Source organism: Cricetulus griseus, chromosome 3 (genome assembly GCF_003668045.3).
Source record: "Cricetulus griseus strain 17A/GY chromosome 3, alternate assembly CriGri-PICRH-1.0, whole genome shotgun sequence".
NCBI lineage: Eukaryota > Metazoa > Chordata > Mammalia > Rodentia > Cricetidae > Cricetulus > Cricetulus griseus.
In genome coordinates, this window is record NC_048596.1 from 69,425,098 (window position 1) to 69,567,505 (window position 142,408).

The 142,408-nt window shown below is 41.2% G+C and overlaps 8 protein-coding genes and 1 pseudogene across 11 annotated transcripts in view; 4 read left to right on the forward strand and 5 right to left on the reverse strand.

Moving 5' to 3' along the window:
• The window catches only part of LOC113834969, a 9,337-nt pseudogene extending 9,043 nt beyond the window's left edge, over window positions 1-294 (reverse strand).
• Window positions 295-5,773: 5,479 nt separating this feature from the next.
• Window positions 5,774-43,782, reverse strand: Acadsb (acyl-CoA dehydrogenase short/branched chain). Its single transcript, XM_027409156.2, has 11 exons — window positions 43,630-43,782; window positions 27,537-27,696; window positions 26,023-26,123; window positions 23,225-23,431; window positions 21,356-21,526; window positions 19,652-19,777; window positions 17,454-17,546; window positions 14,483-14,572; window positions 11,445-11,582; window positions 9,229-9,328; window positions 5,774-8,566 (listed from the first exon to the last, which is right to left on the reverse strand). Exons 1-11 carry the CDS (start codon window positions 43,669-43,671, stop codon window positions 8,496-8,498), a joined length of 1,299 nt encoding a protein of 432 aa, XP_027264957.1. The 5' UTR covers window positions 43,672-43,782; the 3' UTR covers window positions 5,774-8,495.
• A 75-nt stretch (window positions 43,783-43,857) lies between these two features.
• On the forward strand, window positions 43,858-61,122 carry Ikzf5 (IKAROS family zinc finger 5). 3 transcript variants are annotated; one of them, XM_027409158.2, is made up of 4 exons: window positions 43,858-43,997; window positions 53,340-53,518; window positions 55,266-55,448; window positions 57,159-61,122. In XM_027409158.2, exons 2-4 carry the CDS (start codon window positions 53,386-53,388, stop codon window positions 58,100-58,102), a joined length of 1,260 nt encoding a protein of 419 aa, XP_027264959.1. In that variant the 5' UTR covers window positions 43,858-43,997; window positions 53,340-53,385; the 3' UTR covers window positions 58,103-61,122. The 3 variants fall into 3 exon arrangements, with proteins under 3 accessions (XP_027264959.1, XP_027264960.1, XP_027264961.1); XM_027409159.1 differs by lacking the exon at window positions 43,858-43,997 and adding an exon at window positions 53,889-53,969 and having other exon boundaries at window positions 53,376-53,518; XM_027409160.2 differs by lacking the exon at window positions 43,858-43,997 and having other exon boundaries at window positions 53,381-53,514.
• A 787-nt stretch (window positions 61,123-61,909) lies between these two features.
• Pstk (phosphoseryl-tRNA kinase) lies at window positions 61,910-71,651 on the reverse strand. Its single transcript, XM_027409161.1, has 6 exons — window positions 71,367-71,651; window positions 69,028-69,319; window positions 68,601-68,799; window positions 65,792-65,867; window positions 65,232-65,325; window positions 61,910-62,131 (listed from the first exon to the last, which is right to left on the reverse strand). Exons 1-6 carry the CDS (start codon window positions 71,634-71,636, stop codon window positions 61,932-61,934), a joined length of 1,131 nt encoding a protein of 376 aa, XP_027264962.1. The 5' UTR covers window positions 71,637-71,651; the 3' UTR covers window positions 61,910-61,931.
• Window positions 71,652-76,237: 4,586 nt separating this feature from the next.
• C3H10orf88 (chromosome 3 C10orf88 homolog) lies at window positions 76,238-94,610 on the forward strand. 2 transcript variants are annotated; one of them, XM_027409162.2, is made up of 6 exons: window positions 76,238-76,538; window positions 76,998-77,201; window positions 78,182-78,254; window positions 80,690-80,896; window positions 85,901-86,355; window positions 90,938-94,610. In XM_027409162.2, the coding sequence occupies exons 1-6, from the start codon at window positions 76,294-76,296 to the stop codon at window positions 91,170-91,172; spliced, it is 1,419 nt and encodes a 472-aa protein (XP_027264963.1). In that variant the 5' UTR covers window positions 76,238-76,293; the 3' UTR covers window positions 91,173-94,610. The 2 variants fall into 2 exon arrangements, with proteins under 2 accessions (XP_027264963.1, XP_027264964.1); XM_027409163.2 differs by having other exon boundaries at window positions 76,242-76,454.
• Window positions 94,611-101,402: 6,792 nt separating this feature from the next.
• On the reverse strand, window positions 101,403-102,622 carry LOC100765661 (protein FAM24A). The gene is made up of 2 exons (XM_027409234.2): window positions 102,507-102,622; window positions 101,403-101,589 (listed from the first exon to the last, which is right to left on the reverse strand). The coding sequence occupies exons 1-2, from the start codon at window positions 102,620-102,622 to the stop codon at window positions 101,403-101,405; spliced, it is 303 nt and encodes a 100-aa protein (XP_027265035.1).
• A 5,401-nt stretch (window positions 102,623-108,023) lies between these two features.
• On the forward strand, window positions 108,024-109,635 carry LOC103162379 (protein FAM24A-like). The gene is made up of 2 exons (XM_035441608.1): window positions 108,024-108,160; window positions 109,438-109,635. Exons 1-2 carry the CDS (start codon window positions 108,024-108,026, stop codon window positions 109,622-109,624), a joined length of 324 nt encoding a protein of 107 aa, XP_035297499.1. The 3' UTR covers window positions 109,625-109,635.
• Window positions 109,636-114,757: 5,122 nt separating this feature from the next.
• Cuzd1 (CUB and zona pellucida like domains 1) lies at window positions 114,758-126,812 on the forward strand. Its single transcript, XM_027409236.2, has 9 exons — window positions 114,758-114,839; window positions 117,055-117,205; window positions 119,102-119,316; window positions 120,578-120,728; window positions 121,045-121,262; window positions 122,393-122,565; window positions 123,809-124,197; window positions 125,686-125,954; window positions 126,617-126,812. The coding sequence occupies exons 1-9, from the start codon at window positions 114,758-114,760 to the stop codon at window positions 126,787-126,789; spliced, it is 1,821 nt and encodes a 606-aa protein (XP_027265037.1). The 3' UTR covers window positions 126,790-126,812.
• Window positions 126,813-130,478: 3,666 nt separating this feature from the next.
• Window positions 130,479-142,408, reverse strand: part of LOC100766665 (putative DMBT1-like protein) — a 124,742-nt gene continuing 112,812 nt past the window's right edge. Inside the window, exons 60-66 of the mRNA XM_035441609.1 lie at window positions 142,403-142,408; window positions 140,751-140,789; window positions 138,775-139,086; window positions 137,393-137,425; window positions 136,208-136,383; window positions 134,263-134,645; window positions 130,479-130,770 (exon numbers count right to left, since the gene is read on the reverse strand). The exon at window positions 142,403-142,408 is cut by the window's right edge and continues 33 nt beyond it. Coding sequence (XP_035297500.1) covers window positions 130,479-130,770; window positions 134,263-134,645; window positions 136,208-136,383; window positions 137,393-137,425; window positions 138,775-139,086; window positions 140,751-140,789; window positions 142,403-142,408 — 1,241 coding nt within the window. The remainder of the gene's footprint in view (window positions 130,771-134,262; window positions 134,646-136,207; window positions 136,384-137,392; window positions 137,426-138,774; window positions 139,087-140,750; window positions 140,790-142,402) is intronic.

The following is a 142,408-nucleotide window of genomic DNA, read 5'->3' on the forward strand; positions in this document are numbered from 1 at the left end:
TCAAATTCACGGCCTCTTTTAAAAAATGTTATTGAATGATAAATGTATGGTTATAAACAAATATATTCCTAAATATCACCTGTTCATAGTCCATATAATGCTGTGTGTTTTCAGAGCTGACTGGTACTGGACAACTAATTGGTGTGCTCTTCCTAGTGAAAGCCCTGTCTCCCATTCCCAGCTTTCCCCAGTTACCTATAGTTTTGTGTAGGGTTGAGACCTTATGGGATATTCTCTGTCCAGTTTGGTGTCTTCACTGGTGTCATCCTTTTTATCTTACGTTTGGGCTGTCATGTTGGTAAGACTTTATGGGTGCAGCTTTTGATATTACTAGGAGACAGCAACTTGATCCTCTGGCTCTTACAATCTCTCCACTCCCTCTTATGCAATGTTCCTTAAGTCTTAAGAGTGGAAGTGTTTTGCAGATATATCCACTGGGACTATGCTCCACAACTCTGCATTTTGGTAAGTTGCGGTTTTCTTTGGGTGTCTCTGTCTGTTGCAAAGATTCCTTGATGAAGTGAAGACCACTTATTTGTAGATATAAGGGCAAACGTTTATAGATTGTTGTTAGGGATAATGGTTTAATAAATTAGTGGCCATAGATTATCCTCCAATAACCATGACTTCACCAGCACTGAGTAGTTAGTTAGGTTTCCAGTACCAGGAATGGTATCCGTCTTATTGAGTAGGACCCTGGGTACCTGGAATGATTATATTACAAATAAAAAATGTAGCAGTAGAACTCTGAATACAAACACTAGGAAGAATAAGCCCATTGATGGGACTTACAGTCATTTGCTAGCTCTAGGCCAGAATGCAAACCTTCAGAGGGTACCTGCAGAGATAGTGGAGGCCTCTGGTGTCCTCTGATGAAATGACCAGGTGACCCTAACTGAAGTACTAAGATGGTACAGGAATTGGACACCAAAATTTTTGAGAAGTCAAGTGAATAGGACAATGGCTGAGGAGTAAGAGGTGGATCTGGAGAGAAATTACATAAAAGCCTCAAACCAAGGAACCAATTAACCCCCAACACAAGTGCACTTCCTGCTTCTGCCGAACCCCGCTGGACATGAACAAGGAAGCACAAGGGCTGCCTTTCGAGAGCTATTCGGAATGCCAGCAGGCTGTTCTGCCCTTTGCCTAGAATGTACACTGCTTTCCTGGAAGGGAGCACCAGGATGCTTTGAGTTTCATTCATTTCATTCATCCCTTTTCCGATAGCCAGAGATGCTGGGTGGGGCCAGCTTGTTCTGAAATGTGTGTTCTTCTGGAGATTGTCCTGACTACTGAGACCCAGTAGAAATTCCATAGCAAAAAGAAAAGAAAGGAAAAGAAAAATCAGCTGGAACAAGGTAAACATTCTCTAAGTCAGGGTCAATGGAGTTAGGAAGAGTGCTAGCCAGGACAGCACCATGCCCACACTAATGTGACTTCTGAGAACATAGATGCTGACAATTGAAGTCCTTTTAACACAATGTTCAAAACAAACATAAAACCTGAGTGCTCTTTTAAACACCCCCCCTTTTTTTTTTCTTTTTCTTCAGGGTCTCTGTGAACCCAGACTATCATGGAACTTGCTTTGAGTCCAGGCTGGCCGGAAACCTATAATCCTCCCACCTCTGCTTTCCCAGCAGGATTTCAGGCATGTTTCCATATGCCAGGCTATATCTGGTGACCTTTCATATTAATCCATTTCAACCTGAGTAATTCCCGGAACTTCCTGCCCACTGGGCAAGTGAAGGTATTATAAAACACATTTGAAAATGAGTATTATCAATCAATAAGCATATTTTTAGCTTTTGTGCACATAGGGAAAACCATTGGCCTGGAAAGATGGAGTATTGCTCCGTAAAAGAGTTGTACATATATTGCACCAGAGCTGACCACCAGGCTGGATGAACCCTCTAACTCCTAGCAAGAGTGCAAAGCCTTACTGTCTGCTGTCACCTTATTGTTAGTTTGCATCTCCAAAGGGGGAAAAGTCTCTAAGTGAATTGGCTGGATTTTAAAACACAAATCTTCGCTGACACCTCCTAGCAGCAGCTTCCTCACAGGCTCTCTTGATAAGAGGGGAAAGTCTGGTGAAGCCATCCCTATGGAACCGTCCATTTGGGGTGTGGTGAGTGGATGGCCCCTGACTGGCTGCACAGTCCTAGGAAAGCAGTAGGTATTGACTTCCCAGGAGGCGCTTGGGGTAGAAGTGGGGCATCTCTGATGAACCTTGAGAAGATGTAGAGAAGGTGTGCCTGCTCCCCTTTCTCTTCCTTTGGCAGGCAGGGTTTCAGGGAGTTCCAGAGTTTACCGAGACTGAGACAATCTTGCTGGATTGGGAGAGAAATGGAAAAGGGGTCTTTGGGATGAGAGCCTTTCCAGGGAGGCTTCTAAACAGACAGACTCCCAGGCTCTGGGCCAACCAGAGGACTCGTGGCTCTTGGTCCTTTCCCTCTTACTAAGGGCTTCATGGGACTCTACACTGGACGGATGACAGACTACCAGGTCTCCCACCTCAATCCTTCTCCTGCACTTAAATTTCCAAAGCCTGCTGGGCCTCCTGCGGGGTGATTAGGAGAGACTGCAAGTGCCATTCCACAGCCTGCGTGCACGTCTAAGACACTTGTGGCTGCTCTAAAGCACAGTGCAGGCTGTTGTAGAGAAAAATGGGGCACAAGGACAGCATCAGGATAAAAGTGGTCATTTAAGGGAGGAGAAGCCAGTCAGGAGAAGGTTTCAGGCACAGAGCGAGGCTTTCAGGGGGAAAGCTACCTGAAACCACAGTAGTTGGGATAGATAGAACAGACTACAATTGAGGGCAAAGGGAGGAAGTTTGAGTTAAATCCACCTACAAAGATGAAAGCAGACAGACAGGGATTAAGTAACAGGCTATAAGGACGAGGAGCTACTGGGGATAAGGCAACCGTGGTCCACTTCCAGCCCTGCAGAACGGTGGCCCACAGTTTAAGTGAGTTAGTGAAACAGGGCTGAGGTCAGATTGCACTCTCAGACTCCTGAGTGCTGGGGCTATGGTCATGTGCCAACAAACCAAGCTGGGGAATTCAGGCTTTAAGGATGGGGAGATAATAACATATTTGTAGATTAAAGGAGGAAGCCAGTAGGATTAAAAATAAAACCAAGAGTGAACACAGCCCAGCCTCCAAGGGGAGAAGTTTTTTATTTTGGTATTCTACCTACAGTCCGACTGACTAACCTCTTCAGAGAAACCTGACATTGGACAACTTTCCCCTAAAGGGTCAAAAGGTAAATATTTTAGGCTTTACAGCAAGAGTCAATGTTGAGGATACTGTGTTTATTTACATACTCTTTAAAACACAGAAGCCTATTTTTATTTGAGGGTATGTCATGCATTTTAATATCCATTCACAACACAGAAACCTGCTAACTTAGAGGTTGTGACAAAAATAGGTAGTGTGAATTTGGATTTGGCCCTAATCATATCTCACTCACCCAGGGTAAACCAGGTACCTGGGTTCTTAGACTAGAGACTGGGGATTTTCTTTTTTTTTTCTCTGTCCCTCCCCTTTGCTCTTGTATGTGTCTTTGGCTGGCTTCAGACTCATGGCAATCCTCCTGTCTCAGCCTTTCTAGCCCTGAGATTAGAGGCCTGTTTTCCAGCTCACAGTTTTGACTTGTTGATTTCTAAGTCATGCTCGTGATTACAGTTTTGTCAGTTATTCTCATTTATTTCTGTTTGTTTTGCTCTGTATAGTTATTTCCCAGTTATGTTTTTAGAGATAATAAAGTTCATGGCTGTTGGATCTTCTTGGCAAATTCTTCTTTAAAGTATTCTTTAAAATTAGTTTTGCCTTTAATTCAGTTTTGTTAGATTAACAGTTATTCTTATTTTGATTTATAGCATTTGTAGTCTTTTCCCATATATTCCAACTTTCTTTTCTTGTTTTAGGTATTTTTAACTTCATGTAGCTAGATTTAAAATTTTTTATTTTACTTTATTTGAACACTGTTTAAAAGATTTATTTATTTATTATTATGTGCATGAGTTTTGCTTGCAGATATGTAAGTTTGCCTGATGCCCAGGGAAGGTAGATGTGAGGGTGTTGGATCCCCTGTAGCTGGTGTTACAAATGATTGTGAGCTGCCACATGGATGTTGGGAATCAAACCTGGGTCCTCTGCAAGAGCAACAAATGCTCTTAACTGTTAGTCCATTTCTTTAGCCTCCTCATCTGAACACTTTTTTATTTTTTTTATTTTTCTCAAGACAGGGTGTAGCTCTGGCTGTCCTGGGACTCACTCTGTAGACCAGGCTGGCCTCAAACTCACAGACATCTGCCTGCCTCTGCCTCCCTAGGTGCTGGGATTAAAGGGGTACACCACTACTGCTGGCTGATTTTGTTTTGTAGGAAGTTGTAATAGTAGGATTTTTATCATGAGCTATCTGTCCAGATAGCTGCAATTCAAACACTCTGTAATTAGCACTTGAATTTCTATCATGCCCTGTTAGCACAGCCTAGGCTAGTTCTTGGTGACTGCCTCCTTAAAAAGGTCTTCCAGAGTCAAACATGGCACACAGTCTGTTTGTGCCAAACCCAGGAGTTAACACTTGGCATTTCTCTCAACCACACTTACTTAACCTAACTTTGCAGGCTTTGTTCTTAGCTTGAAAAGATTTGAACCTCTTCTCTGAAGAATGATTAGGCAAGAAAGAACCAGTTAGTAGTGGCATTTTACTGGGAAGTCCCTGAAGATGAATGGCCTTAATGACTCAAGGAACACAATAGGGAGAGCCTTCAGCAGCCAGACTCCCCACAAGTCCTGCTATGGTCATGAACCAATGCACACCCTATTTAAACTCTCTATGTTACGGTCTCCCTATCAGTGTAAGATAGAAGAGCAGCCACCTTGTGGATTGCTGTTAGAAGGTGTCAAGACTGTAGAAGGGGGCTGGGCATGGTGATGCACTCCTTTAATCCCAACACTTGGGAGACAGAGGCAAAGAGAAATCTCTGTGAGTTCTCAAGGCCAGCCTAACCTACATAGTGAGTTTGAGGACAGCCAAGGCCACATAGTGTGACCCTACCTAAAAATAAAATAAAAAAAAAAAAGACTGTAGAATGACAGTTGGGATGCAGTAAAGGTATTAAGTGCTTGCTATCATTTCAAAGAAATCCTTCATAGGGATGAAATTGGCATTTTTTCTGCTCAATATTTTTGTGAATATACATTAATGAAAACAGAAAGAAAAGGGGCACTGAGATGGGCACACCTTTAAATAAGGGACTATTTGTCTTTGTAATGGTAGCTTGTAAAGGTACCCCATCCTTGGGCATAGTAACCACAAAAACACATTTCTGAGTGAAAAATTTTTTTACCAATGTCTAGATCTTTAAACTCATGTAGGAATAAGGAACACACAAGCCGAAATCTCCTATGGCTCTGTACTGTGGTGTATCCCTGAGTAAAAAGTGCAATAATATAAATTTACAGAAGTACTTCTTAACACACAGGCATACACATCCACTGGACAGTATCTGTGCTGGGAGGGTGTGTCCAAAAGCAGTGGCCTCTCTACTCGAGAGCTGCTTACACAGCCATGGCGGGGGGGGGGGGGGGGGGAGTCCTCTGGGGGAAACTTTTTTTTAGCATCATGAATTAACATTTGTTCTATATTACAAGACCTCTTCTCTGAAAACGAACAAAACTGGCTTACCTGAGAAGAGAGCTATTGGCATGGTGGACACAGGAGTTGTGCCTGCCTTTCAGGAAGACTACACAAATTCTTCATCTGTGTGTGTGACAACGGTACTTTATTCTAGCAGCAAGAATCTCCAGTTAATTTAGTGCTTTATCTTTTTGTTCCCCATAGGACACTGATTTTGTAACAAGGAATATAATCTGATACATACCATTAAAATGGAGCTTTCACTTTATGGCAGATGAGCATAAATACCCTGCAGGGTATTTCTTAAAAAAAAAAAAAAAAAAAACAGTATCACAGTGATGCCTAACCATCTCATGCAGCCATCTTTAGATTTGACATCATCGCTCAGGCCAAGAGCCTTTGGCAAGTGACTGATCAATCACAACACCACTGAAATGTTCATTCTTTATCAGTTAACTTGAAATAAATCACCAACAAAATACAACAAGAACAAATATCCAAGATCTGCTGGACAATGACTGTGTTTGGTAATGGGAAGAACACTGAATCTGAATCAGTCTCTCTGAATTCTTGTCTTTGTCCGTGGATGGATGATCTGAGAAAGCAACCTTGATTAAGAGTCCTTCAGTTTTAAATTGACAGAGCTACCTTTATGGTTGTCTACGGTCTTTCTAGGTTTAAAGTTCCATGATCATCAAGTTCTTGACATTGATTCTTTAATTGATTCTCATGTGATAAAGTGAGATCTCTAACAATGCAAACTCGGCAACCAGTTCCACCTGTACACACACCAGGTCAGTTCTTTATCTCCTGTGCCCCATGTCATCTCAGTCCGAAAATTAACAAACAGCTTTAGGTTCCTACCAGATACAAAACCAAAGTACATAGTTTCATGACAGATTACAAAGTCACAGCAATCAGAAGAAAAACCATAATGGAAGAAATATGAGTAGGACCCCCAAATGTCCTCTTTGGTGAAACAATCCAAGGGCTCACTAACAGAAGAAGACAAGCTCGTATGTTAATAATTAATTCATGCTAACTATCCTTTGTGAAATACGCAAAATATATATACAAAATTAGAACTCTATGAACACATTTAAAGTCCAGACATGTAATAGAGTGTCTCTGGTGCTGTGAGTTAGAACATGCTGTTTATCAGGCTTCCACGTGTTTCTCATTCTGGAGAAGGTAGGACTCTGTTTACTCATATTGACTCCCACTGCATTATCTGTAAGTCCACCTCTTTCACATAATCACAGAAATTAAAGTTGGCTGAGCCCCGTTAGGGCACTGGATCCATCCCTTGCTTTTCTTATCAGACCCATCTGCCTTTATGTTCTGAAAGGCTGGCTGAGGGGCTTTCATCATTTTCCCATTTGAAAGTCAAGTAGACTTTATCTCTTTGGATTCAAGGTCTAAATTTGTCCTGTTTCTTCCTACTGTTTTAATGTAATTCCTATCTCAACTGTATTTACACAACCTCGAATATTTAACTATGATTTGCATTGTGGAAATTAATTCAGCTCAATAAACATGACTGTGCAAAGCAAAATTACTTAGAAAATGTCAGGTTTTCTTAATAAACATTATCCTTGTGCAAAAGCACGAAAATACTTTCTATTTATCAGGAATGATTAATTTTCAGCAACTGCATGAGCCTTGGGGCATTTTTCACATCTAATGTGGTGTTTCCTCAGGAAATGTGAAACTCACTTGTCTGCTGTCCACTTCTCTCTCCAGAGGACTCAGGGTCTGCAACTGGAAGGGGGTCTTCTTCTGACTAAAAAAATCCTAATAGATCAATGGCTTCACCAGTTGGATATTTGATTAGGTTTTGCCTGTTTGTCATTTGCATTGTAAAACATAGATATTTGTCTTCACAATAAAAAATTACTTAATATACTATATAAATGACTACATATATTTGTACTGGATGTACCTTTTCAGACTATCTAGTCTCCTATTCTCCATTCCTTATGAGATTGTGATATTATTTCCTTATAGGAGTAAAACATTTTTCTTGAGATTACTAAAACCAAAATCAAATTTCTCAATGAACTACTATTTAGGATAAAGTCCAATAACTAAATTTGAGGGGGAAATAAAGTACAGTAATAAACCATACTACTTAAAAATAGTGCATGATTTAATGAATATTATAACTGAATATTTTCAGATGATTAAGCCAAATTATTTAAACTTTATAGTTGAAAACCAATACAGGACATGTTTTTAAATGCCCTGCTAAAGCCATCATGTAATGCATCTTTCATACAGGTCAATTATAGCAGCCAAACATACTGCTTTTGGTGGTGAAAATAATATTTTGGGCGTTTGTTGTTCTTAATTATATGGTCTACAAGTTACATCTTTATTTTCTACTATTTCTTTGATATTAGAACTAGGAGATCTCAATTTTCCAAATAAATTTTATCAGTTTCTACCTTGTTTAGCAACTTACCACTAAATCTTTAAAGTATTGAATAAAAATTGCCGACTGTAGCAAACGTTCCTCTGACTCATACCACAGTACAAAGATTTAGTAGGAATATAAAGTGACTATTTCCGTCAGCAGTACCAATACTTCAAATGTTTTCATCTTCCCAGATTCTGGCACAGTGAAACTTCTGTGTACTCAGAAACTGGGATGAGAAATATAAATGTGTAGAGAAGCTTCAAAATAGTTTTAGAGTAGACTGGACAGAGAAAGAAACAAAAGCCAGGCCTGAGAACCGGGACAAGGGGCTTCAAACAGAGCCCTGCAATGCTCTGCAGGCTCCATTTAACAAGGCACAACAGTAGGGAGTGGTACGCCTGTGACGCCAGAGAGGGACCGGATCCCACAGGCATCAGAATTCTGCATCAATGTGCTTTGCAATGGTGTTTAGCTGGATGTTGGATGTTCCTTCATATATTGTACCTTAAGCAAAAGGAGAAAAAAGGACAATTAGGAATTCACCCACAGATACAAAGTACAGTGAAAGAGATGAGTGCTAAGGACACCAGCCCTGCATTTGATCTAAATAACAGGATTCAGTGTCTAAAGTCATTCTGATTAACGTAACAATTTTCCATTCAATCTGTAGAGGACTAGAATCAGCTTTGAACGACTGAGGATTTAGCTCTCAGAGCATCAGTGCATAAGCCCAGCTGCTTCTAAGGACCTGGCAGCTTTCAGAACTCCTAGAACTTACACTCCTCACTGCTGGTGGAGCACTGGAGCACTGGAGCACTCAGGAATGATGAGGCAGCTACCTTCTGAAATTAGAAGCATACTTCAAAGAGCACTATTAGACTACAGGAATGGCAAACACTAACTATTTTTGTAACAGAAAAATGAAGACAGTGGATTTTGTCACAGATTTCTTAAGAGCTTGGTGTTTTTAGAAATATAATTTCCTTTTTTTCTGATAGGACCAAGAAGGAAGAAATTCAGCCACAGAGAAAGTCAATAAACATACTGGGGAGATTAAAAATGCTTTTACCTAAGTACTAGTAACACAAATTTGACAAATACTATACCTCAAACACCCACAGGGGCAAATAAAACAAAACAAAATAAGCCATCAAAAATCTACTTACCAATCTTTGCGTCTCGGAAGAATTTCTCCACAGGGTAATCTTTGGTGTAGCCAGCTCCTCCCATCCACTCAATGCACTTACTGGTCGTCAATCCAGCAACCTACCAAAGGCAAGTAGCAAATTACAGACTGGAAGTCTGAAAACTTGTGCATGATGAGCCCGTGAGTGACAGTTTCAGGAGCTCAGATTCACTGTGAGCAACTGGAAGGACTACAGTTATTTTGTAAACCTCCACACCATTTCTCTAAATTTTGCTACTAATACACAGAACTTTTTTTTTTTTTTTTAAGAAATCAGACTTGTGCATATGCACATGCTTACCAACAGGGCATCATTTGCTAGCAAACATGTATTGAGGGAAGAGAGACAAGACACTTTTGTCCTTGTGTTCATTTAGAGACAGACATTAAACCAAGTGGCACAGAAATTTACAAACTGCAGAGAGGAGAAGAGCTTGTCAGGAAAACTGTTGTGATTTAGATGGTGAGCTGAGGAAACAGCTTGACTCAGACCTACCACACCAGTTAGGGGCATTACAAGTTGAGGACCAACATGTACTAGGGCTCCAGGGAGAGCAGGGGCCCACTGGTCTCAGGGATCAGAGAGATTGGGGTCAGGTGAAGAGGGAGAAGAGACTAGAAGGGCAGGCAGGACTTGGAGAAGGGCAAACAATTTGACTACTGTAATGGCTCCTCAAGAGTGTCCAGACAGTCTAAACCGTAGAAACTGAATGTGCTATCATACATGACAACAGAGGGACTTTGCAGCTGGGACTAAATTAAGGACTTGAGATAAGAAAATTATCCTGGATTATTGAGACAGAGCATGTAATCCCAACAGTGCTTTTAAAGGAGGAAAGATGCTGCAGAGCCCACCACTGAAGGCAATCTGACCACAGCAACGAGAGGGAGTCAGAGAGAAAGAGAGAGCACTGAATGTGCTACCTTGCTGGCCATGAAGGCGAACAAAAGGGCTGTGAATCAAGGATGCGAGCAGCCTTGGGAGCTGGAACATTTTCCTCTGGAGCCTCCAGAAAGTCTTTCTGCTAACAGCTTCATTTGATATCTCGAAGGCCCATTTGGCACTTCTGACTTCCCAAAATGGCAGCAGATAAAACTGCCTATTTCAAGACACTACATTTTGGGAATTTTGCTTGCTATAGCATTGTGAGAAATTAGCATGAATATTGTTCTATTTATTGTGAGAAGTCACTGAGAAGTGAAAAGTAACATCATGGACACTAAAACCACAGTAAGACTGGACTCCGGACAGCAAGAGGGACAATGAAAGCAGTTGGGTGACCCAGGAGTTAGGTTAAAGAATGACACAGCCTAGATAGGTGGTAGAGAAAGAGAGAGAGAGAGAGAGGGAGGGAAAGAGGGATCCAGAAAGACAGGTGGGGGAGGGAAGGGAAGGAGAAAGGCAGGGGAAATGTGTGTGTGTGTCTGTCTGTCTATTTGTATTTATATCTGGGGGTTAAGCTCTCTCTGGATATCCTTTCGACACCATTAAAATAGTCAAAACTATTCATCACCCTCCAAGGCCAGCCTGCCCTTTCAGTTTCTTTTCCCTTCTCATCCTGAGTCCAGTTCATGGCATTCTCTCATTTTAGGAGTTGTAAGGGTTAAATGAGCATTTATCTGCATATCCAACCTGTAGCCCATGGGCTGTATGTACCACAGGAAAGATAGGAAAGCAACCCAATACATCTAGAGATAAGAATGTCCAAAGGTTGGATACTCCTAAATCTTGACTCAGTGTCAAGACTGGGAGAGCCCTGGCCCATGATGTGGGTCAACTCTCTTGCCATAGTTTCATGTGCACCCAGAGAATGGGTATGTCTGAGTAGAAGGTATTATACATGTCGATCATCTCCTATGGTCCTGTCATGAGCACATCTTCCATGGCACTCACTTTACTCCAACTTGAAATCATGGGCCTGAGGCCATCACTCAGAGGAGGCCTTTATGTATTTGAGGTGGTGTATTTCAACCTGAACTGGCCATTCATTCATGAAAACACCGAGACACTACAGAAGTAATACATCTTTCCCCGGCAGCTTTATCCTTTCATCCTTCTACTGCAGGAAGTGGAAAGTGAACATTTTCTTTCTTGGAGGATAACCTAAGCTCAATCAATATTCCCAAGTGAAAGACTGATAAGCTCATGTATTCAAAAAAAAAAAAAGGTAACTGAATAACTCCTTCTATTTTTACCTCAGATGCATAATATTTGGCCATAGATGCTTCTTTAATAAATGGCCTTCCAGCTTCTACGAGCCTAGCAGCATTGTACGTTAGTAACCGTGCGGCTTCCAGTTGGGTGGCCACCTGAGCCACTTGGTGTTGGAGTGCCTGTAACATTCAGACCCATGTTAGAAAATGACAGTTTGCAAAACTCAGCTTGCTTCTACCTGCAAGTAGGATACATGATGCTCACAGACTCAAAACACACCCTAAAGAAATCCAAATTCATTCCTTTTAAATAACTTAAACTGCAATCTAAAGTTAAATAACACATTGCAGGTATTACTGTTGAATCTTTTTTTGAAAAATTTCAAAGTTCGTGTAATCCTTCACAGTTTGCTAAGATTTTAAATAATATCATCATATAGTTAGGTTTTAAAACCTTGACTCTCATATTTAATAATTACTTTTAACTGTTTATGGTAAAAATTGAACTTATACTAAGTCCCAATAGAGCAAAACTCTCAAATATTCTTTGCTTGATTGCATTAAGAAAATTTTGATTTCCGAATATGGCCACAATACATTTAGTTGTTAGCTGTAAAGCAATGAAAGAATATTTGAAGCACCAATTTTCTTCCTTTAACTAACCTTATTGATGTGAGTCTACTCCAATGTTCAAGAACAGACAGTAGTGCCAGGTGGTGGTTGTGTGCACCCTTAATCCTGACACTCGGGAGACAGAGGTTATGGCATGTCTTTTCACTTGTGCCATCTCTTTCTGGGTTATAGGCACTGAACTTCAGGCCTTATGCTACATGATAGGCAGGCACTCTACCATCATGACACACCTCCAGCTCACTATGACATCTTTTATTTTGAGAAAAATTAATTTGATCTGCTTTGCCTGCCTGCTTGCCTGCCTCTCTCCCTCCCTCCTACTTTCCCTCCCTCCCTCCCCTCTCCCTCCCTTCCTTTTTTTTTTTTTTTTTTTTGAGTTAATGTTTTTGGTTACTTGTTTGGTTTCCTATTGCTATGTACCCGAGGCTGGTCCTGAACTCATGTCAATCTTTCTGCCTTTTAGCCTTCTCTATACTAGTATTATAGGCATGTACCCACTGTCCTTGGAAATTTTACTAATTCTTTTCCTTTATGACTAGTCTTTTTATATCACATTTATGAAATCTCTTCTTACCTTAATGCCATAAACATAGTCTCCTACTTCCTTCTAAAAATTTAAACTTGTTTTTCACATGATTTCTTTGATGTATCTGAAGCAAAGGCAATTCCATTTTTCTCCACACGGAGGGAGTAGTCTTACTTTGTGGCCTATGAAGTTGCATCTACCATATGTCAGTCTGCACACATGTATGTCTGTTGCTGGTCTTTCTGTCTTTGTCTATCAGTCAATTTTCCTGTTTTATGTCGATATCACTGTTCTATAGTTCTTGTGGCTTTTTATGTAGAATTCAGAGATTACAACCATTTCTGCAAAGTACCTTTGGGTCAATTAAACTAGTCACCATGGTGCTATTTATTCAATGACCACACAAGGTAGCATGGGAGACAGAAAGGTAACAGAGTTACGCCTCCTACCTTGAAGCCCCCTCCCCCAATAGCTAGATATAGGTCCCCTGAGTGCACTATACGGCACAAGGCATTGCATGGAAGGTATGCTCAAATCTATGCTGAATAATCAACTGGCGGATGTAAGGATGAACTGCCCAGGCTTTATCCTTAAAGTTCTGAAGCCTAGAGATGACAAGGATGCTAGGGACACACAGGTGAAAAACAAGTCATTTTGGTGAGAGGATAGTCAGATATTACCCTATTGACTATCACCAAAGCTTTATATAGTTAATGATCAAACCCTCCTCTCCTTTTTGAGGCAGGGTCTCTCTACACAAACCTGGTTTTCCTGGAACTAACTATGTACACCAGGCATGCCTCAAACTCATAGAGATCCACCTGCATCTGCCCTTGAATGCTGGGATTAAAGGCATGTACCACCATGCCTGGCATAATCAAATTTCTTTTCTTTTTTTTAGTATTTGGAGACAGAGTTTCTCTGTGTGGCCCTGGCTGTCCTGAAACTAACTCTGCAGACCAGGCTGGCCTCGAACTCACAGAGATCCGCTTGCCTCTGCCTTCCAAGTGCTGGGATTAAAGACATGTTTCAACACTGCCCCAGAGATCAAATTTTCAATAACAAATTTCTGCCTTAAAAAAAAAATCACAGACCCCAATGGTTTCTAAGAATGGCACCATTGTTAGAGTCAGTAGTCTACCTGGCCTCTAGTATATATAAAGAAACACTGATTCCTTGCTAACAGGGGAAATCAAAGTTATCCTACCTCACTGTTTGCCCTTTTTGCTGCCATCTGGAATCTATCATCTATCTCTATCTTGAGACAGTATGCTAGTATACTGAAATAGAAATTAGACTAGGATCCATGACAAAACATCATACCAGCTACACAACTTTGGGAACCCATCTTCCCTGTGTCCCAATTTCTCTTGTGAAGGATGGAGATGTTAGTAGGAGCTGTGGCCAGTACGGGATAAGCAGTCCTAATCTGGAAACCTGAAATCCAAAATGCTCCAAAATCTCAAAACTTTTGAGTATCAGGATGTGCCACAAGTAGAAAGTTCAACCCATGGTATTTTGTTTCATATACAAAATTATTAAAAGCATTGCATAAAATTACCTCAAAGCTACATATGGGGCATTTATGGAATATATATAAATTTTGTTTAGGTTTGCCTTCAATTCCCAGGATATCTTACAGTGTCCACAAAAATGTCTCAAACTCTGAAGACATCTGAAGGCTGAAATATGTCTAGTGCCAGGTATTTCAGATACTGTCATATGAGCCTGCACATGGAAGAGCCAGGGTGTGAACTCAGGAGACAGTGGACTTCTGAAGTGAAAAGATTAAGGGGGCCACAATCGTATGCCATGAGACCTAGTTCTCTTCCCAATTAAACATCCTTGGGGGACTCCCTCCATGGCTTTCAACAGGAAGAGGGAAAGTCCAAGACAACAGGAAGAGTTTAATTCTATACACCTGAAAATCGAATATTCGTTTTCCAAACTGTATCCTTTCTTTAATGTATGGAATGGTGTAGTCAAAACATCCTTGGGCCAGTCCTAGCATCTGTTAAAAAAAAGAGAGGGAGAGAGAAACCAAAAGATCAAAATGTATTTTGTTACAAGTTTATGCTTTTAGTTACCCAAGTTGCAATTCTTATCAAGTGAGGCTGAAACATTGGGGAAAGTGGGGAGGGGAATTAAGAGTGGGGGTGTGTTGGGTATTCACTACATACCGGTACCCATTGTGTCTGGCCATCTGGAGACAGTATGGGCTGGTTTCATATATGGAGGAGTGAGAGTATTTAATGTAGCCCAGAGGCAAATCTTGGCTACAGCTATGTTGATATAACCAGGATACCGCTCCAAAGTCCTCTGTATGAGGCTCTGATTCCCCAGGCATAAAGTGAGCTTTAGGAGCTAAGACGGGAACTGACCCCAAGACTCTAGACTGCAGACTGTTTTCTCCTGTCCTCAAAGCCAAATGTGGCAAGTCACTTCTTTTCTTTGTTTTTGTTTTGCTTTAAGTTCAGAGAGGGAAAACCTAGGGTGTGGACAAGCACTCTGCCACTGAGTGGGAGGAAGGGGGATGAGGGAGTGTGCCAAAATATCAACATTTTTAAAAGCTCTTCGGGTGACTTAACTGGGGTTCAGACAACCGATAAAAGAATCTGGTAAAAATGTTGAAGAACAAGTCAGAATGGCATAACAATTTTAGCTGAACTATCTCATTGCTAACCAATTTCCGTACTATTGAACGATCCAAGCTTAAAAATGGTTTCTAAACTTCAGCATTAGGTAGCTAGTAAATCACTATCTAATTATGTCAAACTATGAAGGTTTAAAAAAAGGAAAAAAAATCAATAGTTAAAGCTTTGGGGGGAAATGCTCACAAACATCAATATTTCATTAGTGTTCATTCACATTTTCTTTTAGTCTTTATTTAGTATTCTTTGGAGAAGAAAAGATCGTATCTAAAATTAAGGGGACAATGCCTTTGCAAATCCCAAATAATATGAGGCAGCAAGCTTTTTGTGGTTTTAGATGATGTCACCTTCCAGCATGTCTCTATTGATGTGAAGATTGATTTCGGGTTTTTTAAATATTTCTTTCATCATTTTTTTAATGTGTTTTGCCTACATGTTTGCCTGTGCAATATGTACATGCAGGACCTTCAGAGGCCAGAAGAGAGCACTGGATCCCCTGGGACTGGAATTATAGCTAGTTGTGAGCCATTGCGTGTTTGCTGGGAATCAAACCTGGGATCTCTAGAACAGCCAGTGCTCTTGACTGCTGAGTTATCCCTCCAGCCCTGATTCTGCTTTTTAGATAGGTTTTGCTATGTACCCAGGCTGTCCTTGAAAATGCCATGTCTATCCTCAAGCTTTGTGAGAACCCTCTGCCTCAAGCCTTGTGAGAACTGGGATCACAGACATGGGCCAATACCACTGGCTTAAACACCAACATATCAACTGTGAATGAAAACAAGCATTTGTATCTTGGCAAATGTTTTCTTTTTAAATAGTAAAGAAATAAATTCTCTGCTACTAAGGATTTTGAGGAACAGTGACCCCGGTTCACTGTTACATGTAACTTTTCCTCCACAAGCACCCACTGAGACACATTACATACCTGCTCTTAACATTTCATGGGGTTATAGGATATTGTAGAGTAATTGGAGTAAAGCCCATGCCATGGACTTCATGACAAGAACATCTATATTATGTATATGTCTAGGAACCATGAGGTCTCATACTGGAGCATTAATGCCGTTTCTGATGAAGATACATAACAAGAAAACCTTTAAAATCACGGGTATGCCAGTGCTCTTTCCAGCTGTGTTAGAAACTGAAGTTGAATCTTGGTCTAAGAATAGTTTGTTAGGGTGAGGGTATAGCTTAGAGGTAGAGCAGATGGTTAGCATGTTTGTGGTCCTGGATTCAATCCTTAGCAAACTTCCCTCCCCAAACAAACAAGTTTGTTAATGAAGTTAAGAACAGCATAAAAAAGTAATAATAATTCAACATTCAACTATTTCAACAGCTAGAAGATATAATTTATATCAAAAGCTAAAAGCTTTAAATTGGTAATCTTAGTTACTGATTAAAACCAAAATCAAATCTGACTATTGATGAGTTCAGGAAGGGCTTAGGGGGCCCCATCTCTCACTATTGAACTACCTCCTACTGACAGAGTTTTGGTGGGGGTGAGTCATTGTCTTCAGTTGTGTACACACTTGTGACTCCACTAGGCTCCAATGCATAGCCCCAATCCAATGCCCACATCGATGGTCCTGGAAATGGATCACTAAACAAAACCAGTAGTCATGAACCCTGAAACTGGTAGGATAAAGGGGTTGTGGTGTTGCCAGGGTGTGAAAGGAGATAAGAGAGAGTGTGCGGAGAGAGTAACCAGAATAATATACACATATATTAAGAGGTATGATATGATATAATATAATATATATTAAGGGTTGTGATTAGGGTTATATATGTGTGTACATAAATATGTATGGAATCTTACATAATAGAAGATATATGTTTATGTACATATATATGGATCCTCACATAATTTCCTTATACAATAGAACGATTGTTCTTAATTTTAAAAGTTCCTAAAAAAATGAACTTCAGGTTTTGAAAAGTTAACTGAAAAACAATGCCATATTTAATATGTAATATACTTGGAAGTTTTGGTGTAGGTAACAGATAATACTGTAATGTTCTTAAAGCATAAACAGCTATCACCAAGCCATTGTTTGATCTTCTGATACTTAGATAATTGACCAAAGTAGAATTTGAGAGAAATAATCTGAACTCATTCCTTTTCCTCATACAAGGGCAGGGTGCCACCTTGTGTTCACAAGCTTCTAGATATTACTTTTATAGCAATTCTTTTTTTTAAATTTTAATTGGTTCAAAATGTGAAAGAGCTAAGATGTGACTTACCTGTGCAGCAATTCCTATTCTACCTTCATTAAGACTTCCTATGGCATACTTATAACCATGTCCAACTTTTCCCAAAACACTGGTTTCTGGAACCTGAAAATACAAATGTATACTTACTTCTAAATTTAGATTTACATAACATGTAAATACACAAACATGCGTGAATATATGTATATCCCCAACTTTTGTGATATTACTCTACCACAGTATGGAGTAAACTTTAATGAGAAAAGCTGCACAGATGGCTCAGTGATTGGGAGCACTTGTTTTTCCAAAGGACCTGAGTTCAACTCCTAGCATTCAACATGCTGGCTCACAGCCATCCATATCTCCAGTTTCAGGGGATCTGACATTCTCCTGTGACTTCTGAAGGTACCAGGCACTCATGTGGCAGCTACACATACATAGAGACAAAACATTCATACATAGAAAATAGAATAAATAAATCTACCACAATTAAGAAAAAACCGCCCCCAAACTCCAGTTTGATTGTCTGCTGACATCTGTGTCTCCTCACTATGTCCTCAAGTGTGTGTTGCTCTCTCTTACATACTCCTGAGCCTAGGCACAATCTACTAAGTGAATGAATGACTTTAGAAAAGGGAAATCTCCTATAATTTGTCAATAACATAAAAGAGTAACAATTTACCTGCAATTCTTTTTTTATTCTTTAATTACTACTCATATTTACATATCCATCTCCCCCCCATTCCCTTGCCCTCCCATCCTCCCATGTTCCCCACCAAACACCCCCCCAACCCCCCAATCCATCCCCAAGCTCCCCCCCAGGGATAGTGAGGCCCTCCACCAGGGACCTTCAAAGTCTGTCTTATCATTTGGGGGAGGGCCAAGGCCCTCCTTGTTGTATCTGGGCTACACGAAATTCTTGTATGTTAATAGTGTTGAGATAATTTATTAGAAACTTCAAAAAAAAAAAAAAAAAACCATGAAGTATTTTCAAAGGCAAGAGTTTGGCCAAACTGTCTTTGGTTGAGACAATTTACTTTAGAAAAGTCTACTGAGGTATGTGTTTAGGAAGGAGATAAGAGAGAGCATGGGGAGAGAGTAACCAAAATAATACATACATACATACATACATACATACATACATACACACACATATATATATCAAGAGGTATGATATGATATAACATAATATATATTAAGGGTTGTAATTAGGGTTATATATACATGTGTATATATGTGTATATACATATATATGTATGTATATATATATATATATATATGATGTATACATGCATGAGTGTGCATGTGTTTCTGTGAGTGCACATGTGTGAGTGTCCACACTCTCCTGCATAGTAGAAGAGAAGTAAGGAATACAACAAACTACAACATTTCTTTATAATATAAAAAAAAATACTTGAAGGAGAGATATGGGTCAGAGGTTCAGAGGATTTATCTTTACTTCTAGTTCCTATACTCTCTTCTGGTCTCCCAGGGCCAGGCTCTCTCTCTCTCTCTCTCTCTCTCTCTCGGGCATGAGTGTGAACATGCAAAATAACATTCATATACATAAAACAAAGTATCCTTAATAATTAATACTAGGAACAATAGAAAATACTTCACTTTAGTTAGGAGTGAGAGCAGGAAGGAATAGAGGATGATAAAGGCAAAGTAGGAAGAAGGAAGGAGTGAGGCCCAAAGACATCTCAGATCTCCATACACATGGACCCACAAAACTCCTGGAGCAGTGGAACGTCTGTGACGACCCACCCTGCCCAAGGCCAGCTCTAGCTCTGCTTCAGCATCCTGGAGATCTTGTTTTGTGGAGTGCTGCCTGGCTGCTTTCCATTCTCACTGAGCAACATCCCCATCTTGTGGCCACTGGTGTACCAACCTCAGAATTCCTTCTCTCAGCAGAATTTGGTTCACAAGTGCCAAGCTTATAAAGCATAAATGTTTCAGAAGTGGCAAGTTGCAAAGACAATAATAATTGAAATTAACTTCTAGCATTTTCTCTTTAGGTCAGAGGATGAACAAAAAAGTTTCCACTCTGGGTCTCAACTCTTGTGAAAAATGCCTTTGTTCAGGGCATAATTGCTGACCAGTTCGGCCAAGGACTCTTCTTTGCATACTTACATCATCTGCTGTTTTGACATTTCTCTCATATGTTTTCTATGGCCCTATGTAAGGCTTATATCTCATCAGTCTTTTATTGGATATTCTAGAATACCTACCTTGACATTCTCAAAAGTTAGCTGGCAGGTAGAAGAAGCTCTGATCCCCATCTTGTTTTCCTTTTTCGCTATATGAAAACCTTCTGTATCTCGGTCTACTAAGAAGCAGGTGATGCCTCGGTAACCCTACAAAGATTTCAAATGTGATTATCACTTGGGCTTTTACAATTCCTGTTTATAGAACTCAGAGTCAGAAAACAAAGGGTTTGCAGAAACAGCTCAGCAGTTAAGAGTACTTGTTGCCCTCCCAAGGGACCAGAGTTTAGTTCTCAGCATCCACATTGTGACTCACAACTGTCTGCAACTCTAGTTTCATGGGATCCAGCTCCTTCTGGCTTTCATGAGCATCAAACATGCATGTGGCTCACAAACGTTCACACAGGCAAAACAATCATACACATAAAAAATAAAAATGAATAATGATAAGGAGTTCAAAGTAAAATAAAAGCTATAGGGCTGTGCAAACATGAAGATGTATGTTGGGTCCTAAGTACCCATGTAAAGAGCTGAGCATGGTGGCATGTGTTTGTGATACCATGTTGTGGAGGCAGAGACAGGTGAATCCCTGGGGCTTGCTGATCAGTCAGCCAAGCTTTATCAGTGAGGCCCAGGTCCCAGTGAGTGACCTTGCCTCAAAAAGAGTTGGGGGGCTAGAGAGAGGATCCAGTAGTTAAGAGCACATATTGCTCTTGCAGAGGACTCAAGTTTGGCTCCATGCATTACATGGGGTGTCTCACAAGCACCTGTAACTCCAGCTGCAGTGGATCTGATATCTTCTGCACTCCATGGGCACCTGTGCCCATGTGTACATACCCCTACACAGACAAATACATATACACACAGCTAAAATTAATTTTAAAAAACAGCATTTAAAACAAAGGTGGCCACTTCCTGAGGAACAGTGTTTGAGGTTGATTTCTGGTTCCCTTACAGATGCACCCATGTACAAAAAGAAAAGAAAGCTAACATGGACTTTAGTAATAAATAGTGAAGGACTTGGAATTGTAATATGTGCACTACAAAACCAGAATAATTGGAGGCCATTAGTTACTAAATCAAGAACCTTATGCCATGCATGGTGGTACACCCTTTAAGTGTACCTCAGCACTTGGGAAGCTGAGGCAGACAGATCTCTGTGAGTTCAAGGCCAGCCTGGTCTATATATCAAGTTCTAGGAAAGCCAGGGTTATCCGGACAGGAAGGAACCTTACTACTTCTTGTACTTTTCCAGAAACCACAATGGGTGTTAAAATTATTTTTATAATGAGTATGTGATCATGAGTCTACCATGTTTTAAATTCAATATTCTTAAACAAATCAGAAGACAAAAATAAAACATATTTAACATTTTGCTGTGTGATTTTCTTCCATTGGAATAAAATACTCTTAAAGTAATATTCTTCAATAGTCTTCAAAGTAAACATATTTTACAAGTACTTAAATCCTTCATTATTGCACAGAAAAATTGAAGTTCTACCCAATTAAGGATTAGGATATTAGGAGAGAAGTAATAAGTGGCCTTGTATGTAATTAATAATTTTGCCCACAATAGTCATTTGAAATCAACAAGAGTGGGGAAAAAATGGTCAATTCAACTCTCACAGAACTAGGAACTTAAGCCTTATCCTAAAAAGGGACTGGAAGAAGGAAAAGAAAAAAGAAAAGGTGAAAAGAGGGAGGAAAGGAATTTTTCTTTAAACTTACAGAGGTGGGGTCTACATTTGCGAAAACCAGAAAGATATCTGCATGTTCGGCATTGCTAATCCACATCTTGGACCCATTGATGATGTAGTCATTTCCATTTTTATCAGCTCTTGTTTTCAAAGCAAAAGAGTCGCTACCAGCTCCAGCTTCAGAAAGGCAGAAGCTTCCTAACTATATACTCGAGGGGAAAAAAAACAAATTAATTTTATTTATTCTTTGCATAACAAGTTATAGGACAAAGTGGACATTTGTGACTTTTTTTGTTTTGTTCTGTTTTGTTTTTTGAGACAGGATTTCTCTGTGTAGCCATGGCTGTCTTAGGAACTTACTCTGTAGACCAGGCTGGCCTCCAACAAAGAGACCTACCTGCCTCTGACTCCTGAGTAATGGAATTAAAGGTGTGTATTGTCAATTCCCAGCATTAAAAATGGACATTTGGAAGTCAACCTTTAGTTAACTTTTCAAAAAAAATCCATATTTGGGTTGGGCATGGTGGAGCATACCTTTAATCCCAGAACTCAGGATGCAAAGGCAAGCATCTCTGAGTTTGGGGCCAGCCTAGTCTATATAGTAAGTTCCAGACCAGCCAAAGCTACATAGTAAGACCCTATATATTTTTTAAAAAAAGTTTCTGGGCAGTGGTGGCACACAACTTTAATCCCAGCACTCAGGAGGCAGAGACAGGAAGATCTGTGTGAGTTTGAGGCCAGCTTGGTCTATGGAGTGAGTTTCAGGACAGGCTCCAAAGCTACAAGAGAAACCCTGTCTTGAAAAAAAAGTCTGTATTTATCAAAATACAATTATGATTATTATTTTTTTCTAAATCGCCCTTACTATTTATCTAAGGTAAAAATAAAGATTTAGGAATACATGTTTGCTATGTAGCATTTCCTAGTCTACCTTCATTAAGACTTCCCATGGCACACTTAGAGCCACTAGCCACCTTAGAACTCAGGTAGATAATGCAGGAAGATCACTGTAAGTTTGAGTCCAGAGAAAAACAAAACAGCATATGCTTAGCCTTATTTAATTCTAGTAGAATGTTGTACTGGCTGGTTTTATGTGCCAGTTTGACACAAGCTAGAGTCATCAGAGAGGAAGGAGTCTCAGTTGAGGAAATGCCTTCATGAAATCCAGCTGTAAGACATTTTCTCAATTAGTAATTAATGGGGGAGGACCCTGCCCATGGAGGGTCAGGTGCCATCCCTGGGCTGATAGTTCTAGGTTCTATAAGAAAGCAAGCTGAGCAAGCTATGGGAAGCAAGCCAGTAAGCAGCTTCCCTCCATGGGCTCTGCATCAGCCCCTGTCTCCGGGATCTTGCTTTGTCTGAGTTCCTGTCCTGACTTCCCTCAGTGATGAACAGTAATGCTAAAGTATAAGCCAAATAAACCCTTTCCTCCCCAACTTGCTTTTTGGGAATGGTATTTCATCACAGCAATAGAAAACCTAACTAAGACAAAAGTGATCTCAACAAAAGGACTGGGAAAATGATCGGAGATAGATGTGTTGGCTCTTTTTGAGACAGGTTCTCACTATACATCCCACACTGGCCTGGAAATTGCTATGTAGCCTAATCTGGCCACAAATGAGCAGTCCTCTTGCCTCAGCCTCTGAGTCCTAGGATTACAAGCACCCACTGCCATGCCTGGCTAAAAGGAATTGTCTGATGATTATTTCCTAGATTTCCACATGACAAATGAGAGGTAGAAAGTATTTCTCTGGTAGCAGCAATTTATTGAGTATTGTTTGGTTGATTGATGGTGCTGCATTGTAGTCTTGGATAATTAAAGTCAATATTGCAGTTACTTTTCTCCCAAAAATACTATAAACTTAGATCCAATTCATTCCAACAAGTCATTTCAACTCACTTTTTCTGTAGCCAGCTTAGGCAAATAGGTAGCCTTCTGTTCTTCTGTACCGAGTTTTCCAAACAGGTTGTTAATTATTGTGTTCTGTATGTCACACACAAGAGCCACAGATGCATCCACTTTGGCTAGCTCCTCTATCACTATGACAGAGGAGAAAAAGGAAGCTCCCGTTCCTCCATATTTTGCATCAATTCCAATGCCCATCAGCTAAAATAATGACAGAGGAGGAAAGATGAGACAGGTGAGGAAAGCTGTTTATATTGGGAAATTTCTTGCAAGTAAAAATTCAAAAATAAACTGTAAACACATAAATGACCTGGGGCCCCTTATGCAAGGCAAGCACTTTACCACTACCCAAGCTACAACAACAGCCCATCATACATATATTCTGAACTTTAAAATTTTATGTATATTTTAATTTGATATGGCTATTTTCTATAAACAATGGTCTATTAAAAAACACTAGTTTTGGGTTTTTTTTGAGGATGAAATTTATGTTAGATGTGCCCGCCCCCCAACTTTGAGCCTGGGATAACCAAGAAGGACACAAAATGCCTTGAAGCATAAATGAATGGAATAAGGAAGCGTAAGCATGATCTGATGGCCTTTCCTATTAAGAACTGCATGAGACGCTTCAGTATTTCAATTCAGGCCCCTATAAACTGATTTGATGTAATAAGTGAATGAATGAGAGTAAACTAGCTCTCAGTGGACATGTCTACAGTTCTAGTCAGCATAGTGTCTTCAAAGAAGGCCTTTCTACTTGATCTTTTCAGTAGAGACAACTACATGACCATCCATTTCGGGCCACTTTAGCAAGTCCAAGATGTTTAGCAGACAACATTTGGTAGTGTTTGAGTGACACACCCAACAAATCACAGGTGCTGATACACAAGACTAAATGTTGGCCAAGGCTTCCCAAAGGTTGGCATTTGATCTCAATGCCTAAGTCTGGGACATGATATATACAAGTGGCTCAAGATTCACATCTGGTAGCAGACATGGAAGATGCTTCCTTTCTCTCTAGGCTCTCCTAGAACAGCTTTGGTGAGTTAGAGCTTTGGCTATATGTTTCTGGTTGGTGATGTAACTAACATGAAGGCAGAACCACCAAAGATGAAAACTTCACTGTGAGAGAACTAAAAGTGCTTTCCCACTGTGAGCAATTGTTAGCAATACTGCTTCTCTATAAAAGTCACTAGTACTCTTTAATTGGAAATGTGTGGCAGGTGACTAGCACTGGACTATAGAGTTAGGAGGCAAGTGAGCTACTGAAAGGGTAGTTTATGGAGGTGGACGCTGAGTGCACATGGCCCTGAATACAAGAATTACTACTTCAGGAGAGCAATTTTCAAGCTGTGAGACAGACAAAGGACTCCCCACAGGAGCCTGGGGGTGCGGATGGAGTCTGTCAATGATGACAGCAGAACTGAGCTGGAAGAGAAAGCATGGGGTCTTTGTCTTTCTTACACACCAGGCTTCAGTGTAGTTCAGTATATATCAACATAGGACTCCATTTTCCTAAGTGTTTCATTGATAACAGAAAGCTAGGCCAGGCGGTGGAGGTACATGCCTTCAATCCCAGCACTCGGGAGGCAGAAGTATGTCTCTGGGAGCTTGAGACCAACATGGTTTACAGAACGAATTCTAGGACAGCCAGGGCTACACAGAGAAACCCTATCTCAAAAAAAAAAAAAAAAAAAGTTGGAAAAATCATCAAAAGCTGATCCCATTAAAACAAAAAGAAATGAAATTTTATGATTAAGTGCCAAAAGTCATTTTTCAATAAGGTGACAGACAAGACAAGGAAGATGGTGCTGAACAGCAGTGAAATCCATTTTCACCTATAAATCGAAGATACCAGGAATGAATTTGGTGACTGTTTTGTTGTGTTTTTTTTTCAAGACAGGGTTTCTCTTTGTATCCCTGGCTGTCCTGGAACTTATTCTGTAGACCAGGCTGGCCTTGAACTCAGAGAGATTCACCTGCCTCTGCCTCCTGAGTGCTGGGATTAAAAGAATGTGCCACCACTGCCAGGCTCAGTATGTTGACATTTAAGACATTCTTCCTTGGAGTCCCCACACTGATAACACCCTACTCATACCCAGATTAATTCTACTTTAATCTATTTTGTATGTCATACTCTCACTGAAGGACTATGTGAATTACAAAGCTGGAAATCTAGTTAATGTGGAACTCAGATGTCAGCTCTGCTGTAAGACTGCTGCACACACAAGAAACCACACAGTGTCTATAATGTGTATTATTTGATGGAGCTAGCCAGTTCTTTGTTGCAGCCGCCCTGTGCAATATAGGATGTTGAGTTAGTAGTGTTCCATGCCTCAACTCCACCAGATGCTAGTGGACCTCTTTAAAAACATTTATAATTTAAAATATCAGTTCAGTTAAAAATCTTTAACTGCATAAAATCAACTAAGATCTTAAGTATAAAGAAACATATACTTTTGACTAGGGGTGAGGAATTCACTTTGTTCATTATAACCTCTCACATGAAAAGTCTGCATATATTTTAGTATACAAAATGTATTTAAAAGTAGTTTGTTTGTCAACACAAAATGGACTCCATGTTATTTGTGTGCTTTTTGTTTTATATAGGTATTTTTTTGCCTTTTTTATCTTTTTTTTTTTTTGAGAGGGAAAGAACATGAAGTTTGGTGGGTAGGGAGGTGAGGAAAGACCTGGTAGAAGTAGAGGGAGGGAAAAGAATATGATAAAAATATAGTGTCTGAAAAATTTAAATAATAAAACGTTTGAAACAAGAATTATGAAACATATACCCCTTGTTGAAATAATCCTTGTATCACTGATTTCTCCATTTTTGAATTTTCGTCCATAGTTGAAACCAAAGGAGCAATTTGTTCCTGTGCAAACTTTTTAACTGTAAGGGAAAAAGAATTGCTAATAAGTCTATGTTTAAATAGATAAAATGGGTATCTTTAAAAAAGAAATAGCTCATTAACAGTTTGTTGATAAACTACTACTTTTTAACCAATAAATTAAAATACACATGACTATATTTAGTCTTTCAAAATAGAAATTATGACTTCCTTCTTTAAATGCAGAAAAAAGCAATCCCCCAATCCCCTTCAGAGCAAAAATTATAAATAATATGGAAGGCCTAAAATGAAAAGTGAAAGCCACATTCTCCTATCTTGGATGTTTAATCCATTTCCCCAGAGGTAACTAATTTTAAACTTATATACTCCTTCTGAAAGCTTCCCTTTAATCTTCTGTACGTCTCTGCCTAGACGCTCTACCTATCAGTTTACTTTTGCTACACAAAGAAACCATAAGACACACATTCAACCTCCTTCCTACTTTCTTTCTCCTCCTATTATTTTTATTCTTTTTTGAGATAGAATTTCATGGGGTAGCTGGCTGGCCTGGAGCTCACTATGAGACCAGGCTGGTCTTGAACTCACAAAGATCTGATTGCTTCTGCCTTTGAAACACTGGAGTGAAAAAGGCATGCACCACCATGTCCGATATCTATTGTCTCCCTACTTACACCTTGGTTATTTTTCTCCACCAGCACATCCCATCTAACATGGACCTTTTAATAGCTGCACAGCCACACACAGGAAGGTTTCTCTCCCTCAGAACTAAGAGTGTTCTGGGGCAGGTCAGGCAAGCCCTTGTTGTGGAGATGCTTGCCCTGTGCATTGTAGGGTAGTTAACAAGCATCATGTCCTCCCTCCAGGGCTATATAAGAAATTGGCAATAAAGCAGCTTCTGGGAAAAACTGGAGAATCAGGAAATGGAGATGGAGAAGCCTTAAATTGTAACCTAGCTTTTTATTCTGTTGTTGTTTTTACATTGGTATTACCTGTTTTCAAAATATTGTATGAAAATTCCATTCTCATGACTCCAAATCCCAGCTACTTTGGAGGCTGAGACAAGAAGGTTATTTGAGTCCCGGGGTTTGAGACCCATGTAGGTAACACAGAAAAATCCTGTCTCAAAAATAAACAAACTCCCGGGCCTGGCGTTGGTGGCACACGCCTTTAATCCCAGCACTCGGGTGGCAGAGGCAGGCGGATCTCTGTGAGTTCGAGGCCAGCCTGGTCTCCAGAGCGAGTGCCAGGATAGGCTCCAAAGCTACACAGAGAAACCCTGTCTCGAAAAACCAATAAATAAATAAATAAATAAATAAACTCCATTCAAGCCTCCCAAACAGTACAACAACAACATAGATCAACAGATCTGCTAGGCTGCCTCATATAGTTTCACACTGTAGGCCCAAACTCATAACAGAGGGGGGTTACAGGGTGATGTTGAGAAATGTACTGACCTGCTTCCTTCATCATCATTTCCTCATCAGTCAATGTTTGGAGAGGTGCAAAGGCCAGTGCATTATTTGTCATACTGAGTAGAGCTTCAGGCTGAGAGGATTTTAGGACACGAGGAGGATCTTTCCAAGAAGACAAGCACATTGGGAAGTTTCTTCGTAGCTTTAGGAGCAGCCCCGATTGAAGAACGGATATACACATAGAAGGAAGCAATGTGCACATTAGTTTCTTTGAGAAGAACTTTATCATGCATTCTTAAGATTTACTTATATGTATGTGTGTTTATGTCTGTGTGAGTTTATTTATACCACATCTGTGCCAGTGCCAGTGGAAGAGGGCATTGGGTCCCCTGGGTCTGGAGATTTAGATGGTTGTGAGCTACATGATATAGGTGCTGGGAACCAAACCTGGGTCCTCTGCAAGAACAGTAAGCATGGTTAACTACCGAACCATTGCTCTAGTCCTTATATCCACATTACTTATCCTTATATCCACAGTCCAAAATAAGAGCTTAATTTAGCATACTTTAAAATTCACTGTCTTTTAAACACAAATATTTTGAGTATTTTATGATCGCCTTTATTCAGCAGTGAGACACTCTAAATAACGGTGCCTGATCTCTTGGAGCTGGAGTTACAAAAACAGTTGTGAGCCAGCTGATGTGGATGCTGGGAATTGCATTTGGGTCTGCTGAAAAAGCAAAGTAGCGCCCCCCTCTCTTTATCTCCCCCCCCTTCCTCCCTTGTCTCCCCAAAGTCCCTATGTATATATAGCTCCAGCTGTCCTGGAACACTGTATGCAGATCAGACTGGTGTCAAAACTCACAGAGATCCCCCTGCCTCTGCCTCCTGTGATTAGGTGTGTGCCACTACTCCTGGCTTCCAGTACTGGTTCTTAACACTGAGACATCTCTCCAGACCAAGATAAACTTTTAACTATCAAGGAAACAAATTTCTAGACTGAACTCATTCTCTAAGCACATTTCTCATTTCACTAACTTCTTGGATAGGAATACAATACTTCTGTTGTCTATGACTAAGCATAGTCAAGATGGGGAGATGATGCAGTACAAGGGATAAGGAAACAGGCTTTGGAGTCCAAAGGAAAATAGGTTAAATACTAACGCTGGACTATAAATACTAACAATAGATAATGTAATCTTGGCAAGCGATTTCATTGCTTTTGGAGGGTGTAGTGGTTTGAATAAAAATGTTTTCCATAGGCTCATATATTTGAATGCTTAGTCACCAGAGAGTGGAACTGATTGGAAGGATTAGGAGGTATGGCCTTGTTGGAGTGTGTGTGGCCATGTGAGAGGAAGAGTACCACTGGGGGTGGGCACTGAGATTTCAAAAACCCATGTCAGGCCCAGGATCACTCTCTGTGCTTGTGAATGAGGATGCAGCTCTCAGGTACTTCTCCAACATCACACCTACTGGCCTGCCTGCCTGCCTGCCTGTGTGTCTGCTGGCTACCATGTTCCCTGCCATGATAACAATAGACTAAGCCTCTGAAAACTATAAGCAACCCCTCCCCCCATTAAATGCTTTCTTTTATAAAAACTTGTCTTGGTCTTCACAACAAAGGAACAGTGACTAAGACAGGAGTCCATGTGATTTTTTTTAATGTCATAGTTAAAATCTCTTAAAATCTTAGTTTCTATGTAAAATGCAGATAATTTCTTGGAGTCTTGTGAGGATTAATAAAACAATCTATGTAAAAGGTTTATCGCAGTATCACCATTTAGTAGGAGTTCAATAAATATTCGTGACTATTTCCACTATAACTACTTAGAATACAGTAGTGTGGTGGCCATGCTATTAGAGATGGTAGTAAGAATGCAAACTGTTAGCTGCCATGCTTGCTGTGGTAGGTTGAATGTAACTGGCCCCCATAATCTCACAGGGAATGGCACTATTAGGAGCTGTGACTTTGTTAGGGTGGGTATGGCCTTGTTGGAGGAAGTGTGTCACTGTGGGGGTTGGCTCTGAGGATTTCTATGCTCAGATACCACCCAGTGTCTCAGTCAACTTCCTGTTGTTGGCAAGATATAGGACTCTCAGTTATTCCTCCAGCACCGTGTCTGCCTGCATGTCACCATGTTCCCTGCCATGACAATAATGGACTGAACCTCTGAAACTGTAAGCAAACCACACCAATTAAATGTTTGTTAAGAGTTGCCATGGTCATGGTATGTCTTCACAGCAATAAAAACCCTAAGACACTTGCCATCTTTGGGTTTCTCTGTTGGAGTGGTCCAAGCCCTTAACAAATGTAGTAACAAATGTTCTCTCAGTGTTTTGTTCATATATTGACTACCTCAGGAAAAAGAGACACAGAACCACCTATGTTTGAAACCACCATCAGTCTTTGCTATGTCACTGAATCTTTGCAATTGTATGCTGAAGTACAAACATATTTTGCTTTGGATTCTCCTGGGCAACAGAACCAATGACTGGGGAAGAAAAATATATGTTGCCATTTTTTTCTAGCTCATTTTTTTTGTTCCGTTTTGTTTTCAGAATCAGAAGACAGAATTAAGGGGAAAGTCCCCCTTTGTCATTAAAATCATAATCGAGACAAGAGCTTTAGACTAGGAAGAAGGAGGGGGGAAACACATTATTTTCCTCTTGATGAGATAAACAAAAAGAAGAAAAAAGCACAGGAAATGAGAAGTGCAAATGGACTCTGGATGGGATGGAATGCTGCTAATAGCTGAAGGGAGGCAACTGGTAGCAGCTGGCTCAAGGAATGAAGAAGAGATGGGGAGAAGTGGAAATATGGAAGTGGAAGAGAAATAAATACAGGCACAATTTTGTTCAGTGCTGGTGATGGAGTCTCAGATTGTGCCCTCAATATATAGTCCAAAGAATGAAAGAATGAGCCAACTACCTCCATAAACTGCCGGTGAAACTTGCCTATCCATTTCAAAACCTGCAATACACTGGCCTACATTTCTCATTTCTAGGAGAGGTTATTTACTTCACTAAGCCCACTACAGAATTCTTTCCGTCTCTTAGTCAATATATCACCTTTGTACCTAAGTTGATCTTTAAAAGAAAGCCCACTGCTGAGAAACTTAAGAAGCCAGTGGGTCTTACGATAATACCTATTTTTCCTGCTGACACAATTGTGAGCCTCTTAGTCTCAATACTGCCACTGACCAAGCACATGCCAGTTCGGCCCATAACAATTACTTCAGATTCAGAGGAGATAAGAGAGGCAAATGAACTTTTAAAAAGTTCAAAATGGTATACATCAGAGGGTAGGTCACTGAAGATGCTCATCATAAAATACGAAGACTAAATGCTGTGAATGAAATCCATTTCTAGCCAAAGCATCAAGAGAGATTACGTAGGCCTCTTAGTAGTTGATAATAAAGGAAAGGAAATTTGTTCTCCTCTTGCCTTTAATTGCTCAACCAGGATTTCACTGTTGATTTTTCTAAGACCCCTATGCTTTGGCATTGACCAGTCATTGCAATTTTGGTATCTACTCCATCAAAATGATTTTCCGAAGCTATATAACCCATTGGACCACATCATCACATTTTTTTTTTTTTTTTGGTACAGAGCAGCAATTGTTCCTTGAATGGAATAATGGTTATTTATGCCTTGCCAAATCCTTTCCTTAGCTCCAGTCTAATCTGTTTCTACCAAGATGATCCGGGAGTTCTGATGTACGATGGTTAGAATGATCAAGTCCATGAACTCCACTAGGGTTGGGGAATAACATCTTTATTTCATTAGCCTTTAACAAAAATACAGCATTTAAAAATTATGAGTGTGGGCAACACATTTTGGTAGTACTAGTAATAAATGTGACTCTGCCAAAAGAAATCACAGCCATTTTCCTATCACACCGATTTAGTGCCAGTATCTTCAAATATATTTTTGTTCATCACTATGGCAAAATTACAGTGGCTATTAGAACGATCACTAGGCTGTATTTAAAAAAGCACACACTGCTCAATCACATTAAGACATTTTATAACTGTATCATTATAATTGATTTCCTTTATAATGCTGTATCTTTTATTTTATGCATTTTAAACATTTTGAGGAAAGGACTATAAACTTTTACTACGCCGCCACATATGCTGCACTCCAGGTGCTGAAAAGCTAAAAATGCTTGACTGTAGAATGTTCTGGAAAATCTATTACTATTCTTGTTACATTTATCAATTGTGTTAGTTAGGACACTGTGCTTTAGCATAATGAAGTGTTATTTTAAATGTTCCTAGAGTGCTTCCTAGCCAACTGCATTTACAGCCCAGAGTCATGTTGACCTGAAAAGACTCAGTCAGACTTGCAAAAGAAGAAATTTCAATACACACAGTTGCATTTTGCTCTAAATCCACCATGTTTTTGGTTTTTTTGTTTTTGTTTTTGTTTTTTGCCCTGCATGCCATCTTGGCTCCTACCTCTCTGTGACAGATCCAGAAATGCTTCTGAGAAGACTTTCTGCCTTTTCTAGATGTAGGGTAACCTTGCTTTCTTCATGATCCCTTTCTAGATAAGGAGGAAGGATCCCTGGACTTCACACTAAAACTTGAGAATGTTATAGCACCATCTTCCTGGGAGAAGGACGAAGAAGGGAGGCCCTTTCTCCTCAGATCCAGGAAAGCTATCTCCCTTTTCACCCTTGACCCTTGATCTGCCCTACTGGACAATTGTCCTTATATATTGGGTCTACCTCACAAAATATTCTTTTTACTCAAAGCCTATCAGGACCTTTCAGCCCAGAGGCCAACTCAAGTGACATTCTGGTCATGACCTCTTCTCATATCCAGTGGCACCCCTCCCCCACTTCCACACAACGTTATTGTGCATCTGCTCTGAGATGCCACTCAGTGCTGCCATCTCTTAAAGTCTATCTGTCCACAGTCTCAGAATCTGTCCCTGGCCTTTCTGATAAAACATGGTGCTAAACCAGATGTTCAAGCCTATTGGCAAATCTAGTTCTTTCTCCAGTCTCTCCTGATTTCATGACCCTCATTATCTAGCTGAGATCCCACATGAACCTTTGCAAACATTGATTTCACAACACTGGAAACATTCTTACCCATAGTTTCTTCTTCTGATTTTGAAACTATCTTTTTATGCTGCTGAAAATGTGTCTGTCCCTTTCCTAGATCAAGGGTGACTTTCCTTTCTCTACAAAGCTTTGTCTAGAGTGCCTTAATACATGAGTTGTGAAAGCTCCTTTTCACTACCCCTCACCCAGTTTCCTTAGGTGAGCACATTCCAAATGCAAGTATCAAAACTTATTAAAATGTACATGTATTGAAACCTAATGGCCTTATGTTGGTATTGAGATGTGGGGCCCTTTAGAGGTGATGGGGCCAAAAGGCTCTCCTCTTGTGAATGGAATCAAATCCATTTGCATTAGTTACTTTTCTTATCATTGTTACCAAATACCTGTCAAGAAGCAACAGAAAAGATATGTTTTGTGTTGGCAAAGACATGCTAGTGGGCGTGGCTTGTGGCTATGGTGACAGAAACATGAAACTTTGCTTACATTCTGATGGAGGGAAGCAGAAATGGGACAGCAAGCAGGCTACATGTTGCAAGGCCACTCCCGGAGATCTACTTCTTCCAACTAGTCTCCAGCCCTTAAAGGAACTACAACGTCTCAAAACAGCATCAGCAGGTGGAGACTAAGTGTTCAAACACATAAGTCTGTGGGGCATTTTATATCTAAGCCATATATCTACCCTTATAAAAGTGGCTTTAAACAGTATTCCACTCACTTCCCTTCTGCGTCAGCCAGTCACATGAGGTCACAGTAGTTTTCAGCAAGGAAGCTCACACAAGGCAGTCTAATCTGTTGGTGTGTTGCGTTTGGACTAACTGATCTCTATAAATTGGCCAACTCTCTGGTCCTCTGTTGTACCATTCTAAACAGACTAAGATACCATATTTATAGTAAAGCATAAATACATACATACAGAGGATACAGTGAAGTCGGCAAAAGTAAAAAATTAAAAATCCAATTAAATCTTAATTTAAGGAATGGCTAAATTTTTGTGGTATATTGATTCAATACAATATTTCATAGCCATCAAGGCAAACCAGGGACCTATATATATCAACATGGATCAAACTTAAAAATACTGAAGAAAAATCCAATTTGCAAAATCATGAGCTCAGCCTGACAACATTTATGTATACTTTAAAGCACAGATGTGCTACGTGTTTAAAGACATGGACTGGAAGTATGCAGATCAGCTCTCTACCTATGAGGATAGGATGGAAGTATGGGTTGTTGTTTTTCATGAAATTCAGTAGCTGCCCTTTAAGCAACTGCTGTCCATTTTTTTTAAACAAGCTTTTTTTTTATTTTATTTTACATACCAATCCCAGGTCCCTCTCCCTCCCCTCCTCCCACTCTACTCACTTTTCCCCCACCCCACCCCCCATCCACTCCTCAGAGAGGATGAGGCCTCCCATGGAGAGTCAAAATCTGTCACTTCACGTTGAGGCAGGACCAAGGCCCTCCTTCCGGTATCTAGGCTGAGCAAGGTATCCCTCCATAGGGAATGGGCTCCAAAAAGCCAGCAGTTGCAACTCTGCAGTTACCAACATTGGTTCTGCTGCAATGGCCATAGCCAGGCAGGAATTCTGTTCCCTCAGGTTCTGTCATACTGATAAAGGCTCTCTATCCCTCTATGGAACTCAGGATTCAAAGCTTAAGATGAAATTCTGCTTGCTCAGAGAAGCTGAATAGCAAGTAGCTAATCTACTCTCCTAGCTCCAGTCTCTTCAAAAACAGGAAGAGACTGTTCCTTCTGTTCCTCGTCCACTTAAGAATCTTAGCTACACATGGTTCCTCCCTACCACTTCCTGCTAGCTAGTTGCTGACTCAGTCTCCTGACCTCAGGTTAATTTTATTTAATCAAACAAATGTAACACATCTTTGCATCATTAAATAAATACTCCACAGCATAAACGAATGTAACACATTTAAATTAATATTCCACAACAGTGTGGTTTTTTTTTTTTTACTGTTTATTTCTTTGAAAATAAATCTTAGCAAAAGTGGGTTTTGTGACAGTGACATTAGTTTTATTAATATTTAATGTTAAAACTTATTCTCTAGAATTGTATTTTGTTTTTGTTTTTTTTTTTGTTTGTTTGTTTGTTTTTTATTTTTCGAGACAGGGTTTCTCTGTGGCTTTGAAGGCTGTCCTAGGACTAGCTTTTGTAGACCAGGCTGGTCTCAAACTCACAGAGATCTGCCTGCCTCTGCCTCCTAGGTGCTGGGATTAAAGGTGTGAGCCACCATTGCCGGCAAATTGTATTTATTTTTATTTATGTGTAGATGTGCAAGCCTATATTAGTATATTTGCACCATGTGCTTGCAGGGTCGGATATTAACCAAAAGAGAGAGTCAGAGCCCTTGAAGTTACAGATGGCTGGGCCATGGGAACTGAACCCTGGTCCTCTGCAAGGGCAATAATTGCTCTTTACTGCTGAGTCATCTCTCCGGCACCTGTTAAAAGTTCTTAATGTGCATATAAAATGCTAGATATAAGTTTTAGGTAACATGTTCAACATAACATTTAAAGATCATTTCTTGGATTTTATAAAGTTACATATAATTAAACTAAATATACTGGCTTATTCTGGAAACATATCCAAAGAACTGACTTCCCTGCTCTATCTGGCTCCTTTCTCTTGAAGGTCAAGAGCAATGACTTTCCCTAAGGATGCCTTATCTGATTAAGTTCCTCTAGAAAGAAGGTAATGTCCTCAACACCCCCGAGTGTGGTGATTGTTTATGATGTAATAAAGCTCGCCTGAAGATCAGAATGCAAAGCTAGCCACAGTCATAGAGGCCAGGAAATAGTGGTATACACCTTTAATCCCAGCACTTAGAAGACAGAGGCAGATGGATCTCTGTGAGTTCAAGGCCACCCTGGGCTACATGAGAGTGAATCAGTCTAAAAGTGAAACAGAGCTCACACCTTTGATCCCAGCTCTAGGGAGGTGGAGACAGGAGTGATATGGCTGGGTAGAGAGAGGAATATAAGGCCAGAGAAGACAGGAATTCAATGCAGTCTAGGTAGTCTGAGGAGAATTGCAGTTTGGAGATACAATCAGAGGACACAATCGCCCCTTCAGTCTAAGCATTGGTAGAGGGGAGAACTCTCTAGTGACTGGCCATTTTGCGTCTTCAGCTTGAACCCCAATATCTGTCTCTGGGTTTTTATTATTCGTGCTACAGCTGTCAGCCTCCCCCTGATGTCAGGCAAACTTGTCACTCTTATAAGTGAACCATTTGGTTCTGTTCAGCCCCAGCCCTCCTTCCATGCCCTTGGACAAGCTTCCTGTCATGAGAGCAATCTATGGCATGGGGCTGACAGCTGCCATTGGTTAACGATGAGAACTGGCCTTTAAAGAGCCTATCAGAGCACCCAGTGCATGGTGCCTACCAAATGCAACAGTCAGAGACATCCAACATAGGTGGCATCATCCAAAACAACCAAAGGTCAACATGAGAGTCCCTAAAAAATCATAGGACTTTAGGACTTACTTGGGAACAGTAGAACATGGTTGAGGGAGCCCATAGGCCACAGTAAAACACAGGTGTCTTCAAAAAGGCTGAAGCAAGTTCATAGAAACAAAAGTTAAGAGGTTTGCATCAGGAATTCTGAAACAGTCACAATGATAAATACCAAGGAGTCCGCTGGTTTGAAGATAAGCCGACAGTGGCCAGTGGATATCTTGGTACAGGAACTTGTTGCATGAATTTTCGGTGGTCTCTATGTAAGCATGTCACTCCAGCAGTCTTTTGTGATATTAATAAATAAAAAAAAAGAATTCTTTCTTGTCAACTCCTGCTTCATTGACTTAGTTTTGATAGGGAAGATACAAGGAATTCCAGTTTTAAGCTTTTCGATTTTTGTTTTATGTGTATGTTCAGTAGCATTGTCATAGAGCACCAAGATCAATCTGTCTTTCCATGTTTTATGGCCTAGTTCCTCCTTCATATGAATTCTCTTGTGCTTTAGATCCATTATTAAGTAAAATATGGGTTGATCCAAACACAGGTACTACAATGCAAAAGTCAGATCTAACGGATGGGTAGCATATACTTTATGTATACAGTAGCTGGACAAAGGAGCAATTTATGTTCTGGATTGGACAGATTATTAGGTTACTCAGAATAACATGTAATTAAAACTGAGTTGTTTATTTCTGGAATTTTCCATTTAATATTTTCAGACCATAGTTAACTGTAAGTAACCAAAATTATGGAAAGTAAAACTATGAAATCCTGGTTGGAAAAGCTATTATTTAAGCCTTGAAATTTGTTCACTTAACCTGTCACTTATTTGCTATTAATACAAAATATTAATACGAAAAATTTTACTACTATTAATATGTCCTCTTAATTTTGATCCTAAAGGGTAGAAAAAAATATTTTACCTATCTCTTACAACAGAATACTATTCAGCACCAAATTGACCCTGTTACTAAATGATTCCATTTCTCCAACACTGTTGAAAATAAAATTATATAGCTAGAAAAGAGATTAGTTGTTAATAGGAACTAAGGAGTGGGGATGGGGAGAAACAGTACTATGAGATTATAATAGGACAACAAAGACCTTTGTGTTACTTGGAATTATCTTTAGCTTGACTATTTGCAAACACAAATAAGGATAAGATGAAAGGCTACAGAGCTACACATATATACACAAGCAAACTGATTTTATCTGAAACTGATTATCTGATATTGGTGGATTACATTAATGTCAATTACCTGAATGTGATATTGTACTATAGTTAGTAAAGTAATGTGGGGGCAAACTGGATAAAGAGTATGTGGAACTCTCTCTTTCTTTTTAAAATTAAGCGTGTGTGTGTGTGTGTGTGTGTGTGTGTGTGTGTGTGTGTGTGTGTGTGTGTAACCTGTGTGCAGGTGCCTGCTAAGGACAGAAGAGGGCATAGGATCCCTTGGAGTTGGAGTCACAGATGGTTGTAAACTGCCCAGTGTTGACTGCTGGGAATCAAGCTCTGAAGAGCAGTGCATGCCCTTAACTACTGAACCATTTCTCTAGACACATAACTATTTTACCTTCTCCTTTCCCTTCCTCTTCTATCTCTTCTTCTCTGTCAGTGCCTCTATGTTGACTATCTTGGAATTCTTAGAAAATTTAGCATATGCAGAGTCACTGTGCTGTCTTATGACCAAAGAGTAACAGAATGTCAGGATTAGACATATAAACAAATTTTATTATACCAGAATTTTAATAATAATTGCAGTAGCTATGGCCTGAGAATATTTCTTGGGCACTCCTACCATTAAGAGTTAATATTACACACTTGTGACATGGCAATCTGCCCCAGCTGGCTTGGAAATTTTGTTTTGGTCTAGCATCTTTAAAGCAACAAGAGCTACCCAGGCTGAGAGCAGGCAGTCATATGCCTCTAGAGTCTTAAAAATTGGGTTATGGGGTTAATGAGTAAAAATGGTTATAAAAGATAACTTTACCAATGACGATTAAATGAGAGAAAATGATTGTAAAAGATAACTCTGTTCTGTCACAGTTTCATCAGTAATGACTAAAGGATGTGCAAGAGGAAGTAAAACACATGTCCAAAAACAAAAATGATATGATCTATGTTTTGGAACAACATGAATCTACCCCTGCTTACTGCCTTCTGTGTAAATAAAGAAGCACTCTGACAGCTAGTCAGTCAAGCTGCAAGATTATCCCGACCATCATTGTCATAGAGCACCAAGATCAATCTGTCTTTCCATGTTTTATGGCCTAGTTCCTCCAAATAAAAAAAAACCAATAAACAAACAAAAAAACCCAGGTAAGGATAACCTTACTTCAGCTTCTGGCGGTTGGCAGGGGTAGTAATAGTTTCCCTTAAGCTGAAACACAAGCACTAGGGTGAGAAGGGAGCAAAGAGGGTTTAGTGCTGTCCGGAACATCTCTTGTTTTATTCAACAATGCTGTAAAATGCAGGAGAAAAATGTAATAGTTATCAATTTGTATATGCTAAAGAGAAGCTATAAAATGTTTTAGTCAGTGTTCTAGTGCTGTGAAGGGACACCATGACCACAGCAATGCATAAAAGAAAGCATTTAACTGGGGCTGCCTTACAGTTTCAGAAGTTTAGTCTATTTTTATCATGGTGGGAAGCATGGCAGCAGGAAGGTAGACACTGCTGGAGAAGGAGGTGAAAGTACTATATCAGAATATGCAGCCATCAGGAGAGAGAGCCAAGGGTCCAATTTCAAATTTGCCTCTTTCTTTCCCTGCTTGTATATCACCACTCCCCAAATTAGAATCCAGTCTTTCCATTCCACTTGCTTTACCTACAAATCCTGGCTTCTGCTCTTGCTGTTCTTCAAAGCTACTGAAACTGAACTTTCCTCTTCCACAGGTCTCTTGCTCTTTGTTCTAGCTTCTAGGAGTTCCTATCAAGGCCTTAATTTTCTATAAAAATAACAGTGACTGGTCCAAACAAACCAAACTTTTGGAGTGCACTGTTAAACTTACTAGACTACTAGCTTCCACCAACCCTAAAAGAAAGAATGTTGTAAGGTAGTATTTCAAACCTGTAACAAAGATTTTGCAAGTCTGCTGCAACCCACTTACCTGATTATCTCCACCAACATATTTCCTAATTGCTCTTAAGACTATCTTTGGTGACTATAAAAGTTCAGGTAACCTCTTCCACAATGGAACATGCCATTTAAACAACTTGAATCCATCTTTGAAGACTATAGTTACTTATTTGGGTCAGAATAAACTATCGTCTTATTTTCTTTGGAGTAAGAGGCTGGCCTTTTTTTTCCCCCTTTGGTTTTTCGAGACAGGGCTTCTCTGTGGTGCTTTGGAGCCTATCCTGGCACTGGCTCTGGAGACCAGGCTGGCTTTGAACTCACAGAGATCCACCTGCTTCTGCCTCCCGAGTGCTGGGATTAAAGGCATGTGCCACCAACGCCCAACTGAGCCTGGTCTTAAAGGGGAAAAAGCACCTTTCCCCACCTTTATAGCATTATACAGTTCTATACCAGTGGCTCTCCAAAGGATGAGTTTGCCTCTAGGGAACACTGGCAATCTCTGGAGATATTTTTAGTAGTCAAAACTTATAGCCTTTGTATCTCATGATGCCAGAGGTGTATTTTACAACACAGGGGACAGTTCTCTAAAATAAACAATGAGCTGGCAGCAAATGCCATCACTGCCAAAATTGAGAAACCCTGGTCTAACCCTTACGTAAGAAATCCAGACAGTGTAGGCCCAAGACATCTAGTGTTCAAGGACCCTGAGAGAAGGTTCTAGTTTCCAGACAGGATTTTTATGATTAGTGGTTTTGGCATCAGAGAGAGAAAAAGATGCAATAGTATCTGAAAAAAAAAAACCCAACAGTTATTTCTATACTGATGAAGATAAATGTTTTCTACAAGCCCATGTTTTGATAAACAAAAGGGAATGTTAGTTGGGACTATGGGTAATCCTTTGGGCAACAGACACATGGGAAAGGGCAGAATAAATCTGTGACTAATTTCTATAGTGGAGAAGTTTCTTAGATTTGAGAAGCCAAATATCCATAACATGATACAGATACACCATTGGAAAACATTCTCTCTGTAAAATTATCATACCAGCTATTCTTATATTACTTTTAATCAAGCAGAGTATTTCTCTGTCTCTATACTTTTATTTACCTATCTCCTTGGCCTTACTCTCTGCCCTTCTATTGCTTTACCTAAATCTAAGTCACTCCTTCTTTGGATAGTCAGCTCAAGATCCATCTCCTATAAGCCTATCTGCCCATACTACTTCCTCAATAGTAGCAATACACTGTTTCCTAATATCCTAATATTCACTTTTTAAAAACACACATGCCATCTCCTTAAATAAAAACAGAATTTCACTGGTGTCAGGGACCCTATTGTCTCCAAGACTCGCCCCCTACACTTTACATAAAGACACATTTATCCCCTTTCTCTCAGTGTCACTGGTAATGGGTTTTGCTAGTGTTTACTAAGTCTTTACCAGATGCAAGAATCTGTTCTAAGAATCTACTATCTAATTTAAATCACTGTTCTCCCCCTTTGCAGAAAAGGAAATGGAAGGAGAGTGGGGAAGTCACTTTCTAACGTTATCAGGCTAAGAGGCAATAGAATTCAAACTCAACCATCCTGACTCCAGAACTTACAATATGCAAAGCAGTTCTAGCCCATCTGTGAGAATGTAAAAGACCAAAGGCAGAGGCAGACAGAGCATTCTCCTGGAACCTGGATGTTGTGAGAGCTGGAAGCACTGGGTGTTGCTTCTGAATTCTTCATTTATAACTGAAGCCAGTAATACTGACTTCAGAGGGTTCACAGAAAGAATGAAAATCACAGATATAAAATATTGTCCCAGTCTATAGAAAGCACTTAGCAGATGCCAGGCTTTCTGTTTATCTTTGAACACAGATTAAATTTAGCCTAGGCTTACACTTTCCCTACCTTGTTTGTTTTGAGAGAAGGTCTTACCATGTAGCTAAGGCTGGCCTAGAACTCTTAAAATTCCTGCTTCAGTATCTAGAGTGGGGGTTTACGGTACATGTCACTATCCTGGCTCATTTCTCTATTCTGTCGCTTTCTATCACAGCAAATACATATTTTACTGTAATTAAGTACCTCTGAGGCTCTCAACCTTCACTATAACTTCATAATTCTAAAGGCTAAGCCCTCAAATTCTCTAAATTAGTATCATTCCCTGTTTGTTACAGTACGTTTCTTTTCCTCCTAGATTCTGCCCTGTTATGATCCCCAACATTGCCCTCTCCTTTGAACTCAGGGGTACACTGTGAACCTCTTAGGATTTGTTCCACAACTAAATGACATGTGGCTAGGCAGATGTAGTTCTGAAAACCTTGAGGCTAAACTTTTTGACCATACATGTTTTAGTACATATTGCATCTGCCATAGCACACAGTGCCTCATGCATGACAGTAAGGATATTTACTGAAAGCTGAGTAGATGTTGGGCTCTTCTAAGGGCTTTACATGAACATAGGAACTCAGTCTTCATAACAACACCATAATTGGTACTATCAGTTTTTTCCCATTTTACAGATCAGAAAACTGAGACTCAAAGAGCTTAAGTAACTGGCTAAGGTTATACCACGGAGCCTGAGCTCTATATCCAAGCAGCTTAGCATCAGAATCTACTTTATTAACCACCATACTAGTCAAAATTCAGTAACATATGCTAATTTGTGTAAAAGAGATCCAAATCTATTCAGGACTATAAACGCACAAATCCAAACAAAATACTTCTGTGTTATCTCCAACGAAGGAGAAGCAGCAGTAGCTTTTGCCAGTCACCTAATCCTTTGTATGAAATCTCTACATCTCAAGATTAAACTGCTACTAGTTAAGATGTTTATAAAAATTAAGTGAGATCAGAAGATGGAAGAGCACCAAGAACATGCAGGTTACATAAATCATGGATCAAACTGAAAAACTGGACAATTTTCTTTGCTACATTACTATTAAGCAACAATTATAAAACAGATAATAATCATGAAATCCTTACAATACACTAACTCTACTAATTTTTCTGAACACCCAAAACTTGTAAAATATTAAAATAACATTAATTATCTTTAATGTGAGACAAAGAGGCACAGAGTGCTGCCGCCTCCAGGCATGGGTCTAAAGAAACAGAAGAGCCTTTGATCCATTGCAGTAAAGGCAAATATAAAAAGCAAATAATAAAGTTCAATGAACTACTTATACTGACAACCGCAAGTGTATCCAAATGTATGAAACGTAGGGAAAGCATGTTGTAAGAGGCCAAAGGACTGAACAGAGCAGAAAAGTTAAGTGTGGCAATGCTGCAATGCTGATCTTGACACAAGAACTTTGAATGAGTCAAAACTTTGTGTGGATACGGAGACCATAAATAAACACAAATGTTAGATAATCCGACTTTTGGCAAGTTTTAAGGGCCCATTGAAGATGGGCCCTTCCCTCAATAATAGCTTGTAAAACCAGGAGTGAATATGCAGGATTTTGATTTCTTGTCCCCAGATAATGGAATCTGAGCCTTTCTTATCTGCCTTGAGACTTGACATCAGCCCAAGTAAATAGATTACTATCTAGCTGGAGGTTTACCAGTTAACCACCAGCACCACAGCAAAGGCATCCGATTATTCTTTCCCTTAAAAGTTAATCCAAAGGAATTTGTCAATCACCAGAGCAAGAAAACACCCTTTAGGAAAGCTGTCTATTTCAGGCACCTGAAGAAATAACATCAAATCCAACTAAAAATGCAGGCTGGCACAGTGGTTCTTTTAGGCATTGTCCACTCTGATGAGAGTGTTTTCTGTTATTCTGTAAAACCGTCTGTCTTCTGCACTATGCTGTGTGCCTGTCCAATTACAAGATCAGAAAGTCAAAGGGAGTTACGGGAAGCCAGAGATCCAGGTGAGAAAACAGCCTGGCCTCAGTTCAAGTTGAGGAAGGGGACTAAAATGGGCTCTTGGGTTCCCCACAGTCTAAAGGAGGTCTCTTCAAGGGAGCCGCCGAGGTGCCACCGGCGAGATAAAGCCTAAGAAATTCCTTCCCGGAACAGCAAGTTCCAGGAATATGAGTTCCCTTCCAGTTTTTGCATCTGGGCTGCTGAAAGGAAGAGGTGACTCGACGCTAAGACTAGATTTCTAACCATTAAAAAAAAAAAAGTGATAATCATCGGGGAAATGTGACATGAGGAGGTGATAGTTCTGCAAAATGCTCTCAAGGACCCTTGATTCAAGGTTGTCGAGACTCAATGGTTTTAGCCAAGGGCATCTTACAGAGGCGGCCCTTCGATTCCAGTCGTGTTTGTTCCACCGAAGCTTCTAGACCAGCCCCTTCCTTCTTCCCACTAGCTGCCGCACCAGCCCTGCCCAAAGAAGCTAAAGCAAGCTGGGACCGATCCTGAAGGCAATCTAGATGGCGGTGTCCCCCCAGTGAAAGGTCTGAGGAGACCGTCCCCAGGCCCAGAACCCCCCTAGACCATTAAGAGGTGACGTCGCCAGAGATCTGAGCCCCGGATCTTTCGAGACGGTCGTTTCGAACCCACTTACCAGCCCGCCGGCACGCCACAGCTGGAGCGCAGAAACAGCCATCCTTATCTCAGGCAGGGCCACCTGCTACACCTCAGCGCCAGACACCTTGGTTAGGGCAAGCTCTGGCCCCGCCCACTCCCGCTCCTCCGCCCCTCACACACCCCCTAGAGTCCCCGCCCACTCCCGCCTACGGAACCCCAGTAGAGACATAAGCGCTCTCCAATTGCTCCCTACAGCTCGCTCACGCGAGACTTGGGCAAGGCGGGGAGCCGGGAGGGAGAGGAGACACAACAAACATGGCGGTCGCAGCTGCGACGCTGGCGAACGCTGAGGCGGTGGCGGCGGCGAACAAGGTTGTGCGGATTCTTCGGTGCAGTTGTCAGGAGGTGAGTAACGGGATGTCAGCTTGTACGGCGGCGCCACGGTTAAGCAGGGCACGTTGTCGGAATGGCGGAAGGTAAAGTGCCGGGTTCATCGCGGGCCGGCTGCCACCACCCGTAGCCTTGGCCACAGCGGAGGGGTCGTGCGCGCCCCGGGGGCTAGCAGCGTGGTGACCCCGGACATTCTTGGGTCGAGCATGTAGGTGACTGGGTCCGCCGCCCGGAGGGATCGGCTCGCGAGTCGGCGCCGTCGGGCGGGAGCGGGGAGGCTCAGGGTGGGGAGCTGCCTCCTGCTCTGACAGGTGGCGATCAGGAAAGGGGGTTGCCCCCTGTGTGCCGTGTTCTCGGGGTGCTAAGGTCAGGACTCGACCCCAGCAGAGCCAGGTAATGGGAACCCTGGAAGAGGGTGTTTGTCCGAAGCCGGTCTCCGGCTGTTGGGAAGGAGTTTCTAAACCCTCGAGTTTTCTCTTCCAGGACTGGTTTCTGCTGCTTGTACCTTCTCGTGTTGGGAACAGATTAGGGTGGGAAGGATGTTACAGCAAAGAGCTCTTCGGATTCATTCAGGGTTTACGTCCCTAATAGACTGTCCCGAATGATCGTGGATGCTCAGCGTAGCTCCTCAGCCGAGCATGAGCGTGCCCTATGTCTAACTGGATCCAAAGTGTAGTCGGTTGTGTCTGCCAGTAACCACGTGGCCCATTTAATGGACCCCTTTATGTGCTTGGACAGAGGAGTGACAAGTGAGAGAAGACATGGAGACCTCTTATATTGTGAGATCCAGGGAAATTACATTTAGAAGACCCAAAATGAAGACGGTTGTTTAAAATATCTGGACTACTTTAAAATTTTGTCTTGAGTTTATGTTGTATTCAGCACAACTGAGGATTAATGTTTTCTTGGAAGTTCTTTGTAGGGAACTGACATATTTGATGTTCTTTTTCTGTAATGGTCCGGTGTTTCCCAGGAAACCGTAACTGTTGTACTTTAAAAGAGATAATGAAGACGGGGATCAGATACGCCCCTGTTGAGCTCTGGTGGTTGTTACAAGTATTCCCCTAGTATAGGGCTAATGTACTTTTTAATGCAACTACACTTATTCAGCAACACTAAGCCTAACATCTCTGGATGTATGCTGTGAATAACGGAAATTAATGTATTAAATGTGGAATTACATTTAAATCTTTGTTAAAAGTAAAATCACTAATGGCAAAATGTTAGTAACGAAAGTGACTACGTTTTAATTGTGGGCCACCACGATTTGCTATTGCTTTTTTTTTTTTTTTTTGGCCTAATTGTTTTTGTTAGTGATAATGACACACAAGTTGTCTTATTAGTTTGTTAGAGCTGTAGTTGCTAATAAAGTTTTGACTGTGTGCCTTTCTTTGCAGACTTTTTGTGGCTTTTGAATTTTAGTTGAAATTCCCTCCATGACCTTTTGGAATCCTTTGGTGTGTCTCCAGAGTAAATTTCAATTATTCGATGGTTTGTCAGTGTTGCAATGGAAAGAAAAGGTGGAAGTAATTTGGGGCAAAAAGATTATATTGTATAATTCTTCTTTTGGATTTCTTCTGATGTGGTTTTGTTTCTGTTTTACTTTATTATACTATGTTTTCTGATTTCTCAGAAGAGCCTCATCACAGTGTTAGTGCCTTCAGTCTTAAGCAATTAGGAACTCAGGAATTGTGGTCTAATGGTTTTTGAAGGCCCACGTTTCTCGTGTTTGTCAGCCTTCTTCACTAATGTATATTCTCTTGGAGAGGAAGTCTTCCTGTGACCATATCAATAGGTTATAGAAGTAGACAGAACTGTTGAACTATAAACAACTGTGTATTTCTGCTTAACATCTGTTTTTAAAATATCAAATAAGTTAGGGCTAAGTATTCTTACTTATGGATAGTAACCTTTTGGTGTAAACATTTCCTTTTTAGAAATGCCAGATAAATGAGATATACCATACCATTCCGTAATCAAGCTCTTTCAGTTCTCCCCTAGTCAGTGGGGAGGGCATGTTAAAAAGATTTTTGGTTTAAATTTATTTATTTTTATTTTATTTCATGCATATGGGTCTTTTGTCTACATATATCTTTGTATCATGTGTATACATGGTGCCCACAAAGGCTTGAAGAGGGCATCAGATCCCTTGGAACTCGTTAGAGATGCATAGAAGCCTCCATGTGCATGTTGGGAATTGAACTCAGGTCCTTTTCAAGAGCAGCCAAGTGCTCTTAACTGTGAGTCATCTCTCTTGTCTCTTTGATTTTTTTTTTTTTTGAAAGGTTCTATGTATTTTATTGGTGAACAAACCAGTTGGTTCATGTGGAACAGATAAAAGCAAATCAAACCCCAATTTAAACATGACCAAATCTCCAGAGGTTAAAAAATGTTCAGTTCCATCTGGTAGGATTGATGGATGCCCATGATTCAGCATAAACCCTCAGTCATGACATTGTGTGTAAATGCTTGCAGATCCTGCCTCTTTCTCCTCCAGTGTCGTGGTGTTGTACAGGGTTTGTTATCAGTTTTCATCTGAATCCATTGGGGAATAGAATGATCTTACTTTTGTATCTTGGCCAGGAATTGCTTGATTCTGAAAGTCCTGTGAGAAAACAGGGCGAGAAACCACACTGGGCCTCTGCCTCACGATGGTGTAGGAAAGAACACCCTTTGATTTTTATATTACCTGTTTCACAGCTGTGGGTCTTTTCCTCTTTGTATCTTAACACTCCTTTTAAATCATTAGCTCCAGATTAGAAGGTGTTTGATTGTATATATGGGATAAATGAAATATTAATTCTTAGATATTTTTCCTCTATTAGGTGTCTTAAAAGGTGGAAGTTATTCTCTTGATGAAGTAGACCTATATCTTTGTTCACACTGTTATAACAAACTGTATGGACTATGTCTTAAAACATGATGACTAGCTGGGTATGGTGGTGCACAGTTTTAATCCCAGCACTAGGGAGGCAGAGGCTGGTGGATCTCTGAATTTGAGGCCAGTGTGAGTTCTAGGACATCCAGGACTGTGTAGAAAGACCCTGCTTCAAACAAACAGACCAACAAACCATCATGACTAAAAGTAACCCAAGGAGGATAGGGTTTATTTTATCCTGTCCTTCCATGTAACAGTCCCTCACTGAAGAATGTCAGGGCAGGAACTCAGCAGGGCAGGAATTGTGGTGCAGAACTCGGGGCTTTTCCTTCATGCTTACTAGCTTGCTTCTCTTGGCTTGTTCAGCTTGCATTTTGTACAACTCAGGACCACCTGCCCAGGGAGGGACTGCCCACAGTGAGCTGGGCCCTTACGCATCAATCGTTAATCAAGTCAATAGCCTGCCCACAGGTTTGCCTACAAGCAATTTTATGGATGCATTTTCTCAAGTAAGATTCCTCTTCCAGGCATTGTGGTAACACAAGCCTTTAATTTCAGCACTCAGGAGAGACAGGGACAAGGGGATATCTGTAAGTTGAAGGCCAGCCTGGTCTACATAGTGAGTTCCAGGCCAGCCACTGTGACCCTATTCCAAACTAAAAAAAAGTCTCTTCCTGGCTATGCCTGGATTTGTGTCAGGTTGACAAAAACCACCCAGCACAGGTTAGGTGATTTAAACAAGCTTTCGTTAAGGTTGGAGGTGCTAGCAGATACAGGATCTGGTTTCTGGTTATATACTCATATTGCAGAAAACAGAGAGGAAATTTAACTATTATTCTTATGACAACTCTACCATCACAACAAATGTCATATCAGAGGTTAGGATTTCAACATAGAAATTTTCATTTGGAGCAATATCAGTTAGCAAAGAGTAGATCTGGCTTGGAGTACAGCATCAGAATCTATAATAATATTAAGAAATGCTGAAATATGTTTTTCTGATGACATTTTACATTGAAAATCTGAGTAATTTCTTGATTAAAAAGTCGAAGGTGTCAAGTTCACAGCCAGTTAGAACGATACTGGTTTGAGAGATTATACTTTTCTGATTTCCTAACCTATATACAGTTAGTTTTTCCTCTATATTCCTGAGGGATTGATTGTAGGGCCCCTTGTAGATACTAAAATCTGAGGATGTTCAATCTCTACATAAAATGCAATAGGATTTGCATGTAACCTATTACACATTTTTTTTTTTCTTTTTTACATGGGATTTTTATGTGTTGCCTAGACTGGTCTTGAATTCTTTTGCCTTGGCCACTGAGTGCTGGAATTATAGGCACACACTAGCATTCTCTTTATGTAGTCCCCAGATTGTCTATACTGTACACAGCGTAAGTCATTCTGATTCTGTATTGTTTAGGGGACACCAAGGAAAATGAGTGTAAATTGTTCAGGATGCACTTTTAAAATTTTTAAATGGTTTCCATTCACAGTTGGTTGACTCCGTGTATATATCATTTATATCATGTTTGTCAAGGTTTTAAAATTGGTCAGTATTGAACAACATCCTCAGGAGTTGTTCTTGTTTTTGTCTAGATGGTTTGGATAGCAAACCCATATTTTCTTTTTATAGCAGGGAGTATTTTTTAGCTTCAGAATTATTGTTTTCCTATATATTATGCTTTAGAGGTATTGACCTGAGATGGAAGAAGCTGGAGTTTGAGCCAAAGACTCCACTTAGATTCAGGCACCTATCATTTACATGAGTCTGTTTGATTGCTCGCTGCTCTGTAAGTAGCTTGTTTGTCATTCCTACTGCCCACAGATATGTGTGATGTAGATGATACAGGTCTGATGGACACAGAGATGCCCAGGAATGAAAGGACTCTTAGTTATTTTGTTTGTTTGGTTTTGGTTTTTGGAAAAGGGTTTCTCTGTGTATGTCCTGAAACTTACTCTGTAGACAAGGCTGGCCTCAATCTGAGATCCGCCTGCCTCTGCCTCCTGAGTACTGGGATTAAAGATGTGTGTCACCACTGCCCAGCTGACAGTTTTTAAATCTTGGACAGTTGTGTAGATTAAGCCATATAAGAATGCTTGACTCTCTAATTCAGAAGCTGGTCTTCATGTTTGGAACATTTTCAGTTATTTCATGGGCATTTTTTCTTTAATCCGTCATGCATAATTGATAGAGGCATATAATTTGTGTCAGAGAACACAGTGAAATTTGTAATGTGACAGTGTGAGTAATTGAATAACTAAGATTGTCAAAATATGTCAGCCCTGCTCTATAATTGGGCTTATTTCTGTCCTTAAACTAAAGTTGGGTGTATAAAAATACCATTTTCTTCTGCTTGCTATGGCAAGTCTTGTGTTTTTGTTGCATTGTTATATGTTATACTGCCACATTGCTAAGCTTTCTAATCAAGATTTTGTAAAATTTGTCTTGCTTTTTTGAAACCCATTAAAGTATATTCATTTTTTGGGGGAAATGTATCACTTTGTTATGAATTGATTGGCAAGAAGAAATTCTGAATTGAGATATAAAAACTGGGATTTTTTTCTTACAGCTTTTTGTGTTTGTGTGTGTGTGTGTGTGTGTGTGTGTATAGAGAGAGAGAGTGTGTGTGTATATATATGTGTGTGTGTGTGTGTGTGTGTGTGTGTGTGTGTGTGCATGCATTATGTGAAGATGCACATGTGCATGTATGTGGAGACTACAAGCTGACATCAGGTGTCTTCCTCTATATAGCTCTCTCTACCTCCCCAATGCTGAGTGTTACAGGTGCCTTCTGACATGCTGGCCCTTTTCTGTGGATGCTAGGGATTTGAACAGATCCTAATACTTGCATGCCACATTACTGACTGGGCTATCCCTTCAGCCCTATTTATAGCTTTTATAATCAGAACACAGACAATTATAAGAGGTCTATAGCCTTTATAATTTAATAATCTATCCTGGACATGATTCATTTAAAATTAGTATATCTTAATTGTAAAAGGGGTCTTAATTGGGGCTGGAGAGATAGCTCAGCAGTTAAGAGCACTGGCTGTTCTTCCAGAGGTCCTGAGTTCAATTCCCAGCAACCACATGGCAGCTCACAATCATCTGTAGTGAGATCTGGTGCCCTCATCTGGTCTGCAGGCATACATGCAGACAGAACACTGTATACATAATAAATAAACTCTTTTTTAAAAAGTTATTGTTTAAAAAAGGGAGGTCTTAATTATGACATTTCTGTACATGCATGAGATATGCTTTGGTCAGTTTTCTCCCTTCTGTTACCCCCATTTTTTTGTCTGCTTTGCCTCTTTTCTACTTCTGTATTCCTAATGTATTCCTATTCCCCTTTACTCTCGTGTCTTATTTTACTTTTTTAATAAAAAATTCATTTTTGTTTTGTTTTTTGTTTTGTTTTTAAGTTTTTGAGACAGGATCCTCAAACTCATTATGTAGTGGAGGCTGGCCTTGCAATGATTCTCCTGCCTCCACCTCCTAAGTGCTGAATTACAGGTAAGCAAGGACTGGATCTTATAAACCACAACAATGGCCAACATGGCGTGATTTCCCTGTAGATGCAATAGTGGCAGTCATTTCTTGGCCGTAACCAGCAGTCATCGAATTGGACTCAATGCCCACTCAACAGGAAGGAAATCATGCCTAGTACTGGAAACCTGCCCAACTACATAGGGATAGTGGTGTCGTGGGTCTTAGAAGAGAACCTACTATCATCACTTTAATAAACCAGCATAATTCCCTAACAGCATTCTAAATACTTATTCTTATACCCAGAATGTGCCTCACATTCTTCATCAAAGAAGTTTCTCTTTGCAGCTGATTGAGACCATTACAGAAAACCATAGTGCTCAATATGCAGAAAACAATCAATCATGGGGTGCTTAGCCCTAGAAGATACACCTGCAACACAATTCCTGCACCCAAAACTCAGGGAACATTATACAAGAAGGGCCAGAAAGATCATAAGAACCAGTGAATCAGGAAATGTACTGTGAGATTGTATCTCCTAGAAATGAAAGGGAGGCTACCCATGATGTCTCAACAAACATGGCTGCCTAAACAAGACGGGAACAATGACAGCACCAATACAATGCTAAGGTGGAAGGGGAAACTCTCATGGGACCCATCCCTAGACAAAGAACTACAGATAACTAATGACTACTGAGAAAGGGAAAATTAGTCTTCCTTAGGAATGGGCCCCCTAATTGGTTACCCAATACCAAGTTGTGAGCCCTGAAATTATATACATGCAAGCAACACTAAATGGACTTGGGGAAATGAGAGGAGTTGGAGAGAGAAGAGGGAATGGGGAAAATGATGTTGTTATATTTTAATTAGAAAAAGTAACATAAAATACTTTTGTTCATAAAGACTGTGGCAGCATGCAGAGGGCGTGCATGAATAAAAGCCAGAGGGGGTCTCGGCGCTGAGAGAGGAACTGGACACAAGACCCCATCCCTAACCCAGAAGCTATCTCCAGTTGATAACATAAAAGAAAATCTTTCTCCAATGGAGTCTCACTGGGTATACAAGCCACTCTCAAGGACAGACCCTGTGCCCAGTAGATGGCCAATACAAAATGAACTCAAAGGCATTTTTGGAATTTCATTGTCTCATAATGTTTTGTCTGGGCTTTATTTTTATTTATTTATTTATTTTTCCTTACAGGTCTCTTGAGTATATATTATGGTTTCTAGTGTTGTATCTTTATGGGATTTCTGTATGTGTGAACATGTATGATTCTACATTTATATGTGTTTTCTCATGCTTTTTCTTTGGCTTTTCTGTTTTTATTTTATCTTACTTTACTATTTTTTAGATGTCTGTTGGTATTCTAAAGAGGGGGTGTGTGTGATTTACGTGGGTGGGGAGTTGAGTCCAGAGAGGGGAAACTTGAACAGAATATATTGTATAAAAAAGCCTATTTTCAATTTAAAAAATGCCTGAAAATGTTCAGCACAGGACATGGAGACAAAGACTAATACATATTTTCTTGTATTCAAATATCCCAATGACTACATTTTGTAAGTTAATCTTTAAAATGTGGGTGAAAATGTTATCCAAATGAACTCTGTTTTTGGTACAGTCTCATTTTCTTTTGATTATTATTTAGTGTTAGTACTATTGTGATTTATATGACTTATACTGCCACTTGCTTTCAGAAAAAATCTTGAAAGCCTTAATGGCACATGCCTTTAATCCTAGCATTTGGGGAGGCAGAGGCAGGTGGATCTAGTTCAAGGCCAGCCTGGTCTACAGAGTGAGTTCCAGGACAGCCAGTGCTACACAGAGAAGCCATGTCTTGAAAAACAAGTGTGAGAGTGTGTGTGTGTGTGTGTGTGTGTGTGTGTGAATTTTTATTTAGAAATGACATAATCTATGGGAAGACTAACAGACATTACTCAAAACAAAAGAATATGAGTAGCCACTTGTACAACTTCATTAATCATTAAAACAAAACTGGTGCGATAGTGCCACATTCCCTCCAGAATGGCCACGATAAAAAAGCCAACTGCTGGTGAGAGTGCGAATCAACTACTCTTACTCATTGCTGGTAGAAGAATAAATCAGTATAATGACTGAAAAATTATTTGACATTGTTAAAGCTTGAACCTACATACACTTTCATTTCAGTTCCTCTATAGCCAACCCAAATTTGTAGATAGGTTTCTGGGGAATTTTTTTTTTAAACTAAACTCAAATGATTTAATGAGTAATTTTTCATCTCTAATGGCTACCAGTAGGTATGCAAAGATTACTCAGTTCTCTATTGCTTAGCTTTTTCTTGAAAGCTAACATGTATATAGAAAAGCTTATAAATCTTAAAGCTTGGCCTATTGGATTTTAAGAGTGCATAGGGCATGAATTCAGCATCTATATGAAGAAATGGACGGCAGCCAGCAACTCAGAAACTCTTTTTTTATGTCCCTTCCAGTACTAGGCTCTGTCTGCCCTAGCAAGCTAGGGCTACAGTCTCCTTATTTCTGTTACTGGATATTAGTTTTCTTCTGTAGATCATATACTAATAACTTTTGTCTGGCTTCTAGTGCCCAACATTATGATGGTGAGTTGCATCTGTGTTACTGCATGCAGCTGAAGTTTGCTTATTTTCACAGCTATAGCCTATTATGTGAACATGCTACAACCAGTTTACATGTGGTATTATTGGGGGGTGGGCATTTGGTTAATTGTCAGTATTTGGATGTTATAAGTAAAGTATGTGTGTGTGTGTGTGTGTGTGTTTTCTGTCTTGGTAATTTGTTTCTCACTGTTTTGTATGTCTTCAATTATTCAGATAGATTATAGAGTATTGAAGACAGCTTTTATTTTTCTATTGCTTTGTACAACAATGTCTTATACAAAATAGTTTTTGCCTATATTGTTTTATTTTGTGCTGTGTTCTCCGTAAATAGTGTAAACTTTTTATTTCTGGGTTCTCTTTTTCCTTGTTCCCTAGATATAACAAATTTCCAACTTAAAAGGAAGAAAGAAAAAGCACCAAGATGGGTGAAAAGAAACCAGAGCCTTTGGACTTTGTGAAAGATTTCCAGGAATACCTGACACAGCAGACACACCATGTGAACATGATCTCGGGATCAGTTAGTGGGGACAAAGAAGCAGAGACTCTTCAGGGAGGTAGACTTATTTTAATACTATCAAAGTTCACACTTGTTAATGTGTCAGTATTGGTGCATGGCTCTCCATTCATGGGCATCACTATCTACCAAAGTGGAGCATTCTTTTCTTTCCCAGAAAGACACAGGAGGCCTTTTCTCCCTTCTTTCAACAGAGTTTTGCTATGGGACAATGATTTAATGTAGTCTAGAGAACTGTTATAATCTTGTTGAAGGTTAGGGCTTCTAAATCCGTTGTCCGTCCTTCATGTTCTATTAGCTGACAGTCTATTCGAAGAACCCAGAGAATTTGTTCACAGAGAATTTGCCCATGGAGCGATGTGGGTTAGATCTGAGTGAGCCCCAACTAGGGATTTTTTTTTCTCTTTAAGTGAAAGAAGGCTGTCCACATTTACCCATTCAAGAAGAGAAACTAAACTAGAGGAAGCAAAGATTTGGTGAGCCTGCTAGAGGTAAAGTCTCTGTAGTTTGTGGATCACATGCACTGTTCTTAACCTAGTTTAGGGTCAGCAGAATACCACCCATAGGCCTCATATAACTGCTTTCCTATGGCTTGCAGTCTGAAAATTACTTTGTATGATCAGCAATGATTGAAAAAAATACTAAAAATAACACATGAGAATTATATGAAGTTCAAATTTCATTGTTCATAAAGTTTTATTGGGACACATACATGCTTGCTTCTTTACATATTTCTAGCTGGTTTGTACTGCTGGGGATCAACATCTATTGCATACATTGGGCAAGTGTTATACAATGAGCTGTATTCATCCCCAGCTTGCTTATTTTCTATAGCTGCTTTTATAGGACAGCAGCAGAGTTGGGTTTTGTGATAGAGACAAAGCCTATCTGGCTTTAAGTATTTACTATCTCAGTCCTGTAGAAAACATTTGCTGGCCTCTGACCTAGATCTTCTAAGACATGAAGATGCAGGGATTGACAGCAACGATCAGGAATCACCCCTTTCTTCCCCCCTCCCCCTGCAAAAGTTTTGTTACAGGTACCAGGTCCTACCCTGGGTCTAGTGACTCAGTTTATTTTATTAAGGTCACCTAAGTAATTGATGCACACATCAAAATGTGAGCATGAGGGTCTAGGAAAACAGTGGGGAGAAACGGAGACCACAAGCCTGAACTCTCTAGTTGGTTACTTTTGGACCAATTTGCTGGACTTGCCCAGCCCAGAAAAATTATTTCTGGTGAAAGGCAGAAGAAAAGGAATAGGGTTTAAACTGATATGTGAGGAGTATGCCTTCTGGTATCCAGCCAAAGTCCTGTTCCCATGAAGAAGAAGGAATAAAGATCCTAAATGTAACCCAGAATCTAGAACACAAATGACTCTAACACAGTACCCAATTGTCCTTTTTTTTAGACCAAAAGAAATTGAGTTAGTGTTTTAGAACTGTCACAATTGCTAATCAAAATGGTTATGGCCAGTATCACAGACACCTGAGTGTGACTGTGACTTTAAGGAATCTCTTTATTCCTTTCTATCTTACCTGCTTTCTTTAAAAGCATATTGAGAATTGATAAAATTTATTTGTAAATAATTGGAGGTCCTCTTTAAAGGTTCTTAGAGTAAAATTCTACTTTTGTTTAAAATTTGTCCCAGTTTAAAAAGTCTGAATTGTTCCTATGAATTACTCTTGCGAAGGAAGCGATCAATCTGAAAATCCGCAACCACCTGAGTCTAAAATGGTGAACTTAGTTGATTCTGAGGTGCATGATTGCTTTTGCTTTTGTTTATAGCTGGAACAGATGGTGATCAAAATGGACTTGATCACCCATCTGTTGAAGTTTCCCTGGATGAAAACTCAGGAATGTTAGTAGACGGGTTTGAAAGGACCTTTGATGGGAAGCTGAAGTGTCGGTACTGCAACTATGCCAGCAAAGGAACAGCCCGGCTCATTGAGCATATCAGGATCCACACAGGTAATGGAGAAACAGCTGGAGAAGGACACTGGAGCACAAGTCCATATAGTTCTGATTGTTCAAAACAAGGCTGATGAAGATTTGTTGGGTACTAACTCCATTTTTTTTTACAAAGCAGTGGCCTAAAGGATACAAATACTGCAAACAGGCTCCTTGGAGATCTTGATCCTCCTACCCATTGTCCTGCTTGATCTACATAATCTTTTATTGTCTTCCTGCTCTCAGGTTGGAGAGGTCAATTTCGGTCTTTTTCTTCAAAATAATGTTTAACTTCTAGAAAAGAGAAAGGCTTCTGTACACTTGCAGAGTGCACTTGCTAAACTCATGTCTCTCTAGCCACCCTTTTGAGAAATCTAATGTCTTGCCCTCACCCAAGCCCAGGTGTTTCTCCTGTGTTCTCCCTAGAAGTCTGTGCTCCTTTATCACATCTTGGTAGCCTGGAAAGCTCCTTGAGGACATCCAGAGGCCATCTTTGTACCCTCAGAGCTAGCAGGGACCAATTTTATTTAAAGCCCAAACTCTCCAAATATGTAAAACTGTCATTTAGAATGTGAGACTGAGTCACCTGAGAAGGACAGAGCACCTACCACATTCCACTTCAGCATTGCTGTTCATCACTGAAGGAAGTCTGGACAGGAACTCAGAGCAGGATCCCAGAGGCAGGAGCTGATGCAGAGGCCATGGAGGGGTGCTTGCTTCCCCTGGCTTGCTCAGCCTGCTTTCTTATAGAAACCAAGGACACCAGCCCAGGAATGGCACTATCCACCATGGGCTGGTCCCTCCCCCATTGATCACTAATTGAGAAAATGCCTTACAGATGGATCTTATGGAGGCATTTCCTGTATTAAGGCTCCTTCCTCTCTGATGACTCTAGTTTGTGTAAAGTTGACACACAAAACCAGCCAGTACAGCACTTCTGTCTCAGGGTTTCAATTGCTGTGAAGGGACACCATGACCACAACAACTCTTTGAGGGAAAACATTTAATTGAGGTGGCTCAATTAGAGTTTCATAGGTTCAGTCCATTATCATCATGGCAGGGAGCATGGTGGCATGCAGATAGACACAGTGCTGGCTACAGCTTGATCAGAAGGCAACAAGAAGTGGGCTATGGCACTGGGTGGTATCTTGAGCCCCAGAGACCTCAGAGCCCACTCCCACAGTGACACACTTCCCCCAGCAAGGCCACGCCTACACATCTACTCCAACAAAGCCACACCTCCTTATGGTGCACTCCCGATAAGAGTATGGAGGCCAGTTACATTCAAACTACCACAGTCCTTCTGAACTAGAAGAGTAAGAAGAAAGTAGAGGAGGAGCCTTGGAAAATTTAAAGGGTATGTCCTATAACTCATATAAGTTAATACAAAGACTTCTTTTAAGGAGGGGAGTTGCTGAGTAAAAAAAGTATTTATGCATAGATCTGTGAACATATACTTTGAAACATACTGTTGATAAAATTTTATTATGTGAGGAAACTGTAAATGGTTTTCATACTAAATAGAAGCTATATACCACAATTGTTGCTAATGAATTCTTAAGCTTTATTTCAGTTTTTAGGTTTCTTTACAGATTTTACTAACCTATTATACAATTCTGAATTTCTGAAAAGCATTTTATTTTTTGTATCAATTCCACATCCAGTGGACAAACATAAAAAGTCCTATAAATGAGCTACTCTTGCAATTTCTCCCATTTCTCTCTCAAACAGGTGAGAAACCTCACAGGTGTCATTTATGCCCATTTGCATCTGCTTATGAGCGCCATCTGGAAGCCCACATGCGTTCCCATACTGGGGAAAAACCATACAAATGTGAATTGTGTTCCTTCCGCTGCAGTGACCGAAGTAACCTGTCCCACCATCGAAGGCGCAAACATAAAATGGTACCAATTAAAGGTACCAGGTCTTCCTTAAGCAGTAAGAAAATGTGGGGGGTTTTACAAAAGAAAACAAGCAATCTGGGGTACAGCAGAAGAGCACTAATTAACTTAAGTCCACCTTCCATGGTGGTCCAGAAACCAGACTACCTTAATGATTTTACCCACGAAATCCCAAATATTCAGACTGACTCCTATGAAACTATGGCGAAAACTACACCAACTGGTGGCCTGCCAAGGGACCCACAAGAACTCATGGTTGACAACCCTTTGAATCAGCTCTCAACTTTAGCAGGACAGCTGTCCAGCTTGCCACCAGAAAACCAAAACCCTGCCTCCCCTGATGTAGTTCCCTGCCCTGATGAAAAGCCTTTCATGATTCAGCAGCCCTCTGCCCAAGCAGTAGTCTCTGCTGTATCAGCAAGTATTCCTCAGAGCTCCTCCCCCACAAGCCCAGAACCTCGGCCATCGCACAGTCAGAGGAACTACAGTCCAGTGGCAGGGCCGAGCAGCGAACCAAGTGCCCACACCAGTACCCCCAGCATAGGAAACAGCCAGCCAAGCACTCCAGCTCCAACCCTGCCGGTCCAGGATCCTCAGCTTCTACACCACTGCCAGCACTGTGATATGTACTTTGCAGACAATATCCTTTACACTATTCACATGGGATGCCATGGCTACGAAAATCCTTTTCAGTGTAATATATGTGGATGCAAATGTAAAAACAAGTATGATTTTGCCTGTCATTTTGCAAGAGGGCAACATAACCAGCACTGAACACAATCAACATTGTCCTCACTTGGTTTGGCCTTTTGGGGGTTTTGTAGTTTGGTCTTTAGTTTTGATCATCCCTAATAAGGTATCTGCTAATTTAAAATTTATACATTCTATTCATAAACTAGTAATTTGATAGTGAAAAGGGGTTTGTTAACTTTTCATACAAGTCTGGTCAGGGTTATTTATGCATTAGATAGTTAGATGCATTGATATCTTTTTCACTTAGACATGTAAGAGTTGAAGTACAGTAGGAATCTTACCAGGTGTTCTGTTTCCTACATTTGTCCATAAGGACTCCCAGGGTTATCTGTATTCTTGATGCTTCAGTATATATATTACAGCTAAATATTCCTTCTGCCATATTTCAAAGTGGCACAATAAACTTCTCATAAAACCTTTTACAACATTTCAGTGTTTGTAGACAAACTGCCTTTAGATTTGCTCTTAATTAAAATGCTATTTCCATTCACTTAAGTTGAATTAGTTTCATTTCAACCAAAAACAGCAGAGTTATTTCAGTGTAATAAACCTTTTTCTTCAATGGGAAATACAAAGTAATTCTTTTCAAATTTAAATTATAAAAATTAAAGTCCTGGAAATTTTTGGCTAAATTGAAAATTGTGTTTGATATTGGAGATATCTCTTCATTTAATGTTTAGTTTAAACATGTTAGTTTTTCATTTTTATATATATATATATATTTCTAAGTATTATTTTCAAGTCACAGGTAAATATACCAGAGTGCTAGATGCCTTTTTCAATCTGAATCTTTCGTTTAAATTCTGCATTCAGCTATTAGTGGTGTCAGGTAAGACTGACAACCACACTGATAATCTTATTCTTCCTAATCTCAGATGACCAAAGAGGAAGTGGGGTTAATCTGTCTTATTAAGATGCTTCAAAACAACCTCCAGAGTTTCCTTTTCTGCCTCCTGCCCATAATTTCCAAGAAAGGTAGGTATAGAAACTCAGAAAAATGTGATAATTAGGAAATAGCTATGAAAATGAGAACATGCCCACACAGATCCTACTTTCCTCTGAAGAGTAGGCCATGTAAGGTACTTCCTGTGCATCTTCACAGACAGTGACAGTGGGATAGTCACCACAGTGGGAAAGGATAAAGAGTGGAAGTTAATACAAAGCACATTTAAATGTGACATTAAATTTGTTTATAATTAGAGCGGTCCATTTTACATAGGAAGCTGTTATTTTTGTATTGTGTAATAGGTAGCTTACTCTGAAGAGAGCCTGGCAAAACAATAAAACATTGTCACTTACTCTTGGTTTCTGTGTATTTTGCAAAATTTTCATTTTTAATTTTGTTAATATCTTGAAAATATTCCTAATTGGCTTCTTAAAGAAATATCCTATCAAGTATCAATTAACCAAAAATGGCCTCTTACAGTAAATAAGAGGGAAATATTAATGGTGTCTACCCATTAAGCCCCAAGTGCCCTGTTAATGGATCTGTGCCCTCCCTCCCAGTGCTCAAAAGCCATTCAGAGGGTGCCTGTGCTTGCATAACCAGTCTTGGCTCATCCCAACTGCACTGCTAAAGCACAGCACCAAAGACATTTCTCTTATGACTCTAACTTTCTAGAGATGTTTGTCTATTGCTTAAATTACTCACTGGTTAGTTTAGTTTTAGTGCAACACTTTCCAAATGCATAACTTGACTGTAGTGCTTATCAGCTGCCAGAAGGAAACAGGTTGTTGTTTGGAAACTGCTATTTTTTTAAGTTTGATTCAACTAAAAGCAATACCCCCAAACAGACTATGAAAACTTCCCTGAAAGAGGAAGAAGCCCAGTGTGGTGCTGCACACCTGTAATCCCAGGTGCTTGGGAAGCCCAGGCAGGAAGAAAGATTGCTAGAGCCCAGGAGTTTCCTGCCAGGCTGGGCATCACTGCAAAACTCAAGAGTCTCAAAAGCCAAACAACCTGTAAGAGCTCGCCATAAAGCCAGCTTTATCATCTTTACATTCTGGGCCAAACAGTGACATGTGCTTTTTGTTTTTCCTAACAACTAAAGATGAATGTTTTGAAAGTACATTTCACTTTAAATATGGAAGAGACTTTTCATAATTACAAACCAGAAGGAAAAATCCTAATTTTCTAATACCATAAAGAGCACAGTTGGTCTTCCAAAGGTGTTGATGCATAAAGCTACAAATAAATGCACTAAAATTTTGAAGCAAATCTACCTTAGAAACTTTTTTGAAATTGTACTTTTAAAGATTTAGGATTTTGCTTAAATATTCTGAGTTAAATTCTGTATTAGGAAAGATGTTAGATTCTTTCCTTAAATACTAAGTATGTTCCTCATTTTATTTTTAACCAGATGTTTTATAGAAATGAGTTGAGAAAAGTTTAACATGCACTATTTATAGTACTTTGCCATTAACAGGCAATGTTCTAAAACTAAATTTATTTTTGTTCAGTGAACATAAGTTTAGATTTTTAAAGTTGGTAATTTATCTCCACTAATATTTTTTTAAGAAACTGTGAAGAGATTAACGGAATAATTTTCAGATTTTACTAATGTAATGTGTAGCTACAACTTCTTGACATTCAAGTGAAGACTAGACTTTTATTTTGAATTTTTTCCATTGGGTAGTTCCAGTGCTGTTTCATTTTAGAAATGAGTTTGCTGTTCATCTGCAGAATTGTTTGACAAAGGGAATATTACTTAAAAAGAAAAACAAAAAACACAACAGAGGTAACTGCAAAAATACTTATCAAGTGAAGAAAATTGGAAAACTTTAAATTCCCTGCTAACGATGTTTTTGTTAGCCTTAGCGGGTAGGTGTATGCTTTCTAACTTCTTTTTGTTGATGCCTGGATGTATGGGACATGTTGTCTACACAAGGTGTAAATCTTGCATTTCAGTTGTAAGGTACATTATATTGTTTAGGGATCAAGAAAGCAGTTTAATGCTGAAGTAACTATATCTAGTATGTAGTTCCTATTGTGAATAATGCTTTGCTTTTGTAATATATGAATAAAAACATAACACTTTTTATGACTTTGTTTTTTTTAATTAGAATCAAATTGATTTTTTTGTAATTTATGATACATAAAATATAAAGGATTTTATGACTGGCTAGTTTGAATTTCTAGAATCCATTCTAGAAAGAGTTATGAGTTTACAACAAAAGAGCACTATACATCTAAATTCATTTCTAACTGTTATGGTTTGAATGAGGCATGTGCCCTGTAGGCTCTTCTGTTTGAACGGTCCCCATTTGGTGCCATTGTTTCAGGAGGTTTTATATAACCTTGAGGATGTGGTGCCTACTTGGTGGAAGTGGTCACTACAACAGGCCTTGAAGGTTTTATCTGCCTCTGATTCTTGTCTAGAATCTGCTTCCTTGCCCACAGGGTGAGAAACAACAGCGCAAACTTTTGCCACTGTGCACAAATCCAGTCGAGTGGTCACACCCTCTGTACCTGAAAACCTGAAGCTGTGAGCCCAAATAAATTACTCCTCCTTCAAGTGGTTTTCTGTCAGCTATTTTGTCATAGTTGTGTGCCAGTAACTAATACATTCCTCTTTATTCAAATCCATTTGACCTGCTCTACCCTACACTATGTGACACATCAGTGAGGAAAGCTGCCTCTGCCTCAGTTATCTATGTCACATTTGACAAGCAGATCTCCGAAGTAGCTTCTAGCATGTAAAATAGAACTTTGAAAATAGACAGTTTGGGTTGCTTTTTATGTTCAGAATGGTCTTTGACAGTTCAGAGTATTGGTAAAAAAGACCCCGTCATACAAAATTGTTTGCAAAAGTTTACCCAAGCCAGACATTTGATTAGAAATTCAGAAAGTTTAATGTTGCTTTGAAAAATACTTCTGTACAACAGTATCTCTCTCATCACAAAAAGAAGAAATAACATCTGATAAGTCAGTGGTTTGTTGAAAACATAGATATTTTCTGTTTCCTTGTCTTAGATCTTCCAAAAAATCTGCTTTGAGCCTGTTAAGTTCTTCTGCTAGACGCTTCAAGTTATTAAGAGGTATCTGCTCATCTAAAATAAAAGATATTCTCAGATTATTCCTGTAAGTCAGTCTGGGCTGCCTACTGCCATTTGATTACATCAAACAGGCAAGATTCTCCAATAAACAATTAGGATGCATTGTAATAATTTATGGACAAGATATAACATTAATGTGATCTAGAAAAGTCATTTAAAACAAGAGCCACAGGCAGTTTAAGTAACTACTCTGGTATATGAGCAGAAAGACAAACCTGAAAGGATACATATTTTGAAGATTTTGTTTTTATATAATTTGAGTTCCTACTGCGCACGCGTGCGTGCGTGCGTGCGTGCGTGCGTGCGTGCGTGCGTGCGTGTGTGTGTGTGTGTGTGTGTGTGCCACTATAATGCCTATTGCTCACAGAAGCCAGAAGAGGGCATAAGATTTCTCATTACTGGAGTTATAGATGGTTGTGAGCCATCGTGTCAGTGCTGGGAACTGAACACAGATCTTCTTAAAGAATAGCAAGTGCTCTTAACTACTGACCCATCTCTCTAGCCCCCTAAAAGGATGTTTTGGGGTTTTTTGTTTGGCTGCTTATTTTTTTGAGACGAGTTCTTACTGTGTAGCCCTGGCTGGCCTGGAATTCACTATGTAGACCAAGCTGATCCTAAACTCACAGAGCTGGCATGCTTCTGCCTCTCAAGTGCCAGGATTGAAGGCTTGCAATGCCACACTGGACTGTTTTTGAGCCAAGATACCTATTTTACCATCTTTTGCTTTGAAAAATAAAATGACAAATTGTTTCTTTGAAGCTGATAAATAATACATTTGAACAGTTGTCCCACGTAACTTTTCTGTGATGATGGAAATGTGATACCAGGCACTGCCATATGGGCCATGTTACTGAGCATCTGAAATTAGCTTTATTTCGATATAACTCACCATAAATATATCAATTTAAAATGTAATGGTTTGGCTTGCATAGTGGCACACTCTTAATCCCAGCACTGAGGAGGCAGATGCAGGTAGATCTGTGAGTTCAGGCCAGCCTGTCTACAAAAAGTTCCTAGACAGCCGGAGCTACCCTGTCTTAAAAAGAGAGAGAGAGAGGAGAGAGAGAGAGAGAGAAATGGTTTTTAGAATACTCACAAATGTGCAATCATCATCACAGTTCATTTAAAAACATTTTCACAACTGAAAAGCAAAACCTGTACCCTCTGACAGTTGCCCTTCTCAACCCTACTTCCTATTCAGCGCTAATCCTGTTGTGATTTGTGGTTCTGGATGTTCATATGACCTCTTTCAGTGTGGATGTTACCAAGGTTCCCATGTTTTATCCTGGTCAGTATTCTAGTCCTATTCACAGCTACACAACTTTCCATTGTATGGGTGACCTCATGTATTTATCCATTTATCAGGTGATGGGCAAGTTGGGTTGTTTCTCTCTTTTGGCTGTTAGGAATAGTGCTGCTATAAACAGGCTTTTTGTCAACATTATGTTTTCATTTCTCTCAAACCTATACCATGGAACAGAATAGCTTGGCCACGTGGTAATGGCATTAGAAGAACTGCCTGGCAGTTTCCAAATCAGCTGCCTCATTTATATTTCCACCAGTAGAATGTGAGGGTTTTGATTTATTTGTCCATATCCTCAACAAGTCTTGGACCTTCTCATTCTGGCCATTCTACTGGCTGTGAAATGGTATCTCCCATGGTTTTGATCTGTATTTTGCTGTACTAAATTTTAAATACATCTTCATTTGAATATTGGTCATCTCTTTATCTCTCTTGGGAAAAAAAAAGATGTCTGTTTAGGTATTTGTCCATTTAAAATTGGGTTGCCTGTGTGTTACTGAGTGGTAAAGAGTTCTCTATATACTTATACTCATATATTTAAGTTTCTCATGAAATATTTGCAAGTGTTTTAACCCATATGTGGGCTGTCATCTCACTTTCTTGAATTTTTAGTTGAATTTTTAGTTTTGTTCAAGCACACATTTAGAAACTAGTACTGACTCCTCTCCCCTCCAGAAAAGTCTCCATTTCCCAGGGCCTGGGAATGGTGAGTGACTTGGGTATAAAACAGAACAAGAGGCAAATGGCAGAGAGAAAAAACTAAAATGGTTTCTGATTTGTTCTAATTATGCTGCCATTTCTGTTCCAATCCCCTATTAAAAGTTTTGGGTTGTAATTCACTAGTGAGTGGCAACAGGTATTCTAAAATGAGAAAATAAAACATTCCATTAAATATAAGGATGTGTTTGTAAAACTTGTTTCCACATGTGTCTGAGTTTATATGCTCTTATCACACACCATTTATGGTGTAAAATCTGTGTATGCTCATGGACAAAGAGAATTTGAAAAAATATGGTATGGTTACACATTCCTTTTCAGTGTTCCCAGCTGTTATGAAGGTAACAATAAAAGCATGGAAGCATAACATCAGACTGGAATCAGAATTAACTTCGTTCCAGGTTGCTCCCAAATTTAGCAGCTATTCAGCCTCGGGAAACTTACTTGGTTCATTGTGAATCTCCATATTTTTTCTCATTTATAAAATTACACCAACCTTACATGATTATAAAGAGTCATCAAAGGAGTTAAATAAATGTCAGCTACTGTTTTCTTTTTAAAACAAATTTTAAACATTGAAAGGAGTTAATTATTCAAGACATATTGGAAAAGCTATAATTACCACATATCTGAAACATTATTTTTAAATTCATATTTATAATACAGTGACCTTGTTCAAACTCCATGCATGTCTGGCTCCTGACCCCAGAGTGCCCTTAACCTCTAAGCCTCCTCTTCATCACCCTAATTACTCTTAAAAATAAATTTACCACTCTCTTTCAGGGGACTAACATATATTCATATAATTAATTACCCTTTTGTCTGTCTCCACTAAAATGTTCTGCTTCCTATTGATTACCTAGTATTTAAGAAAAAGTCTAGTGAAAAAAAAAAAAAAAGAGGCCACTCAATAAAAATGTATGAAATGGATAAATACCCAATTCCAGGGGACAGTAGCTATGTAACCAAACAGCAGATGTTAAACTGAAATGTTGATATAAACTCTGGTGTCAAGGAAATGACAGCAAGAGACAGCACCCCAGTAGCTAAACAGTACAGAACCAGTCGGCGTACCTTTGGCTTCCTTCATGGTCTGAGAGATGGTTCTTCGGAGTGTCTCATCAGCTTTATGGAGGATGTTAGTAGAACAAATAATTCTGTCTGTTTCCTGGTAATATAGACATCGTTACTGGGAATAGTTTATAAAATAAATGACCAAGGTATAGACTCATTTGAAGGGACCAAAAGAAAAGCTGCAGTGTTTTTTCTGTTCATTTTCTCTCACAGAAGATCCAAATCAATCATGTCCAGTTGTAAAGTGGGTATGCTGGTAACTGTGCAATAACTGGCTTTCTAGAACGAAAAACTTCCTCCAACCTGTATGTAGTGTTTCTGTGCTTTGATGGTGTAAACATTTCCATGGTCATCCACTTTAAGTCACCAATATGAGGTTCCAGCATTTTTGACCATTTACCATGGCTCTGAGCAGCCAGCACAGGCCTGCCTGGATGTCAGAAGCCAAAGGTCTGTTGCTGACAGACCTTCTTTCACTTTTCTCTCGCTGTCAGCTTAAAAAGATCTCCCTGCAAAAACAGTTACTCCTCATCTGCACCAAGTCTAAGTGGAGTACTTACCTTTTGTTCTGTATTGTCCTCAACACATTTTATGGGATTTTCCAAAGCAGTAAGCAATAAATCAGTCACCTCCAGGCTACAGAGAAAGTGAGATAAAGTATAATCAATCTTTCTATAAAGCATTTGCTTTTGAAAGAACCTGCATTAATAATACTAGAATGAATGCGGGAGAACAAAACTGTCATCCAAGGTCCTTACTGGAAGGGAATAAACTAAGTGATTTTAGAAGCCATCTTCCATTTGTAAATCGTTAAGTGAAGCGCAAAACAAATTACAAGCTATTCCTGCCTCATAAAATACTGATTTTCTAAGACTTTCTTACCGATAAGCAATCTCCCTTGTTACATCCTGGACTATAGGCTTTTAAAACTCTATTTTAGTTCCTAAAGAAAGATGGTATTTACTTCAGACTTCTGCTTATTTACTAGATAAGGATTAGTAAATTTCCTCTCTATACAAGGGTCCCTGAAGAACTCAGGTAAAATTCACTCATCCAATAAATATATATTGAGCATCTCATATGTAAACGTTGTAAAGCTGCATATGTGAAACTGCTAATCTGGGGGTTATAACAAAGTACCCAACCCACTCTAATCTTGAAAACAGAATGGAATGAGAAGGTAAACCATTGGGAACAAACATAATGCTGGACAGTGGTAAGTGGCTAAGTGAAGACAACAAAGTGATTGTGCTGAGAGATTGGGTAGCCATATAACCATTATTCACTACAGTTAGATGGGTGAGCCAGGTAGTTGCCCTGTAGCTACTGCATATGTATAATCGACCTGACCAAGTTCGTAAGACCTGGGGCAGAACTGCAGATTACATTAAGGGCTGAAAGTGACTACAGAAACCCACACTACTGGCCCATATCCCACTGGTGTCAAGGCAGTGAAGATCAACTGATACCATACTAACAGTACGTCAGTCACTTATGCCAAAAATACATAAGAGCTCCGGAAAGGATAGCAATTCATTGATGATATATATACACCTATCTACAATCCCAGGACTTGGGAGTCTGAAGCAGGAACATAAGTTCAGGCCCAGCCCAGGCTACATACTGAGACCCTGTTTTGAAAAACTAGAAACCTCACCAATGGCTTGTTTCATGAATTCTATAAACAATAGTAATCTGAGTGCTAGTTCTGTTTTGTTTGGGCATGTGAAATTTATAAACTATAGAAACTGTACTGGGAAATCTATTTAAAGACATTCAAAGAATGAATTTGGCTTAAAACCAGCATGGTACAATATCCTTAAAGGTGCAATAGTGGCAATCATTTCTTGGCAGTAATCAACAGGTGTCTAATTGGCCTTAAGGTCCACCGAACAGGAAGAAAGTCATGCTAGTGAGACCAAGGACCTTAGAAGAGAACCTACTACCACCACTTTAATAAATCAGCGTAATTCCTAACAGCATTCTAAATACTTATCCTTATACCTGCCCACATGTAGGTGCAACTTTCATCCCTCCTCAAAGAAATTTCTCTTCGAAGCCAATTGAGACCATTACAAGTGGTCAAAATGCATACAACAAGCAGTCACAGGATGTCTGGCCTCAGTGGATACATCTACAACACAATCTCTGTACTCAGGGTTCAGGTAACATCACAGAAGAAGAGACAGAAAGATGGTAAGAGTCACTGAGCAGCAGTGGTGCACGCCTTTAATCCCAGCACTCGGGAGGCAGAAGCAGGCAGATCTCTGTGAGTTGGGGGCCAGTCTGGTCTACAGAGTGAGTTCTAGGACAGTCAAGGCTACACAGAGAAATCCTGTCTCAAAAAAAAAAAAATTAAACCAAAGAAACATGGACAACTCTATTTCCCTACTGATCCTCTAATGGGACAGACAGGACTTTTCCTTTCTTTCTCTCTCTCTCTCCCCCTCTTTCTCTTCTTTCCCTCCCCCTCCCTTCCCTTTCTAATAAAACTTGTCACTTAAAAAAAAGAAACATGCACAATGCATCTTGAGATCCACACTGTTCAACAGTACATTTTGTAGCCATATGAGGCTATATTAAATTAACTAACACCTCAGGTGTTCAGTTGCATTAGACACATCTAAGTGTTCAACAACAAGCATGGCTAGCTGCTCCATTACTAGATAGAGCAGAGAACATTTCCATCATTCATGAAATTTCTAAGAGAAATATACTGCTCCAGAATTCTCCAGACATATTGGGAAACAAGACACCAGAGTCCACGAGCTCCACATACACATGGGCAGGTAACTACAGAGAGTTCTAGGACAAATCAAAACCCATCATTAGTTTTATTACAACTTAAAACTTTTGGGGAGAGCTAGGTTTCAAGCTACGGCTTTGCACAAGCTACACAGGTGCTAGACCACTGAGCTGTACCTCTAGCTCATGGATCTATATGAAGACACTTCACAACCTATTTAGGCAACTTTATCAAGAGTACCAAAAGACAGGGTCTCTTACTAGATGGGCTGGTCAGCAAGCATCACCCCCACCCAGTGCTGGGATCACAGACTGAGCAGCTATGCCCAACTTTACATGCGTGCTGGGGATCTGAGCTCAGGTCCAGTGCCTCGAGCTCTTTATCTGCTGAGTTATCTTCCCAGCCTGAGACAATACTATTTGAATGGTTAAAAGCAGACATTTATAAAGAAACTTGGGTTCATATCTCAGCCGTTACAAGTTTGGTGACCCTAAACTTCCTCAGTTAGTTTGTTCCTCCACACAATTCCTCGAGGCCTGTAGGAGAATGGCCAGTCCCATACAGTTGAGCATGTTTTACAGGGTGCCCACAGGACAGCACTAAGATGGCACAGGGTAGGATACCTGGCCTCCACAGGACATGCTGTACTCTGAATCATGAGGCTGTTGTGTTCCCAGGAGTTTTTCTCAGGGTTGGGCTTTTCAATCTTTCTCTCCATGAGGTGGATGGTCTCATTAGGCAGTGGCTGGGGTCTCTGGCCATTCCTCAGCAAACATGTTTCCAGGGGACAATCTAAAAAGAGCTGGCAAAAGCCCAGGGAATCTGAAAACAGGTTTAAAATTACCAAATTACTAGTCTGTCTCTCCAGAAATGTGAAATAAATATATACTAGTCCCAGATGAAGCAGGAAAAGCTCCATTTGCAATACGGAACACCTACTTTACATATTAAATCCATATAAACCTAATCCAATTAAATGCTCACTAAAGGCCCTGTGGTTTGATACATGTGAATCGATGTTTCTGTGTGTAAGAAAAATGTTTTAATTACATTTCCGAGCCAGTTGGTAGACTTCATATCTCATACTTTGGTAATAAAAGTTGTCATCTAACACCAAAAACAAAGGTCTAGAAACAACAGTTTTTGCCAAGAGGTGGCACGGCTGGGCCTCAAGCGCTGCAGAAAAGATCAAATCCTGTTTTTTTAAGCAAGTTATAAAATCTTCCCACACAGCTTCAGTGCTGTTGGGTGGGGCAGACATCTGACCCCCACCAATGACCGCCACGAGGAAGCATTCCAGGTGCTTTAACAGTTCTTGTCGAAACATTTTCCATTGGGATGGCTACAAAAAAAAAAAAATTGAAATTTATTTTAGGCTTTGGCTAGCAGGCTTGTCATCTCGTTTTATTGCCATCCCGTCCCCATTTAAAATTCGACAATACTGAAACATTTGAAGTTCTAAGAGTCACCTTGTTTCTCATATCTTCCTGTCTTCATAGCTCCTGCACCCTCTTCCTGGAATATCCCCAATGCTGCCAGAGCTGTGTGAGGCCTTCTCAGACGCTATCATGTAGAAGGCAATCTAGCCCCATTCTCTACATTGTCTCTGCTCTAGCAGGGCTTACATCAGATATCTATGTGGACCTGCATCTCTCTCCCTGCTAGATCAGCCTCCAGCTGAGAGGTTGACAGGTGTTCCAATAATGTATTTTAAGTGAACGAATGAATGAGTGAATACATGAGACTGAAAACCCTATACCATACTGGAGAACAAAGGAGCCAAAACCAATATCCTGCTGAAGTAAAATAACCTAAGATATAGCAATGTTGGTTTGTCCTTGAAATGAAAAGGGATACCGACAGCAAGATAAGTCAGTTGGAAGGTCTTTTGGTCAAGATGCAAAGACCTCAGACCCTAACAACTGGACTGTGAGATTGGGAAAGATGGCAGAAACAGATAGGAGGAAGAAAATAGGGAGCTTGAGAATACAAGTAATCTTGTTTTGTGAGGGGTGGCTCGGAGCACTGTAATTCTGAAGTCAAGGCTGGAGAGGAAATACAAAAGGACTGAAGATGAATCCTCCTGTCTTGTCCACATGAAAGCAAACCAGATAAACCCACTGAGAAGAAAATCTGTGCTACTTCCTAATCACAGTGACCAAGTGAGACCTGGAGGGGGAGAGTATTATTCACAGTAATAAGGTGAAGGAAAAATTATCTGTATCAGTAACTTTTATCTTTATCCAAAGTGGTGAGAATACTACCATACAAGTAACTCCCAATTACAACACTGTTTCACCCCTCTCACAACCAAAACTGAAACAGCAGACAAATTCTAATGGAGAAATCCAGATTTTTTTTTCACATACCAAATACATGTATCTTTGTATATATTTATCTTTGTATATACTTACAGAATGGAATCATCCTATTTGCTTTTAATTCATGTTGTCTACACTCAAGCACTAACTACCAAACGTAACAATTTAAGATTTCAGAAGCTTTCAAAAGATATTGCTTTAGCATAAGTATACAATTGGAGACTGGACTCTACTCCATCATGTAGTTTGCTTCTGTGTGCTTCTACCAGGGAGGGGCACACCTCACTGGGATGTAAGTATAAGTGCAGGGAAATATATACTTGGCACACACAATTCAAGCTTATTACTCCATCTGGCTGTCAACCAAGAAAGCACCACCTTTTCCAATATTAATGGCAGACCAGACCCTTCATTTGGTAAATTTTTCCTGGAGGGAACTAGCAATTTTGTTATTTATAACTTTTATTCTTTATGCTCATGGGGAGTTCCAAAATGGTTCCACAAAATCTGATTTTAACCGGCTAGAAGCAGACTTTTTTTTTTTTTTTTTTTTTTTTTTGAGATCCCTTCCTTTGTCTAGGGAGAAACTACCCAAGGGACTATTATCAGGAGTTATCTGACTAGGATGTTCACCTTATAAATTAAACTCAGTATTTTTTTCACTCTGCCATAGGACTTGGAGGTAGCAATTGTAGTTCCAGATGCAGTAAGAAACGGGGTCAGAATGATCCTTGAGCCCTGGAGTTTGGGACCAACCCAGGCAACATAGCTAGGCTTTTTCTTAAAGTTCCAGTGCATAGAAAAATGCAATATATGTACTACCAAACTTGCATAAAAACCTCTACAAAGCATGGCCCATAGTCCTGTATCTTACTGTTCGGAGACACAGGTCTATGTCTCCTAGAGCGGAGATAACCAGCTCCCTTCGTCTCCAGCTCCGGTCAGTCTTCCCCTTCTAACACAGGCACTGGTTAGTCAGGATCCAGGGCGGCTTGCGGCAATAACCCATAGATAGCTACACTACCTGTGCCAGGTCTGCACACCCGCCCGCTCCCACCAGGTGCTAACCCGAGGCTGTGTGCCAGCGCCGTCAGGGAGCGCGGGGGGCAGCATATCGTCGTAGGAGAGGACGCCCACGGCCCAATCCCGTTCCTGCCGCAGCCGGAGGGCCAACGCACGCGCGAAGGTCGACTTTCCGGCCGCCGGCAAGCCGCAGAGGACGCACAGTCCCAGCTTCGACCGCCGGTCAACGGTGACCTCCCCAGACCCGGCCGCAGTCTTCATGCCTCCGCTGCGGCCTGCAGAAAACAAACCTTTGCCCCCGCTGCGCATGCGCATGTACTAGCACCACGCCGCGCCCCCTGGCGACACTGAGGAGGAACAAGAGAGGAAGGTTACCGGTCCAGAGAAGACTCCGTGGTCCGGGCTGACTCAGGGTGCCTTCGGGACCACGTATGTGAACGGCTGGTGTCAGCTGTCCCTGATGCCAGTGCCCCAGGCCTGGGAGGCATCAGCGCTTCTTTTCATACTTTCTGGACACTTAAAGAGACCCTGAGTTGGGTTTACTCCCGATAGAATCATCCTCCCTGCCCCACCTTCAAGCCATTAGGACTTTGCATTTTGGTTTGCTTACGAAAATCCAGGAAAATCTCAGAAGAGAGACTTGAAACTTAAGGAAGATTTTGAAGGCAAAGAGCGGGAAATCAAACAGCAGGAGGCGAAGGGAGGACAGTATATTTTCTGTTGTTCCTGGACTTGATGGGTGCAGAGGTTGAGTATTCTTTATTGAGTCCTGGTGCCGCCAGGAGGCAGCAAGTGAGAAGAAATAAGGACAGGAACCGCACATCCTTACACATTATCTCCAACACATGCAGGCAGAGAAACATAGGGGCAATCAATATATTAAAAAAATAAAGTAGTAACGAGCTGGGAGTTGGGACACAAGCTTATAATCCCAGCACTTGAAAGGAAGATGCAGGAGAAGCAAGAGTTCGAGGCCAGTATGTGCTACATGAGACTGTCTCAAACGCCTTACTCCTCAAAAACAAAAACAAACACAAACAAACAAACAAACAAAACCACCAAGAATCACCAAATAAGAAAAATATTGTATGTGGTGTAAGAAATACCGAATTCAGAAATTATTTGAGCTGCTTCCCCATCTGCAGATTTTTATAGGGGTACCAAGAAAACATCATCTTGATTCCTCCTTTCCACTCCATTTACATCCCATCATACACAATTCCTATAACCAAGTGACCAACTGAATTTGTGACTAGTGAGGGAAGGGGGGAGGAAGGGTTCTATGTGGTTTTAGCCAAGAGGGAAATTCATTTCCTATAACCACCTTGCTGCGACATATACTCCGGTAAAAGACAGGTATATTTATTCACTAAGTATCTCACTACTTAAAAATTAAGATGGTCTAAATGGTTGCATTACCAAATGAAGGGGATCAAGAAAATTAATTATTCTTTTAAAATGTACCTTTCAATATGTGTTAATTCATATTCTGAAGGCAGTTTTTGTTTTGTTTTGTTTTGTTTTGTTTTAGACAAAGTCTTGCTGTAGTCAAATTTAGTCTCTAACTTGTGGGCTTAAGGGATCCTTCCATCTGTCTCCCAAGTAGCTAGGGGCAACAGGTATGTACCACCATGTCCCACTGAACAGATCTGAAATATTCTCCTAGAGGGCATAATGAGTTCTTTTTTTCTTTTTTGTTTTTGTTTTTTGAGACAGGGTGTCTCTGTGTAGCTTTGGAGCCTATCCTGGCACTCGCTCTGGAGACCAGGCTGGCCTAGAAATCACAGAGATCTGCCTGCCTCTGCATCCTGAGTGCTGGGATTAAAGGTGTGCACCACCAATGCCAGGCCATAATGAGTTCTTATGTATCAGTAAAGTATAGCTATTTAAAATAGGTAATCAAGGGCCTGGGGAGATGGCTCGGAGGTTAAGAGCACTGATTACTCTTCCAGAGGTCCTGAGTTCAATTCCCAGCAACCACATGGTGGCTCACAACCATCCATTATGAGATCTGGTGTCCTCTTCTGGTGTGCAGATATACATGGAAGCAGAATGTTGTATACATAAGAAATAAATAAAATCTTAAAAAAATAATAAAATAGGTAATCAAAACCCTGATTTGTTTAGCTAATATTGGTTATTGGTGGAAAGTTTTTAACATTTTTTTAACATGGTCTCACTATGTAGTTCTGGCTGGAACTCACTACGTAGACCAGGCTGGCCTTGAACTCAGAGATCTGCCTGCCTCGGCCTCCTGAGTGGTGGGACTAAAGGCATGTGCCACTACCTCCAGCAACTAACAAACATTCTTAATTTCAAAAGGAAAAACAAAAAGAAAATCCTTAGCAATTCCTTACATAGTAAGATTGAGGTCAGCTTTAAACCATAACCACACAGGCTTCAAAAAGAACCCCAATTGTTCAGCACTTTTTGCTTTGTTATGCTTTGTTATGTGATAAAGCTGCTACCCTCACCAACTTATCAGTTCCACACAGTAGAGGCTCTTAACTTTACAAGCACAAAATGATTCCTTATGCTAGCAAGCATGCAGCTGCTAAGGGAAGCAAATATGGAAACTGATTTTTAAGCCTGGGACTTCAAGGAAATTATATAGTACTTCAAAGAGTGCAATGTAGCAGAGGAATCAATTCCATTCTATAACAGAGATTCAAGCTTGGTTATGAATGAGAAAGGTTTTGTTTTCAAAACTATTGGAAAGAAATACTATTCTAGGGAGAGGAGACTGGGGGGCAGGTAGGACCAGAGTTCACCAGGCTTTGTAATGCTAAGGAGTAAAGGTGATGCTGTTTCAGTCAGTAGCATCAGTTGTTAGAAGGGACACAGGGCAGAAGACAGAGGGCAGAGCAGAGCATAAGTCGTTGATGAGAATAGGCTCATGTCCTTGGTAAAGAAACTCCCAGAATGGTTTAGATGAAGCTAGTGCCTCAACACAGGACAGGTAGAGATGAAAAACGATAAGAGCGTTAGAGGAAATGAAGAAATGGCGATTTATTGGCAGGCAGTCTTTATGACAGCTGTCTTTAGTTTCTGATTCATCAGCCTTGTTTAAGGAAGTAAAAATCCACATGGTATTATTAATCCTGTGCATAAAACTGAAAGTTAGTGTTTCTATAGTGTACTTCCCTTTGGAATGTGTACAGATATTAACCTAATTCACGACTAGAGGAAGCTGGAAATACAGTGTGACTGGGCAAGACAATGCAGAGGTTCCTTGGTCTTGTATTCCTGCTGAGGCCAGCTCCAGATATAAATCTGATCTTGATGGAGAATCCCATGGAAAGCTACCTAACTCTATTCTGGGGCCCAAAGGTCAAGATGTCCGAGCTAACTTATCTTAGCCTTTGCTAAAACTGCTTGTTTGTGCAGAACCTCCTCCAGCTTAACCATTCACCTTAGCCGCCTGTTTGTTTGGAACCCAGCTACACTTATCTCAGCTTCTGTTAAAACTGCTTACACTTCGAAGCTCCCTGCAGCTGCTGAGTGAGATGCCGTGCCTTTCAGGTTTCTGCCCTTAAAAACCTGTGTTCTGGACACTCGGGGCCACACCTAGGTACCAGGTGGCTGGAATAAAGACTTTCAACCCTGTAACATTCAGAACAGGAATGATGACAATTTAGAACGAGTTTTTAAAAAATACTCACAGACCGTGCCTTTTAAAATTAAAGGTTACTGTTTCTGGATTTTGTTTATATTGAGTCTTTGATTTCTCTTTCAAACTTGATGCACTTTACATACACTCTGGTGAGTGCCTATAGAAAATGACATTCAACCATCTTTTTCTTGCCAGAAGACAAACACATTTTTGGATGGGGTACACACACATACAGACTAAAGTGAAAATTAAAGCAAAACATTTTATTTTTCCCGAACGATTAATTCTTAAGTTCTGAGACAAAACTAGGTTATGAGTGAGCGAAACTATTGTCCGGGGATTATATGGCCTCAAACACAACTTTGAAATTCGGGTATTCCACATTGCTATAAATAAAATTCCCCCCTCACCTCAAAAGATGTTAAAATTATCTACACAAACCACTTCAGGAAGGTAACTGGGGGGGAGGGCAGACAATACCTAGCTTTCTTTCCTGTAGGTATCTATCAAGTTTCAAGTCCCACTTGTCACCACAGAAAACTTGGCAGTAGAATCTACTTCCGCAGAGAACAAGGCCCATTGCCATTTCTTGTCAGGGGCCAAGGGTGAAGAGCCTTAAGGTACAGTGTAGGTTTTGAGTCTCCTGGACGTTTCTTAACCTTCAGAATTGTTCCATTTAGGACGGGCAAACGGGTTCCTAGCTGATACCTGAGCCCCAGGAGCCTGATCCTGGTCCCACCAGGTGTTTAATGCCTTCCGTCACCCAACAGAATCCTGAGGTGCTTAAACACTGAGCTCCACGCTCCACTCCACAGCGCACTGGGGTGACGTGCGGAGTGGAATAACACGATCAACTTTGGTCGCATTGGCCCCAAAGCGGCCCGCACAGCATACACTCCACAGGCTGCCATAGGAAGGGCCCCGGCATCCTCGGGAACTGGTCTTAAAGTGGCTTAAACCAAGGAGACTGCACCTATCTGCTCTGGGACTACCCTCAGGGCCCCAACCACCCTGTCCGACCCCAAACCATCGCTGGTCCGCTGGCTGGGTCACCATAGTCAACGTTCAAATAAACCTCTTCGTTTTCGCGTGCAGAGTATCGCGCATGCGCACGACCCCTGCGACGGGAGCGAAGAAGTCACCAGACGTCCTCAATCTCCTCCCGCGAAGATTTTGAACAAACTTAAAGAAGTCTTGCGATATGCGCACGCGCATCTATGATGGTTGGTTTCCCGGGATTTGAAGGGGGAAAAAAAAAAGAACCGGAAGTAGTACTGAACCTTCACCTCCGCTCGGCACTGAAGGAAACGCAAGCTCCGCGAAAGAGGTTCCGGCGCTGCTTGGGTTGGAGGAGACAGAATGGAGACCGCGATCGAAGATCCGGGGCTGGACCACGGCCCGACGCTCACCTCGTCCTGGGTCGCGGCGTGCGGGTCGCTGACCCAAAGCCTCCTTACCCGGATTGGGCCAGGTGCCCAAGACTTGAACTTCGAGCAGCTGTTGGCACCGCCAGCTCTAGGGTGCGCCGGGCCGGGACCGGGTGACAACCACGCTGCTGAGAAGCCGGGAGGAGCACGGGAGGCGAGCGAGCGAGGCCAGCCGGGGTGGGCTGAGGGAGCGGTACCGGGAGGTGGGCGAGGCTGCGGGCAAGTGCTGAGCGCTGGGCAGGAGAGGCCTGGAAGCTCGGGTTCAGGATCCTAGGGTCAGCAGGGACACCCCCCACATGCTCTGTTAGAATCCTCCTCGACCCCCACCCCCGAAACCAGCCAACTTTCTTCAGGGGTACAGGAGCAGAACAAGTCCAGCTATAAAGAACCACGGCAACTTGTTTTTTCTTTACACACTGTAAACGCTTTTAATTGAACTGCGAATGAATTAGAGCTTTGAGTAGAACGGCCACGGTCTGGGAAAGCCTCTATGCCTTATGAATTAAGCTTGGCGCGTCTGTGGGTGTTGGGGAAGGTTCTCGGTCTTCAGAACAAATGGGAGTGAGTTTGAAGAGATGGGTTATGGTTCTATTCAGAAAAGTTCCCTGTATGATGTTCCATCAATTTTCTTTTCAGCTCGGATCTGGTGAGTCTGAAGAACAACCTGAGTCCCCGAGATGAAAACCCCTGCTTCCTTTACCTGAAATGTGGGCCTAATGGGGGCGAAGAGATCCTTTCAGTTGGCATTCTGAGTTCAGCAAGAAACATGGAAGTATACCTGGGAGAGGAGTATTGTGGAACCAGTAGGGGCAAGAATGTCTGCACTGCCCTGGATGACAGGTTTGTGACTTGTCCATGTGAAATAATTCATCTGAATCTGTCTTTTTAGGGGAGAGAAGTTAAAAAACATACCAGTAGGTATAGGTTAGACCACCAGGCCTTCAAAATTCAAAAGACAGGGCAGATGAGTGGTCTTATAAATATGGAAATTTAGGGCTAATTAACTGGAAGTGAATTGGTAGGTCACTGGTAATTAGTGGAAGAGTTTTATTAGACTAAAGTCCTGGTAAGTATTCTTGTTTCTCAACTGGGTGTGTGGCGCATGTCTTTAAGGTGAATCTCAGTGAATTTGAGGCCAGTCTGGTCTACAAAGCAAGTTCCAGGAGAGCCAGGGCTGTTACACAGAAGAAACCCTGTCTCAAAAAACAAACACACAGAAAGTATTCTTGTTTCTCTCATTTAACTCAGTGGGGTCTGTTTTACAACAATTAGACATTCTGAACCTCTGAATATATTCCCTTATAGAAAGCTCCCTATAAATGATATATCAATGATATATGCTCCTTATAAATATACATATGTCTACATATATATATATGTATATATATATATATTATGGATATATCAGTAATTAAGCACTTTATAAATGATATATGACTGTCATATCAGTATGTGCTCATTAACCTATTTTAAGATGGATAATTTGTGATTTTTTTTTAATTTGTGATTTTTTTCCTAGTCTTTTTTACAAAGTTCTGCCCAAATCTATGTTTAATATAATCTAAACTCTTTATGTCCTGTGTATGTTGGAAATAATAGTCGTGTTTACAGACTTTTAAATATGCCTTGTGCCACTGTGTTTAGTTTTCTCAGAGAGCTGCTAAGTGGGAGATACAGCTCCTCAAAACAGTACAGCACAGTCAGAAACCTCTTACTCCCTGTACTTGACCAGGAAAAGGGAACCCCAGGAAACTTTTGTTCTTAAATATTAATTAATGCTTACAATCATTGGCTGTTAAAAATGAATTCTTTCATTTTAGTGAACATGAAAAGATTCTGTTGTACAAAAAATTCCTAAAATTGGAATCTCCCACACATGCTTGTAAAATAAAGGTAAGTCACCACTAAATTTTAAGATTTAAAGTTAATCAAGTTGTTTCTGTTCTATACATACTTACATACTTATTTTCTCATGGTTTGGCAGTACGATTAGTCCAATGTGGTCCCCAGAAATGCTTAGTTAGCTTGTAAAGGGTTATCATTTAAATGGGGTAATTTATTAGTTACAGAAAATGTTTTGTTAATATAGTATAGTACTATATTTTGAAGCCTTGTGAAACTCAGCTAAGAACATTTTAAAAATCTTTGTATAAAACCACAAAAGGTAGGAGCACAACTGGCCCTATATGAAAAGAATGAAGGAAAAGTTCAAATAAGAGCCAGAAATTTTAAGGAATTTGAACTGTTGTCCTTAGCCAGAAAAATATTCTTAAGATAAACATTAATGATGATGTCAGAGTTTAGAGATAGATACTGAGTTGGAAAACTTAAGAAATAAATACTAATTCAGCTCTGTTGACAACGAGAGCTTTGGCCAATGCTACCTTTCTTAACTATCTGGACCTACCTACTTCATGAGGAAAATTAATGAGCCCTAGAAACAAAATTCTTGGGTTCTTTTTATCTGGGAAATTATGTACTTACAATCATAGAAGACAGTAAGACAAGAAAAAAAAAAAAAAGACTTTCATTGAGCAGCTCAGAACTGGTTATTCCAATGTCAGTTTAAGTGGAATAAACTAATAGCTTGTGCAGGCATTTAAATCAAGTGATTTAAATTATCTAGTGGATATTTAGTACTTGTTGATAACAGATAGTATACTAGGCATTTAGGGATATGAATTGAAAATTGAAGTGCCAGCCTCCAGCCTCCATGTTGCTTATATTTTAGTGGGACAAGACAGATGATAATCAGATTTACTGATTATATAAATTTTATATAGACTGTAGTCTCTGGTCACCAGTGGTACAGACCTTTAATCCCAGGACTTGGGAGACAGAGGTAGAGGCAGGTGGATCTCTATGAGTTCAAGGCCAGCCTAATCTACACAGCAAGGTCTAGGACAGGTATGGCTACATAGAGAGACCCTATCTGAAAATACAAACAGACAAAAATATACTGTAGTCAATGATGAGAAAGGCTCTTGGGATTATACAATATAAAGGAGACAGTGGAGCCCAGTATGGTGTCACACACTCAGCTAGGTCTATGTAGTGAATCCCAGACCATCCAGTAAGGGAAGTAATAATGAGGTAGAATATAAATTTAATGAGCATTTACTTAACTGTTGAGGACTGACATATATTTGGTATCACACTCAGTGTTTATAGAGCCTGTTTTTTTATTGACCTGTGTCTTTGTGACAGGGGTCTATGTATCTTTCAAAGTGAATAATTTTTGTGACTGTTCTGTGGAGCATGTGTTAATCTGAACAGTTTTCAATTAGGGAATCCCTCTGGCATGTGTGAAAGCTTGTGTAAATGTTCCTAATTCATTATTCTTAGCACTTAGTGATACTTAGTGGCTATTTTGGCACAAAAACCTCCATGCAAAGTTATCTTACCATCCTCTGGTTTAGTCTTAGCATTTGCCTATGGTTGCGCAGGTTATGAAATAGAAAAATTCAAAATTTGAACTCAGGTGTGTCTGATTTAAAGCCCTTCCCTTTATGCCACACATGACGTGTCTTTTGGTTCAGGAACATGCACAGCCTAAACTGTCATAGTGGTGGGAATACGGCTTAGTGTCGAGCACTGACCTAGCATGAATGAGACCCTGGTTACTATTCTCTCAGTACCCCAGAGTGAGTGAGAAGACACCATAAACAAAAATGGAAAATCTGTGGTAATAAAAGCCAGGAGAGCTGGGTTCCAAAGCTTGACTTACGCCACTAAGTATCCTTCACCCTGTTAGAAACTCACCCCGAACTCCACTTTTTATGTAAACCACCAGTTATTACGTGTTAAGTAGTTCTGGGATCACATCCCTTCATTTCTAAACTACAAAAGACTGAAGAATGGGTAGGATTTAGACAAATGCTGTATGGGCATCTGGACAGTTTTATTTTATATTAAATAATATTAATGCCAACTGGGGAATGCTAGGATTGAGGGCTCTTAGGATACAGAGGATTCAGACCTGGGCCCTTGAGCATGCTAGTCAAGTGCTCTACTACCAAGCTATACCCACAGCCAGCTGTGGCTTGTTTTTAATTCCTTAGACCAAGTAAACAAAGATTTCATGTTCTTTATGTGTATTTTATGGCTTGGGAAGGATTTCTATATTTAAATAGTTGATATTTGCCTCATGATACATTGGAATTTATTTTCTAAGTTTGACTACTGTAAAGAAAACTTTAAATGCACTTGAAGTTAATTTTAGACTCTTGAATGCCCTGTCTTGCTTTGGTAATATTAAGAAGTCATCTTAAGTGATGGTTGTTTTTAATACCACTGTCATTCCCTGGAATGTTTTTGTTTCATGATAGTTGCTGTCCTTCGGTGAAAAGCAGTGTGTGCTCATCAGTAAAGTTGTGGTGCACGTGAGACCAAGGTCAGCAAATCCTTCACCAAGCTCTTCTGCTCTAGGATCACGGATAGACCTTGACAGTATCCAAACCATAATGGAGTCCATGGGGTCAAAGTTATCTCCTGGAGCTCAGCAGCTGATGAATATGATTAGGTTTCAGCAGCAGGCAAGTAAAGATGTATTTTGTTAAATTTTAAAATGCTGGTTTGGGGAGATGGTTCAGTCGGTAAAAGACTTGCTGTGCAAGCCTGAGCACCTGAGTTTGGATTCATAGAGTCCATGTAAAAACAGGAGGCATTATTAAATGTGTCTGTAATTTCTGTATTCCTACAAAAAGATGGGAGGTGAAGGCCTGATGTTCACAGGCCAGTTAGTCTGGTATATACCAGTGGGTTTAGACCTTGTTCAAAAGAGGTGGAAGATGAGAACTTGAGTAAATCCTCTGACTTCATAGCTCCCCTGCTTCCAAATACACACACACACACACACACACACACACACACACACACACACACAGTGCCCCTCCAAAAAACTCCACATTTTTAATACTGACCTTTAATATGACAATATAGTATATTAATTTTTCTCTTAGTTTCTACTATTGTTTTAACTGTCATCTATTTTTAATTTTTAAAAAAAGTCACATTTTGTAGACTTGCCTTTCTACAAATGTTCTAACTGCATAGCTTCAGTTTTCCCCAAATTCATTTTATGTGTTCATTTGGCAGAGAACAAGACTCTGACTTGCTCCCTTTTGAAGGAATAAAGGTGATCAGATAGTGTGTAGCCAGTCTTTAAGCTTTCTATCTGGGGAGTGATGAGATTAAGGGAGGTATACTGAAATAAGAGGCATTTCATCTGGGCTGTTAAAGAGGAAGGTGGAGTTAGTCAGGTCCATCTAGAGCTTGGTTACTTTAGAGAGATGCTAGTAATGGATAAGATCTTCAGTGCTAGAAGGAGTAGGATCTAGCTGAGAAATGAAAGGTGGTGAGTAGAGAGTAGAAATTTAAAGATTCATACTCGATCATGGAGATATAGCACATAGAGAGTTCATTTAAGTTTGTAAATGTCTTTGGCCTATTTTTAAAGAGATTTTATTCCACTATTAATGTGGAAGGTAAGTCAAAGGAAAGTAAGACTATAACAGAGAAACCAGCAGTATGTGATTTCCCTCACCCAGCTAAGAGGTGATGGAGTCTAGGCTAAATGTTGTAACATGATACTAGGTTGGGAGATTAATAAACCATGAAGCATAGAGTCATTGGGACTATACCGTTAATTAAAGGAGAAAAATAAAGTCACATGAGAAATTGAGGCTTTGAGGATGGCATTACCAGAAATATAGATGGAGCCAATGGGATGAGGACACTTGGTAAAAGGAGTCTAATTTGGGGAATATCAAATATAGCTGTGAACAGGGATTGCCTGGAAGGATATTTTAGCATTTGTAGACAGGATCAGGAGAGAAGGAGGTAGCTGTCTAAAAGGGAGGTTTGGGTGATGTACCCACAGTAGGAACCCTGTGAACAGAGAGGCTGAAACTAGAAAGAAAGACTCTTGGAGAGAAGCTATAATCTAGCAAAATATGGGGAGAGGAAGGAGGCACCAGAAGAACAGAAGGCACTGGTGTGATCAAAGAGAGGTTTTAATGTCAGGTTAGCTGAAGCTAAGCTGTTGTTCTGTCACTCAGTAGTTCTGTTTCCCTCAGCAAGGTCAGCCACATTTTTTTAACTAATGAAATTCTCTTTTACAAAATTTAAGTGATACCATTGTAAAGACCACAGTATTGATGTGGAAATTTAAGGCAAATACTGCAAAAATTTGTAAATGTTGCATGGTTTCATTGCTGGAGTCAGGGCAGTCCTGGGGTATGGGCAGAGGAAAGAGAACCAGGAGAATTGAGGGTTTTAACCTTTAAAAGCATTTTAACACAAGTGACAGTCTTGGCTATGGCTGCTTGGATCCCTTTTCCAGACATTCTGATGTTCCTATTCCTTACATGTTGCCACCTCTGGGCCTATGTATTCAATTGTTTGAATTCTTTGTTTTGTTTTCTTTGGCTAGAATTCTTCTCCTGTGATATTGTACTATTCTCTTACTCTAATTTCACCTTAGCCACAATAGTCTTAATTAGATATTCCCTGTCACACAATTCTTAGTAGCACATCCCTCTTAATCATTATCACAGTTTCATTTGCACCCTTCTGACCACTTTGTTATATATTTTTTAGTTATTGTTTTTCTCACTAAAGTGTGAGAATGCTGAGTGTTGGGTTTAAAAGTGCAATCAGAGAGTTGTCTGTTTTGTTTATTGTACTATGTGTATGTGGCTTATATAAATACTTCTTCGAGTGCTTCAGGGAGTGAGTTTAAATAACATTAGGATATAAAACACATTATGGAGGATTAGTAGTAGCTGGGTTTGGGAGTTATTGAATGCTAACAGTTTTTTTTTTTCCAAGAATTTTAGACATAAAGAGGAAATTAGAAGGTGGATATATAAAGGAAAATTGAGGATAAAGGAAATATTTCTCAGCTTTTAAGGTTTGTCCCTTTCTAGGAATTATGGCAGTTTGATATTTCTTTTTCTTTTCGATTTGTTTTAGGCAGAGTCTCTCTATGTAGTCCAGGCTGTTCTGAAACTCACTTTGTAGACCAGACTGACCTCACATCCACAGAGGTCCTCCTGCCACTGCCTCCCAACTGCTAGCATTAAAGGTATGCACTACTGTGGCTGGCTGCTCTGATTTTTCTTAAAGTATGTTCCATGGGATGCAAAAGTCTTTGTAATGTCTTCAGAAGATTAACTCCAGGCCCTTGCTTGTTACCTACTAAATCTGACAGGGTGAATTTCAGGAATCAGTATTTTCAATGGTGACTTCAGGGGCAAAGTTTATGTGTATTATAAAATCTTTTAGTAGAAGATGTAAAAAAGCAATAAAACAATTATGGAAGGATTTTGGAAATGATTAAAGGAGAGTGATGAATTACATATAATCAGCTCACTGATTTTTGTCTTTCAAAAATATGACGGGAAAAAATTACACTTTTTTTCTGGTTTTATTCTATTAATAATAAGTCTTTTATTGCATGAGTTTCACTCAAAGAAAATTATTAGATAAAAAACAAGTGTTCTTGCTGTTGTTATTCTCTTCCTCAGAGGTTGCCGTGGGGACAGTTTGTGGTGTATCCTTGAGTTTTCTCTGTATGGAAGGGACAGCCACAATGATGGGTTACTATCATGTACCTTGTAGACAGAGATTCTGGAATTTGTTTTCTGTTACTGCACTTGATGTTTCTGCTGGCTAATTTTTTTAATCAGTGAATTTCTTACAGATAACTAGACAGTATATATCTGTTAAAAAGGAATGCCTTTAGCAAATGCTCTTATATTTATGATTATCTAATTTTTTTCTGCTAACCTAATGGCAACCCATAATTTTGACATGGACTATAGTATAAATACCATTCCTGTTATTATATATTTTTCAATTCCCTAGTGTACATTTTTGAGCTATTATAGAGAAATGGCATTTTCATTATGACTGAATAAAGATCCTTTAAGCTGAAGGAAAGATGGTCAAATGTTATAATCATTATTTGATTTTTCTTGTTTCAGAAATACATTAAGGTTTATTCAAAACTGGCATTCAGTAGAACAGAATAAATTGACAGCAGGCTAACATTTATCTACAAAGAGCCTTTTAAAAGATGAAGTTCAGTGAAAGAAGTTAGATTGAGACTGTCTATTATAGATACCCCTTCCTATATACCTCTACTTCCTTGGCCATTATCCTCCTTTCCTCCCTGGTTTTTTTCCCTTTAAAGTATTTATCATCATATCCATCCTATGATATATTCTCTTTTTCCCTCCCTTAGGGCACCCCCTGCATATGTATCATGTAGGCTCCATGTGAGGTCAGGAATTTTAATTTGGTTTGCTCATTGATATATTTCTTATGCTTGAAATGAAACTAGCACAAAGGAGATTTCAGGTAAAAGCTTGTTGGATAAATGCCTTGCAGATCTGGCTTGGCCTAGTGATAATATTTAGAGTATTTGGATGAATATATTGACATAGTTTCTTCAACTAATCTTGGTGATTACTTTTTGAACCCATCTCTCAAAAGCTGTTGACCAGCCATAATGGGAGGTGATAGTCCCTGGTTTACATCTAGATTTTAGAGTTAAACTAATCATTTACCTTAGTAGTGTTCATTCGACTAGAGATCATTTTACTTTTCTTTATTGAAAAAACTGAAAGGCAAAATATGGAAGTAGTTCCCCTTCTCTTTTAGATAATGCAGAATCTTCTTATGAGCTTAGGTGTGGCCCCAGAATATAACTCTTATTATCTTAGAGTTATTAAAGCAAACACAGCTAAGGGTAGGTTATTTTAGGCATCAAAAATGTCACAAATCTATAGAACATCTACTTCTGTAGTGTAACTGTCCACCATGTAACTCCATGAAAACTCATTGCAAAAGATATGACCAGGTGAAATGAATAGTTTATAATATATTGAAAATGGACAGGCATTTTATGTTGAATTTTGAGAAGATAATTGATGGGGGCTAGAGAGATTGTTCAATAGTCAAGAGTACTTGCTGTTCTTGTAGATGCCCTGGGTCCAGTCTCCAGCATCAACATCAGGTGGCTCATAACTGCTTGTAACTCCAGTTCCAGAGGCCAACACCTTCTCCTTGCCCCTCTGGGTACCTCCATGTACCTGGTGCATATACATACTCTCAGGAATACACACATATACATGAAAATAAAACATCAGCAAATCTAAAAGAAAATGATTAACTATTGTGACTAATCTTATATGTTACTGCCATAAGGAAGCCTTTAGTAGTGAAAACAATACAGCCTGTTAGTGTATTTTACTATCATAGTAGTATATATTTGGGTATGTTCTTTAGGAAAAGCTACCGTGAAATGATAAAAAGAAGTTTAGGTTTATGTCCCAGCCCTGCCACATACTGTCTAGTTTCCATGGGCAGGAACTTTTCACCTTGTTTTCTTTTCCTTAACACTGAGCAGTAACAGCTTTCTTCATGGGGATGCATTGGGGATCAATGAAGAGTGCATAGTTCCTGACTTCTATCAACCACCTCAAAATTCAGCCTTCACTCTTTAATATTTTCCTTTTACTTTCCTTGCTCAGAATCGTCTTCCCATTGGAGATCAGCTTCAGTCAGTGCTGGGAACCACAGGACACAAGCATCTAATTGCACTGCAGTCTTCACCTTCTTCAGGAGTTGTAGACAAGGCATCCTCTACACCTTTTCCTTTTAGAACTGGATTGACACCTTCAGCCATCACTGAAAATTTAAAGGCTCTTATTGATAAAGGCACACAGCCACCTGGAGAAGGAAATACCACTAACCATGATGAGTGTCACCTTGTGCCACAAAATCATTCCCTTCTTGAAAATGATCTTAAAAACGCAGTGTCTTCTTTCTTACCAAAGAAGGCAAGTGGCAACTCAAACGTGCCCAATTCTGAGTTGCTGCCTTTTCTCCAGAATTTATGTAGTCAGGTCAACCATCTCCGAGTGGGACATAATGCCAGGTGGCAAGAAAACATCTCCAAGCCCCGAGAGAGCATTGTCGGTGTTTCGTAAGTATTTTATTTTAAAGCAAATAGAGTTGAGATTTGGTAGGTGGGAAAGTCCGATGAAGGGAAACAGACTTGCCTCAGATGCACTACCTGACAAAAGAGCTGTTTCCAGCATTTATAGTTCATCATTGACACACTTAACTAGGAATAGAATAGAGTGGATTGTACTAAAGGGAATGTCTAGATTTGGTGTTGCACACAGTTTCAGGCATTTGTGGAAGAGAACAGCCATCAACAGGGTTGCAATAGAAAGCTATGTGCATGATTTTGGAGAAATTGTGAGAATTTACAATTTTTGACTAGGTGTGGTATGCATGTCATTGTAATAATTTACCTTTGTAGCTTGTGTTTGTTCCAGGCTATGTTTAAAGTCAAAAACTATAGTGGGATGGGAATTATTTATAGTGTAGAAGCTCCTCTGGTCTCAATCTGTTATCTGTGCAGCATTTGTTTGATTAGGATGTTGCCAAGTAGCATATTCCTAATTCTTTTCACAGATACAGTTTGTCAAAATAGTGTTCTAGTCTGAAATACAGAACTCTGGTCACAGTTCAGATTAACTATTTTCTTCTACTGGTCAATCTTCTAAGTTTAAAGTTCACATCTGAAAATGGTACTTGGAATAGTTTGGAAGAAAACATCACCAAACGCCAACATGATTACATCAGCGTTTATACTAATTTCTACTGACAATATTAGGATATAGTTTTTTTTTTTTTTTTATGTCTGTGGAAGAGTCACCAAAATAGATTATATCTCAAGTCATAAAGAAGCCTCACAAAATTTAAGAGGACTGAAATGATAGTATTTTCTCTGACCATAAAGAAAGATAAGAAATCATTTAACAGTAATGGAAAGACAGGAAAATTTCCAAAAACTTGATGATTAAACAATACAGTTTGTCCGATTGAAGAAGTCTAGGAGTTGGAGAAATGGTTCAGTTGTTAAAGTGCTTGCTATGCAAGCATGAGGACCTGAGTTTCAAATGTTAGTACCCCTGTTTAAAAAACAAAAGCAAGCCATGTGGTGAGGGCACATGCCTTTAATCCCAGCACTTGGGTGGATCTCAGTGAGTTTGAGGCCAGCCTGGTCTACAGAGAGAGTTCCAGGACAGCCAAGACTGTTATACAGAGAAACACTGTCTTGAAATACAAAACTAAACAAAAAACCTGAGTGTAGTGGTGTATACCTAAAATCTGGGTGCTGGGAGGCTCAGACAAGAGGACTCCTGGGTCTTGCTAGCCAGCTAGTCTAAATCAGTGAGCTCTGTGAGAGACTCTGTCTCAACAAATAGAGTGACAAAAGTAAGCACCAGATGTCAGCCTTCTGCTCTACAAGCTCATGTATACATGTACATATGCATCCATGTGAACAGGTACACATGCATACAACATACACATCACACACAAAAAAGTCTGAACAGAAATATTTTTTAAAATACATAAAGCCAAGTAAAAGTGCAGAGATGAAAGTTTGTGGACTGTATCTAAAGAAGTATGCCAAGGGTCTATAGCATCATATGCTGCCTTAGTGAAGATGGCTGTGAGGACAGTGGTACAAACTACTACCTAAAAAATGAAATAAGAGCTGGAGAGATGGCTCAGCAGTTAAGAACATTTGTTGGTTTAATTTCCAGCACTCACATGGCTTACAACCACCTGGAACTCTAGCCCCAATTGTTCTAGTGCCCTCCCCTAACCTCCGTGGGCACTAGGCATGCACATGGCACATATGTATACATACATGGAAAACACTCATACACATAAAATAATAGAAAATTTAAAAATTAAACAATATGGTCTGAGTAGTTCTAAGTCCAATGGTGGCAGGAACCTGCAGTTTCAGCATTCAGGAAGCCAAAGGAGGAGGTTCATAAGAACAGGAAAACAATAAGAAAATAATGAAATAGAAAGGTGATTCTTTGAAAATTTCAGATGGGCTTCTAACAAGACTAGAAAGTAAGGGAGAAGAAGATACAAACTGCCAGTGTAAGATGCAGTAGAGAATAGCAGCACTACAGAGCCTTGGTAGTAAGGGGAAGTGGAAGTAACTTCATGCTCACAAATAACTTAGAGGAAATGGATTACCCTTTTCAAAAACCATAAGCTACAGAACACAACACAAAATAGATAATGGAATGACCCTATAGCCACTAATAATACTGAATTTGTAATGGAAGGGTATTAAGGTTTGGATGTGGTGTGTGTGTTTGTGTGTGTCCCACCCTCACCCCCCATTGAAGAGTTGATTTCCACTTAGTGGATCCGGTCATTGAGTGATGATTGGATCATAAGGCATTCCACTTACAGAGTCGTATTTTGTTAGTATTGTTTGGAGAATGTCTCATCCTATACATTCCACTCCACCTTGTGCCCACAGCAATGGAGAAAGCAAGCTGTGGACTGAAAACTGAAACCAGGAGCCAAGTAAAGCTGAAGTTTATTCTCAGATGTAGTCACAGTGATGGGAAAGCCAACTAACACAGAATATTCATGAAAAAAAAATCTGGCCTAGATAGTTCCACTGGAGAATTCTGCCAGACATTTAGAGAGCACTGTTTCTTGTTTTGTTTTTGTTTTTGTTTTTGTTTTTTTCATAATCCAGATAATCAAAGGGAAAAAAGACTTCTAATTTTATGAAGCCACTGTTACCCTGGCACCCCAACTAGATTCTAAATAATTTGAAGTACATAAAGTATATGTAAATACATTTTAAAATATCTAAAATAATTAAACATCGTTGACAAAATAGAACTATGAACTGAACATTATAAAATATTGATAGAAGAAAATTTGAAAAGGTCTAAAATAGTGCAAAAACATGCCATGTTCATAGATTTTACATAGTAAAAGCAACAGTATTCCCCTAATTGATATGTGTGCTTCAAGTTTAAAAAGAATAAAGCAAGAGGACTGTTCTCCTGGGCAGGCAGGACTTGTCCTGTCTCCCTCTTCTCTCTGTCTCTCTGCCTCTTTACCTCTTTTCTCTTTCCTTTCCCCCTCTCTCCACTTCTAATAAAACTTCTCACTTAAAAAAAAAAAAGAATAAAGCAAGAGAAATCATTTCATATTTCAGGACATGGTAGAGCTGTAGCATCAGGCCTGTCACTAGCAGGGAGTGGGGCAGGCAGGTGGGCAGGACAGAAGCACAGAGGTGGCTTGCCAGCATTGCAGTTGAGGAAGAGCAGTCTTAAAGGTGGTGCTAAGCCAATGAGATATCCACAGGCAAAAAAAAAAAAAACCATGACATAAACCTCACACCTTCTATGAAAATGAACACAAATGGGTCGTACAGCAAAAAGTAAACTAAAACTTTCTAATATACAGGAGAAACTCCTGGGGACTTAGGTTAGGGAAAAAGGGCTTAGATATACCACCAAAACCAAAAAATGATGTGTAGACCCCAGCAAAATATCAAACTTATGCTATAGAAGACCCTGTTAAGATGACTTAAATATAAACTGGAAGGAAATTCAACAAATGACTTGTTCTAACATATAAAAAAATCACAAAATTCAGCATTTAAAACAGTACTGAGCAAAACACTGAGATCCTTTTATCTTTTGTCTTTACATGCACAGTGCTGGGATTTTAAGTTCAGACTATCATGCTTGCCATGTATATGTGAATTTATGTAGTATGTGTTCATGTGTGAGGGTGTACATGCAAGTGTGTGCAAATATGGGTGGAGGGGAGAGGTCAGTTTTGGGTGTGTTCCTCAATCATGTCCTACCTTAGTTTTTGAGACAGGGTTTCTTACTGTCTCTGGGGCGCCCTGATTTGGCAAGGTTAACTGGCTAGTCAGGCATCATCTCTCTGCTTCCCCAGCATGAGGATTATAGATAGGTACAAGCCACAGCACCAGGTTTCTTAGAAACTGGGGATATGAACTCACGTCTTCATACTTGAATGGCAGTCTTTCCAAACTGAGCCATCTTCCCAGTGCCAGCTTTCAATATTTTAATCTTAGTTTCAAATTTTTATTCTGAGAATCTAGCTTGGGTCTTCATGCTTGCAAAGCAGTTTTTTAGTGACTGAGCTGTCTCCCTTACCTCATCTGGTCTTATGCAGTGCTAGGAATTCAATCCAAGACTTTGTTTTTTTTGTTTGTTTGTTTTGGTTTTTTTGAGACAGGGTTTCTTTGTGTAGCTTTGGAGCCTGTCCTGGCACTCACTCTGTAGATCAGGCTGGCCTCAAACTCACATAAATCCGCCTGCCTCTGCCTCTGCCTCCTGAGTGCTGGCATTAAAGGTGTGTACCACCAGCACCTGGCTAAACCCAAGGCTTCTTGATGCTAGAAAAATACTCAAGCAACAGAGCCACAGTCTCAGATTGTTCCTAATTGTCTTTGCTTTATATTGTTCTCAGTTATCTAACTTTGCAAAGCAATTAGTAGAAGAGTGTTGTGCATTTAGGACTGTGGCCACTGTTGTAGGTTTTAGAGGCGAAAATGTGCCGTGGGGAGGGTAGAGTTGTAGAGACCAATGCCAGTAGTGTATCTTGGCTGCTCTTTGGCTGGCTCAGTTTGTTGTTTTTGTCATCATAAATGAGCAAATTGATATACTTAAAATTTTTATTTTTAGGATGGAAGAGCAGCCTATTTGCTCCTACTTGGAAAAGATTCTTTCTAAAAACATGGAACTGATGGAAAAGAAGCTTATGGACCACATTGATGAGAGGATCTATCAGCTCCAGGAGCACATAGATGCTAAAATGGCTTTGTTAGTGGACTTGTTGCAAAATCCCAACTCCCCACCTCCAGGGATACCTCTAAGACACTATGACTCCAGAGAAAGACTTTCCAATGGAGAGAGATAAGCTATCGACATACACATCTATTACAGATATTTATTACATATTTATTACAGAGTCAAAATACAAAAAGGTTATGAAAATCAAGTCTTTAATGTCCTTTGAAGGATTATTGTCTTACATGGTGACCTCAGTGCTCGTTTTCATTGTACTTGTTCCTGTAGATTCAGGTCTGTGCACCAGCAGCTACTCTGATACAGTCATAAGTTATTTTGCTTGCTATATTTTTCACTCTTATAAAAATGTATATTTGTATTACTCAAGTGTTTGGGATGTGTAAGGACTTGTAATGCAATTCATTAGTTTGTATTGTATATTACATGTTTGAAGTGAATTTTTATTTATACAGATACCTATGAAATATAGTCTCAGGAGTATGAAAAGAATTGCTATGATTTTTTTTTTCTAATTATTTTTAGAAAGTTGGATACCTGGACTCTTTCATTTAGAGTACCAGTTTACACTTCCTGTTGCTTATCTGAGGTGAATATGTGCAGTGCTCGGGCTGTCTGAGATAGTTTACAGAGTGAGGAGTAGACCCGTTGTTCATTACAGTGCAGCTATAGATTGCTTGTGTTCAATCCTACTATTTCAGATTTGGTGCTGCAGGTGAAATGGAAGGAAATTCTTTTCTGGAACTGACAGGTTCTTCTCCCAGAGGCCTTTTCTAGCATATATGATGTGTGACATTCTGAGAATCTAAAACTCGGATTAAGATATGTGAATCTAGGGTTTTGCAATCTTCAGCAGACTGAATTTTCAGAACTTAACTGTTACATCCATGTTGGTAATACAGCCGCACCTAAATGGCATCTGCTCTTAAGATCACCAGGAAGTGAATAGAACTCTTTTTAGCTAATTTGCTTATGTTGTTTCTTTCTTTCCTTTTCTTTAAAAAAAGGGGATATTTCGTACTTATCCATTGTTTTGGCAAACTGTTCTTTAAAAAGCCTGCTGGTTTTGACCACGGCAAAGGTGATAGAGCATATAGGACACACCACACTTTTGCTGGTCTTTAGGTCATGGTTGGTAGGATAGTCATACCATGTGCAGGTGTACAATGTCACTTCCTGATCAGTGAGGAGAAATCTACTCACTTATGGCTTCAGTCCATGGTTTTGCAGCTTTTGCTAGTTCCTCTCTGACTTACAGAATACCATCCATGACTTAGTAGTGCCCTCAGGCCTATAAGTCATTAACTGGGGCTTCCTAGGTCTGCAAGGCAGGACCACACTCCTAATTGAAGGCTGTGAAACCATCTTAATCAGCCTGACACACCTTTCCAGCCTCATCTCCACTGCCAATCCCTGTGTTCTCATCTCTGATCCTGTGACATAGGGACTGACCAGGGAGCAAGAAGGGGCCAATGGGAAGAACTCAGAGAAAAGCAAGAGGTGTAAAAGATGGAAATACATCTCATAAACCATACAGTGTCTATCATAGTGTATCGTGAACTCTGAAGAATTTCAGCCTCTCCAGGCAGTCCAGTGTTGGAGATGAGAATAGCCTGAAGCCCACTAGAACAGCCCCCTGTCAGAAAAGATGGCTCATTGGTTTGTTTATTTCACAATTAAGTCTACACATGCATATATATACTTGTTTCCTGACTTTTGTTTCTTCTTTTCTGTAGACTGTAACACTGCTATAGGAAAAGTGGGGAGACAAGAACATCCCCCTACCCCCATACTTCCCCAGTTCTGATGAAAACTGTAAACAAAACCCATTTCTTTTTGCTATCTCTTGACTTTTTTGATAGAAGTGACTGTAGTAGAACCTCCAGATTCAGGTAACAGTTTGATATTGATATGGGATCCATAAACATCAAATCGAGCTTGTATTGAAAAAACAAACAAACAAAAAACCTTTTAATTGTGGACATCCGTGCTTGGTCTTTTGCTGTGCACCCTGATGTGACAAAGAAATGAAATGTTCCTTGTCAAGTGGCCCTAGTCAAAATAGTTTAAAATAAGGCCACCAAGAAGAGCCTGTGCATAAGGCTTGAGAAGTCCTCACTCCCTGCTGTGTGTACTTTTGCTCTGTAATAAAACCGTCTTCTCTTTCCTTTTCTCATCTCTGAATTCTTTCTGATGGTAATAAGAACCTACTAACACTTAGTGGAGCTAGCAGGTCTTCTCTTAGACCTTCCTGGACTCTTAACTGCCTGTAGTCTCCCTATCTATCTCTGATGACCTTGGGGGACATTTAAATGTCTTCACACCAAGGATGTTTTTCTTGTCCCCCTGCTGCCCTCTGCTCATACTAAGGACCCTTCTTCTCTGTGTCTTGTCTTGCTTGTGCCTCTTTGAAGCCTGAATCTAATTTAGTTTGGTGTTTTCCAAACATGACTTTCCTTTCTGAATTGATATGATACTCTGGCCTGTGCACCCAAATCTTTTCTTACAGAGCCCAGTATTGTAGAACAGGAGGTGCTCAAGGAATTATTCTGTGAGATAAGCTGGATTTTCTACTGTTCTCTCACTCTCTCTTTCTCTCTCTCCTCGTGTGTGTGTGTGTGTGTGTGTGTGTGTGTGTGTGTGTGTGTGTGTGTGTGTGTGTATGTGGTGTGTTTCTGTGCCTATGGGTGAGTGCAGATGTGCACGTGGAGGCCTGAGTTTATGGGTGTTTCTCAAATCCTGTTCCTGCTAGAATCAGCCTAAAATGCAGGATTCAGCTAGTCCCACCATGTCTGGAGCTACCTCACTCCCTCTGTATGACTGGGGATGAGATAGGATCCACAGAGAAGATTATGTAGAGAGAAGGGAGCTTTCACTCTAAAGTGTGGCTGAAATTTGAGAATTCCAGGACAGTTACTACTAATATTTGTTCTAAAGGTTGCCTCCATGCAGGCAATATTTCTTTCATATAGAAGTATTCCCAAAAAAGAAGGTTAAAAAACTGGCCATGATGGTGCACACCTTGAATCCTAGCACTCAGAGGCCAAGACAGGCTGATCTCTGTGTTGGAGGCCAACCTGATCTACCTAGCAAGTTCTAAGCTAGCCAAGCCTACGTATGTAGTGAGACCCTTTAGCAAAACAAACAAAAAACCTAAAAAGAAGGTTAAGGTAGCAATAAACCAGGTTTAAGGCCTGAGTATACATGGCCTTGAGTATGTCCTTAATGTTCTGGATATTTTCTGGGAATCCCACTAACAAAACAATTAACTTTTATTCACAGTGAAGATAGCCCAAATACCTGCACCCCTGTGGTCTAGTGTGTGACAGTTGTAACCCTTCCAGCATTTACATTTACCCTTTCAAGATATAATTTTGGAAATCAACAAAATCCTACCTATGACTATTATAAAGAAATGAAGGATGTTTCTCCCTTAATCCCACCACCTCGTTTTTTTTGGGGGGGGGGTGTGATTTACTTTTCTCCCAGCACGCACCTCTCTATTTCCTTTTTTTTTTTTTCTTTTAAAATAAACCACAACTCTGCTTCATACTGGCTTGTCCTGAAATTCTTTTCTGTACCCTGTCAAAGATTTGACTTTCCCTGAGCAGAGGTCCCTCCTTGGAGAAGGAACTCCTCAAGCTGCTGCAGGTGCCAGAGCTGTGTCTCCAGCATTGGCACTACTGATGGGGAGGTTGTTCTGTGAGGGTTTAGATTATTTACTGTTTTATGAAGCCAAGGCTGGCCTGGAACTTTCTTGCCTCTGCTGCCTCTTGAGTGCTGGGATTACAGACCTGTACCATAATGCCTGGCTAAGGCCCCTATTCTTTTGTTGATACTTGAGGACAGTAACTGTGACTTACCCCAAGGATATGTTAACTCTCCAGCCCTGGGTCATAACTTAGTTCGAAGGGATCTTGATCATCTGTCTCTTCCATAAAATATCACATTGTTGAACTATACTGACGTCGTTAAGCTGATTGCACTATGTGAGTAGGAAGTAGCAACCACTTTGGACTTATTGGTAACACGTCTATATCAGAGGGTGGGAAATAAATATAGCTCAAATTCAAAGACCTTATACCTCAGTGAAATTCTTAGGAGTTCAGTGGTGTGGGGCATCTAAGGTAAAGGACAAGTTACTGCACCTGGCCCTTCCCACCACCAAGAAAGAAGCACAACATTTAGTGGATCTATTTGGATTCTGGAGACAGCACATTACTCACTTAGGTGTGCTACTCCAGCCCATATACCAAGTGACTCAGAAAGCTTTGAGTGGGACCTGAAACAGGAAAAGGCTCCTCAACAGGTCCAGGCTGCTGTACCACCTGGACCAAATGATCCAGAAGACTTAAGGTTACTTGAGGTGTTGGTGGCAGATAGGGATGCTGTTTGAAGTCTTTGCCAGGCTCTTTATAGGTGACTCATAGAAGAAAACTTTGGGATTTTGGAGCAAGGCTCTACCACCAGCTGCAGACAACTATACTTCCTTGAAAGACAGCTTTTACCCTACTATTGGGCCTTGTATAAACTGAACAAAATCTTAGCTGCCCATCATGAGTTGGGTATTATCTGACCCACCAAGCCATGAAACAGGATGTACACAACAGAATATTTCCCTGAGCACCACAGAAGTGGTATATACATGATCAGGCCCTAGCAGGTCCCGAAGGCACCAACAAGTTTCATTAAGAAGTTGCCCAAGTTCCTATGGTTCCTAATCCCATTACATTGCTGTATGCTGTACCTAAGCATCCTGGGAATGCCCTATAATCAGCTGACTGACTGAAGAAGAGAAGGCTAGGACTTGGTTTACTAATTCTGCATGTTATGCAGGTACCACTCAGAAGTGGACAGCTGCAGCATTTCAACTCCTTTTTGGGACAACCCTGAAAGACACCAGCCAAGGAAAATCTTCACAGTGGGCAGAACTTTGAGCAGTACATGTGGTCATACATTTTGTGTGGAAGGAGAAATGGCCAGATGTGTGATTGTTCATCATTGCTGAAGCCAATGAGTTGGCCGGGTGGTCAGAGACTTGGAAAGAGCCTGATTGGAAAATTGGTGAGAAAGGCATCTGGGGAAGAAGTATGTGGATAAATCTCTCCAAATAGACAAAGCATGCAAAGATACCTGTGTCTTATGTAAATGCTCATCAGAAGGTGACCAGCTAAGGAGTTCACTTATCAAATAGGATGACCTGTTCGTGGACTGTCAGCCTCTCTCCCCAGCCATCCTTTTCATTGACCAGTGGGTACATGAACAGAGAGACAATGGTGGCAGCAATGGAATGTATGCATGGGGCTTGACAACATGGATTTCCACTCACCAAGGCTGACCTGGCCACAGCTGCTGCTGAGTGCCAGATCAGCCAAGAACAGACACCAACACTGACCCAATATGGCATCATTCCCTGAACTATTTGGTGGAATACTTCCTCCATGGAAAAGACAATGTTTTGTCCTTACTGAAGTAGATACTTATTTTGGTTATGGATTTGCTCCACATACTGCTTCTGCCAAAACCATTATGTATGGACTTACAGAATGTCTTATCCACCCTCATGGTATTTCACACAGTATTGCTTCTGATCAAGGAACTCACTTCACAGCCAGAGAAGTGTGATAGTGGGCCCACAATCTGGAATTTATTGGTCTTACCATATTCCCCATTGTACTGAAGCAGCTGCCCTGATAGAAAGATGGAATGGCCTTTCAAAGACACTGTGGCAGTGCCAATTAGGTGGCAGCAGCCTAGAGTGCTGGGGTACATGCTTTGAATCAGCATCCAGTATGTGGAATGGGTTCTCCTCTAATTAGAATCCATGGGCCCAAGAATCAAAAGGAATGGTTCCACTTACTGTCACCTCTAGTGACCCACTAGGAACATTTTTTGCTTCTTGTTCCCATGACCTTAAGTTCTTGCCTAGAAGATTTGGTTCCAGAAGGGGGAGCACTCCTGTCAGGAGTCACAACAAATGTTCCATTGAAGCTCAGATGCTCTGGCCACATTGGGCTTCTGATGTCCATTAGCCAACAGACTAAGAAAGGAATAACAGTGTTAGGAGAGGTGATTGATCCAGATTACCATGGGGAAATTGGATTGCTTCTCCACAGTAGAAGTAAGGAGAGCCTTTGGAGCATCTCTTGGGCTACCATGTCCTGTGAATAAATCAGTGTGAAGCTATAGCAGCCTAATCCAGGAATGATGACAAAGGACACAGACCCTTCAGGAATGAAGGTATGAGTCACTACTCTGAGAAAAGAGCCAGGACTTGCTGAGGGTGGAGGAAATATAGAATGGGGAGTAGAGGAAGGGAGATATAAATGCCAGCTAAGGTCACATGATCAGTTTCAGAAGTGAGGATTCTAACTGACTGTTTCTGTAATATATTTTGTTAAGAATGTGTTTGTACAAGTATTTGTGGTTTTTTTGTTTGTTTGTTTTTCGAGACAGGGTTTCTCTGTGGCTTTGGAGGCTGTCCTGGGACTCTGTAGACCAGGCTGACCTTGAACTCACAGAGATCCACCTGCCCCTGCCTCCTGAGTCCTGGGATTAAAGGTGTGCACCACCAACACCCGGCGTTTTTGTGTTTTCATTCCTCAATTATTATCATGTAGTATGATATCAATTAAGAGAATATCAGTGTTATAATATTTAAGTTTGACATACTAAAAGAATGTCCCTTCAGGGATATTGCCACTTATTCTATAATGTATAATGTGTTTGCAGTTGTATGAGGAATAGTTATATTACATTACATGTAATTTGACCTGTTAAATATAGAATGAATTTGTAATTGCACATGGGGTAGTTCTATCAGCTTGGGTGTAATTATGACCTGGTTATTGCTCTCATTTGGGAAATAAGGATGACATAGGAGATATGATTGTGTGTCAAGTTGAGAAGAGGTGGTCTTATGATGACTATTCTTGGTTGTCAACTTGACTACATCTGAAATTAATTAAAATATTTCCCCTTGCTGGCAAGTCCATTCCTTCACTAGCATTAGAGCCTAGTTCTTCAGGATTCTGGTGTATACTGAAGACCAGCTGGGACATCCAGCTTCATGGGCTGAACAACTACTGGATTCTGTTGCTAGACTTCCATTGTTATATTAGCTGAACCATATTCATTCAATAAGTCCTATTTCTCTAGAGAATCCTAACTGGTCCCTTGGGGCCTGTGCAGCCCAGAACACTGGCCGTTCCCATAATTCTTAAAAGCTTGTGATGGTTAATACTTGTTATCAACTTGGTAGGGTCTAGAATCATCTAGGAGACAGACCTCTAGGTATATCTGTGAGGGAGTTACTAGACTGGACTGAGGTAGGAAGACCAACCCTACGTGTGGGTGGCTGGGGTCCCAGACTGATAAAAAGGAGGACGCATGCTGAGCACAGCTTTCCTCTCCCTCTGCTTCCTGACTGCTGACACTATGTGGCCTACTTCTGTGTGACACATGTGTGACACATGCTCCTGCCACCATCTCATCTCAGTGGACTGTACCCTGAGACTGAAGGCAGAACAAACCTTTGCTTCCCTTTTCTGTATCAGGAATTTGGTCTCAGCACTGAGAAAAGAAACCAGTATGCCCTTGAATTTGGCAACCTGGTAACAGATTTGCCAACCTGACCTTCAGAATTCAGGCTTGCTAACCCTAAAGTGTTTTATTTTCTGTTAGTATATTCTTAGTGATAAGAACTTTGATGGTACCACTTTTAATATTTAATAAATGGAATTTAGAAATAATGTGTTTTCAGTAGTAAAGTTTGGGTCAAGTAAATTATGATACATTCATGTAGAATTATTTTGAAGATTTATTTATAATACATATATATATATATATTTTTTTTTCTGCCTACATGTGTCCTTGCAAGCCAGAGGAGGGCACCAGATCTCATTACAGGTGGTTGTGAGCCACAATGTGGTTGTTGGGAATTGAACTCTGGACCTCTAGAAGAGCAGTCAGTGATCTTAACTGCTGAGCCATCTCTCTAGCCCCTAGAATTCTTATATTACTGATAAAAATATTTTTTGTAGGCTGAAACATGGCTCAGGAGTTAAGAGTTCTTCCAGCTGACCTAAGTTTGGTTCCCAATACCCATGCCAGGTAGCTCACCATTATAACTCCAGCTTTAGGAGATCCACTACTTTCTTCTGGCCTCTATGGTCACTTCATAGACATGTTGTACACATAGACAATCAGGTACATATGTATACACATAAATAAAGTTTAAAAAAGAAATCTACAGAGACCAACACCTGGACAATGTATAAAGAATGAGAGACCGTGGAACACTTGGTCCTAAATGGGATGTCTCTATAAATTCCCTCCCTCTACATGTGGCCCAAGGAAACCTACAGAAGAGGGGGCAGAAATATTGTAAGAGCCAGAGAAGATGCTGGACGCCAAAGAAACAAGACCTTCTAAACACAGCAGAATTGACATGTGTATGAACTCACAGAGACTGGCAGCATGTATGGGCTGCACAGGTCTGAGGTCACAGCACTGACAGTGGAAGTGGAAATAAGCCTGTATCCCTAACCCAGAAGCTGTCTCCAATTGATAGCCACTTGCAAATGGAGAATCAGTTTTCTCCAATGGAGTCTCACTGTCTATACAAACCTCTCTTAAGGCCAGGCCCCATGCCCAATGGTATTTTGGAGGTTTTGGTTTGTTGCCTGTTTGGTTTTGTCTCATAATGCCTTATCTGGGATTTTTTTTTTCTTTTTCTTTTTCCCCTCCTACAAGTCTTATACATTATTGGTCTCAATTTTCTGGTGTTTGGGGGGGTGGATTTCTTTGTGCCAATGTGTATGTCTGTATGTGTTTCTTATGCATTTTCCTTGGCTCTTTGGTTTTCTGTTCATTTGTTTGTTTTGTCCTGTTTGATTTTATTTGTTCTTATTTTTTCTATACATGCCTGTTTGTTTTCTAATGAAAGAGAGCAAGAAAGGATGTGGACTTGGGTGGTTGGGAAGGTGTGAGGATCTGGGAGGAGTTAGGGTATTTGGAACCATAATCAGAATATGCAGTATGACAACTATTTTCAACTTAAAAATTAAAGTTTTAAGTACAAAACAGTTTTTAAAAAGAATGGAAGTAAGAAAAAGAGAAAAAGGAATACTATGTAACAAAATTCTGAGCAGAAGTTAGCACTGAAATAGTCATCTCACTCAGGCATCATTTTTTTTCCCCCTTGGCCATTGGAAGTTTCAGTTTAACTGAATTTTTTTTTGATTTTTTTTTTATTAGTTCAAATTAGGAACAAGCTTGTTTCACATATCAATCCCTTCTCCCTCTCCCTCCCCTCACTCCCAACCCCTCCTCCCCCACTCCCAACCTAACCCCTACCCCATCCACCCTCCACTCCCCAGGCAGGGTAGGGCCTTCAACGGGGGCTCCCCAAAGTCCACCACATCACCCTGGGTTGGGCCTAGGCCCTTCCCCATGTGTCCAGGCCAAGAGTGCATCCCTTCACGTGGGATGGGCTCTCAAAAGTCCCTTCTTACACCAGGGAAAAATACTAATCCACTACCAGGGGCCCCCTGGAGTGCAGAGGCCTCCTCATTGACATCCATATTCAGGGGTCTGGATTAGTCTTGTACTGGCCTCCCAGACAGCATCTGGGGTCGATGTGTCCCCCCTTGTTCAGGCCAACTGTTTGTGTGGGTTTCACCAGCCTGGTACTGACCCCTTTGATCTTCATTCCTCCCTCTCTGCAACTAAGTTCCAGAGTTCAGTTCAGTGTATATCTGTGGATGTCTGCCTCTGCTTCCATCAGCCACTGGATGAGGGCTCTAGGATGGCATAAAAAGTAGTCATCAATCTCATTTTAGGGGGAGGGTGTTTAGGTTATCCTCTCCACCATTGCCTGGATTGTCAGTTCCTGTGGTCCTTGTAGGTCTCTGGAAATCTCCCTAGTGCCAGATCTCTCCTCGGACCTATCTTCAACCAAATTTTAAAATACTTTTTAAAACTATTTGGGCATTTAGCAAAATGGCATCCCATCACTAAAATTATTTACATGCCCCCTTTTTATTTTCTACTCTAAATTCCCTTACTTGCATTGCAACATTTATAGGCTCAAGTATCAAAATGAGAAAAAAAAAAAAAAAAAAAAACAAAGTTAGACTAAAGGTCATTCATAGCCATCACCACCACCAAGTAAAGGTAAAGAATTTTTATTATTGTGCGATTATACAAAGAACAAAACATAATATAACATATCAGAGAGTAAATAAGAATATAAACATTATATAAATTGATTTGAAAAATAAAATATTCTACTAACAAAGAAATACAAATTGTGAGGAGTTGTGTGTCCGCTTCTGCCACGTTAGAGGCCATCACTTGTGCCACAAAAGCAAGGAGGCAGGCTGCCAACGTCTGTATAGATGCTACAGTCATCACAGTACTGGACGGCAGGACAAGACTCAGCAAGAATGGGCTTGACTCCGTTGATCTTGCTTTGGGAGAACTTGCATGGACCAATACAATTTTCAACATCTGCCTCCTTTGCCATTCTTAGAAAAGACACACACACAAAATGAGGTCAGAACTGCCCTTTCCAATGAGCTTCTACAATCATGAGGGCTATGTGGGAAAGTCCAGGGCTGGAACCCATCACACATGGGACACCAGCCTTGGGTTAAATCTCTCTGCTCCTTTCCCATCTTTTCCTCTCCTACAATTGCTATGCATGTGAACCCAGGTTACCACTCCACACAAGGGAGAGTGAATTGCACCCCAGTGGCTGCTACAGGCCCATGAGATGTGGGAGTAATGGAGAAGGTGCTACAGTTGGCTGGGCTCGGCTCTGGCCTCCACCATCTAAGACCCTAGGAAGGGGCACCGTTACTGCTGACAGCCAGCCTCTCAGACTTCAGGATTCTCTGCCAAACTTCAAACATCTCTTGTCTGACTTCCCTCCCTGTCAGCTGCCCCCCACCCCCCGTGGAGTGAGTCTCTGTTCTCTGGGCCCACTTCACTTTCCCACAGCCATTGACAATGAACGAGGGACCATGTGAGCTTCCCAGTGAGTGGTCAGAGGTCACTATGGCCATACTCTGTGAGTGGGAGACAGCACATCCCCAAGGCGTCCTCTGGGGATTACCCAGGCCACAGTGTTGGGGCTAGAAAGGATGCTCAGCCAAGGTCCTGTTAAACACCTGAAGACACAGTCCCTGAGGCCAAGTGACAGAAATCGATGCTGGCACATAGTGTCCAGCCTGAGAGCAGTGGGCATGTAAGCTCACACAACCCCAAACTATAAGGAAAACCCTCAAGCTTCTGTGCCCACCTGTTCCCACCCTCTCAGACCTGACAGTGGCCCTCGACTTTCCCCTTCAAGTGGCCACTGCAGTAAGAAGTGACCCTGCTCTAGCAGAGGCTCCAGTGTCTCATTGGAGACCTGTGGTTCACTCCTACTCACGGTACTTACTTCAGTGCCTTGGCTAATTTCCAGTAAAGACAAAGGACAACGATTATCAGCATAATTGCAGCAACCAGCAAACTGCTAGCGATGCCGATCATAACCTTCGTTCTCAGGTCGAACATCTTTCACACCTGGCAGAGAAGTTCAGGCAGTCACTTGGCCACTGTTGCCCCACACCCCACCTTCCAGGGAAGAAGAAAGGACTCAAACATGGATTTTTGAGTATGTGATCAGGAGGAACTCTGTCCAGGAAGGTCCCCGCCGACCTCAGGTGGGTAAGATGGTTTATTTGTGGTTGAAATAAATACATTTACTGATACATCCAGGTATCAGTAAATGAGGATGACAGTAAAAAGAGTATTTACTTTTCACAGGCAGTGAGGGACCCTTGTAGAACAAACGAGCTGGCTCTGGAGCCTCCTCAACTGTGCTTACTGAATCAGAACTGAATCATAATGCACCCCACCAAGGACATTGGGTTAGACCTGTTTAATGCACTGAGAGAATGACTCTTCAAGATGTTATTGTCCAAAACTGCTGAGAATGTACACATCTATTTTGAAAGCAGTGTTTTTAGAGGGTTGGGTAGACCCCCCCCCCCAACAAACTAGGTTATGCTATCTCAGAGTTCAAAAGATTCTGAACTGGTCCAGTCAGCCCCTTGCTGAGGCTGAAACAGGCTTGTCCAGACCATGAACCAGCTTTCTCAGGAGTCCCTCGTGCCTCATTCAGTCTTCTAGCAGACTATATGTCTCCCTGCTAAATACTTAACCCTCCCAGAGTCGCCTTGTTCTTGTATAAGCAATATGTTTAGTCTAATATCTGAAACTGGGGAGCAGCAAGCCCAGAGATGACAGAAAACACTGACAAAAAACATACTTACCAAAGTCAAAACGTTCAGCCCTGAGTTAAAGACAATTATTTAAAATATGCACCCGCACAGGAGAGTGCGAGCACTTGAGTGTGCGCACACACCTCAAACTAAATAGAAGAGAAAGGTTTCAGAAATAGTATATTTCAGAAACCTGCAGTTTCTCAAACCTGTGATTTGAGAAAGAAGGATCTAAACCACCCCGTTAGCACAGCTAAGATACAGACTGACGTGCTCCACTGTGGGAGAACTAAGGTCTGCCAGGACTGCTAGAATGCACCAGCCCCAAGCCAACCTGTGTGACATCAAGTTTCTCAGAATTCCAAATTCTGTCCCACATCTAGGCATAGTTTAGCTTCCAAGAAATATACTATTTGGGATCATTTAAAGTCTAACAGTTGAGAGTCTGCCAATCAAAAACTGGTCAACTGTTTCAATTATTTAAGAAAGAGAACTATGGATCAAGACTTTAAACACCCTTTCATTTAAAGCTGCAGATGGCTGGCGGTGTTTCAGTTGTACAGTGAAATGATGCCAAGCTGTTCACAAGGGCTCAAGCACACATTCCACGACACTGGCAGTCTCTCACACCTCAGGCCTGAACAGCTTCAAAAAAGGCCCCCAAAGTTAAAGAGAATACCTATTATACCCACGCTTGTAGTGTATGATTTTTTTTTGGTCAGGTTTTTCTTTTAGGCTCCATTTTTAAAATTTATTTTATTTATTTACTTTTTAAAAAATTTATAATCTAAGGTGACCTAAGAGAAAGATTCATACCTGATACTGAGATTACTTCTGTTTGAGGCTTTGTTCAGGAGAAGTATTTCTCCCCAAGCCCACAGGCTTCCCTCCCCATAGCTACTCATTCTCCTTATGTCCCTGCTATTTCGTTTATGCTCACTCTCTTTGTCTTCATCTATCTCCCCCCTCTCCCTCTCTCTGCTCTTCCATGTTCTCCCTCTCCCCATGTTACCCTTTCTCTCTCTTTCTGCTCTGCTACTGCTTCTCTCATGGCCAGGTCCAATGTGTTGGCCATTTTCTTTCTCTATCTGCTCTGGACTCTTCCAGATGCCTCTGGCTGTTCTCTCGCTCTCATATCTGCAATAAAAACCTCCTTAATCATAGCACGGAGTGGCCATGTCATTAGTTTATGCATTAGGAATAATTGTCACTCAGCTTTTCCTTTAGTTTTATTTTTGTCAACAAGCTAGAGTCATTTGAGAAGAGGGAATATCAGTTGAGAAAATGCCTTCATCAAATTGGCCTGTAGACAAGTCTAAAGGGGAATATTCATGATTAATGATTGGTGTGGAAGGACCCATCCTACTATGGACTGTGCTATCCATGGGCAGGTGGCCTTGAGTTTTGTAAAAGAGCAAGTTGAGTGAGCCATGGAGAACAAGACAGTAAGAAATGTTCTTCCATGGCTTCTGCTTCAGTTCCTGCCTCCAAGTTTCTGCATTGTGTTCCTTCCTTGGCTTTCCTTGATGATGGATTATAACCTATAAGCTAAGTAAATGGTTTTCTCTCTCAAGTTGCTTTTAGTCAATGTTTAATCATAGCAACAGAAAAGCAAGCTAGGACAGTAGCCAAGGATTTTGTTTGTTGTTTTTTAAATCAGGTTTATATTACCAGGCATAAATTTTCTCTTGTCGAGCAGACTACAAATTCAATCAGAAAGCAGTTGGTTACCTCCCTCCTTATAACAGTCACACCACTATTGCTCTAGTGGGTACATCTTGTCTGGCAAGTTAGTACTGTAGTATGCAGGGCTCATTGATCTCTTTTCTATCCCAGAGTCCTACAAAACACCTCTGGCACTTACAAGCTATCCAGCAGGAGAAAAGTTTCCTTATGTTCTGCAACCAAAGCATGTAGTGTCTTTAGCTGTAGACTTTTGCCATCCATTTATGGTAGTCACCAAATATTCCATGCATGGCATTGAGATTGTTTCATTCAGTAATTTTTTTTCTGGGAACAGCATTATCTGCCTATGTTGAATATGTTTAGACTCCTTTTTATTTTTTAAGATTTGATACATTTTATTTTTTTATTTACTTATGTGTTAATATTTTGTCCGCATGTATGTATGTGCACCATGTGCCTTCCTGATGTTCATGGAAGTTAAAAGAGGGCTTAGGATCCTCTGGGACTGGAGTCATAGATGCTTGTGAGTTGCCATGTGGGTTCTGGGAGTAGAACTCAGGTTCTCTGCAAAAGCAAAAACAATAATCGAGCCTAACTTCTGAACCAGTTAGCCTCTTTAAAATGATAGGTTTTTAAATTAGCTAAGTAGTGGGTTTCCATGAGGCCTTTTCAAGCGACTTTAGTTTTCATTAACCTACCCCTTCATCCCCTCCTTTCCCTCATTTACCTGCTGCCATCCCTACCTTCAACCCTAACACCCCCCCACCATTTTAATATCATGCGTTCTACCATTGCCTCCTCCATTAGGCTACTTTCCCTGTCTTCTCTCAAGGGCCCTTTCTGGCTTCCTGACCTCAACATATACTTGAAATTAAACATACAATTCTAAATATTTGAATCTAGGATTCAGATATAAAAAAGAATACATGCTGTTTATCTTTCTGGGCCTATAATATTTTTCCAGTTCCATCTATTTTCCTGCATATTTTAAAATTCAGTTTTCTTTTCTTTTCTTTTTTTTTTTTTTTGGTTTTTCGAGACAGGGTTTCTCTGTGTAGCTTTGGAGCCTATCCTGGCACTCCTCTGGAGACCAGGCTGGCCTTCAACTCACAGAGATCTGCCTGCCTCTGCCTCCCAAGTGCTGGGATTAAAGGTGTGTGCCACCAATGCCCGGCTTAAAATTCAGTTTTCTTTACCACTGAATAAAATTCCATTGTATATGTACTGTATTTTCATTATTAATTCAGCAGTTGATGAACATCTAAGCTTATTCCATTTACTATGTACTGTGAATTTGGAGTTTCTTATGCCTGAAAATGTTGACATTATCACTGCTATTCTTGATCTCACTTAGTTGGTTCCCAGAGCAGCAAGAAGTAACTTTTCCATTTGCCTTTCTGGGTTTAAATACCTTAAAGACAGAGAAATATCATTAAAGCAGGTGCCTTACATGAGTCAACTTTTTTGGATCTTTTCATTGTAACCATAAAGTATATGACACCCATGGACCTCTGGCCTAATTCTCTTACGTGACTACTATTTGTGTAGCTAAAATACAAAATCTAACCAATCTTTTATAATTAGGTTTTTAGATGAATGAGAATTTTAAGACATTGGCTTCCTCACTTTATTTTTTTTGTTTGTTTGTTTTGTTTCTGTTTTAAAACCCCAAATTTACTTTTGATTAGCAGTCAAATTCTAAGCTTCTCTGGGAGGAATAAAATCTGAAAAGGAAAATTAAAGTTGCACATGTTCAGATGTATTTGGGAGATTTGTGCTGAGGTTTATTTGAGCATGGAATGGAATTCAGAACTCTGTGGAAGAAAGCTGGTATCTAGAGCATTGATGTCACACAGCATGTGTCCCAGACTGGGGAGATGTAAGAGCTAACAATGGCTGTCCATTCCAGCAGGCCACACTTCTGAAAGTAAGTTCTTCAAAGACCTCAGTAATTGTATTGTAGTGCACAGAGTCCAGCATTGAGTAAGATCTCTGGTCTCTTTTTTTCCTAGCAGCCTGCACAACACCTTCTGAAGCTATGGAAGCTAGTCATCAGGGGAGAGTTTCCGAGTCAGTTTGAGGTTGATTTCTCTCTCCTGAAACCAACCTGTGTGATACCTTCAGCAATAAGGACTTAACCATCTAGTTACGGTGGGCAACAAAGAACATTGACAATACCTTGTGTTTTCTTGGGTGCTTCTGGCTTCTCCCTAACCAGTAACTTTTAGGAAGTTAACCCATGCTTAGCATTGTTTCCTGAGGTTTATTTTGGTTGTCTAGTTGTATTTTTTAAAAAGTTGGCTTTTACCAAGCAATGAGAAGAACCAGAAAGCAGCAAGTGAGCTTCAGTAGCCAGAATTTTATTTCCTAGGTAACTTTCCCCCTGAGACTGTCAGAGTTAAGTGTAAAGAACTTGTTTATTCCAGATGAGAAATGTTGAAGATTCAGGCCTGAGAAGGACAACGGGAGCTTGAATCACCCATCCCACCCCACCTCTGCCTCCCATAACATCCACTATTTACAAGTGGGTTTTCAGGCTCTCCGAGTGTTGGAGTTTTGTCTTAGAAGTTGTCTTTCCTGTAAAAGACCTCTGAAGCTCACACTCAGGGTGGGGTTGGATGTGACTCTGAGTACCATCATAATTCAGTAGGGCCCAGGCATGTGGGAAGGAGGCACCTCTAGCTCCAGGGTAGGTCCTTCTATTTATTACTTAAGGGTCTGTTAACTTCTGCCTGCCTGCCTTCCACTGCCTGCACTTCTATCCTCAATCTGTCATTTAGCTCTCTTGCCTCAGGATTTTACATTTGAATCCCCTTTGCATGGAAGCTTTCCTTCTTATCTATCTTGGGCCAGGTAAAACCTCTCTGGAAAGAGTCCCTCTGGTTTACATGTAATCTGTGTTTGAGGTCCATTTCCCCTTCACTGAAAGAAGTGTGTGGAGGATGCTGATGGCTGTGTGGGAGGGCGGCCACATTCACTGTTTGTCTGCACTTCTTTGCCCAGGTATGTCTAGGTTTTTTGACGTCCGAGCAATACTCATGATTATCATTGGTTGTGGGATCCTGCTGGCCATGTTTCTACTGATAGGAGTTGTCCTCTGTCTTTACTTGAAAATAACCAAGGCACTGAATTATTCATGTCGGTAAGAATGAACAATACCCCAATCTAATGTGTCACTGGGCCCTTTGCTAGAGCAGGGTCACTTCTTACTGCAGTGGCCACTTGAAGGGGAAAGTCGAGGGCCACTGTCAGGTCTGAGAGGGTGGGAACAGGTGGGCACAGAAGCTTGAGGGTTTTCCTTATAGTTTGGGGTTGTGTGAGCTTACATGCCCACTGCTCTCAGGCTGGACACTATGTGCCAGCATCGATTTCTGTCACTTGGCCTCAGGGACTGTGTCTTCAGGTGTTTAACAGGACCTTGGCTGAGCATCCTTTCTAGCCCCAACACTGTGGCCTGGGTAATCCCCAGAGGACGCCTTGGGGATGTGCTGTCTCCCACTCACAGAGTATGGCCATAGTGACCTCTGACCACTCACTGGGAAGCTCACATGGTCCCTCGTTCATTGTCAATGGCTGTGGGAAAGTGAAGTGGGCCCAGAGAACAGAGACTCACTCCACGGGGGGTGGGGGGCAGCTGACAGGGAGGGAAGTCAGACAAGAGATGTTTGAAGTTTGGCAGAGAATCCTGAAGTCTGAGAGGCTGGCTGTCAGCAGTAACGGTGCCCCTTCCTAGGGTCTTAGATGGTAGAGGCCAGAGCCGAGCCCAGCCAACTGTAGCACCTTCTCCATTACTCCCACATCTCATGGGCCTGTAGCAGCCACTGGGGTGCAATTCACTCTCCCTTGTGTGGAGTGGTAACCTGGGTTCACATGCATAGCAATTGTAGGAGAGGAAAAGATGGGAAAGGAGCAGAGAGATTTAGCCCAAGTCTGGTGTCCCATGCATGATGGGCCTCCTGTAGGGATAACACCCTAGCCCTGCCCAATAGTCCCAGGACAGGTGCCAGGTGGACCCGGGACTCGTCCATAAGGGCGTGGTGAAGGAAAGCCGGGGTGACATAAGGGAAGATTCTTAAGGGCTGCACGTGGAGACCCTGGCCCCTTCTCTCTGGCCGCACTAGCCTGGTTCCTGTGACCTTGCTCTGGCCTGCGTTTTGCCCTGGTGTTTTCTTGAATAAAGAAATCTTACCATCACCGACTGGGCGTTCATCTCTGGGCGCACGCAGTAATCCTAAGAGTTGGCGCCCAACGTGGGGCACGAACCCACGACCCTGAGATTGAGAGTCTCATGCTCTACCGACTGAGCTAGACACAGTAACCTAAGAGGCTCCAGCCCTGGACTTTCCCACATAGCCCTCATGATTGTAGAAGCTCATTGGAAAGGACAATTCTAACCTTGTTTTATCTGTGTCTTTTAAGAACTGCAAAAGACTCAGTTGCTACTGTAAGCTGTATTGGTCCATGCAAGATCACCCAAGACAAGATCGTCCGGGCTAAACCCATTGTTGAGTCTTGTCGTAACATCCAGTGCTGTGATGCATGTAGTGTCTATACAGATGTTGGCAGCCTGCCACCTTGCTTTTGTAACGTAAGTGAAGGACTCTGACGTGGCAGTGGTGGATAAAAAGGAATCTTCGTGATTGATATTTCAATTCTTAATAGAATATTTTCTTATTCAAGCCTGTTTCTATAGTGTTTATGTCATATGCCATCTAACATGATATTTATGTACTGTTGTATAAATGGACACTAATGAAAATAATCTTTGTCTCTATTATGTTTCTTAGTTATACTTCTTATACTAATACCCACTACAAGATTTGGGCAAGCAGGTATGTAATACATTTTGGTAAAAATAGGTAAAAGAATAGAAAATAAAAGTGCCCTGTCCTTTCCCAGTGTCAGAAGGAAAAGATAAGTTGATTTCAGGGCACTTCTAACCTTAACAGCCATTAAGTAGGGGAAAGCTAGAGTAATAGGAGCCAGTTCTTCCAAGAGCTTGTTCCTCCTCAATCCAGCCTGTCAAATGTCCTGACAGGAATGTCACTTACTGGGAGAGAGCAGGCACATCCTGGTAGGGTATCTCTGGGTTTTACATCGGCTGATGATTAATGATGGATTTGATCTCTGTGGCTTTTAAAAGAATGGGAATGTAGAACATAATGATGCCCACCTATAATTCTACCTGGGAGATGGAGGCAGGAGGATTGTGTGTTCAAGGTCGCCACCAATTACACCAAGTTTGAGCCAATCTGGACTACATTAGGTCCTTCTTCAGAAAAGAGAGAGAGTATGTGTGCTAGCAGGGGCAGGCAAACCTGAGATTTCTTGCCCCCCACCACCACCCCGATTCACATCTGTTCCGAAGCAGGTGCCCCCTTTTGGTCACTTTTGCACTGGCCAGTGCTGATTCAGCTGACAAAATCAACATACCAGAAACCTGCAACCTAAGACAGAAGCCCAGGTCCCTTCATCACAGGCAAGAGGATGCGCCTTCGGGACTTCTGTTCTTTCTCCTGAGGCCCTGCAGCCCACTTCTAGCATGGATGTCTCACCGTGAATTTCCTCTCTTTAGCTAGGACTGTTCGCACCACAGATATGGTTCATAGAAAGAGATATAGCTAGTGATGGGCTGTCACCTATTAAAGGGGAATTAAAGAAAGAATGGAAAAGGAGATGCAGAGAGCAGCTGCTTCCCAGGGATGGACAATATGTGGGGGACGCAGCAGGGGACCCTGCTGCTCTTCAGGAACCAACCCTGCAGGACTGCTCTCAGAAGCTGAACACTCCAGCCCCACCTCAGCACTAGCCTCAAGATTCTGTAGATGAAACAATCTGTCTCTCTTGAGTTTTCAGAACACTGCCTTCATCCCTTTGATTCTTTTGTCTACCAGTGAGGTCCTAGTGGACAGAGAACAGTTAAATACCTTTTAACCTCAGCCAGTGGGCAGCTGAGGACATGGTGTGGGGAGGCCTGTGGCAGCTCGTCCTTACCTGAGGGACTAGGTCTAGTTTGGGTATCAGAGGGGGCATGAGGCAGGTGGGACAAAGCATTCAGGGGACTTTCATGATAGGCAGTAGGTCAGAGTACACATAGGAGGTTTTAGAACCAATAGATACAGATTGTATTTTAACTTGGCCTTCACGTTGGGAAGTGCCATGACCTCTCCCAGCCATCGGGACTTTAAGTAAGAGTGGGACTTGTGTAGGGGCCATCAGTAAGAGAGGTCTTCCTGGCCCACAAAAACCCTGACTCATGGCAGCGGCACAAAGCAGGCTTCTCACCTACCTGGACTCCAAGTGTTTTTCCATTCCCAGGGCGACTACAAAACCTTCACACACATTGATGCTCAGGGACAGGGGTGGGGGGAGATTCTGGTCATGGGAAGGAGGAGCAGTTGAGGCAAAGCCCAGAATGGGGTGATGGATGATGTACATACAGCTGATTGGGAACTGTTTTTAGTAATTAGAAGTCCACACACAGGTATCCCACCCACTATCCCACTATGTCTCTGTCTCTTCCGTGACTGCTTGTGTATATAGGAACCCAGAAGAGCTGTGTAGGGATCTGGGGAGTTTCCAAGCTCCTTGTGAAAACCACTCCCCCGTGCCATTGGGGTCACCTTGCTGCTGTAGCATTGGGTATGGGGCTAACCCCTGATCCAGGGCTGACAAAGAATGGATTCCCTGGGGCACAGTTGAGGTCTATCCCCTCCCCAAGTTCAGGACTGAATGAGGAAGCCTGGACTTCAGAGAGTCTGGAGTAACATAGAAGAGTGGAGGGGTACAGGAAGGTTTCACTCTATGTGACCCTGCCTTATCTTTACCTCCAAGGGGCTTCTGGATGATTCCTAGTGTCTTAGTTACTTTTCTATTGCTATCATATGATACCATGACCAAGGCAACTTATAGAAAAATGAGTTTATTTAGGCTTACGGTTCCAGAGGATGAGTCGATGACCATCATGGTGGGTAGCATGGCTGCAGACAGGCAGTCAGGCAGGGCAATGAAGCAGTAGCTGAGAGTTTACATCTGATCCACAAGTACCAGGCAGACAGAGCTAATTGGGAAACCTCAAAGCCCACCCCCAATGACCTACCTCCTCCAATAAGGCCACACTTCCTAATCCATCCTAAACAATTCTACCAACTGTGAACCAAGAATTCAAATACATAAGCCTTATGGGGACATTCTCATTTAAAACACAGCACCTAGAACTGGCCATTCACTAAAAAAGTTCCATTTAGTGAAGTTAGAACAAGATTAGTTATCTCTGCCATATAGGTTTGTCTCCATCAACTACTGCCTGGACTTTCCTCCACCTCTCTCCCTTCCCCTCTCCTTTACACATAGTCAGACTAGAGAAGTTCCTGCCCCAGGGCCTTTACACATGCACTTTTATCTTAAGTCCCTCCAGATAGATGATAAATGATGGTCTCTATCCTTTTGTATTTGCTCCCATTGCATCTTCTCTAGATGCCTTTCCTTTGCCCTAATTTGCATCCTTTCCCACCCAAGGTTGCCACATTCCATCTGATCAACCTTTAACACACTCAACACACTTGCCCCTATATGAATTTTTGATTTGTTACCTATTTCCCCCACTTAGAATGCAGGCTCCATAGGAGTGCCAACTTGTACAACCACTTTGGATATCAGTATAGCAACTCCTCAAGAAAATGGGAATGAGTCTACCACAAGATCCAGCAATTTCACTCTTAGGCATATACCCAAAAGAAGCACATTAATACAGCAAGGGCATCTGTTCAGCGATGTTCATAGCAGCACTATTTGTAATAGCCAGAAACTGGAAGCAGCCTAGATGCCCCTCAAGTGAAGAATGGATAGAGAAAATGTGGTACATTTACACAATAGAGTACTACTCAGCAGAAAAAACAATGGAATCTTGAAATTTGCAGGAAAATGGATGGAACTAGAAGAAACCATTCTGAGTGAGGTAACCCAATCACAAAAAGACAAACATGGTATGTACTCACTCATATGTGGATTTTAGACATAGAGTAAAGGATTACCAACCCACAATCCACACTGCCAGAGAAGTTAGTAAACAAGGAGGACCCTAAGAGAGACATACATGTTCCCCTGGAGAAGGGGAAAGGGTCAACATCTCCTGAGCAAATTGGGAGCACGGGAAGAGGGGGGAGGGAGCTAGGAGAATGAGAAGAGGAGAAGAGGGGGGATGCAGAGGACATGAGGGAGCAGAAAGGTTGAGTCAGGGGAAGAATAGAAGATAACAAGAATGGGGATACCATAATAGAGGGAGACATTTTAGGTTTACAGAGAAATCAGGCACTAGGGGAATGTCTGGAGATCTACAAAGATGACACCAGCTAACGATCTAAGCAACAGAGGAGAGGCTACCTTTAATGCCCTCCCCTGATAATGAGATTGATGACTGACTTATATGCCACCCGATAGCCCTCATCCAGCAGCTGGTGGAAGTAGAAGCAGACACCCACAACTAATCACTGAACTGAACGGGAATCCAGATGCAGAGAAGGACGAGTGAAGAGCAAAGAGGTCCATACCAGGCTGGTGAAACCCACAGAAACAGCTGACCTGAACATCAGGGAACTCTTGCTCCCTAGACTGATAGCTGGGATATCAGCATAGGACTGATCCAGACCCCAGGAACATAGGTTTCAGTGAAGAGACCTCGGAAATCTACAGGACCTCCTGTAGTAGTTCAGTACTTATCCCTAGCACAGGTGTGGACTTTGGGAGCCCATTCTACACAGAGGAATACTCCCTGAGCCAAGACACTAGGCCTAGGCCCTATCCCACAGCATAAATAGACTCTGATGACACCCTATGGAAGGCCTCACCATCCAGGGAGAGCAGAAAGGATATGTGATAGATAGGGTTTTGGTTGGAGGGGGTCGTAAGGGAGGACGGGAGGGAGAGGGAACTGAGATTGTCATGTAAAACAATTTTGTTTCTAATTCAAATAAAAAAAATTGCAAAAAAAAAAAAAAAGAATGCAGGCTCCATAAGAGTAAAATCTATATGTCTTGTGCTCAGTTTTGTATTCCCAACTCCTAGGTCAGCGAGCAATGAAAACTTGCTCAGTGAGTTGACTGAGTAAGCGAATGGATGAATCAACGGGCAGCCCCTTTCACATACGCATTCTTCTAGACTCACATGGGACACCAGGACTTCTGTCACTGAGTTGCAAGCTCAGTGCCTGAGGGACTCTAATCTGTTCACTTTATCCCCTTCAGAGGGACCGGGTCAGAAATCCTCGTAGGAAGGCTTGGCCTGTGTTGTGTTTTCCTCCCCATCCTTTATCCCTCCCCTACCCCTCCGATTAGCCTTCTATAGGCATCCGAGGGCCCGGATGGGCCAAGAGTTTGCCAGGTACCATGCTATCCCTGGTCTGCTGAGCTTCGGACCCCAAAGACTTCTATTCCTGGAGAAGTCATGGCTTTGAGCCAGTGGTGCCACCTCACTCTTGATCTGCACAGACCAAGCCCCGCCTAGATCAAGGCCAAAAGAACTGCTATGTAACTGCCGAACCCTGCGCAGAACTGGCCTGGCTGGCCCACAGCCCTGTGAGAAGTGACCTGGAAGAGTGAGTGCAATGCCAGAGACTGCTGGCCAGGATGCAGACCCACAGCTGTGGTGTTCTCACCAGCATCACCCTGTGTGGCCAAACTGACACGTTTCCCTACATGCTGGGGAAATATAAAAGCCCGTGGGCCCGAGACACACTGCAAAGATGGAGGTCACTGGAAGGCTGTTCATTTGGGCCCTTTTAGCTGCCTGCTGTGGAGCACAGCTGAATTCGACGGAGGCTAAAGGTAAGAAAATTGAACTAGATTCTTCAACTCAAACATGGAAGACCTGCTTTTACCAGGCAGCTCCCAAAACTTGGAAAGCTTTCATATCTACCGCTGCCCTGATTACAGAGAATAACTTGCTTTTGTGCTCTGCAAGACTTTTGTTTTACTGGTCATTTCCTTGTAGCCCATGGGGTCGGGCTCATTGAAATAGAAAAGGCACAAACAATTTCACTGTGTAATTTCACTTTTAACAGCATATCTTAGGAAAGTAATCCTAAAGCTATATGCCTGCATGACATTTTTTAAAAATGTAAATTTCAGTTGTTAATTTTTTTTGAGGGTAAACCAATATAGAGATGTACATACTCTAGTAAATTCTAAGAAGTTACATATACAAGAAAGGGTGTGTATTTATTAAGAGGGAAAGTGTTGCTGGGCAGTGATGGCACACATCTTTAGTCCTAGCACTTGGGAGGCAGAGGCAGGCAGATCTCTATAAGTTCGAGGCCAGACTGATCTAACAGAGTGAGTGCCAGAACAAGCTCCAAAGCTACACTGAGAAACCCTGTCTTGAGAAACCAAACCAAACCAAACCAAAAACAAAGAGGAAAAATGTCTAAAATTTTACAATAGGATAGTGCTTATGTCTAGAACTACACATGGAACATTTTTAAAATCTAAAAGAGAGGAGGAAAGGAAAGGACTGATAAATTCACAGCAGGGTTTTAATGAAGACGCTGATCCTGGGTAGGTGGGTTTGTGCTACCCTTTTCAATTAGTTTTCTTTTGCCCTGACAACTATAGAACAATATAGTTATTGTTAGGTAAGCAGAAGATTCATTCATCAATCACAGATGTAAGAGAACATAAGAAGGTTTTTTTTTTTTTTCTAAATACATGGGGGTTTTGCTTATCTGTCTCATTTGGGAAATATATCTATTCGTGTTCTTGCTGGAGGTGCGCTCGTGCGTGAATGTGTGTGTGTGTGTGTGTGTGTGTGTGTGTGTGTTTTCATGAGGCAGGGTCTTACTACAAATCACAGGCAGCTTTTTTTTGCATGGGAACCTCCTTCCTCAGCCTTGTAAATGTTGCAGTTGTAAGCATATGCCTCCATACCTTGCTTTTCCCACTTTTAACTGGGTTCCTTGTCTTTAATTTTTTTCTACCTTTATTTATTATGTGTGTTCAAGCAGGTATGTCCTCACATGTTACAGTACTCAAGTGAGAGTCAGAGGACAACTTCCAGGAGTTGGTTTTCTCCTTCTGCCATGTAGCTTCTGAGGGTTGGATTTTGGTTATCAACCTTGGCAACAAGGGTCTTTACCCACTGAGCCATCTCACTGGCCTCGTCTTTCTTTCTTTTTTTTCCCAATAATTTTATTAGATTTTATTATATAAAACAATTTTAACTTTAAACATATTTTGATCATATTCCCCACCTCCAAGTCCTTCCAGATCGTCTCTTCCTCCTTACTCACCCAACTTTAAGTTCCTTCTCAAAAAACAATCCCCAAACCCAATACAAAAACAAAACCTAGAAAACAAATACATCAAGATCCAAAGAGGAAACAACAACAACAAAAATCTGTAAACAAATAAAAAGCACACACAAAAAATTGTAGAGTCTGTTATACCTTGGTCAACTATTCCTGAACATAAGGCCTTCCCTGAAATGGCTGATATACCCAGTGCCACCCCATTAGAGAATACTGACGAATACTGACTTTTCCAGAAGATATAAACGACAATTCTGTTGTTAACCTTTACCCTAGTACCTAGATTTACATTCAGTTATTTAAAAAATAACAAAATAAAATAAAATATAAGATAAAACAAAAACTACCACACTCAAGTTGGACAGAACAAACCAACAGAAGGAAAAGAGTCCAAGAGAAGGCACAAGAGTCAGAAATCCACTAATTCACACAGTCAGGGATCCCATAAAAACACTAAACGGGAAGTCTAGCCTCATATTTAAACTATTTAACTGTAAGAACTCTATCTTATCTAGATAGGTCTTTCTTCAGGCCCTAGTATATTCCTTTTATAGACCACATGTAGAAGAATTACAATTTCTCCCCCAGGACACAAAAGGCAAACCCATTTATTGTGTCTTGGTTTGCAGCAACTGCAGTATTTTGCCAATATTCCCTGTGGGAGGTTGAATCCTAGTGTCTTCTGGGGAGGCAGGGACCACTCCTTTCCTCAGTGCCAACTATGGTGTATCTACTAGGCAAATCAAGATGCACGGCCAATCAGGGAGGAGCCAATCTGGGAGAGACACACAAAGCCTTGGTCCTAAAGCTCAAAGCTGATGAGAACTGCACCTGGACCATAGAGAGACCTGAAAACAGGAGCATCAGAATCATCATCTCCCACACCCAGTAAGTGGAGACTTCAGTTTCTCAGGGAGGGTGCTGATTCTAGCCATGTTGGGGTGGGAGATGAACTCTCTGTGGAGGGAGCTCAGCTGCTTCTAGAAACTGAAGGGATCCCCATTATGATTATAATGATGACGATGGCTGCTGGTCATCACTGATGACTGGCATGCCAAAATCTGGGTCACACAGGTACTGTGAGGCCAGTGCTAGAGTTACAGATGCAAGGAGCTTGATAACTTGCAAAAGTTAGTCAATTAGTGCATAGAACCATCAAGGTTGACACCCAGCTAGTCTAGTTCTAGATTGTAGACTTTAAAATCTTAAACTGTGGCTCCAAATTCTGATGTACATTATAGCCATCATGGAAGCTTCCAAAAATCTTCAATCCCAGGCTGTGCCCTATAAAGTTAGATCACAGCTTTCAAGGGTGTGGCCTAGCTCTGCTAATTTTTGAAATTTTATTTTAAAGACAGCATCCATTATGTTTCATAATGCCCTTTCCATGCCATGTTAAGATCCTAGACTCTGTGTACCACAAAGCCTCAGGACTTCACAACATCTGCCCTAGTTGGTTTCTCAACACCCTTCTGTAGCAGGTGCAACCCAATTCAGTAGATAAGAAAGCTCAGATAAATCACTCTCTGGACCAACTCCATCAAATAATAGATGAATGAAGAGGATGGAATCAAAGCATCCTAGCTCTGCGGCCCCTGTTCTTACCACACTTAGGTGGTTCTCACTCTGTTGCTGCCAGAATCACTAAGAGGGTTCATTAAAGTGCACATGCTGGGCTATGTTGGGGTCATTATCTAATTTAAATAATGTAGGTGGAGCCTAAAAATCTGCGTAAGAAACAAATTCTTGGGTAACTCTGATGCTGCTGTTCCAGCCACCATACTTGGAGAACCAGGGCTCTACATTGCAGAAGGAGGAATTGACTGATCTTCAGTCAAATGCAAAGAAAGCAACTCACAGTCTTCCTGGAACAGTAGAGCTATTAGAAACCTAAATCTCCTCCACATTTTTTGATATATAAAGAGAAAGAGCAGAGTTGTGCTAAGAGCAAAACTCAGTAGGAATAAGACAAGATTCATTGGGGCAAATTCTTGTATATGAAGCCTATGGTAGATGCTTTATGCTAAGAACACCAAAAAACAAAACAACAAAAACCAAATATATATATATATATATATATATATATATATATATATAATGAAGTTCATTTACAAAAGAGAAGACTGAGGTTTGAAGTGAAACAGGTTAAATTGCTTATCCAAAGCTATACATCAGGGAGATGCTTAAGGTGCAAGGGGAGTTCAGCTTCTCTGTGCTTGTAATATTGGCTCAAAGCCATCTCAGATATAGCCCCTCTGTGGGCATTTGGAAAGATCCTGACAGCATGGACAGGGCAGAAAATAGAAATCCTGGGCTGCCCTGCTCAGTGCAAAGCATTGGACCTTCAGAATAAGCCCATGGGGGGAGGAAGGGGCAGCTGAGGGATGCTTCACCAAAAGGTGGCCATGGAGGAGTTGATTTTCAGTAGGCTTAGGTATCAAAACTTAGTGAGGCTGGATGCTAAATTAAAAATTCTATACCAACTAGTCACCACGGAGGCACAGGAACAGGGGCAATGGAAAGGGGAAGAGGGCTGCAGCCCTGGATTCTAGGCCTGTTTTTCGAGCATTCACTGACTGTAAGGCTCTTGCAACTGAGTTCACTTTCCTGAGCCCATTAAGGTTGTGGTTTGATGTTGAAGGAGGGTGGGGCTCAGGACTTGCCTTGGAGAGGTTTAAATGAACCAGATTGCCCTCAATTTATAAACTGTCATGCTAATATGAAAGGGGACAATGCCACTTTGCTAGTGGCTCTTCTCCAACCACAGGTGTGTTGTGTTTGCAGGTTGGATCCAAACGGGAGGTGTGAAAGTGAAAACATCAAGGTGTTTGATGGAAGCTCCACTGACGGGCCTCTGCTAGGGAAGGTCTGCAGTAAAAATGACTTCGTGCCTGTATTTGAATCGTCATCCAATTCGCTAACATTTCAGATAGTCACAGACAGGACAAATATCCAAAGAAGTGTCTTCATTTTCTACTACTTCTTCTCCCCTGGTACCTGTAAGTTGTCTTTGGTACAACCTTTCCACAGACCTCAGCAAGCACAGGTTACACAGTTCCTGCTGGGGACAGTGTGCTCTTGATTCTGTTCTCCCAGGAGAAAGGCAATTCTCCAGTACTGTGTATAGAAATTGAGATTCAGTCACTACCTTTGAAAATCCGATTCTTTGGCTCTGGGGGAGCTCATGGCGTTTTCCCTCTAACCAATTCCCTGGAGAATTGACTGACTCAGCAGATCCCTATAGGTTGACAGTTGCTGTGTCGGTGCCCAACAGAGAGACTCTGTTCAGCCTGTTTAGTAATTTGAGGCCTCTGTGACACCTGTCAGGGACCAGACTCCCCGGTCTGATTCATTAAATATGGGCTGAGGCTCTTGAGCCGTTATATCTATCAGGTTCCCGGAGGTGATTCTGACAAGAATGGGGAGCACATGTGGAGTGAGGCTCATGCAGTTTTTAGGTAGTCAGATGTTACCTGAGTCTACATACTTGGCCTCCATTCCAGTTTGACCTCAGTAGAATGCCACAGACTGGAGGCAGCAGGTTCACAAGGAGAGCTTCACTCTGGATGTTGTGAAAGAGCTGATCTCGACACTGATATCTTATGATAAAGAAACACCAAGGTGGGGACATCAAGCTCTTCTGGAGCTAGACCCAGGCCACCTCCTCACACTTGATGTGGAGACCCTATCTGACATGGGTCCTATGAGTTAACCAACCTAAACTATTTTATACCTCCCTAGGGGACTTCAGTTTACTTTGTGTTTTCTTTGCCATGTTGCCCACTACTGTACCTACAGTGGCAGGGGAAGACTAAAAAAGATTGCATCTGAGATGAGCTTTGAGTACTAGCATGACTAGGGTAGGGAGAGGAGAGAGTAGCAGAGAAGGACTCTGTATTGAGCCCAAGCAGACACGCTGAGAAAGGGCAGTCTGGAACAGCAGCTCCTACGCTAGTAGCCAGTGAGACTAGACAGCGATAGTCAGTGAAGAGCCTCCAGCACTAGCCCTGAGGATGTAGCTATGTTCTGCAGCTCTGTACTGGTGGTGCAGGGTCTCTCTAGCCAGTTCAGATCACTTTAGTATGATCCATTTGACAGCAGGGCAAGGAGGCACTCTCAGGTACGCCAAAGGCAAAAGGTCTGGTGCTACGAGAAGATGAAAGCTTCAAATGTGGCCCACAGAGAAAACAGTGGTGTGACACTCAGGGAGGACATGATAAGCCTTGTAGAAAAATGACAGCCATCTTTGTATCTTCCCAGCTGTTCCAAACTGTGGTGGTTACCTGGACACTTTGGAAGGATCCTTCACCAGCCCCAATTATCCAAAGCCACACCCTGAGCTGGCATACTGTGTGTGGCACATACAAGTAGAGAAAGGCTATAAGATAAAACTGAACTTTAAAGAGATCTTGTAAGTATTGTGGTTCACTGTAGTGACCATCAGCAACTAGGGGACCAATGTGGGGAGGAAAAAAACCTCATGCCCCCATCATGGGTACTTTTCAGAGAACCAATGTAGAAAGGAAAACATGTATCAGTGCTGTTGACTATTTTTTTTTTCTGGAGATTCTGAGGTCCCATGCAGGGACTGACAAAGTTCCAGGTTTGTCATCACAAATCTGAGCTGTCATTGTAAGGAAAAGTTGTTCATGACTTTGGAAGGAATGATGGACAATAGAACTGAATTGGTTTGAAAAGCTTTTTACATTGGAGGACATCCTTCTTAGCCTAGAGGTGGACGAAAACTGCCGATTTGATTTCATCGCACTCTATGACGGCCCCTCCACCACATCTGGTCTGCTCAAACAAGTTTGTGGCCGTGGGCAACCTACCTTCGAATCTTCCTCAGACTCCTTGACTGTTGTGTTATCTACAGATTATGCCAATTCCTACAGAGGCTTTTCTGCATCCTATACTTCAATTTATACAGAAGATGTCAACACTAGTAAGTTGCTTTTCATGACCATTAAGCTATTTTGAGCTATTTGATGATTACATACATAGACCCTGCTCCTTAATTCTTAGTCTGCATGTGGCTAGCCTTGTTTGCCAGCCTGTGCCATGTATTTGGAGAATATAGCTAAACAAGAGGCTTGAGGATCTGTTCTGTGCCTTGCTTACAACAGGAGGAAGTAAATGACTCCATTAAACTAGAAATTATTTCTGTCGAATGCAGGGTCTGGTTGGCTTAATGTCTTCTGTAATGACAGAATTTTAAAGAAATATAATAATTGGGGAAGAAGAGGCTATGAATTTGGGAGTGGAGGCATGGAAAGAGTTAGAGGGAGGGCATTTGGGAGGGGCTTAGGGAATGAATGGAAGAATGGGAAAAGTGATATAACTGTATTATAATTAAAATGTAAAAAAATTAGATGTATAGATTATAGCTCTAAACAAGGTAGCAATGGGCATTGTGAAAAGTTCACCAACTACTTGGCTGTGTTAGTCTTCTGCCTACTATTAAGGTATTGTGAGTTCAGATATTTGTTTATTTTGTGTGTGGTCATGTGCATGCATTCGTGTGTGTGTGTGTGTGTGTGTGTGTGTGTGTGTGTGTGTGTGTGTGTAGGTCAGAGAAGGACATGGGGTGTCCTGCTCTAGCACTTTCTGTCTTATTCTCTTGAGACAGGGTCTTAATCTGGAGGTGAGCTGGCAGCCAGCAAACCCTAGTGATCCTCTGTCTCAGTCCCCAAGAGCAATAGGCTTACAAGCATGAACACAGCCACACTGGGCTTTTTATGAGGGTGCTTGGGAGTCTAACTCAGGTTCTCATGCTTTAACAGAAAGTTCTCTTACTGAGCGCCATCTTCCCAGCCCAGTGGGTTTGGGTTGTTTGTTGCTGTTGTTTTCATTTGTTGAGACAAGGTCTCACTGTGTAGCCCTGGCTGACTCAGAACTCACAGAGATCCACCTGTTCCTACCTCCCAACTGCAGGGATTAAAGGTGTGCGGCACTAAACCCAGCAGGTTAAATTTGAGTAGATTCATCTGCACATGGAAGTCTTGAAAATGCCAAGTTCCTAGTTGGCCAAAATGTGACTATTCTTTCTATTCCATCCCCCCATTTTCTTGGTAGCATCTTTAAGTTGTGCTTCTGACAAGATGAGAGTCATCATAAGCAAGTCATATCTGCAGTCACTTAACTACAATGAAGACAACTTGCAACTAAATGACCCAGCTTGCAGACCGAGTGTGACAAACGTCATAGAATTCTCTATCCCTCTGCACGAATGTGGTACAATTAAAAAGGTACTGTGAAACCCACAGTTGGGTTCTGTCAACTGCTGAACACATGCTGATGCACAGTCATGAAGTTTGCTGTATCTTTCACAAACCATATCAAATTCCCATGGTTAGACTAAGAAAGCATGTTCATAGATGTGCACACACCCAATCACAGAGAGGCAACATTGTCTCATTAATTTGCAGGGTAACTAGAGGATGTTGCTTTTCTAGAGACAAAGAGCTCTGAAATCTCACTGGAGAGGGTTGGAACATCTGTGGTCAGGGTTTTCTAGCTTACCGGGAAAAGTTGTGTGGATGATGCTACATTCTCTATTTGGTAAAATTGAGCTGGGTCTTAAGATCTTATTTTCCTTGAAAATGCAGAAAGCAAAAGCAAAAGCATATTTTAAATATGAAATGTTGTAAGTCTGTGATTTGGTCAGCACGCTTTAGCAATACCGTTTAAGACCTCAAGCATTGTCAACACTTTTAGGTCCCTTTCCGATACTTACTGTAAACTTAAACCACTTTGTGATTGAAGAGGATGGAGGCTAGACCAGAGGAATTGATAAGAAGTAAATATTTTCTTCTGTTCACTTTTTTCTTCCAAAATCGAACACACAGGCTTTATTATTTCTCAGATGTCTAGGGTGCCCTGTGGCCAAGCTTTCATCTGCACACGTTTGGGGAACTGCATGATTAGCCAAATTTACTTAGGCCTCTTTTGGGAAGAAATGTGTGGTAGAGCTCAGTCTTTTATTTATGGCACCCAGGGTCTCATACATGCTAGGCAAGCCCTCTGCCACCCAGCTATATCCTCAGTCCTCTTTTAATTTTTGTTTCAAAACAGGATCTCATTAAGTTGTCCATACTGGCTTTGAACTCTGTAGCTCAAGTGGCTTTGAACTTGTGATCCTTCTGCTTCAGCCTGCCTAGGAGCTGAGGTTAGAGGTCTGTGCCAACAGGCCTGGTGGGGTGAGTTTACAGTCTTTATAGGACTGGAAATTTGCATTCCAGAATGATGTTAATGTAATGGAAGGAAAGTCCTACCCAATTTTATCTTTCAGTCTTTCTAATACAAGCTGTATCTTTCACTTTCTTCCTTCTGCAAGTCATTGCTCAGGTAAAGTACCTTTAAGGCTGAGAGTATTTGAAATGAAAGCTGTTCTCTTGTGACTTACAGAAATTAAGTTGCTACCTCAAAGTCTTATCCTTCTCTGTGCTCTTAATATTGATGGGTTAATGTTAATTCCTTCCCATTCTACAGATAGAGGACCACACAATCTCTTATACCAACAAAATCGCCTTCACCGAGTCACCAGTTTCTGCAGTGATCACCCGTCAGAAGCACATCCAGATTGTGGTGACGTGTGAGATGGAATATAATTCTACTGTGGAGATTATGTACATAACTGAAGATGACATCATACAGAACCAAAGTGTCCTGGGCAAATACAACACCAGCATGGCTCTTTATGAGTCCAACTCATTTGAAAACCTTGTACACTCACCGTATTTGGTGGACTTGAACCAAACTCTTTTTGTTCAAGTCAGTTTGCACACCTCAGACCCAGGTCTGGTGGTGTTTCTGGACACCTGCAGAGCCTCTCCCACGTCTGACTTCTCATCTCCAACCTATGACTTGATCAACAGCGGGTATGCACTCATGTAGTGTATCTCTGTATTTGCCAGCAGAAGTATTATTATTTTTTCTTCTTTTGATGTGTGCATGTGTTCATAGGTGAATGAGTGAATGTGCACATGTGTGCATGTGGAGGCTGGAGATTGACATTAGTCATCTTCCTCAAAGACTCTCTGACTTATTTTTTGAATTAATTAATTTTTCTTATTCATATTTATGTGTGGTATGTGTAGGCATGCATTTCAATTGTGAATTGGCATACATGGGTATTCACATGCATGAGTGGATGTGTCTGTGGAGGCCTGAGGCTGATGCCAAGAGTCTCACTCTACCTTTTATTCATTGAGGCTGGGTGTCTCAGTTGAACCTAGAACTTGCTGACAGACTATTGTGGCTATCCAGCTTGCTTTGGGGTTTTCCATTTCCACCTTCTGGGTGCTGGAATCACAGGTGGGCCACCACACTCACCTGGCTTTTATGTAGGTTCTGAAGAGGGATACAAATTCTGGTCATCAGACTTGCATGACAGGTGCTCTAACCACTGATCCATCTCCATCTCCTCATCCCCTCATTTTTTTTCTTTTTTTGAGATAGAGTCTTTCATTGAACCCAGAGTGTGTGGATTCAGCTAGGCTGGCTGGCCATAAAAACTCAAGCATTTTCCTCACTCTGCCTCCCTAACACTGGGATTGCAAGCATACTAGACTTCCATGTGAGTGTTGGAACTCAGGTTCTTATGGCAGTGTGTAAAGCACTTTGCTGATTGAAAATCTCCCCAGCCCACAGTAGTAATGATTTGAATAAAGTAAGTTTTGTAGTTACAAACAACACTTATTATCTATCGATGTGTGTATACATATTTATATTTATGTATATAAAAGTTTCCTAGTATGGAATTCTATTAAGCTTAATCATTTAAAAATTGTTACTGGGTACTAGCCACAAATAACTCATGTTAAAATATTTAGATAGGCTGTCTGTATTCCTTGGTTTTAAAATTTGTTAGTGGAGAAAAATACTACTTATGTTTTGTCTAGAAGGACCTATTTGTGGTTTTGCTTTTTGTTTACTTTGGCGATTTTCTTCAAGGTCTTGGAAGGTTCTTTAACGTGTGCCATCCTTAGAACATGATGTTCTCAAGACAATTGATTTAGCACCTGTTTAAAAAGAAAAAGCAGGTGGTGTTTTGAAAAAGACTCCCTTTTCCTCTAAAAGTTGATGAGCAATCAGCTGTACTTAGCAATCAATATTGAGCACTTTGGTATTTGAGTCCTAGTGCACAGGTGCTGATATTCCAGTAACTCACAGGCAAGGAATCTCAGAGCAGGACTTTATTAGCTTTCCCAGAACCAGTGCCACCGCTCAAGCTCACAACACTCTGAATCACTGATGTCTTTCTAGAGCAGTTCCTAGATTCACACATTGAACAAAGCTTGCATCATCTCACTTTTGTGCCGAAAAGCCTCCTGGCACTTTCTGACTATTCCTAAATTGTGTTTCAGATGTAGTCGAGATGAGACTTGTCAGGTGTATCCCTTATCTGGACACGATGGGAGATTCCAGTTTAATGCCTTTAAATTCTTGAGACATCTGAACTCTGTGTATCTGAAGTGTAAGATTTTGATCTGTGACACCAATGACCAAAAGTCTCGCTGCTATCAAGGCTGTGTCTCAAGGAGCAAACGAGATATTTCTTCATACAAGTGGAAGGCTGATTCTGTCATAGGACCAATTCGCCTGAAGAGAGACCGAAGTGCAAGTGGAAACTCAGGCAAGAACATACTATTCATGATCTAAGGACACTTTGTGGCTCATAAAATGTGGCTCAAATCTGTTGTTCCTGAGATGTACAGTTTAGAGTTTTAAAGTAGAAATTCTAGCAAACAAATGACTGAGTACACAAGATGAATACTTCCATTATATAAGCATATATAAATGCATAGCACACTGTACTATGCCATTTGTGCAGCTTTTAAGAGTGTACATGTACTATTTTTAAAAGGAAACTTCCTTTAGATTCCCAGTTCCTTGTTATGGATGTCTAAGCAGACAACCAAATTAGAAAAAAAAAAAAAAAACAATCCTATTTTTCTGAATGAGGAACAAAGTTAACCAGTGCCCACACCAGAGCCTATTTGAGGAAAAAGTTACCTTTTCAAAGTAGACAATATCATACTAACATGGGACAACCTTCTTACTTCTGGGCATATTGAAACCTGATAGGCTGCATAGGAAAGACTCAAAGACAGTCCAGAGTTAAATGGCCTAAGATAAAACATAAATATAATGAATTCAGATTGTTTGAGAATTGTCTCCCTCTATTAAGTTGAAATTACATATTATTAATTCATGTATAAGATTCATAGGGCATAACATGACATGAATACTACCACTATTTTGTAATACTAATACTAAAACTATTTCCAATTCCAGGGCTTCTGCCTCAAACACATGCAGCAGAAACTCCGAACCAACCTCTCAGCCCTCTGCACCTCTTTTCCTTTATGGTCCTCGCTCTCAATGTGGTGATTGTGGCTGCAGCAACAGTGAGGCATTTTGTAAGTCAACGGATGGATCACAGATACCAGAAGCTGCAGGTCTACTAGCTGTTGACTCTAAGAAGGCTCCTTGTCTTCTCGAGGGTGTTGGATGAAACAGATCCATATGGCTACAAGGGTTAGGAATAAACCAGGAAGGTCTGAACAGTCAACACACACACCTTTATGTTCCTATCACGGTGACAGTGTGTTTCATTATGGGATGGCTGAAATAAATAAATAAATATTGTATTTGGTCACCTCTTTTGGATGCAGTCTCACTATGGAATTCTGACTGGCCTGGAACTTGCTATGTAAACCAGGCTGACCTTGAATTCACAGAGACTCTGCCTCTGCCCTCCCCAGTGCTGGAACAAAAGGTGTGAGCCACTACATATAACTCAGCTTCCTTTTTAGATGTTAAGTAAAATGTGTCATCTATAAAAGTTAAGGAATAAATGCAAATATGCTACCCTTTGAATGAAAAAAGGTTATCATCTGAAACTGAAGTGAAGAAGTGAGCTCTTCGATCCATTGCTGATGCGCAGTCTGAGTACGTCACCCTTGTGCAGCTCACAAGGGGGCTTTGGTGGGAAGAACCTGATGGTAAAATGAGACTTCAGACTGTTTTCTGAGTAATGAGATAAAACATTCCTCTTCTATTTCCTGTGGGTCTGAGCAGATGTTATTGAAGGCCCTGAAACGAACTACTTTATACCTGCCAACATCAAAACTAATTATGTTAGACAAAAAAATATAACCCCATCTTTCCAGCAAACAGCACATACTTTCATGGTCCAGATAGATCTCAGCAGGTAGCTGCATCCCAGAATGCCAAAGGGTTTTTAGCATTTGCTTCTTTCTATGTTATGTTACATTTTCTTCTATAAATATATATCATGTATAGCATGTGTTAAATGGAATCTGCTGATACCCAACAGATATAAAAGACACCACCCCAGTTCTTACAGGCCTGCTGATTTCCCTGCCCTAAATCAAAGCATATATTCCTCAGTTACTTTTTTAACATTTTAGTGCTGATCTTTCAAAGGCTTCCCAAATATTCATGTATCGATTCTGCTCTCTGTCCACCCATATAACCTAAATCTCACTACCACAAACTCCTTTTTAATATAGCATCGAAACACCTAAAAGTTTCGCTAGTTTGTAGGCAGATCATGTTGAATATTTTAAACATTTATTTATTTTTCTTTCACATGTAAGTGTGTTTTGCCTGCCTATATGTATGTGTACCGTGTGTGTGTGTGTGTGTGTGTGTGTGTGTGTGTGTGTGTGTGTGTGTGCTCGTGCGTGCTGGTGCCTGGGAAGGCTGAGAAGAGGGTACTGGATGTCCTGGAACTGGAGCTAGACAGTTGTGAGACAGCTGCCATGTGGGTGCTGGGAGCTGAACTTGGGTCCTCTGAAAGAGCAGCAAGTGCTCTAAACAAATGAGCCACCTCTCTAACCTCACATTAGGTTCTTAAGACAACACAACTGTCTGGTCTGGTCACTGCCTGTCAGCCATTTCACTATCAGGAACTGATTATAAGTTCCGTGCTGGCCATAATGATAGATATTCAGAGACACTCCAGGCATGAATATGCCATTCTAAGAAAATGATCACCTATTGCGACTCTGAGGAGAGTGTAGGCATGGTTACTATTGTAAAGTGATCAAAGGTCCTAGGCCTAGAGTCAGTGGGCTAGGAGCGGTTCTTATGTTTTTCCTGTTTAGATCTACTGTTCAGGGTACCTTCACCTTTTCTCACTACAGTTTACCAGAATGGTTGATAGGAGTTAGCATCATCTGGGGATACGGTAAATGAAGGAGAGAATTTCCTAGCAACCAGGGACATCTGTGCTCCACTCCTCACCGGTGAAGAGACATCTTTGGATAAGGGCTGCTCAAATGGAGCTGTGAACTTGGAAAAGGCAGCTGTTTTTATGGAAATTCCTAGGGAACAGTGATGCTGAGCCCCTAGCCAGTGGCACTCCCAGAAGCCTAGTGAAAAAGTGCCTCTATTTGAGGGCATTTGATGTCACCTCTGGACACCTACTAACTTTTCTTCCTAAAACATGGCTTTCAGAATGTCTTCCAAAGCAAAATCCACTTCTAAGGCTTATCAGGAGACTTACTTAACCAAGCTTTTCAGAAAGGCTAAATGCAAAGGGATAGGCATGGAACACCAGGCACATGCCAGTCAGAGGGTCAGGGGTGGGCTAGCATCCCTGGTTTTCTCTGCTCCCCTGAGGTGATCACCTCACTCTCAGCTCTCCATTCTGGGCCTTCCCAGAATGAAAGGATTCCAGTTCCTTTCTAAATAGGAGTGGGAGTGGAAGTCCAGGCTCCCACCTGATCAGCTCTGATAGGTATGGATGGGGCCTCACTGCTGCCTATAGGTGATGAGCACCTCAGACTCCATTCTGCCTTCTCTGAAATCATCCTGTCCTGGTAGGAGATGGAGGCAAGGATCCTAGTCTCACCAAGGTCATAATTGGTGAAGAACATTTTTGTAACCAAACTGAAATGGTCCTAAGGTAATGTGACTTGTTCATCAATTTTTCACCTCAGTACCACAGAGTTAGCCCCCAGGTCCCACCAGACACTGCCTTCCTCCCTTCAGAAGGTAAGACTATTGTCATCTTCTTTCTCACATGCTCTTTATCAGCAGAGTCCCAAGCAATTTCTTGGAAAAAATGAGGACTTGTTTTAAATATTTCTACTGAGTATTTCTGGACAGCGGAAAGAACAAAACCCATTGACTCTGTTCAAATCCATGTTCTTAAAGGGAATGCACTGAGCAGGATCACATGTTCAAAGCCAACCTGGGATAGGCAGTAAGACCCTGTCTCAAAAGGTAAAACAAAACAAAACGAAAATTCTGAAGGTACTGTTACAGCACAGCCTGCTCTTCTCCTTCCAGAAAACAGGGAGATTAAAGAGAGGGCAGTCCTCTGCTTCAGGAACAGAACGTTACTGACCTGTTCTTGTTTGCTCTTCAGCTTTCTTGGGTAGTTTTCAGGGTTCCCAGATGTTTCAAGAACATGACTGTGTGCACACTTGGAGCTCACAGAGAAGCCCCTGGCTTCTTACGACTCTGTTTCAGCCCTCTCATTTGCAAGCCGAAAGACAACCCCCCCCAGAAGCTAGGCTCTGATTTGTTCCCTTCAGAACAAAGCAACTGAATGAAACCATTTGAAAGCTGTCATCAATGGCTTGTGTCATTCAGTTGTTCCACTTAAAAGAATTGAAAGAAAATGAACAGTGGCTCCCCGGAAAACAATTAATTAATTAATTAATTAATTTATCTATTTATTTTTACAAGATTACTGGCAAGATCTGGGAATGAATTCTCACATTTCCAGAACAGAAAGAGGCCCACCCACCTATCAGCACCCAAGGTAGACATTTAAAAACAATCTTTAATTGCCCACAGGGTAAAGAGAGAACCCTGCTTTTTCTAATGTTTTGTACATTTTAAGAAAATGATCAAGTTTTTAAGAGTGAAGAACAACAAAATCAGCTTTTTTTTTTCTTTTCTTTTTTGCCTACAAACAGAGCAACTGCCTCAGAAGTTAGTGCTCAGGATTATTTAGTGACAAACCCCAAAGAAGCAATCCTTGGGTTTTTCCACCCATCTAAATGGAGAGTGTAGACAGTGCAGTCAATGTGTGGCTTCTGAGTGGCCAAACATTGCTTCCTGGTAAGAAACAGACTTTGCTTCCAGTTTCCTGACACACTCGTGAGAGTGAGAGAGATCACACCAGGGCCTTGCTTTGATTATCTGTTCTGTGGATCTTCAGTGGTCCCACTGTTTGGAAATACTCAGTTGGCTCTTCCCCGACCTCTGTAGAGCCTGTGCCTCTCCTTTCCCGCCTCATACAGCCTTGTGAACATCGGGAAGAATGGTCTCCGAGTCGGCAAACAGCAACCTTACACTGCAGGTAAACCACATCATAGCTTCTGAGGAAGCTGAAGGCGTTGAACTTGAACTGGGCCACGTTCTTCCCAGGGGTATGGAGGTTGGAGTAGGAATTGTCTTTGATGCATCTGACAGGGAGAAAAACCCAGACCTAGAAGGTTAACTAGTGTGTGATATGAATTTTCTCTAACCCACATTGAAAGGTTCAGGCTTTAATACTGATTGGCAATATCTCTTTAAGAGACAGACCCTGTCCCCTGACAACAGTCAGGGCACGCACAGGAAAACATGCTGTGTCATCATCACATCACCCACCATGAATTATGCCTGCTGAGGACTCTGGGCATGCGTGGAAACTCAGTGCACATGCACAGTCTTCTCTTTAAAAGTTCCAACTTCCCTGCTGCTCTCTCTCTTCTCTCTCTCTCTCTCTCTCTCTCTCTCTCTCTCTCTCTCTCTCTGCTTCTGCTCTTCTCTCTGTCTCTTCTCTCTGCCTCTCTATGGCGACTGGCCATGGTGGTCAGCCATTACCCCTGTTCCTCTTTTCTCTTAGTCTCCCTACTCTGCCAGGCATATAATAAACTGGTTAACATGTCTCATCCGCCTCTCTTTTTCTCTTTTTCTTCAAAAACATAACACACATAACCAAACTTGATGCTAAGGTTCTGAATCCCAAATGGAGTTCTTCCCACTACCCTCCCTTTTATGAAGCAACTACTACTATGGTTTTAACACCATTGTCAATGGAAACCCTCTACCACTCATAAACAGAAGGGAACTGTTAAATACAGTGAAAACAAGTCAAGATGTTAGCTGCAATCTTGGCTTTCTAGGCATACCCTATTTTGTCTAAAGGGAAGGCTATAAAGTAGATGTTATATTTAAAAATGTACTTAGATGCAGGCCAGTGGGTGAGTACTTGGCCTCCTAGTATCTCCAGTGCCCTGAGTTCAATTCCCAACACTACCCAAAGAAAGTATATCGTAAACCACAGGGTGGTATAGTGGTACATCGAGAGGAGATAAAATGCAGTTATGTAAAATGTGCAGTTCAAAAGAATCAGAGAAGTCAGAAAAAGGGAGGCACAGGGCAGGGAAAGACAAAAGACAAATGTGATGAATGGTGGAGGATTCTAATCTAACTGCTTGGATAAAAGCGTTAAATAAGAATGGTTTACCATTCTTTACCAATGTAAAGACAGAAGAACAGACTACAAATAATACACAAAACATCTGACTACATGTTCTTTCAAAGACAGTCACTTTACATATAAAAACAACAATAAATTGGAATGAGTGGAAAACAGTACAGCAACTGTTCATCTCATTCAGAACAAACTTCAGAGAGAGCCGAATTGTCAGGGACAAGATGGGTGTTTTACAATAACAAAAAAATGGGTCAATCCTCTAAGAAGAGATCCTTAACCAAGATAATCAAAGTAAGGAGTAATCTTTATCCAAATATAATAATCACTAATATAATGCACCTGCAAGTAGAACATTAAAATGCGGGAGGCAAAGAGAACTGTAGTGGGATACTGACAAACCCACTATTATAACTGGATGCTTCAATATCCCTCTATCAATTGGTAGGCCCTGTGGGCAGAAAGTAAGGGCACAAATGACCTAAGGAACACTATTAATTTACTAGATCTTAGTTGACATTGATTAAACAGTCTATCCAATAACAGCAGAATACATATTCCTCTCAAGTCCAGGGAGAACATTCATTAGGACAGACCACATTCTGGGCCATAAGACATTCTTAAATAGTCTTAAAAGGATAGAAATTCATTCTCAGGTAGCAATGGGATTAAATTTGAAATGAATGGCAGTGATCTTTCTGGAAAATTCTCAAATACTTGAAAGTAAACAGTATACTTCCAGGTAACTGTTGTATCAAAAATGTCCTAAAAGAAATTTAAAACTGCTTTGAACGAAGGGAAAATGATACCTGTGGTGGTTTGGATGTCAATAGCCCATAGAGGCTCATCTTTGAATACTTGGTCCCCAGTCGGTGGAACTGTTTGGGAAGCCTTGTTGGAGGATGTGTCTCACTGGGTGTGGTGGGCTTTGAGGTTTCAAAAGAATAGTGCCATTCCCAGTGTACTACTTCTGCCTCCTACTTTTGAATCAAGATGTGAGCTCTCACTTTTCCTGCCATTAAGGATCCTAACCCTCTAAAACCATAAGCCAAATTAAACGCTTTCTTTACAAGTTGCCTTGGTCATTCATGATGTTTTGTCACGACAATAGAAAAGTAAACAACAAGATACCCAACTTATCAAAACTTGTGGGATGCAGCTAAGGCAACATAAGGAGGGACTTAGAGTATTAAAATGCATATAATTTATAAAGATGTCCAATTAATCAAAGATTTAAAGGCTAGAGAAAGGGGAGCAAATTAGCCTAAAGCAAGAAGAACATTGTGCTAGCTGTGAAATTCTGATGCCTAACTGAACTTCTCACCTTAATAATATGATCATAAGGACTGAACTTCTCACCTTAAAAATATGATCATAAGGAGGGCCAGAAGGGAAGAACCTTCTCCTTCTCAAATTCCCTCTAGTCTATGCATCTCATGCCACAGCTCACAGAAACCTGTGGCAGGTGCTGGCTTGCTCCTCTGTTGACCTTTGGTAGCAGATGTATCACTGTTCCTTGTGGGCTTAAGGCTGCCGTGGCTCTAAAACTGTCACCGAGTAAATAATGCATTTCTTAACTAGTTGCCAGTTAACCCTTCAAGAACATTTAGCACCCATCCTCCAGACACGACCACTGCCAACTCAAAATCAGAACTGCTGGGATCATCCATACCCAGGACTCCCTCACCAGGCCATTGACATTCCTTCACACAGGGAGGGAGTGGAAAGGTTATTCCAGCCACACTCTGCTACCCAACTCCAGCTATATGTGATCTCAGGAGCACTGGAGAGTGTAAGAGGTAGAAGGTTAACTGAAGGGGCCTCCATCTGTTCAGCAGCATTCACAGGGATGGATGTGTCATTCTTGATGAGGTGGCACACTTGGGGTCACCTATGCAACTCCTTACTCATGCTTCTGCAAATAAGCCTGGAGAACTTATTGGTTCACCAAGGTGGACTCAAATGAAGTTATTATTTGGGAAGGGGAGTGTTGTCCTTCATGCTATCTGGAGCAAATAGACATTTGTGTGTGTTCCCCAGAGAAAGAAATGCAATAGCACCTGATAAGAAAGGAAGGAGCCACAGAGGCAAACAAACTTGCCAAGGTTCTCACTTGGCAAATCACTTGGTGAACCAAACCAGCTAGAAGACATCTGGCTAGTTTAATTAAGAGCTTAGTTTGGGAAAACACATTAAACTATTGGTGTAAGCCAACGTCCCGAAGGTTTGTCCTAGGAGAGGGAAACTAGAAAGGAAGAAAGGATTAGGCTAGAAAGGGTGGGGTGGGGAACAAAGTACTGGATGGGGTCTTTGAGGAGTCAAGGGTGGTTGTCTATGCTGCTGTACTGTGAACAGAGGTCTGGTAGGGGCACCCCAAACCCTCTGACTTAGGACTCCAGGTTTAGAAACTGCAGGTTCCCCAGAGAAACACCATACGCATTTAACATCAACTAGGGAGAGTTTCCATGTTCCTTACCCTTCCTCGATCAAATCATGCTTGACTGTTGTGAAATCACTGGGGTCAGGAGAAGCCACACAGGTATCCACAATGAGCCTCATATTGGGATTGTGGCTATGGAGGGTGGCCTGGAGGAAGACCTCTTCTCTCTGATGGGTGTAAGAAGGACCTCCAACCCCCATATTCTGAGATTCAGGTGACTGGAGGAATGAAATCGATACATCATAGCTGACGTCCTCCTTCTGAGTGTCACTCCCATGCACAATCTCAACTGCAGACTGACCATCCACTTTGCAGGTAAACTTCACCTGGGGCACCTTGTGTCTCACAATGACTCGGCCAGGGTGGCCTTGGGTTCTTCCTCTGATGGAATTGGAGTAGCTGAGAGAGCCTTGATGCTCCTGTGAAAATGAGAGAATTGGCAGGCTGTGAACCTGGTGCCTTGGTACTATCCTTTCTACAGTAGAGCTCCTTCCTTCTAATATGTGCCAGGTACCAAATTCATGACATACTTAAGGACTAGAGTCCCTGGCTGGGCCATTGTAGTAACAGCAGGAAGGTGTGTGTGTGTGTGTGTGTGTGTGTGAGTGTGTGTGTGTGTGTGTGTGTGTGTGTGTGTGTGTGTGTGTGTGTGTGTGTGTGTGTGTTGGGGGTTGTCTCTTGAGTGAGGACTGCTCCTTCCCTTCTGTAATAGCCAATCTGTAGAACTTTGAGCTGGGTGGCAAGTCCACTACAGCTACCTGGAGCTCCCACTCTTTTGAATTCCTCCATACATTCAATTCCCACTGGCACCCCACCCCTCTGACCATACCCAACTTGGATCTTTTACCTTCTCTGCCCTTGACTTCAAGCTAGTTTTGGCTGTAGGTGAACTTTGAGCCTGACCCTGTCAGCCTTGGCTTCTAGCCTTGCTTCTTGCTGATATCCACTACACATCACCTCTGTCAGAACATATAGGTCAGAAGTGGAATGGGCAGCATGATGGGTAGGAACCACCACCCATACTTCTTCAAATGCCCTATGTGGATGCCAGAGGCATAGCCAGACCAGAAACATTTCTGAACCATGTGTGACTCAAATTCAGAGACTCTGCCAGGGGCCACCTGCCTCCTAGATAGAGGGAGCTTCTGGCTTGATTTCAGGGGCAGAAATCTCTCAGCTAAGAAGTGCAATTTTCATAGCAAAAAGGATAAAAATGACCACGATCTATACAACCAAACAGCAGACAAAATGCAAATGTGGTACTTGAGGGCTTATGTTGATTGCATCACATGATCAGTTTGAATGAATGTGACCTTCATGGTGTCATCTGAGTCTTTTGTATATGTACAATAGGGAAACAGGAAAACAGTGTCAGGATCATGTTTTGGACTATGTCACTGCTAAATATACTGAGAAGGGTGTCATGATGGAACAGTTCATTCATATATACATGAGTTTCCTTAATTTCAATGCCATTGTCTCATGCGATAAGAAGGTATTTGCAGAGAATTAAATAGGTACACATATTTAATGACTCTTAGATATCCTAGATGTTTGCTCTCTGTAGTGTGGAATATGACTAGCTGCTTAATTAGAGACATGGCAGACAGACAGAAAACCCGTCCCCCTCATACCTAGCACCATAACTTGCTCATGGTAGATATGTCCTAACGTTCAGTCAAGAAGCATGTTATGGCAAATGCTGGCTTTGAAACTGGGAGAATATTATCAACCTCACTCATCATCCATCTATCCATCGCACCCAACACACTCTCCATGTTATTGCACTCAACATTTGTGATACATCAAAGCGGGATGAGTGTGTCTGAAAATCTCCAAATGTTGGAACATTTCAGACAAATCAGTGAGCTGCTTCAGAAATGAAGTTCTTCCTTTATGGACACAGGAAGTTTAATTTTTCTAAGCCTCTCTTCTTAGACTCCATCCATAGAAGGTCGTCACTTCGCTGTCAGCCTCTTACCTGCCTAACAGTGCCACAGTGGCCATAAGGAATATTGAAGATGAGGTAACGCCCGGTGACTTGGGGACGACACATCTTATCATTTAAATGGATGTCCCAGGAGGAGTAGCCTAATCTCCGGAGATAGCCTCGGTCAATGACGGCTTGGAAGAGGTGAGGCAAACAGGACAGCTGAGCTAAAGGAGAAAGAGAGAGAAGCTGGTACATTGATGTGTAGCTCAGGGGCTGTCCATATGTTATAAAAGTACCACAGACTGTGTACTGGGGTGGGCTGGGCCTGCCTCAGAATCCCTTACTCCAGTGGTTCTTAACTCTCAGATATTTATACTACAATTCATAACAGTATGAAAACTATAGTTACAAAGTAGCAAAAAAATAATTTTATGGTTGAGCATCATCATAACATGAGGAACTGTGTTAAAGGGTCTCAGTATTAGGAAGCTTGAGAGCCAAAGATTCAATCTAAGACCTTGACTTGACTTCCACTGACGTGTGTGTGTGTGTGTGTGTGTGTGTGTGTGTGTGTGTGTGTGTGTGTATGTGTGTGTGTTCACACACATGTTTGTGAAGGAGGCCATAGGTGAATGTTGGATATCTTCCTTGATGACTGTCTATTTTTAAGACAGGGTCTCAATGGTGCTTACTGGTTTGGTTAGACTGGCTGGCCAGTAAGGCTCCAGGATCCTCCTCCTGTCTTCCCCTGCCTAGTGCTGGGATTACAGATGTGTACAACTGTATCTGGCTATTATGTGGATGCTCAGGATCAAGTAAGTCTTCATGCTTGCATGACATAAACTTTACCAACAGAGGCATCTCCGCAGCCCTGACTTTCATTGACTTTGCTAATAGTCTCAAAAAAAAAAAGTCTTTGAAGTTGGGCCACATCCATAGGGAATCCTGCTTACAATCCATGCCCCATAGGACACAGGTCAGAGCCTTGCCCAGGGGGTTATAGAACAATTCATGACACGCTCAGTCTGAACATGTATGTGTCTGGACCTGTGCACAGACATGAGCTGGAAGAAGAGTAAAAACAAAAATGGAGAGTGCCTGAGTACAAACGGGCTTCTTTCCCGACCTCCTACTGTCTATACTCCCTTATAGCCTGCTTTTTCTCCCCATTCAGCTACTCTCTCAGTTCCTTCCCCAGTCAACTACAGGCCCCAGGAGGGAAGATGACTTTACCATTATCCTTGGGCACATGAGAGTCAGCTGGTCCTGTTGAGGGGAGAGGAAAAGTGAATGTCACTGGTCTGAAACATCGGAGGAGGGCAGTAAGCTATCATTAGACAAACTATTACAGCTGGAGTGCAACGGCATGAGAAAATTCCAGAACATGCGAAGAGGGCCCAGTGTCTCCTGACAGAGATGGATTCTGACACATGTGAAGGAGCACTGAGAACACAGCTGCTAGCAACATCAAATTTGTGGGAGTAAAAGGATGGTGAATACAAACACCACTGCATGAATGAGCTCTTGCTTTCTGTCTCTTTCTACATCCAAGCGTGCTCGGGGCCCCAGGTTGGCAAAAATGGATTCTGAGGCTATCAAGGATTTCTCTGGCTCAGAATCAAGACAGAACAGTGTCCCAGGGCCAAGGTTCAGCCCAGGAAACGTGCAGTTGGATTCTCTCAAGACAGTAGATCCCTTTAGACATGGGACACGGCCACCTTGGTGTACAGTTCAAGAACCGAATGTGGACTTTATTAAAACAGGCTTCTGAGAGGGATGGCTGAACTGTGACGAGGCACAGCAACAACCAAAGTCTGGAAGGTAGAGACCCCAGAATAGACAGATGGAGCTCGGGTAGTGCTCGGCTTCAGGGGGTTGTCATGGTGTTCCTATTTGAGCCCCATGTCTATAAAACCAGGGCTTATACAAAGTAAAAGCAATGGCTGTGGTTTGTAATAGAAGTAGCATCAGAATAGGTGAGGTGAACTCAGGTTTCTTCAAGCTGAGTTGAACTCCCCAACTCTCTGAACTCAGCATGGGCCAATCTGGGGCTAACTTAGAATGATTAGAAGGAGACACTGTGCTATACAGATGGTCGTCAGAATACCAAGACAGATGTAGCTGATGATAAAATATATTCCAGGGAAGATACAGACAAAATCTTTGGTGCAAAGGGCACAGGGAAGCTGGGACACTGTGGGGTGTACTTTAGACTCTGAGGGTTAGTTAGGTCTGGGTTACATAGTGTCTTCAGGATGGGACCCTTGATGAGCTCACAGACTGAGAAAGTAACAGGATAAGCTGTGCCTGGCCACAGAAATTGCTATGCTCTTAATGGTTCTATGACACTGTCACTCCTTTCTTTGGAACTCATAATTCTTCAGCTGTATTTCTGACAAATATTTCACCGAGCTGGAATTAGAGCAAGCTCATTAACAAAATCAGGCCAATGATGAAAATGTCACCATTACTAGCTCTTTGTCCTAAAATGTGATGTCTTGGCCAAATGATGAACACCTTAAGGATGGGTGGTGCTGAGGCAGAGCCTGGGGATTTTTACGGGCCTTGGCCCATACCTGCACAGGAGCCGGTGCCCTTCTGCTAGTATCCCCTACCTGCGCAGACCACACTCGCATCCTCATAGTGGTGGCAGTTGTGCCTTATCCAGCCAGCGTGGGCACAGCTCTCCAGAGAGTCCTCCCTGCCGGAGCAGCGCACTTCATTCATCAGGATGGGGCCTGTGCCTGCTCCAAAGTGGCTTCTGCCAGGGGCACCCAGCGCACGGCCACAGCCCAGGAGGCGGCAGACAACTCGGGCGTTCTTGATATTCCAGCGGTCATCGCATACAGTTCCCCATGCTCCCTGGTGCCGCACCTCCAGCCGGCCCTCACAGCGGTTTCGTCCACCTACCAGGCGCAGAGGCAAGTCTGCAGAGGGAGAGACGTCTCAGGTTCCGGTCAGGTTTCTATAGTAGACACTATCTCAGGATGTCACTTGCAGTGGGATCCTTCTCTACGCCCCTAAACTACCCTTAATACTACTATTCTTAAGAGGCAACACTTTAACAACAAAACTGTATTATGTATTTAGTCATTCTATCCTTATACACAGATCTGAGCACCACAGACTACTCCAGGAGTGTACACCAGCAACAACCTCCGTGTTCATCCACAGGACACTACCGCATATACTTTTAAAAAGTTTAATTTTGAATAGAAAACAATAAAAAAGCAAAACCTGTACAATTATGAGGATACATTCTGAGAAATGTGTGGTTAGAAGATTGTTATACACAAAAAGCTGGCTGTGGGGTCACTAGGCAACACGGTCTATGGAGCCACTGCTGTATATGGATACACAGCGCTCTATTGTTGACTGAAACATCATTGTGGGAGGCATGACGGTATTATTATTGTGTGCACATGGCTGTACATGTGAGGTGTCATGCTCACAGATAGGTACCAGGTGATTTGTCTCTGTAGTAGTCAGCCCTGCACTGTTTGGTCCAAAGAAAAGCCTTACTGAATATTAAATCCAACTGCATTAGTTCTGACTATAGTGCGATGGTCTAGTATAGCTGCCCTCTCTTGGCCTAATTGGTATTATAATACCGAAAGCAAGATACTTGTGTAGCTAGGAGAATGGGCTGAGTTTGCAGAACAGTGGAGAGAGTGTTTGCTGGCACAGGTGAGCTTCTGACTTGCATCAGCACCAGGAAGGAAAAAAGTGTGACTCGTGAATGAATACACATGGGGATCTTCTGAACCAGGTCTTGGAGGCTGATCTCAAGCACGAGTGACTCACACTGTGCATATGTCAGCGTGTAATACACCTACAGGCTTGTAACTCTTCCTGTAAGGGGCAAGAAATCTAAGTGAAAAAGAAATGGGATCCTAACCGTACCAATAGACAACTTATCATTTTAGTGAGTAGAAAGAAACAAAAGCTACCAGGTGAAGGGATAATTGCCTCATCAGTGTAAAATGTTAGAGGTATGCAAATGTGCACCCTCACAGGCTCAAATTTCAGATTCAAACTGAAGGGGAAACCCATTCTGTTATTTCAGACCCCAATCCATTGAGCACAGGAATGCTACCCATGATGTTTTACTTTCTTGACATCAAAATGTGACAAATATTGTTATGTTTTGTTTATTCTTCAAGAGTAAAACAACTTGCTAAATGCTCAAAAAAGATCGTTGTCTGCTGACTTTTTAAGGGGGAAAAAAAGCCGTTCAATTTTATAGGTAAATTTTTTTTTTTTTTTTGAGACAAGAGCTCTTTACTTAGTTCTGGATAGCCTCTGGAAATTCTTATATAAACCGAGCTGATTCAAACTCAAAGAAACTCACGTGCCTCTGCCTCCTGAGAGTTGGCAACTGAAGGTGTGTGCCACCACATATCTGGCATTAAGCAACATTTTTATAAAGGCTGAGAATAAAGCAGAAGATCGAATTCCTCAAGTGCAGTTTTAGGTAAGGAAGATGGAATATTATATTAACTACACAGAGGAAAGCCAGGTAGAGAGGAAATGTGGTAGCACAGAGTGGAGAATGGAGTTCTACTCCAGCAATAAGCATGGTGAGCATTACCGGGTGGCGGAGTCACTTTTGTCAAAGTTGGAACTGTGGCTGGAAAAAAAAATCGATGAAAAGAAGGGATTAAAATGTGGCTTCATTGAAATTCTACATTAGACTTCAGCTCTCCAGCAATAAGCCTGCTCCAGAGCAGTATGCGTTTATCGTGTGTGTGTGTGTGTGTGTGTGTGTGTGTGTGTGTGTGTGTGTGTGTGTGTTTGCACATGCCAGCACAGCAGGGTGTGTGAGAAGCTGGTGTTGTGGAACACTCCTTAAGAACATTGTCATGGTGCACATCTCTGTCACGCCAGATAACCTACTTTCCTAATTCTTACAAAAGCTAACCTGGGGAATTTTATCACTGCTTTAACATTGAAAAAATGGAGACTTGAGTGGAAGTCTCCAGTGTAACAGGATCAGGTCATTCTCAGCTTAAACCCTCAAGCCCCAGAGCCCATGTTCTTTCTAACTATTCTGTATGCAAGCTGTGGGGGTTGCATTCATGCTGGGCTCAGGGTGATGAATTGGAAAAGTGTCAGAGTAGCAGAGGGCTTATTACTGAAGATAGAAATGTCACAGGGATCAGAGGATTCTCTAGCAAACCCAGGACACTGGAAGGACCTTGGATGAGAGTTGTAACACCTGGTTGTGTTTTGCCATAGCTCTGTGATCTTAAACAAACATGTTTCTTCTTTGTGACTAATTTTCCTCCAAAAATAAGAAATAATTTCTACATTCTCCTCCTGGATCTGCATCTGAGACTCTGTTCCCCTGTTCAACCTATCCCCAGCATCTATCTGCCATCACAGTGTTCAGGGTTAAAAGCAGTGGAGGCCTGTTGTACTCTAGGGGAGCCTGTTGTGCTCTAGGGGAGCTGACTGGCTTCTCTTGATGCCTCTCTTCAGTCTCCTGGGGAAACCGGACCTATTATTCTGGGCCTGTTTTTGTTTGGTGAAGATGCTCATTGGCTCCCTGGGGGGCTGCAATGAGCAAAAAGCCTGGCCAGGAAAGAGGGGGTCTCATCTAAAGTGGAAAATGGAGAAGAATGCTTTGGTTTGACAAGCAGCATGGTGTAAAACCAACAGAGAGGTGTATAAAGAACAAATAAATAGATCTATTGTCCCAACCTATTTGTGATGTGTGTGTGTGTGTGTGTGTGTGTGTGTGTGTGTGTGTGTGTGTGTGTGTGTGTGTGTTTTCTGGTGTGCTGGCTGGGTCAAAGCATGACCTGAAACAACACAACCAAGCAAATGAGATGTGAACCCTTTGCCCAGCCTCCCTCAGGTTCATCGGATCAAAATTAGGGCAAGGGCAGAAGGTGCCTGCCCACTTCTGTGTCTATGTGAAAGAAATGGGGATACCATCTCTGGAGAGGATGTAGGGTTTCTGCATATATCGGGCTTATGTCATAGACAAAGTTCTGCACACAGAGGTTTCATTCCCAAATAGAAAGAGCAAAAGCTATAGTTGTGTTTCAGTTAAGAAACTGAAAAGATTGCTGGAGATCTTGGCAGCATCTGTGTGTGAAGCAGAGATGATGCTTTGGATGAATGCCTTTGCATCAATCTTGTTTGATGACAAGGGGATCGTGAAACAGGTTCATTTTGTAAATATGGCACCACAAACAAGAAACCCATTATGTAAGTTTAAGAACAATGATGGCTTACCACTTG

Bases quoted from the DNA above. Each gene is read 5' to 3' on its own strand.
- LOC103162379 (XM_035441608.1), top strand. From the start codon at position 108,024: ATGTCTAGGTTTTTTGACGTCCGAGCAATACTCATGATTATCATTGGT. The intron at 108,161-109,437 runs GTAAGAATGAAC...GTGTCTTTTAAG, and splicing joins GCACTGAATTATTCATGTCG to AACTGCAAAAGACTCAGTTG.
- Pstk (XM_027409161.1), bottom strand. From the start codon at position 71,636: ATGCGCATGCGCAGCGGGGGCAAAGGTTTGTTTTCTGCAGGCCGCAGC. The intron at 68,800-69,027 runs GTAATTAAAACA...ACCTGTTTTCAG, and splicing joins CTACCAACTGGCTCGGAAAT to ATTCCCTGGGCTTTTGCCAG. The intron at 62,132-65,231 runs GTACGCCGACTG...CTTTTATTTTAG, and splicing joins GACCATGAAGGAAGCCAAAG to ATGAGCAGATACCTCTTAAT.
- Ikzf5 (XM_027409158.2), top strand. From the start codon at position 53,386: ATGGGTGAAAAGAAACCAGAGCCTTTGGACTTTGTGAAAGATTTCCAG. The intron at 53,519-55,265 runs GTAGACTTATTT...TTTTGTTTATAG, and splicing joins AGCAGAGACTCTTCAGGGAG to CTGGAACAGATGGTGATCAA. The intron at 55,449-57,158 runs GTAATGGAGAAA...TCTCTCAAACAG, and splicing joins GCATATCAGGATCCACACAG to GTGAGAAACCTCACAGGTGT.
- Cuzd1 (XM_027409236.2), top strand. From the start codon at position 114,758: ATGGAGGTCACTGGAAGGCTGTTCATTTGGGCCCTTTTAGCTGCCTGC. The intron at 114,840-117,054 runs GTAAGAAAATTG...TGTATCTACTAG, and splicing joins GAATTCGACGGAGGCTAAAG to GCAAATCAAGATGCACGGCC. The intron at 119,317-120,577 runs GTAAGTTGTCTT...GTATCTTCCCAG, and splicing joins CTTCTTCTCCCCTGGTACCT to CTGTTCCAAACTGTGGTGGT.
- LOC100765661 (XM_027409234.2), bottom strand. From the start codon at position 102,622: ATGTTCGACCTGAGAACGAAGGTTATGATCGGCATCGCTAGCAGTTTG. The intron at 101,590-102,506 runs GTAAGTACCGTG...GTCTTTTCTAAG, and splicing joins AAATTAGCCAAGGCACTGAA to AATGGCAAAGGAGGCAGATG.
- Acadsb (XM_027409156.2), bottom strand. From the start codon at position 43,671: ATGGCTGTTTCTGCGCTCCAGCTGTGGCGTGCCGGCGGGCTG. The intron at 27,697-43,629 runs GTAAGTGGGTTC...CTGCTCCTAAAG, and splicing joins TGTGGCGTGCCGGCGGGCTG to CTACGAAGAAACTTCCCAAT. The intron at 26,124-27,536 runs GTCAGTACATTT...TTTCCCTTACAG, and splicing joins AATGATGATGAAGGAAGCAG to TTAAAAAGTTTGCACAGGAA.
- C3H10orf88 (XM_027409162.2), top strand. From the start codon at position 76,294: ATGGAGACCGCGATCGAAGATCCGGGGCTGGACCACGGCCCGACGCTC. The intron at 78,255-80,689 runs GTAAGTCACCAC...GTTTCATGATAG, and splicing joins CACATGCTTGTAAAATAAAG to TTGCTGTCCTTCGGTGAAAA. The intron at 86,356-90,937 runs GTAAGTATTTTA...TTTTATTTTTAG, and splicing joins GAGAGCATTGTCGGTGTTTC to GATGGAAGAGCAGCCTATTT.